Genomic DNA, 144,179 nt, shown 5'->3' with positions numbered 1-144,179 from the left:
ACGAAACCGTTTTCAAAAACAAAAACGAACAAATCTTGCCGTTTTCGATTACCGGAGCAGGCCTGATAGAAAATAGGTAATATTACACAAAAAGTAGAATACCTATCGTCATGGTTTTTGCTTAAATAATAATAAGCCAATCCGAAAAAAAGGTATTTGGGTTTGGGCTTGCACAGGTAAATCGCTACCTGCCACGTGTCCACCTTTTTCCTTTTCTTCTGTCTAAAGTAGTCCATATCTTTTTTGGGTGGGCTGAGCCGCCTTCTAAACTATAACTACGACCGTCGTAAATCTATTCTGGACCAAAATCAACTTTCATCTGCTGCGTCACGCTGCGTTTGTTTACAAACATCTGACCAGAGCAACCAAAGAAAAGCCTTAAACGCCAAAAAAAAGGTACATTTTCATGGCGTTTCATGTCTTTTCCTTAATTTTGTTGGTCACACTTGTTACCGAGCAAATGATATGGCGATTCTTCTAGAACACAATGTTACAGCGGATTTTCGTCATCAGAGTACTAGGCTTAATTTTAAAAATTTTATTGAATCCTCAACGAATTTGTGCCAACATATATCAATAGAAGGGGAAAATTGAGCTCTAATTTCGAATTAAATCGTATTAAATTTTATCCGACAGATTTTGAGAAAATCAAAAATTAAGCCTAGTACTCTGACGAGAAAAAACCGCTGTATAAATTTAGACAGCGGCCAAACTCCATATAAAAAAAACGGTGTCGAAAAAAAAGAAGAAGAACTTTTAGACACGTCGTTTTTTTCGGTACTCTGACGACGAAAATGAAGCCTGCGAAAATTGAATGGCGTTGCCAGATCAAGATAGTAAACAGCTGATATCGCGCTGTCTAAATAATTCATTTGATTTATTTAGACACCCCTAATGGAGGGAAAGTTGAAGGGAAAAGGTGGCATTGATAGGGGCTGTCAAGGGGAAGCCCATAATATGGAATTTAACCCACAAAGGACATTTTAATGCCATATTTATTAATATTTTTAATATTTTTTTTTGAATATTTGTTTACAAACAGCGGTCCAGTGTGACCAAGGAAAATCCTTAAACGCCATAAAAAGTACATTTTCATGGAATTTCCTTAATTTTTTTGGTCACACTAGCTCGGTAGCGAAATAAACAGCGATTCCGCTGTCTAATTTAGACAGCGGGTTTTTCTCGTCAGAGTACTAGGCTTTAAATTCTTCTTTCACACAAATTTTAATCAGATGGGCGCGCCGTCCTACGATCTTACTTGCTCAAGCTAGCGACGGTCACACCAAGGAGGTATAATCTCATACAAAGTGGCGGCCACACTAAACCTTGACAGGCCCTATATAAAGAGGGCCATACCATAGATAGTCGCCTGTTGTTCGACAGGTGTCTGCCAGGCTGGGCGGTGTGGAAATGGACACTTCTTTTTTTTTTTTTTAGAGATAATAAAAGAAACAATTAATGATTAAAGTTTTATTTATGTTTACATCTTTGGCCAAAGGAGTTGGAGGAGGTCACTTCTCGAGCCCCGATGGTCCATACCCGTACCGCCTCTGTCACGTCCCTTCCCATATAATGGGTTAAAGTTACAGAATCCGACACTCATTTGCATTTGCTCAGGGATTTATGTATACTGTAAAGCAAGAAAGAGTATTTGTAATGCGCACGAGGACATAGTCTCCGGTCTTAGCTCCAGCTCTAGTGCAGCCAACTCTTCGTCCCCTTTGACCGGGAATTCAAAGTTGACTGGCATGCCTTTAGCCTCCCTTAAGAAAGACCTCCAGCATGGCAGTCAGCTTCGACACCTGGAATGTGTTGGCCTCCAAAGATTCATCCAAGAAGTCATCTCCTAAAAAGAAGGAATTTATGTGAAAATTTAACAATTCGATTTTATTTTAATTACGTTTGACATGGTACACCATCTTTTGTATTTTTTTTGTGGTTCCGACATCCTGTCGTGTGTATTAAAAAAAAGAATCGAAAAATGTATATTTGATTTTGTGAATTAGTTTTATTTTTTATTTATATAAAATACTTATTTTTTCTTTTTTTTGGTTATCAAACCATGGAAGGTGAATCTTCTAAAGATACCTTAAACACCTTACCAGCTCGTTCAGGGCTTTAGCGGTCTCCTCGGCGGTTTGGTGAGGGTGCTCCTCCTGGGTACGCAGACGCCTCCTGGGTGGAACGCGGCGTCGCTTGCAGTAATCGACCAACTCGGGGAAGTACAGCTTTCCCAACCTTATCTGAAACGCAAAATCCTTTTATTTCTGATGCCATATTTAACCTACATAAACAAATACCTAATTCTAAAGAAGAAACTGGAATTAAAAAAAATACGAAAATCTAAAAATCTCCTGCCTAAAATAAAAATGCCTTTTTCATCCTCTTCAAAACTATCTACCTCAATTGGGATGTTTTCTCCTACAAAACAAACACTGTATGGGCTTTAATATTTTAAACACTACCTGATAACTGTACCATTTCTAATTCCACCCGAATATCACTATCCTCAACTATCTTTCTATTTATCTGTTCTAAGATTTGGGTGGGCTTTCGGACAAACCTCTTCAGAGTTTGTAAATAATTCTAGAAGGAGTAAGAAGAGCCTGAAACCGGGTCACCGATTTGCTGGGTTGACTCTTTTACATGGAGTAAGCCATTAACATTGTATGATACACTGTTTTCTCAAAAAATGGCTGGAACATTCAGCACGAATAAATCCAACATTTCTTGGGCAGTAGTGATGTTGAATTTCGTTGCGAGTGAAAGGATAACATCCTGTATGCGCAGTGAAGCAACATGGTCATCATGAATTGCATCTCTAAGAGATACAATGCCTGTGTACAACAAGAATTGCCTAAACTCCGTTGCTTTCCAATGGGGTAATCATCCCATTGTCTTTCACTTTCGAGCAAACTTTTGTGGAACGTAGCTTCTCAACGATTTTAAACATTCCGATATTTTTTTCTTCCTTGGCTTGGAAACCATAAATTGGAACTAATTTTATTAAAAAATTTTCGCCTGACACCTAATTCAATCAGGTGCATACAATCAAGAGGGACTTGAGTTACCATTTTAACTCCAAATTTTTCAATATCGCACTGAACATTTATGAATTCTGCCTTATGCTGATCAGGGTAAACCCTGTCATAAAAGTTTTCATCTGTTATCAATACACCACGTTCAGTGCTGTATGTCAAAACAGAACGGCTTTTTTTCCTACTTGAGTGCATTTGCTACAGCCATGTCCTGGTGTGCCTGTAATAAATGCACGAGCAGGAGCAAAAAATCGTCGCAGTCAGGATGCTTATTATGGCCCAGAAAAACACCTATTGGCAAAATGGGGCGGCCATGGAGATTGGTAATACGAATTAGAATGGGCCATAACTGTGCCCGAGAACTTTTAAAAGTTGGAAGTCCGTCAATGTTCAAATCAATGTCAAGGACGTCCGGCAATTGAGGAATCGCTTTTATTTACTTAGCTCCTCAGATAACCCGATATGTAAATAGGAGCCGCCCGCTATTTTGATTATTTTGGGGTTTTCTAAACAATTAAATTTATAAAAGGGCTTTACTTTTAACCCTTGGCCTCTCATGAGCACGCCTCAACATTTTCTTCCTTATTTTTTTTCCTGATAATTTTCTTATATACTTTGAGCCATACATTTTCTTCCTTTGTTAATTTTATTTTGGGTAGGTAAAAGTCCTTACAAACTGATTTTATTTTTATTTATTTTTTTCATTTTATGTTTATATGACGAGCAAAACTGACGATCACGATTCTGACTTGCCCATCAATAAAAACCCAGCCACGGAAGAAAATAAAAAAAAAACATTTTTTTTTATTCCTAATTAATTTATTACTAATTTTGAAAAGGAACAACAACTTGTGGTAGACAGAATATACTACTTCTTACTTTTACGCCGACACACAGAATGGAAGAATTAGCGATGCGCTTCCAGACTCATGTTATTTTACATAGGCTTAACATAATAATTATCGATATCTTATAAGTATCGGTATTAGTGTTAAGTTATCGGTATAGCCGTTGGAGTATCGGTATAGCCTACTACAAACTCATCGGATCAACTCAAATACTTGGAATAAAAGAAACTTAAACTAAATTTTGCACGTTGTTTGTCTTGGACCTATTTTTGCTTTTCCACATCTACGATGTAACGTGTAACGTATGTTTTGGGGGGCGAGCTGATGTTGGGAGTGAGCTGTAGTGGGGATGTACGCGCTGGTTCCGGCTCAAAATTAGTTCGGTAGTAGGGAGTGGGTATAGAAGAGAAGTACTGATCTCACAAGCTCTCTAGACGTACAATAACTATTTACATTCGCGTACTTGGTTGAGGAACGGAGGGGAAACGAAAGAAATGGAAAGGGAAAGGAAAAGGAAAGAGAAGGCACTGGACAACTAGACAAGGAAGCTGTGATGGAGTTTCAGCTCCCTTTGACCCCACCCTACCATGATCGCTTGCTACAGCCGAGGCTGGCGATCCCTTGGTCAGTTATCAGTGTATGTTGTTAGGCAGAGGCAGGGTTTTAATTATTCATTTATATGCACTTGTTTTCTTTTTCTCTCAATTATTTTTGCTCATTTAGGTATATTGTTCTTATGCACTTTTTCACTTTTCTTGTCAGGTTTCTGATTATTCTTTCTTGTCTTTCATTTTTGCCAATTTACATTTTTGAATAATTTTTACCGAAAAAGGAAAGCTTTTTTATGACTGCTTGAACTTAAGAGAAAAAAAATTAACCTATGACTATTATGACAAATTACATATTATATAGCGTTTTCGCTACATTTTGGGGGTGGTTTATAGGTGCTCTGCTGTGCCTCTAATAAATTTATATTATCACCGTATGGCAGGTGTTTTTGTTGTTGCACGTGGACACGTGAGCACTCGCGGAGGGGGGTTAAGGTCGACTGAGGCCTTTAAAAACACATAAAAAAAATTCTGGCTTTTCCTGGTGCCTCCTCTAGGTCGATTTAACACACTATTAGTTATTATTTTTCTATTCTCGATGCTCGGCGAGAGGTTATGGGTAGCCGACCGTCGATGACCAAAAAAACACAATTATATGCACTGCACTGGCTTAACTCTCTCTGAGCTCTGCGCGTTTTGGGGGCTGTTGCTGGAGCTTGGCGACGATCAATCGCTGAGAAAAGCTGCCAATAAGCACTTGGTGCCAATTCTATGGAGAGAATTAAATTGGTTAATGGGGCCACTTATGTGCCGAAGATCGTGGTATAATTACCTTGGCACCAATTTAATGCAGATATTTTCTGACTGACTGGCGTATATGCACTGATATTTAAAGTGCTGAAATGAACCAAAATTTATGTTGAGCTCTCCAGAGCACGTCCGCTTCGTTCGGGGGTCAGATCGAAAAGGGTTAACTTAGCTTTGGGCGGAAATAGTTAACCTAGCCCCGGAAATCTGGACAGCGAGTCTTTATGGCATAAGCATATTCCAATATTCACAGATCAGTTTAAAACGTCGTTTTGTAGAGCGAAGGTGTTTTTAATGAATAATTATAAAAATTTATTGATAAAAACCAAAAAATGCGAAAATTGTCTGGAGAAATTGAAAATAATGTTGTGAGCCTGACCGAAAGTGGAAGGTCTACTCGCAAAATCGCCGATAGGCTTGGTATTAGCCAATACTCGGTGGTCGCCATTCAGAAGGGGCGAAATCTGACCCCCAGGCTCGCATAAAATTTGCTAAAATCCACAAAAATTGGACCATTGACGATTGGAAAGGAGTTGTCGGGTCTGACGAGTCAAAATTTAACCGTTTTCAGAGTGATGGAAAACAGTACTGTTGGATTCGACCAGGTGATAGAATTCAAAGACACCACGTCAAGCATACCGTTAAGCATGGCGGTGGAAATGTAATGGTTTGAGGATGCTTTACATGGTGGCATATTGGACCTTAAAAACTAATTGAGGAAATTATGAAAAAGGAGGACTACCTTTAAATCCTCAAAGTAATTTTCCTAACTATATCGAGAAATGTGCCTACCCCGAGAAGGATATCGTTTTCCAGCAGGATGGGAATCCGAAGCACACAGGAAAAATAATTAAGAAATGGATTAAACATCAACAATTTCAATTGATGGAATGGCCTGCACAAAGTCCCGACCTCAATCCAATTGAAAATCTTTGGTCAATTGTAAAAAGACGGCTTGGGCAGTACGAAGCAGCTCCCAATTTGGACGATCTCTGGGATCGTGTTGCAGTGGAATGGAGTCGGATTCCAAAGGAAATTCTTCAAAACTTGGTCGAGAGTATGCCAAAAAGCATAGCAGAAGTAATTGCAAATAAGAAACTACGGACTACGTACTAAAATTAATTTAATTATTAAATTTTTTTTAAACGTGCAAGATGAGTTTATTACGTTTTTTTTATTCTAAGTATTTGAGTTTCTCTGATTAGTTGTTGTGGTTGGGTTTTTATTGATGGCCCAAATCAGAATCGTGAACATGATAAACAAGACAACAAGCTAACTTCGGCACGCCTTACAGTTGCAATTAGATAATAAACAATCGATTAATATTAATCAAATGAAAAGAAAACTAACGGGAGAAATATTAAAAATATATTCAGGCCTGCTCCGGTAATCGTAAAATTTTTTCGATTTCGTTTTGGGCAAAAACGAACCGTTTTCGTTTTTAGCTGCTCCGGTTTTCGGGAAATTTCTGCTATCGGATGTTTCGTTTTGTCATCGTTTCTCACTGTTCAAGCAGCTAACTTGTGTTGTTGGTAATAAGCAAACAACGTAAAGTACTGCCTATTATATTTACAATTGCCCTTTTTCTAAGCCAGAAAAAGGCAAAAAATCGTAGAATTAAGCAAATCCAGGCACCTAACATGCTGCCACACTTTTCACAGTTTTAATTCCGGTGGTCTCAAATAATTATTTGGTTAATTTGGACCATTTAAGTAATCACATTAAATAGCATTATTTATAAACAACCATTTTGGCGGTCCTTTAAAGTTATTAATGAATTCATTTATATTTTATAAGTATTTTTAACTGTATGTTTCGTTCCACCAACAATATGGCAACCTTGGCGATAACTTTTTGCGGTGAACTTATCGACCTATCGCCAAAACGAGAAAACTGGTTGAACACGGCAAAAATTTTGTTGTCAAATCTGAGGAGGGGTCAGAAATAAATTTTTTATAAAATAACTACCTGCCATCTTGTGGTGGTGTGGAATAAACATCAATAGACCACCGAGTAAACTATTTTTTTCCTTTTGTAAATAAGATCTGATTTCATATAAAAAAAGCCATTTACTTTTCATTCCGGCCAGAAAAAGGTGCCCGTTTTTCAAATCGAAAAAATCTTTCGTTTTCGATTACCGGAGCACCAATTTCTCGTTTTCAAAAACGAAAACGAAAAAATCTTGCCGTTTTCGATTACCGGAGCAGGCCTGATTTATACAAAAAAACAAAAATAATTTAAAATGTTGAATATTTAAATGTATACAAAGTGTTCGTTATTAAAATAATATTTTTTTTATGAAAATAAATTAAAATATAAATAAAATTTTTTTTAATAAATATCTTAGCAAATCAGTTTAGTGTTATAAGAACTGAATGGTTACAAATTTTAATGGGGTCATTGAAGTGTATTCGGCTCTGAATTAATTCTTAAATTTTATGGGTTAGTTTTATATATGTATGTATCTATGTAGATAAAATAAGAACTTTCGGAACGGGCCACCCGTTCAACAGACTAGGGATGCAGCTATATAATATATGTATGTAAGTGTCTTATCCGGCCCGTTCCTACATACATATATATATACCAGTATATACCATCCAAAATAATGTTTGCCAATGACAGCAATTATTTACAAAATAATTGTACATTCAAGGCAAATTATGGAAAATAACCTACTGTACTTCCAGTCTGCTATTTTGCCGAAGAAGTTTCTGAAGAAGAGAATTGGGGTGATGTGGAAGTGGTCGTGGCCGCAGTTCTGGATGAACTGCTTGGCCACACTAAACGGGCAAATTAATTGCCAGCGGCGGGCACACTAATCCTCGCCAGACTCTATATAAAGCAACCAGCAGCCCATAGCGGCCGACATCGCTTGGTTAAGGTTAGTCAGTCATATTAACCTTTAAACATTTTATCTATCGATGTTTTTTTTTTAAATATGACCTTTTTTGTTTTTTTTTTAAGTTATTTAATAGGTGGAAGTCCTCAGCGTAGGCTGTAAAAATGAAGTTCATTTGGAATAGAGATTATATTAGTTAGGGAGTTGTAGGCTATAAGGAAAAGAATAACAGATATAGGGGATCCTTGAGGGATACCGTTATCGAGTGGGAAGCTTATAGAGAGAGATTTTCCGTTTTTAACTATAATTTTCCTGTTCGTCATGAAATTCCATAGGGTATAGTGGGGCAAATCCGACCTAGTAAATGGTTTTGTCTATAAAATGCTAATTTTACTTTGGATCAAGTCGTTATATATACCAAATTAAAGGTTAGACTTTTGCGCAACTTTCTATGCATAGCATTTTATTCAGATACAAGCGGTTTACGAAAAAGTTCTGCTATTTTCAAAAATGATGGGGTAAACCCGACCGCCTATGTTTTTGGTTGATTTAGTACAGATATAACCTATACATGGGTTTTGCAATGCATGTCACTTACTTTTTTATAGTTTTCAAAAAATGTTGCAACATTATGGCGGTTGAATGCGGTAGATCTTGCATTACTAGTTGCTTCTGGCTTTCGTAACGAAAGTCGTTGATGACGTTGCATGAAACCACGAAACCAATCGAATCCAGCCTTCTTTCCATGATTCAGGAAACTTGGCTCTTACTTGTACATCAAATTCGTATGCCAATAATCTTGTTTGAGTGGCGGTCGGACTTGACCCACCACGTAATTTTTCATAACAACGGAATTAAAAAAGAAATTATGAAAATAAATGAACCAAACTTATATGCACTTTGTAGGACTTTATTCAAAGAATCTAAATCCACTTACCTTTTTCATGCGATCACTTTGACAAAAAGAAATATCCTGCAGTTAATTATGCACAAATGAATGTCAAAATTGTGAAAACAAACTTGTCGTTTGAGCATCTCAATGTTGACTAATAAAATGCTGATATAGTCTTCTATATACTCTCACTGCTATATATGTCAGAACGGGCCGGATCGGACGACTATATCACATAGCTGCCATACAAATTTTTGATAAATTTTTAGGAAAAATTTTATAACTTGGCTTTTTAACAATTTCTGTGTTTTTATACCCTTGCAGGGTATTATAATTTCAGTCAGAAGTTTGCAACGCAGTGAAGGAGACGTTTCCGACCCTATAAAGTATATATATTCTTGATCAGCATCAACAGCCGAGTCGATCTAGCCATGTCCGTCTGTCCGTCTGTCCACCTGTCCGTTTCTACGCAAACTAGTCCCTCAGTTTTAAAGCTATTTGAATGAAACTTTGCATATAGTCTTCTATATGCTCTCACTGCTATATATGTCGGAACGGGCCGGATCGGACGACTATATCATATAGCTGCCATACAAATGTTCGATAAATTTTTAGAAAAAAAATTATAACTTTGCTGTTTTTCAACATTTTTGCACCATTTTTTTAGATATGGCTATTTTATATTATTTCAGAATTTTGGTAAAAATTTTATGAAAATCGGACGACTATACGATATAGCTTCCATAGGAACAGTCGGGAAATTAATAGGAAAAAAATTATAGCTTCGTTGTTTTTCAACGTATTTTTATCTACTCTGACATATAAGCTTTTTTTATTATTCTAGAATTTTGGTATAAATTTCATAAAAATCGGGCAACTATATCATATAGCTGCCATATAAACCGATCGGTAAATGTATAAAATATGTAAAGCTGGGAATGTAAAACTGTAACTGTCAAACTGTAAACATAATAGGTATAGGTAAAATGTAATGAAACTCTGTTTTGTGAGTGTTTTCATCATTTAAATCTATAATATAAACATCAAAACCAATCTGCAAGGGTATACAAACTTCGGCGTGCCGAAGTTAGCTTCCTTTCTTGTTCTTTTATATTATTTCCCATTTTTGGATTTAATTTTATTAAAATCGAACGATTATATCCTATAGCTGCCATAGGAACGATCTGAAAATGTTTAGGAAAAAATATAAAAGTTCGTTGTTACGCCTTATATGTTTCTGTTTTAGAATTATATACATATATAGCTCATGTAAGATATATCTGGCCAATTCTGTAATTGGCAATTTGAAATCTGTACTCATAGCCTCTACTAAACAAGCGATCAATCTTGCACAGTTGCATAATTAACCGTATTACCTAACATCTACCTGTAGTAGAGTCAAAAGGGTTGACCTTAAAGGTTGACAACAGGGAAGGTAAGGTGCTTTTTTATTGACGCACATGTATAATCCGTGGATTAGTATTTTTACGAAATCTCGCGCCATATATGAAGATTTTCGAGTATGACCTGTGGTTGTCACTCTATTTCTAAGCGACCGAAAACTTAAACCTAATTGGTAAACTTTCAAACATCTTTGCCATTTTTTAAGTGGAAGGCTAGACCATAGACCTACAGGGACCGAGTGACAACATATTTCAGTACTTCTCAGTGCTTCCAGTAGTTTTCTACTGTGTGAATTTGTGTTTATCTCAGTGAAAACAGTGAAAAGAAAATTAATAGTGTTTGTGTGTGTGTGTATAGATATAGAACATTTTGAGTAAGTTTAGTGTTAGTTATACATTTTGGCTAGATTTGGTTTGGGTACGTTTTTAAACATTTGCCTAAATATATTTCGATCTCCTGTGGAGACCATCGTTAGGCGAATTAGCTTTTTCAAGCGCCCTTTTTCTAAACAGACAATAAGAAAATGCCGCGCACATCTTCTTTGTCCCAAGAACAGCGCCGCCAAGCCGCACTTAGGCGAAGTCGCGCTCAATACGCTAGGAATGCTCCACAAATTAGAGCCCGAAATGCCGAGCACAATGCCCTTGTCCGCTCAGCAATTTCGGAGGTTGCAGAGGAGACTCGCGCTCGAAATACGGAAGCACGCTCTCAGAGAAGGCGTAGTGAACGAGTTCGAGCGCGGGAACGAGTGAATGATGCAGCATCTCATGCACTCGCCAGGCAGAACTCGGAAGAGCGTCGACGACAGCAGTTGCAAAATACTGCGGATCACGCTGCTTGGAGATCGCTCGAGGAAAACCGCAGGCCAGAACGTGCTCGAGATGCTGCATCTCATGCACTCGCCAGGCAGAACTCCGAGGAGCGTCGACGACAGCAGTTGCAAAATACTGCATCGCACGCACTTGCCAGGCAGAACTCCGAGGAGCGTCGACGACAGCAGTTGCAAAATACTGCGGATCACGCTGCTTGGAGATCGCTCGAGGAAAACCGCAGGCCAGAACGGGCTCGAGATGCTGCAGCTCATGCACTCGCCAGGCAGAACTCCGAGGAGCGTCGACGACAGCAGTTGCAAAATACTGCGGATCACGCTGCTTGGAGATCGCTCGAGGAAAACCGCAGGCCAGAACGTGCTCGAGATGCTGCAGCTCATGCACTCGCCAGGCAGAACTCCGAGGAGCGTCGACGACAGCAGTTGCAAAATACTGCGGATCACGCTGCTTGGAGATCGCCCGAGGAAAACCGCGGGCCTGAACGTGTTCGGGACGCTGCAGCACATGCACTTGCCAGGAGTAACTCCGAGGAGCGGCGACGAGAGCAGGTGCAAAACACCCTCTCTCGCTCTAACCGAAAAGCACAAGAGGAGCAACCTATCAATCGATTGCTTTTAAATATCTTGACACGTCATTTATAATTGTTTATAGGAGTCCCGGAAATCCTATTGAAAGATTTCGTTATGAAATTAAATCAGACGTTGAAAGAGTTCGAAGAATGGATATTAATAAAGTTGTTTTATTAGGAGACTTTAATATCTGCAGATCCTCAGCGGGCGATGTTTTGGAGGAATTTTTGAATGGACATAATCTTTTGCCATTAAATAACTCTTAAACAACGAAACAGCAAACTCAAATTGATTGGATATTTTCTGACTCCCGAGTTCCAGATGCTGTTGCCCTGACATATAAAACACCCTATAGCCATCATGATGGAATTTTTTTTAAATATAGCTTTTGGAAGAGTATTCTTAAGTTATTTGATTAGGTATAAGTAGAATTTTTTTTTCCCCCTCGTGGATTGAGACCTTGTCGTGGTGAGGGGGCTCAGTACGTGAATTTTAAACAAAATATATCACTGAAACTAACCGCAATCCTTATATAAATCATTTTTTATTTTTTTACTTACTGCAAGGGTATTTAAACTTCGGCGTGCCGAAGTTAGCTTCCTTTCTTGTTTTTCTTAATATTCTTTGGATGTGTACGTTAATTTCTGTGCGTAAAATTATGACTTTTTTCGTTTGTTTAAGAAAATAACTAATGCTTATGTTAAAAGTTCCTTATTTTTTGTTAAAATATATTCTCAGAATGTTAATCTTCACTATGAAATATAATTTGTTGGTTTTCGTTACGTATTTGTTGAGTTATTAATGAATCAAGTTGGAAATCAAGGGTGTCCGAATAAATTGTGTGTTGACTGTATTTACAAATCGATCATGAAGTGCAATATGAACATCCGCAAGCATCTGTTCGCAAACATCGTGTTGTCTGGCGGCACCACCATTTGCCCGGTCTTCGCCGATCGCATAAAAAAGGAAATCACCGCCGAACAGAACTGGCTAGCTTGACAACGGTTGAACGAAATTACGGTTATCTCCGACATATTCTATATTAAACCAAGCCTAAGGCCGAGGATGTGGTCGCGCGGCCGCGGTCAACATAGTACTCCCAGTACTACAAATAATAAGAAATGTTCATCACAAATGATGAATCTGAATACACGGAACACTTGAAAATATCTCACCATATTCGTTCAAAAAGAAACAGAATGAAGATAAAACAAGAAGCAATAAAAAATCAGGTCGGCCGTGGTTGTTACCTCGTACGTATCCGAGACTTTGTAATTGAAATAACATTTTAAGTCCTTTAACAAGGACCAATTGGCGGTGATGCTACTGATCCGGCACACAACCAAGCCTGGTCGACCCCCATCGAACAACAAGCAATGATTTGCGATATGGCCCTCTTTATATAGGGCCTGGCGAGAATTCAGTGTGACCGTCACTTTTGTACAAGATTTTACCATTTTTGGTGTGACCATTGTCAGCTTGAGCAAATGATTTGAATTTTAAAGCCTAGTACTCTGACGAGAAAAATCCGCTGTATAAATTTAGACAGCGGCCTAACTCCATATAAAAAAAACGGTGTCGAAAAAAGAAGAAAAACTTTTAGCCACGTCCTTTTTTCCGGTACTCTGACGACGAAAATGAAGCCTGCGAAAATTGAATGGCGTTGCCAGATCAAGATAGTAAACAGCTGATATCGCGCTGTCTAAATAATTCATTTGATTTATTTAGACACCCCTAATGGAGGGAAAGTTGAAGGAAAAAAGTGGCATTGTTAGGGGCTGTCTTTAATATAATTTCCAGTTCGACAATATGGTAAAGACCAACAGTTTTCTTTGAATATTTTCATATGTCGGTCAGCAACTTTGAGGAATTGTTCACCTTAGTAATGCCGCATTTGGTACAGAACAGAACTTCCCGTTCGGATGCAATACCACTGGAAGCAAAATTGGTCCTTACCCTTGAGTAACAATGGTACATTCGATGTATTCATAATTTAACATTTCATATTCTAGGTACCTCGCTTGCGGAACCTTGCAACGTCATATGGCCTCATGCTACCACATAAGTATGATTTTAGTAATTTTAGAGATTTGATTTAATAATATGTATTAATAGTACGATTACGTTTTTAATTAACTTACTTTCTTTTTCAATTAATAATTTTGCAATTAATTGGTATGTAAACCCATTAATTTTATTTTATATTTTTGATTATATAATATTATTTTAGTATATTATTTCTCTCCCTTTATTTTTGTTATTTCAAAAAAGAAATATTTTATTGAATCGTCACTTGATTTAAATACTTTTAGTTTTCACTGCGACTTGATTTAAATACTTCTAGTGAAAGTCACGGGGACTTGATTTAATTACTTTTTGAACAAATTATCAATTCACTAATATGTAATTTAAATATGTTACTAATAAAAACGACATTCTTTCTACCTATTTAACCTATTAATTATATATTAATTGATTAACCTTATATTTACCTTTTTAACTTTGAATATTTACCTTAATAATTTATTCTTTATTTTGTAGGACAAATTGAATTCTATATTTAACCATAAAACCCAAACATATCTCATAATTCCCTCCCTTATCTCATTAGGAATTCCATGTGGCCAACTCCTCAGGCTCTTCTGTTCATCCTATAAATGATGAATGATTTTATTCACGACTGCTGTTGGTAAATGTACGGGAACCAAAATCATCTGCGCATTTGAAAACTGTGAATGGCCATCAATGCCAATCATATCGAGAAGCATGTCAACTATTGGGTTTGCTGGAGAACGATTCTCATTGGGACTTAGCACTTGCGGATTCAATTGTTTCATCAAATACGTACCAAATACGAACGCTATTCGCAATTATCATCACATGCTTTCCCTCACAATCAATTCAGTTATGGAACAAATACAAAGACGACATATGTGAAGATATATAAAATAAATAAATGAAATAAAATTAAATGACAAATTTAGAAAATCATTGTTTATCACATGGGCAGTTATACGTTGCGTGTTCACGAGTTGGGAAGCCATCCGCTTTTTTTGTCGGTTAACAACTTGTTTTACTTTATTTGCACTAACTACACGAATTGGAAAAAAAACAAGGGAAGTACATTAGGTGTTCTCCCTTAGGCTCTGCGGATTTTCTTGCGTTCGCGGTAGAGGCTATCTTTCTGAATGTAGGGATCGAAGCGTATTATCTCCAATTTTTCGGCCAAACGATCACGAAAGGCATTAAACTGATGTCCGCTGACCGCACTTTCAAGCACAATCATGATGCGCTTGCTCTTCACTTTTTTTCAGTAAAACGTTTGTCAATCTCATTTTGATTCAGTAAACTTGGTAATCACACAAAACAAAAAGAATTCCGCAGATTCTAGTGCAAGCGTATAAGTCGAACGTTTGTATTCACGTCAGACCAAACAACAAAAAATGTGGTTTATCAAAGAGCACTTCAATGAAACGGATAATTCGGGGACTTTAGATTCACTGTTATTTATCTAAAGAAGTTCAACTAAATAAAATAATATAATTAATACTACTTAAATAAAAAAAGAAAAACAAATTAGTTAATAGGAAAAAAAAATTTTTTTAAATGAAATTTTTTGTAACTAGCGTAAAGTAGAAATGCTGAAGCGCTAGGACGAAAATGAAAATAAAAACATGACCTAGTAGAGAATATTTTTAAAGCCATTCCAATTGTGATTTCCCAGCCCGATTTATATAGGGCCTGGCGTGGTCCAATGTGCCCGTCGACTATGCTGGTTTTGCCCATACTAGTGTGGCCAGCCTCCGTTTGGTCCAGTGTGACCGTCTGCTCGTGATAATTATATAATATTATTTTAATATATTATTTCTCTCCATTTATTTTTATTATTTAAAAAAAGAAATATTTTATTGAATCGTCACTTGATTCAAATACTTTTAGTGCGACTTAATTAAATTACTTTTAGTTTTCACTGTTTAAATACTTGTAGTTTTCAATAGGATTCAATTGATTATTTCTAGTAATTGCGAGGCTTTGATTATTTCTAGTAATTACGGGGATTTGGTTGATTATTTCTAGTAATTACGAGGATTTTATTGATTATTTCTATTAATTACGAGGATTTGATTGATTATTATGATTGTAATGAATGTCACGATTTTAATACATTTAGTATTCACTGCGACTTAATTTAAATACTTCTAGTTTCCACAGCGACTTGATTTTATTTCTTCTAGTAAATGTCACGGGGACTTGATTTAATTACACCTAGTGAAAGTCACGAGGACTTGATTTAAATACTTCCAGTGATCACGCGGATTGATTTAAATACTTCTAGTGAAAGTCACAAAGACTTCATTCACGGGGACTTGATTTATCTACTTCTTAAACAAATTATCAATTCAATAATATGTAATCATTGACGATCCTGTGGATATTTATTTTTTTTTTTATTTAAATATGTTACTAATAAAAACGACATTCTTTCTACCTATTTAAAAAAAAAAACTAGCATAGATGAACCTTATTAACCTTTTTAACTTTGAATATTTACCTTAATAATTTACTCTTTATTTTGTAGGACAAATTACATTCTATATTAAACCAAGCCTAAGGCCGAGGATGTGGTCGCGGCCGCGGTCAATATTGGATTAAATCATAGTACTCCCCGTACACTGATAAAAAAAATAAAATCTTCTTTTGAGATTTTGCGCATTCTTCATTTATAATCTTACTATAAGACCAAAAATACTACAAAGAAGATTTTTCAGGGTATATTTACGAACAAAATAATCTACATTTAAGATTTGCACATTTTTTGGCATTCTTAAAAAAAAAATCTTAAAAAAAGACCAAATATTCTAATAAGAAGAAGAAAAAATCATAAAGTAATACCGAAAATGATTCATTTTAAGAAATAAAAATCGTAAATTAAGATTTTTGTTAATTTAAAAATTCAGAAGAGACGGCTTCTAGTGTTGTCTCTTTTTTTCTCACACAAAAATGGAAGTCATAGTGCCGTCTCGCTCTTACGACCATTCTTAAAAAATCTATTTTTAGCTCAGAGGGGGAGATACATTTTTTTTTTGTTTTCTCTGTCCTTGGAACTGTACGTATTCACGTTCCCGACATACAGTCACGGACAAAAGTCTACGTACGACCCCTTTTTTTGGGTTTTAGCCACTCCTATAGATATGACAAGAAAAGTAATGATGCAGTCTTGTTTTAAATGTTATTACTATACTACAACTAAAATTTCATTCGAATTCAACATTAACTTCTAAAGTTATAAACAAAAAACGAAAAAAAGACAGTGACAAAAGTGTACGTACGATTGCTTACTATGCACTTTTATGATATAATAATGATATAAGGAACAAAAAATAATATATTTTTGGATTACCATGGACATCAATAACTGCTTGTAAATGTCTGGGCATCAAAGCCACCCAATTATCCTGCTTCCTCTTCCTTATTTTAGTCCACTCCTCTTGTAGCCTCTATTTAAGGATAGGAGCACTACTTATTGCGTGTTTTCGACCTTTCTGCTCAACATTTTTTCCAATATAATATATAATATTTAAGTCCTAAGTCCTAAACTAAAAAATAATTGCCGAGGACCATAATACACCAGCGAATCCCTCACGATCTGCGCCGTACGCTCGTCCTGTTTGAAGATCTAGCTCGTAACGGGGCATAATTTGTCCAGATATAATGTCCAACAATGATCGAATGTGGTGTTTTCCTACAAACAATCCATATTACACTCGACAAGGACCAAATTTTCAACTTCCGGGGCTGTAGCTGCTACCGACACCACGAAACTTCCCACCACCGTGCTTTTCCATAGGAATAACATAGGAATAAGATGCTTGGTGGGGGTTTCATGGTTTGGGGCGTAGTTAACGCCTCGGGAATAGGAATTTAGGCCTTTATCGAGTGTAATATGAATTGTTTGTAGGAAAACACCACATTCGATCATTGTTGGACATTATATCTGGACAAATTATGCCCCGTTACGAGCTAGATCTTCAAACAGGACGAGCGTACGGCGCAGATCGTGAGGGATTCGCTGGTGTATTATGGTCCCCGGCAATTATTTTTTAGTTTAGGACTTAGGACTTAAATATTATATATTATATTGGGAAAAATGTTGAGCAGAAAGGTCGAAAACACGCAATAAGTAGTGCTCCTATCCTTAAATAGAGGCTACAAGAGGAGTGGACTAGAATAAGGAAGAGGAAGCAGGATAATTGGGTGGCTTTGATGCCCAGACATTTACAAGCAGTTATTGATGTCCATGGTAATCCAAAAATATATTATTTTTTGTTCCTTATATCATTATTATATCATAAAAGTGCATAGTAAGCAATCGTACGTACACTTTTGTCACTGTCTTTTTTTCGTTTTTTGTTTATAACTTTAGAAGTTAATGTTGAATTCGAATGAAATTTTAGTTGTAGTATAGTAATAACATTTAAAACAAGACTGCATCATTACTTTTCTTGTCATATCTATAGGAGTGGCTAAAACCCAAAAAAAGGGGTCGTACGTAGACTTTTGTCCGTGACTGTAAGTGTTTGATTTGCCTGAGTGGCCCAGTTGGTAAGCAGTCGGTCTGTGAATTTTAAGACATGGGTTCGGATCCCAGCCGGGAAAAAAATGTAAGTAGTTTTTAATAACATTTCTAATACTAATTTAATTAATAATAATCATTTCTAGCACTATAATTACAGATTATAAAAATTCTTTCACAATAATGTTTAATTTAAAATGTTTGGTATTACGAATGTTTAGTAGTATTAACTAAGGCCGGTCTCGTTAGGATTCAAACAAATTTTTTTTTTCTTAATTTAAGCCTTGTTATGGTCATTTTTTAAGATTTTCGGTCGTTTATCGTTCTTATTTTAAACTTTTTAAAGGATTGAAATAATATTTGAAAAATCTCAAATGTAGAATGAAAAAGTACTTAAAAGGTGACCGAAAATATCCAAAGAAGACCAAAATATGCTGAAGCCATTTTCGTGACCGAAAAATCACGTTTTTATGACCAAAATTCTTGTTTTTTTTTATCAGTGTGCGTAGGAGCCACAAAAATGTCGCGTAAAGAGCTTACGGTTGAGGAAAGAAAAATAATTTTAAATTTACACGTAAAAGAAAGAAAATCCTATCCTATCCTAAATACAACATGTGATAGGGCGTTTTAAAAACGAGGGTCAGATTGAAAATACTCGAAGAAGTGGCCGTCCACCAAAATTAAGTGATAGGGACAAACGCTTCATAAAACACATTGCGGATAAGGAACCTTTCCAAAGTGCCGTAAAAGTTGGTGAAGTTTTAAAGACAACTCTCGATAAGGATGTCCACCCAAAAACAATCCGTAGGAAATAAAAGAGTTCGGATTTGGCTCAAATACAAGAAGATACACGTGTCAAAGAAAAATCGCCTTCAGAGACTGGAATTCGCGAGAACCTACAAAAATCATACCGTTGAGTTCTGGAGAAATGTAATATTTTCTGACGAGTCTAAATATAATATATTTGGATCAGATGGACGTTTTAAGGTTTAGCGGCGACCTGAAGATGCCTATAAACCAAACTATACAATTAAAACCGTAAAGCACGGTGGAGGAGGAGTAATAGTTTGGGGTTGTATGGGCTCTGCAGGCGTCGGAAACATGGAATTTATCGACGGAATTATGGATCACAAAATGTACACCGAGATCCTTAAAAGGAACTTAAAGCAAAGCGCAGATAAGCTTGGAATTGGATCATCTTTCTACTTCTACCAAGATAATGATCCAAAACACACGGCCTTAAATACTCGCCTGTGACCACCGCACCTGCTTAAACCACCTCCGCAGAGTCCCGACCTAAACCCCGTAGAGCACGTAAGGGATCCACTTGAAAAAAACATTAGGGGACGCGAGATTCGCAATAAAACGGATCTAAAGGCAGCGCTACAGGAGTGGAACGAAATAGACCCATCTTATCTGGAAGCTTTAGTTTCATCCATTCCAAGGCGACTTAATGAAGTCATTAAAATGAAGGGATACCTCACAAAATATTAAATTTAATTTAAAACTGTTAAATTAACTTTTTAGTTAACTTTAAGGAGGTGTATCGTCACTTTTGTGGAACGAAGTGTATAAAGATTTTGAGTTTTTTTCTCATTTTTAAGTAAACTATGGGAAGAAGTTGTTATATTAATTTTTAATATTATTAATATTGTTGAAATAAACAACATACTTTTTTAAAAATATTTTCATATAGGAGTAAAGTAAAAATCGTCTGCTGTATCATGAATTAAGTGGCACACTGTAAATAATTTTTGTTTGGTAATAATTAAAACAATTTTAAGCATTATAAGATAAAAACATAAATTGAAAGGTTTCCGCATTTATTTATGCGTGAATACTTCAGAAATTTATATTAATATGCAGCGAATGGCGCCCGTTTTTATTGTTTACCTTTTTCTATGAGTGTGACCGTAGTCGTGGTACCCAAATATCTAAGAAAAATAACACATATAGTTGTCTCTTTCAAGGTCCTAATGAAGTAACTGATTAATGAAAACTGCATTAGAGGTCATAAGGCCATAATAAACTGGCTAATACACTTTTCAATTACAATTTTCTTCATTAAACCCGTATTTTGTTATCGAGTATCTAGTATATTTTATTTAGATCTATCGATTTTCGCGGCAATGAAGTAGCTAATACATTATTCTACTGCATTAAAGTGTCATATTGTCATATTTCTCGCACTTGTCTAAAACGCTATATCGCTGTAAAATCTTTAATAGCCATATGACACAGGCGCATTAATTAGAGACTTCATTCAAGATTTGACAGCGCTATAGCATTTTACACAAGTGCGAGCAAGACGACTATATGATACCAAAATAATCCAAGCAAAATTACACATATAGTGGTCTCTTTCAAGGTTCTAATGAAGTAGCTATAGCTAGTATAGCATTAATTATAATTAATGCGGTAGTATCATAGTAGTATGACCGCTTGTTAGCTAGAAAGATAGGAGATGGTATCGGCATTAAAAACAGCGGATCTCAAATATTTGTCTACAAGTGCCATATCAAAGCGTTTATTTCCCAGTAGACAAAAACATTGTGTATCATAAACGATAATTAAGTTAATCACCTGTCATGGCAGCAAATGCTCTTATTTTCGGAATTGCGGACCTTTTACGACATCATTTGCGCGTCCGTTGTTTAGCATTTAGCGAAACCAATGCGGAAAGTCCAAAGTCCAAATTATTTGCTTTGTATGCAGCTTTAGGCAACGTTAGATAACAAAAAACTGTGAATAAAGCTCTAAGAACTGTTAGGCATTCGTTCTTTGAGTTAGTTTGGTCACTTCGTGGAAAAATGGCAATGGACAAGAAGACAAAAGAAATTGATCCCGATTAAAAAAAAAATTAATTATAAAACTCCGAGATGAGGGGGTAACGCGGCGGAAATCGGGAAAATTGTTGGCAGAGCTCATTCCTCTATACGAGTGCTCGAAAATTATGATTTAAAGGGGTTAATAAGGTCAAATCCACGTTCTGGAAGGCCACCTAAACTGACGGATCGAGAGAAGCGGAACGTTTTGAAGACCGTAAAGCTGAATCCTCGATTAACAGCCAATATTGGTCAGGACATTAAGGAAAAATACAACAAAGATCTTCATGAGGATGCAATCCGAAAATTTTAGGAAAAAAGAGATTTTGCAAAAAAATGTTGTCCTGGATCCTCCAGAGTTCTGGAACAAGGTCCTATTCAGCGACGAAAGCAAATTCTGCATTTTTGAGATAAAAGGGCGAAAACTTGAGTGGTGTAAGAGTGGTACAGCGCTGGACGTGCAAATCTTGCTCCGACAGTAAAGCGTGGTGGCGGCGGTGTGATGGTATGGGGGTGTATGGCGGAAAGTGGAATTGGAAACCTTGTGTTTATCGAGTCGACCATGGATCCCAAGGCTTATCTGCAAATTTTAAAGGATAATTTACACGAAAGCGCCAGAAAATTAGGATTAGCTGAGAATTTTTCGTTCCAGCAAGATACTGAACCGAAGTATACAGCCCATAATGTAAAGCTGTGGTTGCTCTACAACACGAAAAACCAGTTGCATTCGCCTCCTCAGTCGCCAGATTTGAATACCATAGAGCATCATGGGATCATTCGCCTTCGAACCATAACATAGAAGGCTATGCTGAATGAAATATTTCCCCATCGGTGACCCAAAAATTGGTGCATCCCAATGAAAAACATTTGAAGGAAGCTATTTAATGAAAGGGGTACCCCACTTCTTATTATACATATAATCGAATTAAGTACCATTATTAAACATGTTTGGAGTGAGGGGATCACTAAGATCGCGGATGCGGGGCACACAAAAACAGTTTTGTCACGAAGGTGAAAATTAATAAAAAATACAATACATTTAAATACTGTTAAAGTTCAACTACGACTGTAAAAAGAAGAGGCGTTTCTTTTTGTGTTTCAAGAACTCTAAAATAAAGCACTCATATTTCCAATAAATTTCTTTTTCACACAGCAAAACAATCATGCAAAGTTTTCAAATGTCTTACGCCAAATTTACGATTCTCTCAAAAAGCTGACTTTGTTGCTATGGCAACACTAAAGAGTTGTCATATCAAATTCTTAAAACGAGATTTTCTTCAGATGATATGGGTTATTCTTAAAAATTCCTTTAACAAATAAATATGTTTATCCACCAAAACCGTACTTTTTTACCCAGTGCCAGTATTTTGCTGATCTACTGAGACTACATTGTTTTTATCTAATCCATTGTTGGGATACTTTTATCTTTATTTCGGCTTTAACCATATGAACATATAATTTTTAGTTTTTTTTAGCAACTTTTTCAGCTGCTCCTCTATGCCAACATTCTCTGCCAAATCTAGTAAAGTTCTCTGGCATAGTTAGCTGGAAGATTGGTATGAGCCTGACCCTACGCTCCTGGGCAATGGATATAAGCCCACCTCCAAGCACTGCAGAGCCAACCAGAAAACTCGACGACACGGCATGTGTCCTGTTCACAGATTTTTCTAATGTCTCCATTGAAGCCTTTGGACAAAGGCAATTAAATGTGAGACGGAAAGTGGGGGGCTTGGGGGGACACGTAATTGTTTTTTGCGTGCGTGAATGGAAATGATGCGAGTGCTGGATGCGGGTGACGTGCCATAAATTCAATTGGAGAAACACGATTTCAGATAAAATATATTTATTGTTATACGACAAAAGTACATCCCTAATGTCTTACAAAATCACACATTCTCAGGAGGCGAATCATCCGTTGCAGCTGGGCATTGAGAGATGTAATTATTAACATTTGTGCTGGAAAAAACAATTAAAAGTGAAAGCAGCTCGAATCAAAGAACAAAAAGGACTCTGACACACATAAAGGAGAAGGGTCTTGGGCTGGCGGTGGGCGGTGGACGGTGTGAGGTGCAAAATTGTCAGTGTGAAGAACACATGTGCAATTGCCGCTTGCCTTAATGGGCCATAAATAACCAGAACAACAATGAGGCGGCTGTACTGCATCCACCTTGGTACACTCCTTCTGTTACCTCACCCACTCCGCTTTCTTTTTCTGTTATACTTTTAATACCCGGCAATCACAAACTCCAAAGGGTATATGGGTAATTTTATAAAGTCGAATGCGACATTCGTACGTATTCAAGCTTTAAATTTCAAAGTAATCAAAACGTTTTTAATTTTTAAATTGTTGTTTTGATTTTGACCATTTAGTAAAATTCATGATTGGTTAAATAAAATATAAAAATTCGCACGCTTCAAAACCAGAGTTTAGTTTTGCGATGAGCTGTGTTTACGTATTATGGCGAATCTCTAGTGATTATATTTAAGTAAAACAAAGTGTAAAGTGTTACGCGTTAATTTCCGTTTCTTGTACTTTTAATTCCAATCAGAAATATGGTGTAGTTTTTTTTATACCCTTGCAGGGTATTATAATTTCAGTCAGAAGTTTGCAACGCAGTGAAGAAGACGTTTCCGACCCTATAAAGTATATATATTCTTGATCAGCATCAACAGCCGAGTCGATCTAGCCATGTCCGTCTGTCCGTCTGTCCGTCTGTCCGTCTGTCCACCTGTCCGTTTCTACGCAAACTAGTCCCTCAGTTTAAAAGCTATCTGAATGAAACTTTGCATATAGTCTTCTATATACTCTCACTGCTATATATGTCGGAACGGGCCGGATCGGACGATTATATCATATAGCTGCCATACAAATGTCCGATAAATTTTTAGAAAAAAAATTATAACTTTGCTGTTTTTCAATATTTTTGCACCATTTTTTAGATATGGCCATTTTATATTATTTCGGACGACTATATGATATAGCTGCCATAGGAACGATCGGGAAATTAATAGGAAAAAAATTATAGCTTCGTTGTTTTTCAACGTATTTGTATCTACTCTGAGATATAGGCTTTTTTTATTGTTCTAGAATTTTGGTATAAATTTCATAAAAATCGGACAACTATATCATATAGCTGCCATATAAACCGATCGGTAGATGTATACAAAATGTAAAGCTGGGAATGCAAAACTGTAACTGTCAAACTGTAAACATAATAAGTATAGGTAAAATGTAATGAAACTCTGTTTAGGGTCTGTTTTCCGGCATTATAATTTATAATATAAATATGAAAACCAATCTGCAAGGGTATACAAACTTCGGCGTGCCGAAGTTAGCTTCCTTTCTTGTTATATTTAATTTTTGTGTTGCACGTGACTTTATCATTTTACACAATACCTTTTATGTTGTTTTTTTACTTATTAAGTAAACTTTAAGATTATGTGTATTTTCCAAGTGGTGTTAGAAATCAAAAATTTCGAAGCATTAGAATACCTCTGTTTTAGAAGTTGTTATCAAAAGAAAATATGACCTTTTTATAACCTTGCAGTAGAGTATAATTTTTTTCAGAAGTTTGCAACGCAGAAAAGTCGACATTTCCGACCCTATAAATTATATACATATGGGCATTGACAGAATCTAGCATATTTTAAAACATATTTCGAAATATCCTGGTGATTTTAGAAATAAAAGTCAAAGCATTATGACTCTGGTTAAAAAGTTGTTATCAAAACAAAACATGCCCATTTTTTTTAATGTTGCTTATCAAAATAATGATAAATCCCGTTTGCTCGAATTTCCATTTGAATATTTGGAAATTTGTTTGAGAATATGCCCGATTTATTTAAATTGGACTAATTGAAATCAGAGGCCGTAATCATTATAAGTGATTTATACAAATCACATGGTAATGAATATGTTTACATTTGGTTTTATTTTTAAAGCTAATTATTAGGTGAAAAATATTTAAAATAAAACTATTCTTGGTCAATAAAATATAATTAAAAAGTAATGATTATTGAGTATTTTAATTTTTTGCACAAAATAAAACTCAAATGTAATTAAGGGTTCCGTGTTCGATTTTTCGCCAATATTATTTCATATTCTTTTACAATGACCGCAAAGCTACCCTCAGTACTAATGTTGTAAGATATTAGTCATTCTTTTATTTTTTTTGTTCAGTATTTCTTGTTGCGTATTATAACACAGGACAATATAAAATACGTACAATACGGATAAACCCCACTTATTCTGAAAGATCTTTTCAATCCCATATCAATTATAAGAAAATCTGTTGATTTTTTAAAACCTTCTAACAAACCAGAAAGCTTAACCTTTCCTATTTAATATTTTAACCTTCCATGAGGGTCCTCAGATTCATAGCTCAGTTGTTGCCCTGAAAGTTTAAAAAAATTTGTGAAAGTCTGTTTCTGTAACAATCATACATCTAAGATCCAAGCCCACAGCAAGATCTTTTAAATTAATTGCATATAGTCTCCGTATAAAAAAGTTTGAATTTTGTTGACATGTTTACCTGATTAAATTACTTAATTGTACAAAAAGTAATTTTTCTAATCAATCGTCTACGAAGGGGCATGTTTGGTCCGTAAGCATAATTTCTTTAATTTTTGAGAGCCAAAAACGCCCTTTCAACGCTCGTTTGTGTTGGAGGATCAAGTGCACAACTTTGGCCAGCTGATGTACATAAGTTTGGATACTCAAATTTCTTTTCCTCCCAATACTCCATAATATTGGAGGTCAAGGGAATTAGGTTTGTACCATCAATTTCAGCAAATACTTTTCTTTTATAATTTGTCTGCTATTCAGTTTAATCTTCTAAAGATGCTTCGATGGATGGTTTTAAAAGAATTTTGGAAAAGACAACAATGTACTTAAATGTGTTTTTTTGAATTTGAATACCGTTACACCGATTTAAAAACGTAAAGAATCATACAATTTTAACCCACTTATGCGTAAAGATTTTATATTTACACCTGCTCCTACAGCATGCATAAATAATTATAAACATTGGTATTGTAGGGTAGTTTTGCGGTCATTATACAAGAAATGATATAAAATTGACGAAAAACCAAACATTTACAGCTTATTTAAAAACAAAATAATCATCAATAATCATTATTTTTAATTTTTTTTTAATCAAAAATGATTTTTATTTGAACTATTTTATTTCTTTACTCAAACCTAATGATTATCTTTGAAGTTAATAATAGAAAAATATTAAAAATAGAATTGACATTTCTGTGGAAATGCCCAAATGTTCAAAACTGACAAGTTCTCATATAAAATACGGATCGATCCTATGCCAGCTATATGATATTGATATCAATTTCCATTAAATTATAACCGAAATTGTAAATTAAAAAAAGAGCTAAAGAGCTAAAAATATGTTCAGAGCCGGAAAAGATGTCATTATTTTTCTATTCAGGCGTACGGACAGACTGACGGATCGAAAGTAAATATACTCTGAGGGTCGGAAAGGTCTCCTTTACTGAAAAATACAAGGGAATAATATTTTCCCTTTCTGTTTTTTGTGTCGCATATTTGAAGTTTGATGAATTTACGAGGTACTTAAAAGTGACTCCTCATAAACTTATTTCATCTGGGCACCAAGACACGGGATATTATTGCACGTCGGCGTGCAGCCAATCGGTGTGCGTGTCCTTGCTGCAATACACGCAGCCAAAGGCTTACCGATACACACATATGTACGCGTGTACACACATGTCCTTTGTCATTCATCACCGCTGCCTGCGGCTTCGGTTTAGGGGTGGCGCTACTGGCTTCGTTCTCGCCGGTCGCCTCCTTGGGTTAACTGCTTCCTTCCCCGGAGAAGAGCTCGAACTGTGCAAAATGTTGAAATGCGTCGACCGCTGATTTGATTTATTGTTAATTGAGATGAAACATAAAAACGCGGCTGCCAATAAAAATGTTGGGAGCTACGGCGCCGCCGTACAAAAAAAGATAATGTGCAGGGTCTGCTTTAATTAAAAATAAATCTTGTCCATTTACGTCGCGGCCAGACACATCCTGATCCTGCAATTTCTGTTTGCTTTTATGTTTGATTTTCATTTCTTCTACCAAATTGCAAATTACATCCGCCTACCCTTTTGTTAAATGTTCTCTTCTGGGTGTATTATTGTACTTCCAAGAACCAAAGGTGTTGCGTGCTTGCTACATTGCCATCCTTTTTTTTGTGACACTAGAAAATATTATTCCAAGTCCGGCGACGAACATCCGCCACCTTTGTGGCTTGTGTCACTTGGAGTTTTGTCCTTTTTGCAAAACCGAAAAAATCTACATATAAATAAATACTAAAATACTTTGGCGGGAGAATAAAAATCAGGACTGGCGTAAGCTTTGTTGGTTTCCACAAAGATACTCTTTCCTATCTCAATATGGGAAGCATGGACTTATACTTTATTAATGTTGAGATCACTGAATTTGTAAAATTGCAAGATTGAAACAAATCCCCGTTAACTCTGTAATAAGTAAAATAAGTAATTTGTCTAGTTACAAATCACCGAAATAAAGTATTTGATATTCGGTGAGCGTAGTGGTCGAGAAGAAACGGAAGCTGGGCTGAATTTGTATTTCCATTATTTGTCATTCTCCTTAAAAATGTTACAGAATGACCTTTTGTACGCACATTCGCTCTGTACTTGTCCTCCTTTATTTCCAATGCAGTGGATTCCTTGGAGTGGATATCAAAATTTACATTTCTTTATACTTCCACTGCGAACTCATAAATTACTGGCTGGACAATCTTTGGACCCATTAAACAGCTCGAATAGCTAACATTAAAATGTCGTTCCTCTTGTGTTTCCACACCGCCACAAATCAAGGCTAAAAATCATTTAAACGATTTTACCACCCGCCAGAAAATTGTCAATTTTTGAATTTCCTGCGCTGGATATGGGGCGAACTTTGAGCTTTTTTGTTTTCCAAATGATTTGCACGATCCTTGCAGGAATCCCATTTGGCGCCGCTTGCATTTCCTTCTGGCACTCGGATTTCGCCAGAATGATTTCATGTGAAGCGGTGATTATTTTCACCTAAACTGCGTTGCCTTCGCCCCCAGTTGCAGTTCCTCCACAAACACACTCGGCTAACTGGCTGGATATTTATGGGCTTTGAGCGTGTTCCGCCTTTGCCGTGGGCGGTGGTGCACTTTCAATGTTTTTGCCACTGTCTTTGGCCAGTCGATTCGACGGCCCGCCCTCCTCCCTTCCGACCTTAAAGCCCGCAGTGCCACTTGTATTTATGTCTTCGTCTATAAATCCACGTCTTGGCAGCACTCACACACACATGCGCGTCTTCACGTCAAATCTTAGATTTATAATTTTCGGCTGCGTCGCCACTGAAAGTTGCCTGCAGCACATAAAAATCAAAGGAAAGCAAAAAAGGAACACCTAAGGATATATCGTCGACTTGAGGATACCTAGTACTTACAAATAGTTGAGTGACTTTTAAGAACTAAATATATAAATGAAGCTATTAATAAAATATGAAATCTACCAAATATAAAACCGTACATTTGGGTATATGTATGTATGTAAGGAAACACTACTTAGTAAAAAGATGTCTTCAAAGTAGACGTTACAAAAGTTGATACAATTCACACAAGTAAACTTGTCAGAAAAAGATCACCCACAAAATCTAAAACGATCGAAATTTGTGAGGAAATCTACCGATCATTAGTCCACCCCTAAGACGGATTATGTTTAATAATTTTTGTTAAGCGAAAAGACTACCTTTCTCATTCCCTTTCCCACGGTAGTTGTTGAAAACAAAGTGATTTCGTAAATAATGATTATCGAAAAAAATTTAAAATGAATGGAAAACCACTTAAAATCAACTTAGGAGAAAAAGGATGAGATCCTAGGAATCCTTGGATAATCTATTTTTGTTAAATTAAAATAAAACTCATCTGGTAATTAAAAGAGGCTTATGCACGTTTTGCCAAAGCATGTCCTTATAGAGGACAGCCTAAGGATGCTATGAGTTTCCCACGCCCCCATCCGCCACCTTGGGAAATTAGATAAATTGAATATTTTGTAATCTTGTGTTTTCAAAACCATTAAAGACGAAAACGAAGATGGTGATCATCAGCTGTTACATAAAGGATATGCCAAAATTGACAGTTTCAGTCCAAAACCAGTTTGTTTGGATAGAAATATCAAGAAAAATTGAAAAGAAAAGCAATTTTAGTACCCACATCTTTTTAAGCAGGTTTCACTTATTTTGTTTCTACATTCATAATTTCATTTTCATTTGGACAAGTCAAACTTGCTCGTTTCCAAACCAATAAGTCATGTAAATGTGAAAACGGGAGCAGCTATTTGTATCTCAAATTCGAAAACGTTAAATTCTTGTAAAAGTGGATAATCATTATTTTTTTTTTTTTTTTTTTTTTTTTTGCTCAAAAATAATGATTGTGTGCTGATTTAATCAAAGATTATAATTATCATTGATTAATATATTGATGATAAAAAATATACAAATCAAGGTGAAACTAATATCACCTAATTTTTAAAATAAAACTTATAACGATTACGGTTTTTGAAGGAAACATTGCAAGTCGCAAAGCTTGAATTTTTAGTCAGCATTAAATTTTTAACATTCTTGTAGTATAATATAATATAATTATATTATATTATTAAACCTTGCAAGATTACAATAATTGTATTATCAAACCAAGCAGTGGACCAGAGAAAGAGAAAGTGGTATACCCTCTGAAATCAATGGTACTGCGCATACTAGGAACACATCCGCACACACGTAACGCGACAGGACGAAAGGAGCAGCTCCTGTACCCAGACCAAAACTGCAACCAAAACTTAGGGTTGGAGTCGACTAGGTTCGGGGCTGTCGAATTCCATGAATTATGATTTTTGATTGAAGCTGAGTTATTGCAATTCAATTTATTATAAATGCGGTTGCCACGAACCTTGCATCCTTTCCCTCTGGTGGTTTCCGGGGGGGAAGGCATGGCCTGCTCGGGACATTGAACTATGAGGTCTTGGCGGGCCCGAATTTCTGCCATGTTTGACTCTCCGCTTCCTCAACCCCCTTGCTTGGTGTGAGCCGTTTTCGACACTTTTGCTAAATTTATTGCCGATTATTTTTACATTTCCCTTTCAATTTTTTTTCTCTTTCTGACACCACCCCTGCAGCAGTGCGATTCAAGGGAAGGGCGCGTTTCTGGTGACGCGGCAATTATTTTTAACATTTTTGTTGATTATTCGTTGTATGTGTATTCTGGGTTTCCTTTGTCGAGGACGATTCTTGAAATTCTATGCATATTTCTGGATGTATTATTTGTAGAGGCGAGCGTCTCAAAAATTAGCTAAAATATTAATAATAATTATAAATATATATTTTGGAATAGGGTAAAATTTAATTTATTGAGCGAATGAAAGATACTACTCAATGAATTCAAATCTATTTATGCTTACCCTTGTAGTCTGCCAGAAATTATTAAATCAAGTAAGAAAATTAAGACCTAAAAATTTGGTATTATTAATTACATATATATAGAAGAAGTATTTTATATTAATTTAATATAATCTGTTATTCTTTTGGATCGTTATTTTTATTTGTAATTTTTAATTGATTCTTTTTTGCTTGTTTGCTTTAAGGAAAAAGCGTTTTAAACCATTCATAGAGCCCTCAACTACATTTGGCCATTTATTTGGGCCGAGAATCCATTACCGCCCTGCATATGCGGCGCATCAGCGATATTAGATATCGGTTCGCTGCTGTTTATGTAGCGTATAAATCAGAAATGGGGCCAAATGACCCGGACACTTTGCGAACGCGCTAACCATGAGTTACTCGCAATTAAGAGAAATATATTAGTCTAGCAGCTGATTTAATTATTTAACGATAAAGTCCAAGTCGCGGACTGCGAAAATGGCCCTTTCATGGACGGGGCGGGACCACCAGCAGGACGTAAACAAGCCGAACAGCAGCCGGATCGTCCTCTCCTAAGCGCCGAGACAACCGCATCACAGTCAGACAAAGGCATCACAGTCCGGCCGGGAATTGTGTAAGGTAGTCGTGATCCACGGTCCCAGCTCTGGCCTGGAGTCGGCGGAGGCGGGGAGGACTCTGTAATTGCACCAACGCGCATAATTCATATCAAATGACCATTTTAAAATCCTTTTATTTCGGTGCGTCGCTCTGTCTCTGTGTGCCCTGCTATCGTGACACTTGGAAAAACCAGTGAAGTGCTTTCTTGTTCCCAAATTTCGATTATATATATTACTATTTCCATAATTCTAATGATTAAATAAATATTTCTACCATATAAACTCACCTTACTTCACATTACGAATATTTAATTAAAAATTCTTAAATAAAATTCGCTCAATATGAAAATATGCACATTTTTCTCAAAGGCTTAACTTATGTTTCTAGTAACTACTTTAATATTTGTACAAGAACACCTTATATACAGAATTTTTGTAAGAAAACAAACTAGAAAATAGTTTTGACCTTAAAATATTCTTTAAAGTATACAAAAGCTTAACCCTTAATCATATAACCCTTAATCATATATATATATTTATCGGTATATATTATATGATGGCTTTTTAGACCTTAGTTGTTTTGTTGTTTATACACTCAAGGAATATACTTTTACCAAAAGGCCACTACCCAGCAGACAAAAACGTTCGTTTATGATATTGAAAACGATAGTTTTGCGGGTTTCAAGAGGACAAAACCTCCGATTCCGGCTCATAAACGATAATAAAGTTAATCACCTGTCATGGGTTTTGTGGCAGAAAATGCTATAATATTCCGAGTCCGAATACGATTTCGATTGCCGACCATTTACGACTTCATTATCGGGTATTATCCTGCGAATTTTCGATACTTGCCCGCTATTCATCCGTTTTGAGCATTTAGCGAAAATTATGCGGAAAGTCCGATTCTTTGTGCGTATTTAATATTTTTAGCGGACACTTTGCGGATCCATCCGCACTAAGTCCGCTCGTTGTCTGCTGGGTAGTACCACCACAACTATTAGTGTTAAATCAACTGCGAAAGTTTTTAAGACTCACGGAATTCAGAGTGTGCCCCCGGCTCTGTGCTTTGTTGTATTAATTATTAATATTATAAGGTTATATTATAAAATCAGAATGTATACTTTTTAAATTTCTTATATGTATTTCAAATAAAAGGGATTTAGGATATAAACTTTTTGAAGTGTATGCCAGCCCCTCAAAATATTTGAAATAATAATTCTTCGAGATAAATTACCCAAAAACATGTGTGTTAGTGTGAGTGTGCGCTCCTCTAAATTGCCCTGATACTGGCCCTGCTCCTCATGCGCCTCCTCCGCTCCAGTGCAACATTCCACCTCACCGCTGTCTCAGCGCAAGACAATGAGCCAGAGCCACCACTACAACAAAGCCAGGCCTTCCTCTACCTTGCCATACTGTTGTCCCTGCCCCATTCGGGGTGCCACTGCTCCGAACAAAATCCAAAGCCCAATCCCATTTTGCAGCTCGTGCGCTGGCACTCGGTCAGTCGATGGCGGATGGGCTCAAGAGCTCGGCTGGCCGGCTCCGACTCGTCCCTGTCGTCCTGACCGTCCTGCCCGTCCTGCGTTTGGCATTTAGCATCAGGAAATTATGCTGACGCTGCCAACTGGCCTGGGCCTGGCACTGCCATTGAGATTGAACCCGGGCAATCAGCGACGTCTGCAGATGTGCATGCCCATGCCCATATCCACGTACACGTCCTCGTCCTCCTATCTGTCCCATCTACAGCCACTGTCCTCTCGCATCCATGAGCAGCGCCTGCGCCATCTCTGCGCTCCAGTTGTGTCCTCATTAAGCTCACACACACAGGACCCACTCTAATGAGTTCCAGTCCCCGTACGGGGCATATGTTGTCGTCCATTTCGGTGGCAGAGCACATCCTAGCCGCGTTCCAGTTGATAGCCGGCAACAGCCACCAGCAACCAGTAACTGGCACCCAGCATCAGGACCCCAACTCGTCGCACTTGCAGTTCTGTGTCACACATCTGGGTGCAAATTATGGCACATTTCAAATAGCACCAACGAACACTATGGAATTTTAAGGGATAAGCTTCAGTAAATTTAATATAATAATATATAATATAATATAATATAAAAAGAAGATGAGGATGAAAATATTTTAAAAACCGGAAAAGATATAATTTGTTTTTTCTAAGAATTTTCCGATATGATGTAGTCGTCCGATCTGGCCCATTCCGACTTTTATACTAGTGAGAGTAGTCAGAAAAAAAATCAAAGATATACTCAGATAGCTTAAAAACTGAGCGACTAGCTTGCGTAAAAACGGGCTGAGTGACGGAGGGATATGGCTAGATCGACTCGGCTGTTGTTGCAAACTTCTGACTAAAATTATAATACCCTGCAAGGGTATAAAAATAGCTAAAATTAGATTAATTTATCTGTAAAGTAAGAAGGTTAAGAGTGTTCTTCAATAATTCCTATATTAAATAAAATCTATATAGTAAAATAACTCGCAGGAATTCCTTTCTGACTTTTCTCTAAGTACACTTTTCACATAGCTGCTAGAACGAGAGGGGCATAATCGCATAAAAGTTTACATTTATGATGCTCCAGTAGCCCGAGAACAGTTCCAGGTCCGGATAGGTGCAGAGCACCGGCTTCCTGGCCACCAACCCACCGCTTATATATGGCATACTGATGCAGCTGGCGGGGACTCAGTCAGAAACACCTCGGCCGTAAAATATTCGGATGGCGGCAGCGCACAAACACTGACGCAGGCCAATGGACGGACGGGCGGACAGGAGACCGGACAGCTGTTTGGAAGGACCGTGCACCCGTGTGGGTCGCATTGGGTCGGGTCCCTGGAGGGGGTAAATGCCACTGCGACTGCACTGACGCCCGGCCCAGCCCAACCCACTCGGCACCCCGAAACAGCGAGAACAAAAAGGCGCGAAATCCATTCGCACATAAAATGCGCCACAGTGTGCATTATTTTAATGTCACTGATAAATCATTTTTATGTCGGTGCTAAATCAAAAGATGGACGAGCAAATGCCGTATTTCAAGACAGGGACGGGGGGATGGGACACTGCCGGGTGTCACACATGCACCCGGGGAAAGGTGTGCTGCGGCCCTGGGCCCAGATCCTGCTCTTGCTCATGCTGCTGCCGCTGCTGCTGTTGCTGCTCCGGGGTTATGGGTTTGGGTTCACTCTCCGCCGCTGCATTCGTCCATTAAAATGCGCTCCGGTGTGTCCAAAACACAAGCAGGGCTCCACTACGGACTCCGGCTGCAAGGCCCGTCCGTTTATTTATTATTAACACAAAAAAGACCCCGAGGACGAATTGCACTGCTCCGGCTCCTGGCTCCGCATCGAGACTTGGAATGCGCAAACTGCCCTGAGTGGTTGCCGCCTGCTCATAACTCGTTGTCCTCATCGGCGAGTGGAGCCAGGGACTGCAGAAATTCATCTGTTTGCGGTTCAAACACGTGCCGTGGCCAGAAATAATGTGTGCCGGAATCTGCCCGGACTAATGGCCGCACAACACGGTATTTGACTTAAGCCCAGTCCAGCGGCTTTGTCCGGGCTAATTCTAGCCCACGGAAGAATGCTAACTGGACTGGGATTTCGGTAAAGAACGTACTTTCAAATCTATTCTAGACCCTCTCGTAGAACCTTACTCAGTATTACAGCGCTTTGTAGATTACTCATTTCTCCATGCTAACATGAATTTATAGGGCGAAGATTAACTCGAACTACTCTTTTCGAGCTCACTATAAGTAAGTATAAAGAGTGTCACAAGTGATTTCTACACAGCTAAGAAAGGGAAAACTTTAATTCCTATTGATCTTAGATGGATATAAAGTTATCTAAACGGCAGGACTCTTAAGGTCCTTTTTAAAAAGAACTTTTCCGGGTTACTCTGGGATCTCGCCAGGGAGCTAACTGAAAATTAAATTTTAATAAAAAAAAACACGTAAGAAATCAGTATTTTTTCTGGACATGCTAACTTGCTGTCTCCCCAATAGTTCATAATGACCTTTTTTTGTAGTTTCAAATTTTTATTCAGGCTCCTCACACTCAGAGCTTAAGAAGAACTTGTACTATGGGGATTCTATTTAAGTTTAAGGAGAGACTGTATTTTAAAAATTACCTTCTTTTTGAAAGAAGTACTTGTCGCAAAAATCCTACGAAATGATTTTAGCTGCCTCATGCAGGGGGCATTTTAAAGAGTCTGCAGATTAATGGATCAATTTAAATTTAAGAGGTTTCTTATTGGTTGTAAATCTTTTGTTTCGATTTTTTGATCTAATGACCAGTTACTCACTATTACACAAAATCGTAGAGCCAAGAACCGGAATAACCTTTTACCTTTGGCTAACTGAAGTTGGATTCCCCTTGGGTTGAGAACAATTGTACAATCGTTGGGCTTTCAGTCAAAGTATTCAGTCACATCAAACGGATAGATTTGGATAAACAGTATATTCTCAAATCATCTGAGGCACGCTTGAATCAGTAGCTTCAAAAGTACTTCTATAATATCCAAATTACTATACGACGTAAGTGCAGGTTTAAATATTTAACCAATTCACAGAAGTCCGTACAGTTGCAGACACCATGTTTCGCACACTGCCCATTGAGACCGCCAAGAAAGAGGATTTGGCCAAGGATGAAGTCCGCGCCAATCTGGTGGTTTTCGTAATGACCTGTGCTCTGATCCGATTTATACCGATTATCGCAAGAAAGATAGCTTCCTAGAGGTATCGCATTCAGCATCATCCTCTTGTATATGTGAAAGAAAAAAATATAGAAATTAATCCTGGTCTAGATAGAAATTTCTAGATAAATATAACAAGAAGCCATAAGACATTCTAAAAATGTAATTTTTCGACAAATAAAATGAGTAAGTGTTAATAGATCGAGATCCAGTCCTACACACATTTTATCACTGCAATTTACCCACTCATCAACTGCACCTAATCAGCATTTACAGTGTCAAGAAAAAACAGTCGTTTACCGCCTCATTAGAATCAGGACATCTAGCCATCTAGCGAACCGGCGCCAACGGATCCATCTCTGGGACGAAACTGCACAACAGACGCCGGAACAGAGAGGATATATTGCCGTAAAATCCCAGCAGAGCCTTGCAGTGGCGGCAATGAATATTAATGAGATGTCATCAATCTTTCGTCAAATTAAAACGCACAGCTCCAACGGCCCAGAACGGTGAGTTCGGGTATCCGATGAGATTGAGTCTGAGTCCTGACAGGAGCAGACACATCTCCTTGGGTGTTGTGTGCGCACATCCTGCGGTAACTTTTCTAATTGTTGCCAGCACAGCGCGAATAAATCAGCAGCCGGGAAAAGGGCCACTAGCGCTGCCACAACTAGTTGAAGGCCTTGAGGAATTTCGGCAATTTGTTTTCCGCTAGTTGAGTACTCCTAAAAGGGCTGCGAGATTTTGGGGAGAGTGGCTGGATAGGTAAGTCAGCCCTTAACCCGTTTGGTCCGTGCGTCGACGGCGTCAGCCCCGTCGTCGTCACACGTCAGCGCACTATCATCACGCTTGTTTACACGCATAATTATGTGTGCGGGATTCCAGGAAACGCTTAGCATCGCCCTCAGGAAACCATCCCCCCTCCACAGTTTCGTCCCGTCATCGTCCTCGTTCTGTTATCCTTGCGGCTTTTGGGGGCTGCCACGGAAGACGATTTAATGCCTCGTGACAGATTTCTCACTTGAACTTAAGATGACGGGCGGCGTCACAATTTGATGCTGATAATATGCTAATGAGGTTTGTTTATTTGATTTATATTCCCCTTGTCATGGCTCCGGAGGGAAGGTGTCGAAGCTTCCGGGCGAACAGGGCAGCAGGTCGTCGAGCTCCGCTCAAATCAAAGTTAAGTGGAAGTTAATCGCCTGTCGGAGGACGATTTCCCCACCTCAATTGCATACATTCCGTTAAAAATATACGCTTTACCGAGTTATAGAAATTGTAAATATATATTTTTGGAACCATACAAATTAAGCTAAAGGTTAGTTACGACAGACCAGGCTGCTGTAATGGGGTAGTTTATATTCTATTTGAAGTGACAGTACTTGCTGCAGCTTCAATCTGTAAATTTGTGGTTTCACGTGTTTAAGTTGAAGTTACTAAGTTCATAAAATCACATATCAACTCTGAAATGAGATATGACGCAACAGGTTGTAGCAACTACTCTCTACTCAAATAAATTATATTACTAGTACTTATTTTCTTGACTCCAACCTGTGGTAATTTGTTTACTGTTCTGGAAACAACGCGGCGAACGATCGCACAAGTTTTGGGGCAACCATAGGGCTGACAAGAGAGGGCCTAAGACGGGCTAAAAAACTGCTCTGGTGCTGGCACGCTCACCTAGTATCTTTCAGCAAGCACCTCCCTGTCACTGGGACATCGGTATTAACCGGGAAAAGTGCGCTGTGGTTAATCCCACCCTTCGAAAGCTGTCCTCCACGGAACTGCTGTACCAGCGCAGGGAACACAAATATCTGGGGACTACGCTGGACACTCGAGTGATCTCGTCAACAGATTCAAGGATGGACAAATCTGTCTTTGAAGGGAAAGCCAGAAGGTTGTCATAGCCCACCAAGTCTAACAATCTCCTCAGCGTAGCCAAGAAAGTTTTCATTATTAGAGCCATACTTGTCCCAACCCGGAGGTACGGGCACCAGGCATGAATGGATCAGGACGTTTCAAATCAGGTTGCGACGTAGGATATCCGGAGAGAAGTTATTGATCCACAGTCTGGGTATCACCAGAGATCTTCGTGTTCCCTTGTCTTGGTACACCATTTACCAACAACTATTCTACCAAATTGAAGAATTACTGTAACTCTTTGACTAGAAGTCAGAATCAAAAGACTACTCAAAAGAAGACAGGTTTAAAGCTCCGCACTAACCTAACACATCTTATTTTGTAAATCCTATGAAAACATTTTCCGCTTATCCCTGTGAACACCAAACAGATACGCCCATAATACCAAAGGTAAAACCCTTATATATATACACTTGAACTGTTGAAAAACATATAAACCTTATTTTTTAGATCTCATACTTACCCTTTACCTTTAAAGTTAGTCTTTGCCCCATAGAGTGTCAAATTCAAATTAAATGCCAACACATCTCAGTACCAACAATTTTACGATGTTCGTTGATCCCGGTGTGTTACGTATATTTAACATATTTAAATTGCAAGCCTTGTTATCCACATTTCTTCAGCGGTTTATGTTTCAGCCCTACACGATAATAAGTATTTTAAATTAATGGCGACACTTCAAAATAATTATGAAGCACATGGCACTCTGGCAAGGAAGATGGCGCTCTCTGCCAAAGGTAGCTAGAGTGTTTTGTTGCGGTGTGTGCTTACCTCTGGCACTTTTAAGATGTTGCCGTAACATATTTATGAAGTTCAATTATCATAAAATGCAAATGAAATCGTCATGGCCCAGAAAACGTCAACCTGGGCGGCCTTCGGGGAGTCCTTCTACCCACGCACCCTCTCCATGCCCCACCAAATGTTTTCACCCCCAATAAAACAAACCGAAGAGACACCTAACCCCGGACGTCGAGACATGGCCAAAATTAAGCAATTTAGTTGCGATATCCGCCAGCGAAAGGGACGCCGACGCCCCTTTGACCCCAGATGGAGTCGGGAGTGGAGTGGCAAGAGGGAGCTGGGCGCGAGAAAAGAACAATGTCTGTTTTTGGGAGGGACATCTTCTTGGGGCTCGGGGTTCTACTTCAGCAGAATTTTATCTGTCGGCTGGAGCTATTAAAAGAAATTAAGCTCAAAACTAAATTGCGTACCGGGGACGAAAGGAAAGGTGAGCAAAGTTAACCAGGAGGCACTACAAAAAAATCCTCAGCTCGGCAAAATGGTTCTTTTTTTCGGTGGATTTGATTTTTTATCCGTTAAGGTAAGGCTTTTAGTTTCCTGAGATACTCCTTTGTATCATATGTAAGAGCATGTAGGCAATGCAAGAGCATTTGGGTGGAAAGACTAACTAAACAATATAGATGAAATGAATGAATCTTTGACGATTTGGTATATTCTTGCAATCTAATATTGTTCATAATGCTTCATTTCTATCAGTGTAACTTGATGCGGGGACACTGCCACTACCAGCATTGAAATGAGAAACGATTATGTTTGGGCCCGCGACCCGGGCATAAAGAAATGCCAGAGAACAAGAGAAAAACTTTTTAACTTGTTTGCCATGTTGCTATTTACAAGTCCTGTGGGACACCCCTCCCATTGGCTTTCCATCCACCTGACTGCCGTCAGGTAACTTCACTGCCGCATTGCGCTGATGTTTGCGTATTTCGCGCTGTACTCCGCTTCTTTGTCCGCGGCATCGGCATTTGTCTCTCGACTCGTCTACTCCTCGTCTCTTACTTGTCGGCATTAAGTTTGGTTTCTAGAGTTGCCGTAATATTTACATATACACTAACAAAGGGTATTTTATATTTACAGCAGAAGTCTGTTAGCCAGGCTAAAATATTTGAGTATTTCAATATTGATATGTTTGTATCAGACAGACGGGAATGCTTATAGGTAATAGTTTGATAAGTTTAAGGTACCCATAGGATACAAGGGTAATGTGTTCCAACCATATGTTAATTTTTCAAAGTGTGACTCTAAGAGATTTTGTGATAAAAAATATTTTAAAACAGATCGAATTTTTGATTGTCTCTTATTACAAGGGAATACAAACTTCGGATTGCCAACTTTAGCTCAGGTTTTCGTTGTTCTTTAGTTTTTTGGGGGCTATCGAGCTGGAGTGGGGCCTTTTTGGTGTGGTAGAGGCGGTTAACCAACCGTTATGGTAATTTAGTGGTGCAATTTTCTGGAAATTGATGCTGTTGCTTCCAGCATTTGACCAAGGGCGGAAGTAGTGTCGTCATTTTAGCTGTTTTCCAGACAGATCTATTCTTTGACTTATATTTTTATCAAGCTGGTGGGGCCTCGTATCAACAGAAGACGTATCAGTAAGTAATCGTCACCCAAACAATGTAAAATAAAAAATAAATAAATAATTCTATTAATTAAGCATTTCATTAATTTTGAGGATGAACTGACTTAAGTTTATTAAGAATGAAAGAAATTACAATTGTCCCTAAAACCAATTAAACAAAACAAGCAATTAGTAAATCAGTCATGTCGCAAAATAATGTAGATGTGGATTCTACCGTTCAAAAGGGGATAATATGCCCTAACAAAATGGGACCATTGGTTTTTACCTCTATTCGAACGTTAACACTTTTGGTGAAAATTATCTTGAAAATAGTCTACGATTCATCGTTTTTTTTTCCAACTCGAATCGATGATCGCCTGAAACTAATAGAATCGATAGTATCGATTGTGCAATCAGTTTTTGTCCCAGCTCTAATTTCTACCTTTCATTTTGCGTCAAAAAAATATATATTTTCAAATTCATTTAATAAATTTTGTGACCCGAAAGGCTTTCAAAGGCAGTAGAAAAGTAAGGAATACAAGTTAGAAAGTACTTACATAAATATTCTTCTTTGGCACATTGTAATACAAATTAAATAATGTACACACATACATAGGTCGTTCATACGAGTACAGACATATTTTTTTTGCTGTCCTTGAAACTATAAACGATGTCTGAGCCTGAGAATAACGACAGCTTGATATCCAATGTGGCATCTGAAACCTGCTACCTTGACTTGGATTACTCTGAAATCGATGTGGAAAACGAACTAAAATCATGCGACTGTAGTCTTATTGGATTGGAGGGTAAGATATTATTGAAGACAAAAACCTAGTCATAGAAAATAATAAGGCGAAACCGACAACACAAGAGATAATGGTGAAGAACTGGTAGAAAATCGACTAGTTTTCCTATTTAAAAAGTGGACTCTGGAATTCTAATTTAACTGTTATGAAACACCAGAAAATTTAGCTTACTTACTTTTATGTACCCTAGAAGTACGCAATTGGATGAACTTTAAATTGTTTTAATATAGTAAAAAGAAACTAAAATATGCAGGGTTATTTTGGTAAAAAAAACATCGATATATGGGCATTTCCACAGAAAGGTCCACCGCGGCCAAAACACTAAAACTTCTCTAAAATATTTTTTTTTCCAAAATAGTAATATTAGGAAAAGGCCAATTGATTAAATTTGAAGGGCTTTATCATATTCTAAAACAAATTTCGAAATATTCTAATGCATATTCGCGCAAACACGATTTTTCATTATTTTGATGAAAAACATCATAAAAATGGGCCTGTTTTCTTTTGATAATTACATCCAAACCGAGGCACTAACTGTTGACTGTTGTTTACTAACATCACTAGAAGAATGCAAAAAGTCGAAATAAAATGGATATATGCTCTTCCAATTTACTTATAATAGTAAAAATTACATGCAAAGAATGATGATAAAAAATGTTGCGTGCGACATGTCGCGTGCGAATCTGATTAAAATTAAATAAAAAATAAATTACGCTATATTTCTGATTGTAAATTAAAGCATATGAAACTGGTATTACTGCATCACATTTTAAAATTTGTTTCATTAAAATAATCCCTGCCGTTTCGCTGAAATCAGTGTTTAAACAACTCGCCGCAAAAGTGACTTCTGTTTTTGTCGCGTGCGAAACCCTTAGTTTTTTTTTTTATTTTCTTAAATTTGAGCAAATACTCAAAATCAACATTTGCACCAATATAGTTCTAGGCAAGAGCTATAAGTTAACAATTATAAAAAAATAGAAATGAAATGTACCATACTTTTTTTTTGCTTTGAATGCGTACGAATGTCGCGTGCGACATTATGGAAATGCCCATATAGTGATATGATCTAATATACAAATAAAAAAGAAACAGTCTGCTTTGCTGGTTGTATCTTTCGTTGTTTGTTCAGCATAACTTATGTACTAAATATAATGGACAGTCTGTTTCAGTTGTTACTTAAGTAAATCAAGACTGAAATTATTTACGATTCTCGGGGATTTGAATTTTGCTCTATACTGAGCCCAACTGACGCTTTTTCGGTCGCCATTTGCTTGCGAACTTAGATTTTCAAGGACAGAAATGAATAATTTTATGATACAAAGCTTTGGTGTTTCAGGAACGTTATTACATAATTGATAAATCTTAGTGTTAATTTTATCATTACAGCTTAGGAAAATTTTCGTTCTAACCTTCCCCATTAACATAAATCGATTGTTATTGATCCAACTGAAAACAGCAAGGGTATACAAACTTCATTAAATACAAATAATTTATACACCACAATTAAGATTACACAGGTCGACAAAATTTTAAAAAATATAACAGCCAAAATATACTTTTCCGATATCTCGGAGACCAATAATGACTTTTACAAATTTTAGAAACAAGACAAGAACAGGATTTTAACATGCCATAACGATCGTTTCAAAGTTATGGCACCTCAAAAGTACCCAAAAACATACTTTTTGCACTTATAGGAAAGTATATTTTGGAAAAGTATAATATGGCTCTTAGTTTTGAACCAAATGATACATTTTCCAATTCCCGCGAATCGACCCAATTTTAAATGTAATATTTTTTAAAATATATTTTATTAAAATAGGAATAACCATATATATACATATCTATAATTTTGTGAGCTGCCTTTTTATTAAGAAAATACATATGTCTTCTTTAATGTATATATTTGCAGATGACAGCGCCACCAACATAAGGTTTGTTTCTTTTTTCTTTTCAAGATCTAAAGTAATGTAAATTAAATTTAAAATAGTTTGCATGTTAAAATCACAAAGCGAATTGAAGATAAGGAAACAACTGAATGTTTACAAACATGTTTGTCCGAGTCAAACTTACCTGATACAGCAAATGGATCTACGGATAAGGGTAAGCTTTCCTTTCGCGGTTTTTATTTATTTATTATTAAGAAAAAGTGAATATCTGCCATTATAAATATATATCCTTACCTCTGACTGAATAAGGAGGGTTTTTAACGATATGCTTCGACTCACATCAGGTGGCCAGAGGCAAGGATAGGTGCCTTACGATGTTTTTATTAAATTCCAAGGACATTTCAAAATAAGTTCAGGTCGTTGTAAAGCGAACATAAAACGCAAAATGGATAATGTGCCTCGAAATTTGTTCAAAATATTCAAAGCTATAGGATTTGCAGGAACTAAGAAACTTATTTGAATCAGAAACTGACTGGAAAAAATATGTCCATTATTATATTTTATTAGGTTATTTATATTTATATTTCTTACAGAAGTCAACTGCATGAAAGCTGAGGTTGTAGAAAACACCGAAACCATCAATCAAAATGATATTACCATTTCGGCGAATAGCTCAGAACTTTCTATAAATAGCAAGCTCCTTATTAAAAACAAAACCGATTATTCGGAAATAAAAACAAATTACACTCCCTCAACTGAAGAAGAATCTCTTAAGGATAAGGATCAATTCAAAACAAGAGCTGTGGATTCTCAAGAAAAAACTGTTTACCCAAAAACAATTTATAATAAAAACATGGAAATTACCAAAGACACCGTTAGTGGAGCTGAATCTGACAATGAATTGCCAGTAAATGAAAAGTGCAAGCTATTGAAATCTGAAGAGTTGTCCCAAAACAAAGTGGAGCAGGATCAGATTCAAGCTGCCGAAGAGGCCCAGGATCTGGAAGATGGCGAAGTATCCGACGACAACGGGGATAGTCCACTGAAAGTGCCAGTGTGTCGATTCTACGTTCGGAATGGTTGCAACTGGGGCAACAATTGCCGTTTCCGTCATCCAGGGTCGAATAAAAAGGGAAACTATGTGATGTTCGAAAATAAAGTCCTTCCAGTTGTCAACAATCCACTGCCTCGAGGTGAGACCATACACATTTACCCATTATAGTGGAAATTAAAAGTGTGTCCTTTATTTACTAAATATTTTATAAATTTTTCAATAGCTTGGACACCTTCCATAAAACCGGCATTCCCATTCAACTTGAGTAACGTGAACACCGATTGCTACTACCCCCAGGATCAGCCGGATGTGTCAAAACGTGCCCCGTTGGTGCCAACCCCATCGTTTAAAGAGATTTTGTTGACCCATAAGAACAATCAAAAATTGGGCGATTTACACCGATCGGTTCCCAGTCCGGACAAGCCAAAGCAGATTCGTTGGAAAAGCCGGCTAAGCTCGGGTTCTCCCTGCTCCACTAACGTGCAATGGTCACCAGCGAAAATCAGATCCCCTAGCATCTCACCACCTAGATATGCTAATCAGGTTCATCTAGAAGTCCGGTCAACTCTGAGCTCCAAACCCTCCACTAAGCGGTATCGTTTGCCAAGTCCTCCACGGACCTCGACCACCAGGATTCGCGGACCTCGTACTCCACCGTGCAGCCCTCCAGTACGTCCGAGTGCTAAGATACAAACTGCACCAAAAAGACAACGTCTTTACACATATTTATCGAGTTCCACGGACTCTAGTTGCACATCCACCTCCGAAAGTTCGGAGGAGAGCTTATCTTCATCAGATTCTGATAAAGAATATTGGAGTAGGAGTTCCCGACGAATTAATCAGACAAAACCTTTCAGAGCACCGGCAAAGTCAAGCACGAGACCATCAATCGAATGTACACCGCGGCCATCCCGACGACAAGAAACCTCTGATATAAATCGAGCCTCAAGGCACACTTCGAAATCAAAGTCCCGGAAGCCTTCGTCAAGAACCATAAAGAAGTCATCGCCTGAAAGAGATCCTGAAAGGGTCCCTACAAGAGCCTCAAGGAAGCCCATTTGCGAAAGGAATATTTCCTGCCCAGGTAGGAGGGAGTACTTACTAATGAAATTATTACAAGTGGAGGAGCAAATCGCCAAAAAGAAAAAGAAAATGAACATAAAATAATTAAAGTACCTCAGAAATTATAATTTAAGCAAATCTTTATATCCGCCAACAAATTTATATTAATAAAATAATTTAATAATTCCATCTTATTCAATTTCTAGTCTTAAATTGTTATATATTGTTAAACACTAGCTGCTAGCATGGTCTAAAAATCACTGTGCGGTAAAGTAGCGTTTTTCTAGCTGATCTAAATGAATTTACAACAATTGAACAATTGTGGAATACCCAGTACCGAATCGATTGTGTAATAAATTAAAAAGAATTGGATTTTTTAGTGGAAAGCCCAGGCTGAATTGACTTAAAGGGCCCACAGGAAGTTCCCCTCAACATCGTTCAGATTAAACATTTTTCAAAGTTGTGGTAGTATTATTTTTCGTAAACTTCTTGTATTATAAAAATATAATAATACCTCGCTTTGTAAGAATCTTATGATGCCTAAAGCCCTTCCCCTAAACGGGGATTGATTCAATGCGACCGTGTTAACCCTCACGTGGCTATGTAAATCCTGAGCTGGCTAACGGCCAGGTGGCAGAGGCGTCATTGCCGTAAACCACGACGACCACGCTCAACGATATGCAGTCGGGGTCCGGGGCTCTACGGCAACAACAAACTTCGGATGGTGCAGTAAGTGAGCGCATCTGTATCTGTTCTGCCCCGAGTGGGCGAATGTGTGTCTGTATGTAGTCTCTGCTAATATCCTTGTTAATATTATTAAACATAATTTATGGATTTGTTTAATTTGTATTTAGTAACGCTGCGCCAGGCAACTCCGGCTACGTGACTCCCAACTCCGGGCTCTGGGGGAAAACTTAAGATCTGCGGTCGTCTGGTTTGTTTTTCCGCCCGCCCTGCCAGCTGAGCCAGATGCCCGCCGCATCCTTGCGCGCCTCTTCGCCCCCTTTGCCGCCCTCTGCCGTCGTCGCCCTGGTGGAACAATTACATGGGTGTGACTAATGAATTTATCTGCTCATCAGCATCTCCACAGACTTCCATGCATGGCCCTGGCCTGTGTACCGGGTGTTGCCATCTCAGTAAATATTATGTAGATTTCCTAACACAAATTATGTTCAGTTTGCCGGCATTCTGCGTGGTGTTATCCGCCAGTTCCCAGGCAAGAAGTTTATGAGAAGGCCGTCCGGAAGATGGTTTCTCAAGTTAAAAAAATTAAGGAGTTGTTTAATAGCAGTATCTATGATTAATTTTCTTTAACATATTATTTCTTGTCTCAATATGTGTATTTACGAACATGCCTTGACGGTTCTTAATTGTTAATTACTCCCAACATTTTCTAATTTATTTAGATATTGGGCATCTCTAAAGGAAACACACACAGTTTAATTTGATTGGGGCATCATTTTATTAGCAACTTAATAATGATTTTTCCAAGCCTTTTTGTGTTGTTCCCGCAAACAGATAAATTATTGGATTAAATTTGCATAATATGGTAGTTAGTTTGGGACAAACTAAGAACGAAAAAGTGATGACTATGTATAAAACATTTTAAGAAAATAAGATAAAGTATGCATGCATAAGTTATTTTAACTTATTCGTCGCTTTTGTCACTTAACTCTTCTCTCAACAAGAGAATTTCATCATTTAGATAGTGTACAGCAACAATTACAGCAACTATTAGCAGTTGTATAAATATAATCTGAAATATACATTTATAAGAGAATAATTTCAACATTTATATAAACTTTAAACTTGCCGAACTTAAATGGCAGATATTGAACCGCCAAAGCGAGTAGTATTTGGAATTGAAGGACTTCTTTAGGATTTGTTTTATATCCTTGCCCACAGACCGCATTCTCTTGGGTAATGCACTTCGCTGGACCAGAAAAGAATCCACGTTCTTCATAAAGCTGGCGCACTTGAAATAAATGTTTGATTAATTGTTATTTTTTAATATTTAGGTTAATAGATTACTTGATTTTCCATTGAAGCCTGAACAAACATCAGGCAGATGTAGTCACTGGCAATGCAGGCGTATATGGACGCATTTGCCGCATAGAAGATTCTTTGCTTCCGATCTTCGAAGAGAACGTGCCAAGTGTGCCGGTAGTATACATAGGAATAGGCACCTCCCAGAAGACAGTTGCCATTTAACGCAAACAACAACATCAGCGAAAACTGCAACGACTGGAAGACGCAACGAAATCTTTTTCCAATGGCCTCCAACTGCCTTCTTTGGCACTCCATAGTGTCCAGGCTGGTGTTTACAGTTGAAATAGTAAAGGAGGTGGAAGCCTCAGTTGCCTGATCTTTGCTCAAATTGGCACTTAGCTCATCCACTACGATTTTGTTTAGCCGTTGCAATTCGCCGCGTGTTAGCCAAGCCAAAATGTTGTATAGTCTTGCTGATCCCGATAGAATCAGATGCGGGAGAAAGAGAGCAGTGCCTATCATGACATCCTGGCGTGGAGGCAGCTCGAACTTCATTTCGTAGGATATGTAAAGCACGAAACAAAACAGAATGCCAAAGGTGGATCCCAAAAGTGCATAGGCTACGGCTTCATCCTTGCTCAGTGGACGCTCTCGGATTGAAAGGGATTGCACCAGGAAATTAATCTTTTCCACAGCTCTTACCGAAGTGTAAATGGCATAGGCAATTGCTTTTACGCCTAAAAATAGCTGCATTCTTGTTAATCCATAAAGAAACGGCGACACATCCTTAAGAACATTTAGAAGCGAGGATGTGGGATCAAAGTGCTGGGAAAAACAGGCGGCGTAAATGCTTCCCAGCACAAAAGTGTTGACTACGCCCGGCAGGGACACTCTGAACCGCTGCGACTTCTTCTCAAACCAATACATTTGGTAGCCAGTGAGCAAAAGCACCACATTGGTGGCACGCAAAACGCGAAAGTGTACCATTTTTTAGTTATTTCAAGTCTGCGGTTGGAACACCAAACTAAAACTGATGGTAGGGTTCCAATTGCGGGCAACAGATTCGGGCTTCATATCGATTTAGCGATATTATCTAACCAGCGAAATGTGACGAGCTGTGTGAAGTAGCGTGAAGCATTTCAAAATAAGAATACAAACACATTTGTTGGAATTTTAACGATTATATGTTTTCTGAGTGATTTATAACCTTTGAATATTAATGGGCTGAACTTGGCTGAACAAACTTAAAAATATTATGACTGATACATTACAAACATACATACTGGTATTTTGTTGAATCAGGTTTCTATGTAGGTTCTGAATTTCTGTTATCCCAGAAACGATTCAATAGCACAATATCCGCAAGGTCCCCTACCGAACTGTAAGATAAAGTCCGTTCTTAAGGTAATTTCTTAACCTAAATAGTAGCGACTTTTATATCCGGTTATTTCCTTTGATCGGATTTAAAAGGTATTTAAAAGATAGTATGGTATGGATAGTATAAGGGCTGGCACTATCAACGCACTTTTATGGTTTATTTACAGATTAAATACATCTTCGGCATATCAAAGAAGAACTATATAACCAGCAATCATAAATAGGCCTAAGCTGAATGTGCCATAGAGATCAACAGTAACTGATTAAGGTAAACCTCATATTATTGTCTTAAATCAACAAAGAATGTAAGGAGTTGGTGCCGTTTTACGTGAAAAATTAACAAGTTACAAGAATTCGAACAACCCAGTTGCGGCGTCTCCAAAGAAAAGTTGTTTGCTCGCACTTCTTTGGTTAATTAAAATGTGGAGTACCCCCAGACATTTGAGGCGTTAACAGCACCGAAAATCAACAGTGAAAAATAGTTTCGGCTAAGTGGAGCGCATCTTCCATGCGTGGCTGCGAGTCAACAGGAGATTGCGTTGGATGTCGGCAACTTGGAAACAGTTTTCTAGGACAGATGTCTTGTGTGGGTGTGTGGGCCCGTGTCAACATTAGAAATTAGAAAGAATTAAAAAGGCAGTGCCGGCATTGTACGAAGCAAATATTTGCCAATTGTGTGGAATCTGAGGAAGCCAGCTGGTGTTCTTTCATCCACCACGCCTTGTTGGTTTTGTCGGAACATAAAGGTAAACACTACGAAAACCACATTGAGTTCCGCTGAGGGGAAGATCGTCATAAGATTTTCAGACGGGGGACACCACGAGCACAACACAACGAGCAGGGAGACTGTCCTAAGCCATCAACTACATAATTATGCTATATGGATACTGAGTTTATTATTGGTATTATTATTATTCATAAAAAAATAAGAATTAAAAAAACGAGCGAGAAAATTTCTTTGTGTGGAAAACATTAAATATTTATATTTTTTAAGTATATTACTCGTAATTTGTCTAATAAATATAAGATTCAGAGAAACTTTATAATCCATTAAATAAAATAAGAATAAGATGTATACAATTTTTAATAGTTTAACACGAACAATTTCTTTGCTTAAATATTTAATGTTCAAATTCAAAAACAGCTCCGAAAATAGACATTGAATTTTATAAATTGTCATATGATTTGATTTAGATTTTAAATGTTCTTATGTGTAATAAATTCTACATGCTTACCTCTGTTTATTTCATTTCTGTTAAATTTCGTTTTGCTTATATTCCTACAAGTTGGAGGAAATGAGAGATATGGGATCACAGTAAGTTCTATTAACGCTATTTCTGAACCGATTAAATATAAAATCCGAAATACTGAAGCCTCCAAACCATAAAAATGTCCCCATATTTTGAAATCAATATTTTCTTTTTTTTTAATTTTTTCCATTTTTTGGCCACTCAAGAGTCAATAAATAAATGCAAGGATGACGTTTGGACAGGTCGCCAACATATCGTTTCGAGTACACTTAAAAATGTGTTCAGGGCGCTGTGCATTCCATGTTTCTTTTTTGTATGAGTTAGGTGTGGAGTGTCCGCATGAATGGAGTGAAATTTACGGCCACTTTTTGGTCAGGTAAAAGAACAACAAGGAGCCAGTGACTAGCTCTTGTGATTATGCCATCGACTGGGCCGATCGAGAGAGCAGCAAATGGGGAGAAGGCTCCAAATCTATTAACGCACAGCTTCAAACGTTACGGCTGAGTTGTCCTTGTCCGTAATCCCAGTTCCCTGTCCACCACTGGACACTGGGTCCATGCAGTGGAGCCAACAACAAGGCTTATAAGGCTACTGTGGCGAGTTGCGTTTAATTGATGCCCATCAGGGTCACTCTATTCGCAAAAATATGAACCTTAAAACAATTTTCTAACCTTTTAGCTTCAACTTGAAATAAAATTAATTTTGATTAGTTTTATAGCTTAAATTACCAGTTAAGGAATGGTTAATTATTGAGGGCCCCTAGTGCCACGTTTTTTCCAACAATCATTTGGCGACTTCCTTTCTATCTGTCGCTTTTCTGTAGCCCAACTGTTACACACAATGATGATGCTGCCGATCCAGTTCCAGTTGTGCGACTCTCCAGGAAATTATGATGCATTTTTATGGATATTCAGTGTTTTTGCTTGGGTGCAGTTTTTCGACACGGATTACGTTTCGTCAATGGGTGCTGGCCGAAAAACAGATCTGCCAGGGTTGGGGCTTCATTTTTTATTTTTTCATAAGCTTCCGGGGCTACGCGTGCTGAAAAATATTTTCTCTTTTTTCCGATGCTTTCGGCTGCTGCCTCCAAACTGATTTATGCCCCTTGATGGACGACAGGATTGGGCAATGGACAAGAATGCAACGAGTGCAACCAAACAAGCACCACCCAGAATGAAAAAAAAACCCCACTGAAATTGAGGGCGAGTAAAAATTTATGCATTTTCATTGATATGCAAAGCGCCGCTGCAGGCCGAAGATGAAGAAGGGAGAAGAGAAGAACTTGTGTGCGCGTTTCCGTTTCCGCTGCATGGCCTGCAGGAGCTGAGGTGGCGGTGGCGGTGGTGGTGGATGCGCGTCGGATTTTAAGGGCGGCGGCGACTGTGCGTAGGTCGACATGTTTGGCGTATTGTCGAATTGCATAATATGCACTTTTTCATCGGCCATCCGCCAAAAATTTACAGCCCTACACACATCGATTTATTGCCTGACAATTGTCCCGAATCTTCCAGCGCCAATAACAATGGGAATGCCAGCGCCGATGCCCATCGTCCAATGGATTTGTGTCCACGTCCACGTCCACGTCCGTGTCTCTGGCTTGGGTATGTCCTGGCGCGGCGCCGCGTTGAGTTATGAGTGGCGAATGCTGCTGGCGACCGATTAAATGCAATTTTCCACTGCAATTTTAATGTTTTTCCCGTACTTTCGGTGCTCTTTTTCGGGCTGGATTCCATCAGCGAATTTCAATAAAATTTCGGAGACACATCCTTCGTCGGTCGGACGGGCGACGCGATATGTGCGTGTCCATCCACCATTGACGCCAATTCGTGTGAAAGATAATGTTTTTTAATATTGGCAAGCATGAAAAATGTGAAAACAATAATCGTAAATATTTATTAACAGTAACGGCAAGTGTAAAACCAATAGTACCGCCAACAGGAACAACACAGCCTTTGCCAAAAACTGTTAAAGAGTTGCATGCGAACTTGAGGGCTTGTGGAGTTGATTTAAAAATAAAATCTATAAAGCGATCTATATTTTAACTAAAAAAGTGTTTGATTGTTTTGTTTCAGGAAATGTGCAATATAAAACATTAAATTTATCTTAACCATTTTCATTATTCGGGGATTTAGACAGAGAGAACTGAACATGTATACTCGTTTAGTTCTAGGACTATATCGAATTTTATCAGAACTGTGGCTCTTTAATTTCTGGTTTCTTTTTTGTTTCCATCAACAAGTTAAGCAACTTAATTTTTTTCAACAAAAAAGAAACCGGAAACTAAAGAGCAAGAGTTTAAAATTTATTATAAGGCATATTTTACCGTTGTATTTAAAAGTATTAAATGCAGGGACAGTAAAAAATGATTATTTTTAATTTTAAAATATAAAAACCAATCCAATTTATGATATTTTTCTCGGTGAGGAAATTTTAATATATATTTTTTGTCAGTAGCACTTACTACTATTCATTTGTAGATTCAAAAAGCTACCACATAAAATTTTAATTATAATAAAACAGTGTCGAAGTACCTATGTATTTACTAGCACGCTGATACGCATTGACTCTTATTAGACTTAATATTAAATATTATATTATAAAACTTAATTTAAATACAAAAATTAGAACAGCTAAGACCAATAAGACCAAATACTGTCTTAGCATGAAAATGGAATGAGCTCTATTGAAGGTTAGCTTGCCGCAATTAAGTCCTTCAACATTTCAAAAAGTGTTCACAGAGGTTCAGGTTCAGTTCAGGTTGTGTATTGGGTTTTTGTAACATTATTAAGGAATGTACATAGTCGATTAGGTCATATCTACCTGTCTTTTAAAATGAAACAAATCAACCCAGAGACTATAAGACGTGGAGCTACAGATTTCGGTGCAAATATTTATTTGAATGGCAGATCAATTTGTTGAAAAAATCAGGCGTTCCCGCTGCCATCTTCACATATGGTTCTATGAATAACTTAAAACTTATATTTAGTCTATAGTTCATGTATAATCAGACAGTTATCAGCCATTAAGGTAGCAAACTTTTATCTAATATTGATAATTATTTCATAGTCAACTGTAGTTTGGCTTGGCGCCATTACCAGTATAGCATTGAATATTAAACTGATTCGAAATATTTTGAATATAATTACCTGCTAACATTTGGAAATACTTATGTCCACGCACAGATTCAGAGGTATCCTATTTTTTGAGGGGTTACAAAAAATACTCCTCTGTCTTGGCAAGCTTCCCCAAGCCGTATTCGAAATCCAAACAAACGAAGGCATTCCTGAGGTCCAGCTGCCGGAATTCTTTGCGCCAAAATATGTATTGTTGCCGCAGAACGGGAAGCAATGAGAGATGCTCCCGGGGGCAGGACATCTTGCAGCGCTTCTGGTTTGCTGTGCGTTGTGTTATGTAGTGTAAACTCCTTCGGTGGAGATGCGCGCGCGTTCCAGGACACATCATCATCGTAAATCATGGTGGAGCTTTCGGACTTCTCTGGTCGTCTCGCTGGGCGATGGCTCGGACGTTTTCGGTTTTCTAGGACGTTGGTCGAGTCTAAACATAAACATAAATAAAACGCCAGGCTGACAGCGGCTTCGCGCAGGACCTCGCACTTGGACATGGACTCCATTTCGAGTCGTTCCTTTTTTTTTTATATTATTTGAGTGCTGCACAAAAAATTCGCCTCGAACTGGCCGAGAATTTCTGTTGCAGTCGCGAGTGGTTGCTGTAAATTCAGCAAGGATGTGCTGGGAAGGCGCAGCCAAAGGATTTCATAAAAATTGCGCAATTTAAAATGTCACAACATAAATTCAGTTTGCGTTTCTTTATGCAGGCAGGCAACAAAACGAACGCCAAGCGAGGCGCAATAAGTATTAAATTTTGTTAGAAGGACCTTTCGCACACAGTGTCTGCGAAATGTCCTTCGACGCAGGCAAAACAAAAACAGAGCCGAGAAGGCTTGGCGCTGACGCCGCTGACTGGCTGTCGAGCGAGTGAGCGAAATGGCAGCCGAGGAAACAAAAGAAATCCAAACTGCACACACACTTGGCGACCAGGCAGGACACCCAGTGGCAGGCGAATGGCTCTGCTTCCCCTTGCGAAAGGAGGGGAGATCCTCCTCCGAGGAGATACATAGCTGCGCTTAGGTGGCCAGCCTCCGGCATCTCTTCTCGCTCGTCAGTGCGTCACAGTTGGTCCTTCTCCTCGTCCTTTCCATGCTCGCTGCATTTGTTGTCGTTGCTTGTTCTGTTCTAGCTCCAGTTGGCCAGGCAGCGGGTTGAACTCTCGTTCTCGTCGTACATTTTCTTTCGTTAGAGCAGACAAATTTTTACTTTTAATAAACGAAGTACAGTAAGAAAATAAAAACAAGAAAGGAAGCTAACTTCGGCACGCCGAAGTTTGTATACCCTTGCAGATTGGTTTCGATGTTTATATTATAGATTTAAATGCTGAAAACACTCACAAAACAGAGTTTCATTACATTTTACCTATACTTATTATGTTTACAGTTTGACAGTTACAGTTTTACATTCCCAGCTTTACATATTTTATACATTTACCGATCGCTTCTATAGCAGCTATATGATATAGTTGTCCGATTTTTATGAAATTTATACCAAAATTCTAGAATAATAAAAAAAGCTTATATCTCAGAGTAGATAAAAATTGGTTGAAAAACAACGAAGCTATAATTTTCTTCCTATTAATTTCATGATCGTTCCTATGGCAGCTATATCATATAGTCGTCCGATTTTCATAAAATTTTTACCAAAATTCAGAAATAATATAAAATGGCCATATCTAAAAAATAGTGTAAAAATGTTGAAAAACAGCAAAGTTATAATTTTTTTTCTAAAAATATATTGAACATTTGTATGGCAGCTATATGATATAGTCGTCCGATCCGGCCCGTTCCGACATATATAGCAGTGAGAGCATATAGAAGACTATATGCAAAGTTTCATTTAGATAGCTTTAAAACTGAGGGACTAGTTTGCGTAGAAACAGACAGACGGACAGACGGACAGACGGACAGATGGACAGACGGACAGACGGACATGGCTAGATCGACTCGGCTGTTGATGCTGATCAAGAATATATATACTTTATAGGGTCGGAAACGTCTCCTTCACTGCGTTGCAAACTTCTGACTGAAATTATAATACCCTGCAAGGGTATAATAATACAACAGAAATCTACAGAAATCCAAATCGAACCTATTAGCTGAATCGGACACTGCCAATAAACGGTGCTTTTAGTAAACATCGTATTTTAGATACTATTTTAGAATATACTTTTCAATTTTAGTATTTCTTTGGGTTTTTTAAACAAACAATATGAAAATCAGTTTTATTATATTTAAAGGGCAAGAGGTACACAGAAAAAATGGTAGAACGAAAAAATCAAGAATATTTTTCTTGATTTTTTCGATGTGGTGGATTAAAATTTTTAAGTACGATTCGGGGTTAGACAGTCGAGTTAATCCCGTTTCGGGATTAAATGACAAATTAAGCCTAAAAATTCTTGAATCAATCCCGTTTCGGGATTAAAATTACCAATTAAGCCTAAAAATTCTTGAATCAATCGCGTTTCGGGATTAAACTGACAAAATGAGCGTAAGAATTCTTGAATTAATCTCATTTTGGGATTATAGAGGCATAATAAGCCCAAACATTCTTGAATTAAGCCTAAATATTCTTAAAAATTTTGTGAGAGCAGCAAATCTATTTTTAGCTCAGAGAGAGAGATAACATTTTTGCTCTTTCCTTGAAACTGTATGTATTCGCGTTCCCGACATTAGCTTTTGATTTGACTCAGTGGCCCAGTTGGTAAGCGGACGGTCTGTGATTTCTGAGACATGGGTTCGAATCCCGACCGGGAGAACTAGGAAAAGTAAGTTTAAGTGGCTTTTAATAAGATTTATACATTAATATAATTAATTTAATAACCATTTGTAGCTTTATAATTACAGATTTAAATAAAAACTTCTTTCACTTCTCACTAAGAACTTTAGAGGGATTAAATCAAGGATTTTTGGGATTAAAATAATTAAGAATTTCGGGGACTAAATCGAGAAAAAAAATTTTTTTTTTTTAATTAAATTTAAATTTAAATTCTTAAATTAAAATTAAAATTTAAATTTTTAAATTAAAATTTAAGAATGTTTGAGATTAAATTAAGAAAAATTGGGATTGAAATTTTTAAGGTTAGCGGGATTGAATCAAGAATTTTCGAGATTGAAAAAATTAAGTATGTTCGTTCTTATATTAAGAAAATCCGACCTTAGCTCGAAATCATGCCCACTTGGGATTGATTTAGGCGACTTTATCCCGGATTTTTTTTTCTGTGTATTTCATCATATAAGTGGGGATAAGTAAGAGAAACTTAGGAAACTGGATTGGAATTTGGAAAAATAAAGGAAATCTGTGTGCAGGGGGAGCTAGTAATGAATATATTTGAACATTTTATTATGTATTGGGAAAATTTCAAAACTAATTATATTATTTTGGGGCTTAAATTCAATAAAAAAGATTTTAACTTCTAGCTCCCAAACGGGGTTTGCTAATATTTTGGAATAGAATCTGAATCCGAGCTTGCTTTTTGGCATGCAAATATAAGGTAAATAAAGAAGTTAATATGTAAGCTTTAATTGAGAATCCAGACTTAGAATTATTTTAAAGATTCCAATTAAACTCCACTATAATTTGCCCAAATCGACGAAATTCTTTTGAAAGTATTGGTTTAAAAAATGATCATAATTAATTAAGATTTATTATTAATTTTTAATAAAATACAATTAAATACAAATTTAACATAATGTAACATAATGTGCTTTGTAGTGCTAGAAATAGGATCAAAATGTAATTTGAAATCAATTAGTCAATGAAGTCTGGTTGACTCAAGTAAAAATCCCGAATTTAAATATATGGGAGCATTGCATTACTCTTAAAGTTTATCATTTTCGTGCTTAAAATGTAGTTTTAACTAATTCATTTGATCCCCAACTTTTTTCTCACAGTGCGACTTTGGCGCAGTGTTCGGCAGTGACATAAATCAGACGACAGTGTTGGTGAATGTCCCCCTCGGAGAGTGTGTTGGTGCACAAGTGTGCAGCAGACTTGAAGCAACGCCCATCGTGCAACACTTTCCTTTTTTTGTGCAAGCTTTTGGGGTCCTTCTCCTTTTTTCCCAACCTACCATTTGTCTGTTTCGTCGGGTTTTGTTTGTTTTTAATTTTTTGTCTTTTTTTTTACATAGCTCCCTCAACGGTTTGGGCATCCGTGGGGCACTGGGAGTGTGCGAATGTCCTTCTTTTCTGGCGTCAACTTCACATTCGGAGCAGGAGTTGTACTTCTGCTAACCGTAACTATTTTTGCTCCTGGTTGGACATAATCGCGTCTGCATTATTGGTTGATGTTTGTTGCCTGCTTTTTGCATACTGCCAGGCGAAAAACCCTTCAGTCCAGGATCCCTGAAAGCCCCGAAATCCCTCCTTCCAGCACGTATCTTTGGGGTAGCTCCATGTTTATCGCCCGGCAGCGTGTAGCAAGGTAGGTGGATTGGAGACATAAATATTTTGTTTGTTCATCCTTCCCTAGTTCTCTGGCGCTTTTCTTTTTTCCCACTCAGCCCCTCTCGGTTGTTTTCCTTTTTGCAGATTATGTGTGTTTTGTTGCCTGACAGGGATCAGCATAAAATGTTGCAAGCTGAGCTTTTTTTTAGCATTCCGGGGTAATTGTAGGGTGTAAATGGTATACCGGATTAAGAAAATATATATTTCTGAATACAAAATTGTCTTTTAAAAAATAAAAATCCCGCGATTCTTAAAATGCTTGGGGCAGCATGAAAGCAATAATAAAAATTAATGGAATTTGGTGTAGAAAATACTTTATTTTTACCCGATTCTTGGGAATAAAGATTATATAATGTCTTAGAAAGAGAAGTAGGACAAACCTTCTGATATTATACAGATATATGGATATACAAGAGATTACCTAAATAAAAAGGCACGAAACTATCCGAAGCTTTCACTAGAATTTGATTGGGTATATAACATTATTCGAATTAATATTTCATTGAATATCTATATTTAAGTTTACTGGTAATACCTTAGTCGATCCCTCCTCACTGCTGATTTTTCAGCCAATTTTTCTCTCACCTCTCTCTCTCTGTTTGTTCTTGTCGGAAAGGTGTGTGTTAGTATGGAAATTATCCTCGATGCTTGGTTTAGGTAGTAAGTGTGTGTCTGGCAAAAACGGGTTAAATGTTGTGGCGAATTTGTAATTAGAAATTGTCGCTTGGCGCATTTCATACTGTTTGTTTGTCTCCCAGCTAGTTTTATTTTCGCCTACGCCGGGCAATAAATAATTAATTCAAGTTGATTGCTCTTTTGTTGAAATTACACGAACGACAAAATTCGGTGATGCCAAGAACTAATTTAAAATTTCCAGAACTATGTTAACGGTCATTTCAATATTGTCCATCTGGATAATACAAAACATTCTGGAAAAGAATTCTGCAAAAGTTTAACAATAATTCTATTAGGTGGATTTTATTTGCTTTTAATTATCAAGGGATTTGTCTGGCTCTATATTTCTTTAAAATGGAAAAAAGTCTTTTTGAATTAATAACTTTAATCAATATTCTCGGGTAAATTGAATTTATTACTAGAAGGCATTATTACATTTGATATCGGAAAGGATTTGATTGAAAACCAACAACATTTGCGCTTTTCTTGAACATGCTTGGACATATTGAGGGTTGAGGGTTGAAATTAATGGAAAATTTTGTTGGCGGAATGAACAAGAAATTTCTTTTTTATATACATAGAAGGACGGAAAAAAATGTATTTCTTTATGTCAAGTCGATTTATATTTTCTTAAGATTTGTTAGACATCAAGGTAAATGAATTTTTCTTTACATAAGTCCAAGCTCTAAGTTTCATTGTTTGTAAATTGTATTAAATTACATGATTTGAATTCAAAATATATAAAATTTGGTTCAATATCACTATATTTATCCATAATTTTCATCATGTAATTCAAAAAAATAAACAAATAAAAACACAGCCGTTATGCTACTGATCACCATCGATTTTTATAGTCTTGCTGGGTATTATAATTTTAGTCAGACACTTCTGACCGTATAAAGTATATATGTATATCCCTGATCAGCATCAACAGCCGAGTCGATCTAGCCATGCCAGTATGTCCGTCCGTCTGTCCGCTTCTACGCGAACTAGTCTCTCAGTTTGGAAGCTATCTGAATGAAACTTTGCACTATGTAAACGACTATAGCGCATTTTCTATAAATTTCGAATTTCGGTTTTAGTTTTTTAAAATCGGACAACTATTTCGCATAGCTGTCATAGGAACAATAGGTAGATGTTGAGAAAAGTGTAAAGCTATGAATGTAAAACTGTATCTGTAAAACTGGAAATATATTATGTATACGTTAAATATAATGAAAGTGGTTAATAATTTCTACAATATTAGATATTTTTTACTTATTAATTGTTATATGCTATATATAAATGCATATATACATACATACATACTTCGGCCAGTCGAAGTTAGCTTCCTTTCCTTTCTTTCTTAGACCAAACTAAAAACTTATTAGTCCAAAATAAACATACTCATGCCAAATTGTATACTACCTTTGTTGGTTAAAGTAATATTTAAGTTACAGCTAAACACGAACGTATTTTTTTTTTCTAAATTGAATTGAAGTGAACGTCTTGGCCTCCGTCAAGTGGCCTTCTAGCAGGGACAGGCTCCGTTGTTTATGGGTGTAACAAGACCGCTTCAAGAGGAATGTCACAACATTACAGGTGTAATATATAGCCAACCACCCGTGCTGTGTCTGCATCCTTGTTTTTGGGTGGGTTTGAGTGCGCTTCGAGGCTCCCTGCGAGGACGTCGTCATCATCCCCGTCATCATTGCCATCATCTTGGTGCAGCCAACCCGGGAGAAGGCCCTGATCTATATACTCTGGCAGTGACAACGCTTCCGCTCTCGACTTGCTGCCCGACTGTCGTCCTTCTCCGCTTCCTCTGCCTTGACTCTTCTCCCGCTGAATCTGGAAGAGAATCCCTACAGCTTGGAATTTATGTGCCTCCCACATGGAACCTGCAAGCCGGTCTTTTGGGGCTGTTTCTCGGATTTTTTCTATTTCCCTTTTCCCGTTGCCAGCCAAGCTTTTTGCTTTCTTTTTGTTTTTATGGATTTTCATTGGTGCAGCAGCTAGCTGGTGGAATTGGTAACGGGTGCGGGAACGGGATCGACGTGTCAAAACGCAAATGATTTATTGAACTGACAGCCAGCAGTGAATTTTGTCGAGTCAAGTCGCAGGACAACGAAGCAACATCGTCGTTTTCTGAATGCGACACCGTTGAGTAAAAGGCATTCTTTGAGCACTCGCCCACCCCATGCCCCCCTTTTCATTACACTAGGAAAAAAATATATTTCAGACGGAAAATGGATTATAAACATTTTGTTAAGCGATTTAGATAGTTTTCGCATTATTCCAAAAGCCACTCACTGTTGAACATTAAACAAATATTTAACTTGGCTTTAAAGTCCTAGTTTCTAGTTCCATATGTGCTATATATGTTCAAGTTTTTAATATTTTTTAAGAACATTTAACACAATCAATAGATGTAAATAGTTAATTTATGAATTAAAGTAAATTGCAATTGTAAGTTATATATAATATATAGTTATAATGAAGTTATCATACATTTTATTTAATTTATGCTACAAAAATGGTATGAGATTAAAACGATTTTATTAAATAAAACCATTGTCTAAAATTGTAAGCCTCTTTTAGTTTTTCTCAGTGTACCTTGCCCCTTTCCGTAGCTTGGCTACACTTTCTAGTTTTGCCGCCATTTCTTGTTTCGCTGTTGTGCAGTTTCCTCGTCTCGCTTTTTGTTGCATCGGGGAGGAGTTTTCGCTCAACTCGACTGAAAACTGAACCGAACTCGACTGAGGAGGCCCAGGCGCAAGAAATGGCACCGATGTGAAATGAAGTTTTGATTTAGTTCAAAATTTTTATCAAAAGAAACGCGTTACTGCTGCTATGGCTCTGGCTGCTGCTTCTGTATTCCTTTGGCCCCCTCTTTCGGGGTTTTCCCTTGCAGTTTTTCTAATAAATCACAGCATGGGTTGTCTCCTGATATGGGCGGACCTTTCGGGCGTAATGGTATTTTGATTTATGTCTCCACCAACCATAATGCAAAAGTTCTCAAATACATACCGCCGCACATCTACGAAGACACACTTGTAAAATAAACTACACTAAATGCTTAAAACATAATGTTTATTATAATATAACAATAGTGAAAGTTAATAAAACCACCAAAGAAATAAAAATCAAGCTAATGAATTTTTTAAGAATTATTAAGAGTAGACTATTATTATAGTATTAATCCTAGAAGATGTCTATAATAGCATGGAATGTATTTTACAATAATTTAACAAAGCATGTGTAACTTCCAAGATCAGTAAAAACTTTATCCCTTGCTTCTTAAGAACTGTGTATCTATTCTAGAAATTATTCTCAATTCATTAACAAGTTATCTATTTTATCTATCTATCTATCTTTATTTTACTTGCTAATTACAAGAAAATATTGGGATATAATAAACATCAGATTAAGTATATTCCTTAAGAGAAAAGAAGTAACGATTTCTGAAAGTTTCAGCGTGTACTTATTTTGGGGATCATTCTTAAAAAGTCCTCCTCTTCCATATGCGCAGGTTGAGCAGGATATCATTAACCCCCTCTTAGGATAAATAATTATAAAATGGCAATTAACTTGCGATTCTCCATCCGTAAGTAACGCCATCCCACCTCTTGATACCAACTATGGTAGGATCCGCACCAAGAATGCGATGATGTGGTGATGAGAAAGCCGAGAGCAGAGCAGAAGCCAGAAGCCCGGGCCAGGACTAATGAGACTGCCACAGGACGCAGGACAAACGCCTGCAGTGCCAAAGTTTTGCAAAAGTGTCAGAAAATGTGAATGCGATTGTGTGGGTGGTGTGATGGGAGTGGTTATGTGCGGAGGTAAGCGCCGGCAAACGAGATGAATGATATTCAGACTAGTGATGCATGGGTCTCTTTGGGTGCGGGTGGCTCTGGGCGGGCCGAGAGCTGCGGCGCTTCATTCGCCAGGATATATAAACGCTCCTGCGAACGGGCGGCGGGCGGTGGGCGGAAGGCACTGGCTCGTAAGCGAGACGCAGGCGTGGAAGCAGCAGCGAATGAGCAGGCACACACATACATATACATTTAAGCGCACATGGGAGAAGGAAAAACACATCCAACTCGAATCTTGTCTACAATAAATCAAATTTTATTACACTTTTCTTTATGCGTGCCACAGGATATATATGGCGAGCGTATGGCTCACTGATGAGCACACAAAACAGCCAGAAGTTTGCCACACTCACACCCACAGGAGCATATCTGCAAATGCTAACCGAGATTTTTGCAAGCTCATTTAGTGCGGGAATTATCACACGGATTGACATCGTTGCCACACCGAGCGAGGGGAAGCGAACAAGGACACTTTTTGGAGTATATGCATTTTAATTTACTAATTTAAAACCTTTCTTATGGTATTTTTTACATAAAGAAATGGTATTTTACAAAGTGCAATACTTTAATTATTGTAACAATTAATGCAATAAGATATCTGTTTATTTATTTGGATTTAAAATATACGCAGTCATTGAGCTGATTAAGACATCAGACTAGTGAGTGAATGAACAAAAACAGAGTTGTTCACCAAGCCGAGAGTGTTCATTCCTATTTGTTCATTTTTATTTACTTTTCTAATTTTGGTTCACTTTGCTCAGATTTATGAATTTAAATTATTTTTAAGCCCAAAATCGGTAGAAGCCAAATTTTATAATTAATTAATAATTTTTGGTTTTAGTTTTTGTTGCTGATTTTATATGATTTAATATTTTATATTTAATAAATATATTTTGGAGTTGAAATATTTACAATAAAATATATATATATATATATATATATATATATATATATATATATATATATGCTGAACAAAAACAAAGTGATAAAAAGTTGCATTTTAATTTTTTTTATATTTTTAGTTTTACATTAACCGCTTTACAGCCCAGCAACTACCGATCGACAGAAGGATATGGCTAGATCGACTCGAGTGTTGATACATATACACAAATATTCTTAATATGTTCGGAAAAGGGTATAAAATAAGCATATATAGTGGTACTGATCATCTTACTCACTGGAAGCTTTTGACAGGAATGAGCTATCCAAAACTAAAAAAAAATGTTCAGTTAATCTTTTTTTTTTAATTTACCAATTTTCCTACAGCGAACCCCAAATTTTCCGATGTAATTTTGATTTCCTCCCTCGTCTATGGCCCTGGCCTCAGGTCCTTCCTTTAGCCACACTCATACCCGCTCTCGCCCACATAGACGTAAAGACAGGGTCGGTGTCGGCAGTTTCGTTGGCTTATCAAAGAGCAAAAAAGTAAACCGTTATGTGCGATGCATGACACTTTTCAGAATTTATGTGTTTGTATCTCATTAAGCGGCGCAGCAGCGGGCTTTTGGGGCGGGAGCGGGGTTCGCCCAAAGGTGTCCCGTGCGCAACTTTTGGAGGCAAGAAAGACGCGCCCAACCCGCCCGACGAAACCCATTCCCGAAAAAAGCCAGCCATCAATGAAGCCGAACTGAAAACTGAGGCGGGCCACAAAAGTTGTTTGAAACATTTTCCGAAAATTATCTCTTAACACAAATGTGACACCCACCACATGTCCTCCCCGCCCCATTCCACTCCCCCGAGGCATATCATATATGAGGTTTTTATACACTTTTATGCAATCTTTTAAGAATTATGAAATATTATAATAGCCTGGAAATAGTTTAAAAAAAAAATATATAACAAACTAACTGTACTGAATTTCATTTATAAAATGTATTATTTATGGAATTATATTTTTTGTATATATTCCTGTAGTCGTATACAAATAATATTCCTTTTGATTTATCGCCAATATGATTATGTTTTAATTAACAATTCATAAAATACCTATAGTTTTCAACATGTAAACAAAAGTTTACAGTAACTAATTTGAGATATTAAATGATATTTAAATAAATTATTAAATTATTTTTCAGTGTATCTGCCAGCAGCCTCTCCACCCTCTTTGCTTTGCCTACAACGGGCACACATCATAAATTTTAAGTGAAAATGAATCCTTTGGCAATTGAAGTTTTCGAGGAGATTTTGGTTGGCGTAGGATCGTCATCAACGTCGGATGAAAGAAAGGGAGAGCGGTACGCGGAAAGAGACGGGGTATATGTATGTGAATGTGTGCCTGAAGTCCCTATCGGTATCTGGATGTCGTTGTCTTTAGCCTTTGTTGGCCATAAATCAGCGAATCGCGTTCGCATTTCGCGCATGTTCCTGTTCCTGCACTGCCCTCATCCCCCACCCACCCCACACCAGCCTCATTTCCACCCATTACATAACATAACCATGTGGCCCATAATTCAGGTTTAATTAACTCGGCGTGTTTATTAGCAAATATTAGTTTACAATTTGATATAGCATGTTTTCGGGCCCCAATCGTTCCACTATTAACTGAGATTTCAGTTGGCTGTGCCACAATTTGCGGAGCGATTAAAAAGCCAAGCGAAGTCTTCAGCTTAGATGTAACTGTAAATCCTTGAACCACGAAAATATTTTTAATAATATTTCGCTGTTAAATAAAGTATAGAATGGCAATTTAATTCATTCAGCTTTAACTACAATAATATATGTAGTTCTACAGTGCTACACTAGTACTGTAATATACTGTATTTCCCTATTTTCCTAGTATTTAAAAGTTGTACTGTAAAATAGGGAAATATTTTAAGTAACCGATTTGCAATTTTTAATAAACATTTACTAGAAATGAATGTTTTAGAATTTGTACAAATTTTGATTTCTCAGTTTTGGCTAATATCGAAAGCACCAAAGATATTTTAACGGATCGACCATTTTCTGTTAGAGGACCCTTAATATCGATATGTGTGAAAATGCTATTTGAAGAGAACCCCTGATATCGATATTAGTGTGTCGTAGAAAAACACAATTATAGTAAAAACGTCCACACTATATTCTTGGTGGTCACTTCCTCTTCCGTTTTGAATCTTCTAAGAGAGAAGACGTGTTACTAATTTAAATAAATAATCGAGCGAGTGCAGTGCGGCGAAAGTACGAAAGAATAAAGAAAGATTAAACTTGATACGGATTACTTAAAGCTTTTATACTGGATGGGCACAAAAGGACTGGGATTGCGGATCGATTTATGGATGCAGCGTACAGCCTTTTTCTTTCTGAGAAACGTGAAATCTTAATAGTGTCCAATCCAAATTATCAGATGGAATAGTGCCTCCAATTAATAAAAGTAAGAAATGAGAGAGAGAGATTCATGATATTTATTAAGATTTATGACTCCTAAATATTTGTGAGGAACGTAACATCTATTTTTCTTCTCGGCACTTTTCATTACATTCAATCTTGTTGCTTAAGCAGTGCCTAAAATAAAATTTAGGGTTAAAGCTTTTTATGTATCCAAGATTATAATTAAAACCTATGTTATCACCAAATCTAAGGGCTAACCAACCCTAAATTTTTTATGATGACTCAATTTCTATTTATATTCAGGCCTGCTCCGGTAATCGAAAACGGCAAGAATTTTTCGTTTTCGTTTTTGAAAACGAGAAATTGGTGCTCCGGTAATCGAAATCGAAAGATTTTTTCGATTTGAAAAACGGGCACCTTTTTCTGGCCGGAATGAAAAGTAAATGGCTTTTTTTATATGAAATCAGATCTTATTTACAAAAGGAAAAAAATAGTTTACTCGGTGGTCTATTGATGTTTATTCCACACCACCACAAGATCATTTTGGCACTTAGTTATTTTATAAAAAGTTTATTTCTGACCCCACCTCAGATTTGACAACAAAATTTTTGCCGTGCTCAACCAGTTTTCTCGTTTTGGCGATAGGTCGATAAGTTCACCGCAAAAAGTTATCGCTAAGGTTGCCATACTGTTGGTGGAACGAAACAGCCAGTTAAAAATACTTATAAAATATAAATGAATACATTAATAACTTTAAAGGACCGCCAAAATGGTTGTTTATAATTAATACTATTTAATGTGATTACTTAAATGGTCCAAATTAACCAAATAATTATTTGAGACCACCGGAAATAAAACTGTAAATAGTGTGGCAGCATCTTAGGTGCCTGGATTTGCTTAATTCTACCATTTTTTGTTTTTTTCTGGCTTAGATAAAGGGCAATTGTAAATATAATAGGCAGTACTTTGCTTGTTTGCTTATTACCAACAACACAAGTTAGCTGCTTGAGCAGTGAGAAGCGATGAGAAAACGAAACATCCGATTGCAGAAATTTGCCGAAAACCGGAGCAGCTAAAAACGAAAACGGTTCGTTTTCGCCCAAAACGAAATCGAAAAAATTTTACGATTACCGGAGCAGGCCTGATTGACTCTATCCTTCTTGTTGGCAAATTTTGTTTTAGACGTGGCACAGCTGATCAATCAGTGTAATCGGATGTTGGATGCAGATGCAATCGGGGAATTCTGTGTGGAAATGTACAGTTCATACATCACGGGGAAATGTAAGTCAAAACTTTGTGCTTTATAAAGCTGCTAAAATCGGACACGTCACAATATAGTTGCACGGAAGTAAGGACTGTATTGATTGATTTTAATACTAGCAATGGTCAAATTTTTACCGTCACGACCGATAATGGACGAAACATGGTCAGGGCTAGTTAGGGTTTTCGATGTTAACACATGTTTGACAAAATATCTGTCTCTAATTTCACAATATTCCGTTATTGAGTCGGCGTTGGTTGTACATATGTGCAAAAAATTACAAAAATATAAGAGAAATGCCAATTTAGGTATACTTATTAGTTACAAATGAATATATATGGCAATCACAAATTTTTTTTCACCTACAGGGTCGTTCTATGTTTGATAGCAGTCCTTCTACCATAAGGAGCATAATTTATCGACTGAAATCCCGAAATTCCTTGGAAAATCTACTACGTTCTGAGTGTCCGAAGGCATTGACTGATAGAGAGGAGAGGAAAATTCTTGAAAAAAAAACTGGAAAAACACACATTTATCGGCACCAAAAATTAAAACCGCCATCACTACAACCCTAGGAACAAACGAATCCACCGAAACTGTCAGGAGAGTCCTTAGAAGCCATGATTTACATGGTAGGTGCCCCAGAAAGAAACCTTTACTTTCATCAATCAACATATCGAAACGACTTTTGTTTGCTGAAACGTATGTACATATTTGGACCAAAATTTTGACTATTGGCAGAAAGTCATATTTAGTGATAAAAGCAAAATTAATGCTTTTGGGTTTGATGAAGAAGGAAGAGTTTGGCGCAAGCCGGGAGAAGCCCTTAAATTAAAAAATGTCAAAGCAACAGTTAAACACGACGGAGGCTCCGTTCTATTTTGGGGCTGCATGTCCGCTCGAGGAGTGGGAAATTTAATTTTTATAGACGGGATAATGAATGCAACCATGTATTTAAATATATTAAAAGAAAATTTACACAAGTGCTACGAAAATGGGTCTAAAACACGACAAGTTGATTTTTCAACAAGACAATGACCCGAAACACACGGCTTGGAAAGTCAAAATGTGGCTGTTGTATAACGCAAAACAAATTCATACGCCACCACAGAGCCCAGACATTAATCAAATTGAACATTAATGGCCCATCTTAAGCTTAAGGTCCAGGAACACAGGATTTCCTCGAAAAAAGAGCTATCCAAACAGAGGTGCCAAAAATTAGTGGAATCAATGCCCAGACGATTACAAGCGGTTAAAGATAATAAAGATAAAGATAATGTACGTGCAGTACATAAATTAAGTAATGTCGCGGAAATCGACCAGAATGAAAAAAAAAAGGATTGCATTCCAATGTCAATTATGAAAAGTTTCGAGAATGCAGCAGAATTCGGCAGCGATAGCCAAAAAATGAAACAAATAAACGGTGTGTATGATCGCAAAAGGCATGCAACCGTTTTCAATAGTACACAACGAGAGATTCATGTATTTAATATAAACGGTACAATATACCCTCCCAGGCTCCCTAAACGAAATGGGTGGACGATAATCCCGCAGAGTTGAAGGAAATCAGCAAGACTCTGCTGCAAGACAAAACTGTCACAATAACAATGATGTGTGGAGCGACCAGATGTCCATGCGAAGCTATCTGGGCATTACTGTGCATTTCAAGTACAACATGATATGACGACATTGACAATCGGTGTTTTGGAGCTAACCGAGAGGCACACCGCAGCTTACCTCTGTGCACAGATTGGAATATTTAAAAACATTTAGTGATGGGCGTTGTCACCGACAACTGAGCAAATGTGGTTAAAGCTGCTGTCAAGATATCGATATAAATATTGTTATAAACAATATCGATATTATGCAAAAGAATATATTCATATTATCCAACACTATTAGTGTTTCGCTCGTTTCCATTCCTTCTTCTCTTCCTACCAACCAAACAGCGTGGACGTATTTTGTGAACATAGAAGTTTAGAGAAGAAAGAACCAAGTGCAGTGCTAATAAAGAATAAATAAATGAAAGAGAATATAATTGGATCAACATACATATCTGGATTGTCTATATTATTTTGGTTTTTGGTTGTATTATTTGCGCGAACACACTTCAGGAGCATAGCGACATAAGTACATATTTCGCTATTCCAGGAATTTCATTTTTCTCAGAATTCCTAATAGCTGCTATGCAGAAAAGTGGAATACATTTGGTTATTGTCAAGGTGAAAGAAATAGTAACATTTTTCAAGAAAAGTGCGTGGCAAACAAAACTTTATGAAAACATACAGATGAAATGTTAATACATATGTACATACTAGACGTTGCTACGAGATGGAACAGCACGTTTTACATGATCAAGCGGTTTTTGGAGCTCAAAGACCTTGTAAATGATATACTTTTAAGTGTGTGCAACGAATTATCTATGAATTTGAATTTACTATTAATTAGTGTATTCCTTGTCGAAGTATTCACTCATATATGTATGCGGAAACCTTAAAATTTATATTTTTAACCTATAATGCCTACAAATTTTTTTAATTATTACCAAAACAATGTATTTAAATTAATTTTACAGCGCAAGAACCTTGCCACCAAAAACATTATTTTTCCTTATTTCCTAATATTTTTTTAGTTTAGAAACTAGACTCCCGCATTAATTAGAGATTTGACAGGGCTAATAATATAAAATAATATCAATATATCGATATTTTTTTTAAAAACGATATATTTAAATCGTGATATTTTTTTTTTTGCTCAAATATCGAAATTGCGATATTTTTTCCCCTTGGTCACTCTGAATTTCAAAGCAACGTGGATTGAACTTCTGAACTTATGTGAAAAGTAAAAAAATAAACAATATGAAAATTTAAGTTTAACACGTGGTTTACATTTGCTTTAATTTTTAGCTATCAGCAAACTTGGAAAAAGTACTCTCAATATCTAAATCTTTCAAAAGTGCTGCAGCCTTCAAAGGTAATTAATACATAGTAAATAAATTATTTATATTTGTACAGATTTCCGATGTCACAAAATTAATGAATGGTTTGACGATTTTATGAGCTCGCACAACCACTCAATCCTGAAAGAGTTGAGCAGTGTGTCAGAGCAAATTGTACTTCAGCTTGCCTCAAGCTTCGTGGGAAAGCAACCCATTGGATGTATGGAAATCCCATAAGGTGACCATGCCGGGTTTTTATAAGGTGGCCCTTAAACATCTGATAACCCCGGGTGCCATCGGTGCCATCGAAGCGGGTGGCATCGGCTATCAAATGTGTTGTGTGCAACGCGAGGGGAAGAATGACGGATACACACATAAAGCAAAGGGTATTCTTAAAATCCTTAAGTTCAAAACATTGAGTTTAATTTTCAATTTGGTATCTTATGATATATAAGTTAAGTTTATATAATATATAAAAATATAATTAAATAATCATTTATGAAACTTGTCGTATTTTTATTTAGTGGATTCCCTTAATTGTTGAATCGCTGAATGACTGAAAATGATCTCCCGAACACCTATTGAACAGCGAGAATTGGTGCTAAATAATTTCAAAATTAAGAAAACGCAACGAAATATTGCTAAAATTGTAGACTAAGCTTTAGTACAGTTCAGTACATCATCCAGTTCTTCGTTCGGGAAAATCGGTTGGCAAATAAAGGCCGAAATGAATTTAATGAGCTTGAGGAAAGGCGAATTATAAGAAAAATAAAAGCTATTCCGAGCATTTCGGCGCGGAAATTTTAACTAAAAGACAATATATTGAGAGAGCAATTGCCAGTGAAGATATCGGACCGAAGGTGCTCGCTGAAGCCTGCACAAATTTCTATGTGTCAATCGCAACATTGATCTCATTAACTAACTAACCCAGCAGACAAAAACTTTGTTAAAAATATTACAAACAAGTTTTACTGATCTCAGGCGGACAAAACGTCAGATTTCAGACTCAAGAACGATAATAATGGGTTTTGTGGCAGCAAAAGCTATCATTTTCAGAAACCAACAAAGTGTTGCTTGCGGATCTGTGGCGATACCGGAAAAAGTACCGTTTGCAGAACTTTAAAGATACCCGAAAAATACTGTTTGCGGACTTTTGACGATACGTTTTAGATACATTTTCAATATGTATTTCCAATTCTAATATTTTTTACAAAAAACCTGTTTTTCTTTAATGATACACATTTATTTACGTTTATGATTATTTATTATTATTTAACTACAAAATAAAAATTTAACTTCAGATTTTATATTCTAAACTTAAATATCAAACATACTTCAATTATTTGCTTACTTATAATATGAATAATGCTTATTTATTATTATTTTTTTTTTTTTGTTACAGTCGCGCCTTTGATTTTTATAAAATCGAAGCCGACTGAGACCTCAAGTCTACAATTACGAATGTTAACATTTTTTTATATTTCAGTATTTTTAATTTTTTTGTTATTCGACTTTATCGACGGTCCTGCGCATATTGGAAGTACTTCTGTGTTATTCTGTTCTCCTACGAAAATGTGTACTTGAAACCGGCTGGAAATAAATAAATTATTATAATTAAATAATTAATAAAAAATATACCGCAGAGGGTTGATGGTATAAGCATCACTCGAATGCAAATTTTTGAGTCGGTCCCATGCTTGGAGCATTGGTGCGCCATTTCATCGGATTTCAGATCGCGCCAGCATTGCCGAATTAATTTTGGATATGACTTTTCTCCGCATAGAGACAAGTCATTTACGTATAAAGAATTATACATTATGCTGAAAACACACAAAACAGAGTTTCATAACATTTTACCTATGTTTATTATTTTATTATGTTTACAGTTTGACAGTTACTGTTTTACATTCCCAGCTTTACATTTTCTCTTTATTATACCGATCGCTTCTATGGCAGCTATATGATATGCATATGTAGTTTTCCGATTTTTATGAAATTTTAAAATAATTAAAAATGCTCATCTCTCAGAGTAGATGAAAATACGTTGAAAAAAAACGAAGTTATAATTTTTTCCCTCTTAATTTCCCGATCGTTTCTATGGCCAGCTATGTATATGATATAGTCGTTTCATAAAATTAAAACCGAAGTTCTGAAATAATACAAAATGGCCATATTTCAAAATGATTATTAAATATGTTATAAAACAGCCGAGTTATAATTTTTTTTTTCTAAAAATTTGTCGATCATTTGTATGGCAGTTATATGATTATAATACCCTGCAAGGGTATAAAAATAAACCAGAAACATGCGGTAGAAAAGCCGCAATGTCTAATTTGCTGGTGAACAGACTGGTTCGCGAGTGCAAGAAGGCCCCCTTTAAGCCGGCTACTGAGCTAAAGAAGGAGCTTAACATATCGGCTTGCATTAAAACAGTTCGGAATCGCTTAAAAGATTATAAATTAAGTGTCCGTAGTCCGAGAAAAGTTCCACTTTTAAATGCGAAGCATGTGTCGAAGAGAATAGAGCACCTGAATAGGCCGGCAGAAAAGTGGAGAAACATCCTATGGTCGGATGAAAGCAAAATCGTGCTATTTGGAGAAAGAGGATCTCGATCCTATGTACGGCGACCCCCCAATTCGGAATACCGCCCAAGTTTCACCTGCAAGACCATAAAACACGGTAGAACGAGTATCATGGTTTGGGCATGCTTTTTTTTATTACGGAGTGGGTCCAATGCATTGGATAAAAGGTATTATTGATCAACATGTCTATTGCGATATTTTGCAAACAGTGATGCTGCCTTATGCAGAATACGAAATGCCGTTGTTGTGGGTCTTCCAACAGGATAACGACCCTAAACATACCAGTAAGAAAGCTCGTAAGTGGTTTCAAGACAGATCCCTTCACCTAATGGATTGGCCTGCTCAGTCTCCAGACTTAAACCCGATAGGGAATCTTTGGTCTGATGTAAAAAAATATGTTTCCAATGCAAAACCAAAGAATAATCAGGAGCTCTGGGCCACCATTCAAGAATCATGGAGCAGTATTCCACGGGAAAGCTGCTGTCATTGCTGCCAAAGGTTTTACAACGAAATATAAATACACTATATCGATAAGGAATACAAATGAATACAAATATTCCAGAACTTTCCGTTTTTATTTTTCGTTTTTTTTTCGTTTCCTTAAGTTATTTTTGAAAAAGTGCTATTTTTGTTGCCGCCTAAAATCTTCACATTCTTATGTAAATATTTCAATTTCATGTTATTATCGACGACACTTGCAGTGTATTTCGATAAATTAGAGCCTAAAGTAAAAGTAAAAGCCTTAAACAAGTTAAATATATGAATAGTTATAAAACAAATAATCAATAAAGAAAAAGATATGTCATGGTGCTATTTTTTTGCCGCAGCTGTATATATATATATAATACGGCACTTTGTTAAGCTGCAAACTGAGCCTCGAGTCGTAAAAACCCCATGGATACTCAAACCCTCGCTGTGGCCCCAATTTTGAAAGCCCTAGTCAAAAATATTTAAAGAAATGCAAATAGTCAATAGTTACAATGTTTTATTCAACTCTTTAGTTTTCTAATAGTTTCTTTTGGAATTTCGAATCAATATATTCAATTAGTCAAAGACCACGTACATATGCATGTCTGTATTATCGTTTTTTCTGGTTTCGTAGAGAGAAGAAAATCACGTATGTAGATTGTATTTCGGATGCTGAGCCTTTATTGCATTAAATAACTTACTTTTACGATCTAGAGGACTCGGGGTGGGAAGTGTGTTACAGGGTATTAGTTCGAAGGACATTTACTTAAGAAGTGGGGATGTGGCGACAGAAAGCGAAAGGTCTCGTTTTATAAATAATATCACAAAACTCAAATAGAAGTCGTATACATAGTTATAGTAATATCATATATCTAATTACTTTCGTCAATGATACATACTTTTTGTTATTGTTAATATTAAAATGTTATACATTCTGCAAAGTTTTTGTTTTGTTCTTAGGTTTAATTCTTAGGTTAAATATTTAGAATTCTCGGGTGTTATTGTTGAGAGTTCGAGTTCTTGGTATACATGGGCGTGTAAATAGCTTTTAAGTATATATTTATAATTTTTAAAACTTGTTCGTATACTTGCGTTTGCTGCGGCTACATTTTGATTTAAGACTTTTTAAGATATATGCAAAGTTTTTTTGTAAGTGTATTGATATTCTTTGTAGACATATGGAAGGAAAATGCTATTTGCTAAATATGTACACTTTAATTAATGCATTCGATTAAGTATTCCGTCGGGAGTTGAGGTTAACATTTTTCTCCTAGTGTAGGTTTTTTACGTATACTGCGTTGCTGTGTTTGTAGTTGTATTTGCTTAGGTCTAGCGATTTACTTGCTTAGAACTACACGTAGTCTGTTAAATTTAAATTAAAGAATCCTATTTGGCACGCTTCATACGACGTTTCACTCACCCATTGCACTCGAAAACCCGTTCCACTCAATCCACATAGTGTCCCTCGCTCTTTTGTGCTCTCCACCCACCCACTCGACCGTTGTTGTTGTTTTTGCCTCGCCTTATCCAATCCAACTTTGACGAGCTCGTGTCGTCGCCTCCGCCTCCCGCCTGTTACTATTGCCATCTCTGTCCGACGCGCCTTGATGGACAGCAGTTCGTCAAAGTGGTGGTAATTGAATTTACTCCCAGAGTATGCCGGCTCTCTCGCTCGCACGAGCGACTGCGACGGCATGATGTCCGATTGGGAAACAATAAAAAGCTAGCGTTCCAAAGGGGAAAATCGGAGAACGAGAGAGAGTGGGGAAACAAATTCAGCAAAAGCAGGGGAAATTGCTTCAAGTGTGAGTGTGCAGCGACATTCGAAAGAGCGCCTGCAAGTGATTGGGGAAATCACGGGAGAGCAGGAGCATTTATGAGCAAGAATACTCTCTCGGCGAGCTGATCACAAATGAGTGCGCTCTTGTTAGAACTGAGTTTCGAGTTGGGCATTTATTTATTATTGAATAAATATCTTCTCCTTTTACCAATTTAACTTATACGCAGTCAAAATACCTTTTAAGATCGGATATCTAAAGGAAAATTCCGAAATGGTAATGTTGATAAACCTAGATTACAAAATATTTAAAATATGTAAAACAAAAATAAAATATTTGAAAAGTCTTTTCCATGATAATAGTACAACTTTGGTAATATAAATGAGATCACTCCATGATGCTATCTATCTAAGTTCAATTCTTGTGATATTAATTAAAGTTTTATATATAACTAAACAAACGAAGTATTACTTTACAACAGATGGCATCCCACACAAAAAAGCTTGTGGAATTGAAATTTACAAATTTTGGCCGTGTCTGGGGTGCATACTTTTGGGTGCCTTTCAAATGATTTTTAATCAACAAGAATTGTGTGGGACTCCTAGGGTCTCTCTTCCCCTAATGAGACTTCTAGGCATTTTTTGAGGACAGCTGTTTGGCCAGCTCCGTATACTTAAGGAACTTTGACTGCGGACTCTCGTCGTATGGATTGATAGTTGGCGATAGAGCGGGCTGCTGCAAGTTGGACTGCGTTGCCGGACTTCTGGAAGCAGATCTTTTGGGCGAAGCCGTTGGCACTGATTTCGGGCTCTGGGCCGCCGGCGACTTGAGCCTCGGCGACTCCTCACCCGCATCCTTCACGAAGTGCACCTTGGACAAGTGGTGGCGGTAGGCGCCCTTCGACCCGAAGGGCGTATCACAGAAGGAGCACTTGATGATCGACGAGTCACCGCCAGAACCTCCGCCACTGCTAGCACTCAAAACGGCCTCATTACAAGCCCAGCTAAAGGCCACAAGATCACTTCCGTTAGTGGAAGGGATCGCAGCTGATGCGGACGCTGATCCGCTGGAGGAGCCACTGCGAGTGTTTGAGGCAGGTGGATCCGTTGTGTCGCAGAGTTTTTGCAGAGCTGCCAGGGGATGAGCCTTCGGTTTCTTGCCTGAAGTGTTGTTTGACGGATTGTTGTTGTTGTAGTGTCCTGCAAGAAAAAAATGTATCCAATAAATATTTAATGACAAAAAAATTAATTTAAAAAAGAATTGTTTATGCAGATTATGAATATTATATAACGAAAAGCTAGCCCAAGTTTAGGAACATTTTTTAGTTGATAAAACTCCTTTAGTTAAATGGTTTCTATTGTTTTATTACAATTAATCTGTTTTTTTTTTCATTTTATTTCAATACAACCCTCTCCACTTACCCGTATTGTTATTGTTGTTGGCTTCCCCGCCACTCAGCTGATCGAACATGGAGTTTAAGGCCAGCAAGCTGCCACTGTCTGCTCCAGCCTTTGCTGTCTGAGGTCCAGGACTCTCCGGATTCGCCTCCATGCTGAACTCCTTTTTCACGTGGATTTGTTGCCGAGGACTGCTACTAACCTCCCGATCTTCACATGCCGATAGATCCGTCTCCACGGGCTCCGCCTTAATGGTGGGCGGCGGCGGCGGTGGTGGTGGCGGTGCTGGCGTATCCGGTGTTCTTCGTGGCGTGGCTTGCTGCCTATCCGGTGTGTAGGACGATTCCACTCTGCTGGCCGAACTGGATTCACTGGCACTGCGGTCCCTAGAACCGTAGGAGGATCGCAGAAGGTGTATTGCCTGGGCGTCCATAAGAGGCTTCGTATAGTCACTGCTGTCATCGATGCCCAAACGCTTAAGGATACTAGCTCCCAGTGGCGTCCCGGCTTCGGAGTAACCACCTGGTGTCATCGTTCTTCCGCCCCTCGATTCAAAGCTTTTTTCGATAAGTTGCTCTAGCGCATTCAAAACAGAAGGCGGCTTCTCACTCCCAATTCCTGAAATTGGGCTGGGCAAACGATCCAATCCCTGGTTAGATCGCCTGGGTGGAATGGGTATACTCTCGCCTAAGCATTTTCTAATGTGCTCCACGAACAATGCAGTTTCTATTTTACTGCCACATTTCTCACAGGTGATTTTGGTGGCTGCTGCGAAATCTCTTAGTGGTTTCAAAGCTGAATCCAGACTAGAGTTTGAGCCCGACCGTTCAAGTTCCAGGAGCTTTCTTACCGGCAGTGACTTTTTTCTCTTCTCATTGCGAGTTTGCCTCCCCTTCTTCGAGTTTCCAGAACCGGGTGCTGGTGGCGAAACAGAAGACGACGGCGACTCTTTGTAGTGCGATTGCTGGGCCATATGCGTACTTAGTTCCTTCAGGGTGCCAAAAGCTTGATCGCACACTTTGCATGTGAGCACGGCACTGACCGCGGCGGCTGTTCCACTGGACGAAGAAGAAGGAGGGCCAGCTGAGGAGGGAGCCACACCAGTTGCCGCGCCGCCACCATTTGAAGGTCTTTCTCTCTCGTCTCCAGACTTCCAGGATATTATTTGCTCTTGGGAGATAATATTTGTGTAGTGCTGCGTCTCCTGCATGTGGCTGGTCATCTCGGCCAGAGATCGGAAACTCTGACCGCACCACATGCACTTGAGGATCTGGCGTGTTTGCTCCGCACCCTTTCCCAACCAAACATCTTGACCTCTAACCAGTTTCCTAGGTAGCGGCATCGTTTCCTTGATCAGCATATTCAACTCTGACTTCGAGGAGTTGGAGGAGCTGGACGTGGAGCTACTACTGCTGGAGCAGGCGGAATTCGAGGCGGAATTAGTAGGAAGTCTGGAAGGTGGTGGCGCTGCGGGAGCACACACTCCCCCGGATGACGATGACGGCGAGGGTATCTGCACGCCGCAGTGCTGCGTCTCCTTCATGTGGGTGGTTAGGCTGGCTAAGGTAGCGAAGCTCTGCTTGCACCACACACATTTAAATACATCCTTGGCGGCATCGGCACCCTTGTTTAACCAATGCGATTGCCAGGCACTGTGGCGACCGCCGGAGCTGGAACTGCTACTGCTTCCTGCCACCGCTCCTGATCCCGAAGATGATGTGATGCCAGAGCTCCTGCTTAGATTTGGTGGGGATGTTTCCAGGCGGCTCATCTCGGTCATTTTCTCCAGCGCCTTGCTGGCCTCGTTGGGTACCAATTTTGAGCTACCCAATCCTCCGGTTTTGGCCGCCACAGCTGCTAGGTAAGGGTTGATTGGGGGCACCCAGCTTCCAGGTGGCAGAGGGGATTTGTATTCAGAAGAGATATTCCTTGGAATCTTTCTGGGTGGAGGGGAATCCCTGTCGCCTTCCCTATTTCTCGTGCTAACGGAGAGATCCAAGGGACCATTGTCACCCTGGACATCCGGCTCAGGATCTTGTTCCTGCTCCTCTTCCTCCTCCTCCTCGTCCTCCCCGTCGCTAGTCGGACGCTTTCTGCTGAAATCAAGGGCCGGCGGCTCCCCATTCTCAGCCGCCGCTTGTTGAGTCGCATGCTGGACCAGAGAAGCTGCTGCAGCCAGGGGATTCGTCAGCAGCAGATGATTCTGCTGGGCGGCAGCCAGGTATGCGGCCATCGCAGCAGACTGTGGGGGAAGCAGAGCCGCGGCAGCTGCGGGGGGAAGTGTGGCGGTCAGAGGGAGGCCCACCGAGTGCGGAGAGGTGGGCGTGGCCGTTGGAGTAGGCGTAGGAGCCGGGGTCAGGCAATCATTTGCTGAACAGTGGGACTCATTTGAGGGACATCGCGCATCGCTAGGCGCTGCTCCGACTCCGGCTGAAGCGGTCGACTCCCTGGACTGGCAGCGCGGACTGGCCAACTCGCTGAAAAGGAAAGAAAACTACGGCGTTAAAAAGTTTTTAAAAACTGAAAAAAAAAACAAAAAAAAAAAACAGTGAATAAAAATTAGGTGCAAACAATTCCTATTTGAAATACTACCCGATTTTTTTTGTACCCATTTCTTTCAAAATTTGGATCTTTTTGGAAACAAGAAGCAATGAACACTTTTATTTCTTAAAGTTATTTTCACATTCAATTTAAGTTAATTAAAACAGTTCCATATTTATTATTATAATTCAAAATATAAGTTTCACAAATTTTCGTACATTCACAAAAGTAAATATCCATATTTCTTTGTTTAAAATGTTAGTTGTGACCTTTTATTATTAACAACACAAGAAAAATCCTTTCAGAACCATTGATATCCAATTATGAAGTCTATTTTGAACTACTTCTTATTCATTATTCAAATCGACTACAGCTAGAAGGTATGCAATGAATCGAAGGTCAAGGCATCTGTGGCCTACGGTTATTTATAAAATATGTATAAACTTAAGTTAAATTATTTTAATTTATGGATCATACACAGTCATAAATTTCTTTGTATAAAATGTTTTTCTTAAAACTTGTTCATTCATTTATTTTCAAATTCTTTTTAATTCTGGAAATAATTTAGCACAGTTTTATCTTAAGTCATGTACATTTCCAAAACTTGAAACTAACTTTTGACGTTTTTGATGACACTCTTGACACTTGCATACATTACATATTTGCAATACGCTTCCAAAAAGCCAAAACTTTTACAAAATTCCCAGTAAATGGCAAGCAAAAACACCAAATAAATGAACCAAATAAAATAAAAACCAATAACATGACATTTGTATACTTTTAACACTTCTATTTGTTTTTAAATATTTCAAATAGAAACATTTTAAATGTTCACTGGGGAAGGGGATGCGGACAGCGGGAATCACTCACCTTGCACTCAACGCCTGGCGATAGATTTCCAGCATGACAGCCTCGTGTAGCATCATTTTGTTGAACTTTTTCGGGTTTCACTTTCCGAACAGATCGCTTAGATTAACAATTAATTCCGTCTGCTCATCGATAGCGAGAGATTTGTTCTTGGAGCCTGTGCTGTGTTTTGTATATTATTTGTGTTCACTTCCAAACATACAATGCGCGCAAAAAAAAAAGATTTTATTTTCGTTTCACAAATATTGTACAAATATTCTCGACCGTCTCTCTTTTGGGGAGTGTGTGTGTGCGTGTCAGTTTCGTGTTGGGCTTCTATCAAAAACACACACGTCAAATAAATCAAATGTCACAATGGTTCACGGGTCTCTGGGGGGGTGGAAAGCGGGAAGGGGAACGGGGACGGGAAGGACCGAAACCGACGACTGATGACGAACGCGAATCAATTTTGTGCGTGAGTGTGTGTGTTGCAAGAGTTGTTTTTGTTTTTCTTGTTGTTGTTTCGGTCAAACTGCCGCCAATTTCACTTCCTTTAGCTTCTTCTTTCGCTCACTGGCACACACAACACAACAGATGTACAAATGCGAGTGTGTTGGTGGGGCTACTAATTTAATGATTTACTGACGGACGGCTTGCCACAAGATTTATGCCCATTTACTGTAGCTTTGTGTGTGGAACTTTGCGATTTTTTGTATACACACGTGCACATGTACTTATGCATGTATTTACTCGAAACTATTTTCGACTTCTTCCTATTTGCACTTTGCAATTCTCGGCGCGGAAAATCCAACATGATGCGACATGATTTCGTTCAGTCAGTTTTTCGACTAAAACATCTTTTTGACAATTGGAAACGTCGAGACATCGGCAGCGCTATCAAAATGAGTTTCGAGAGCGAGAGAGCACAGCCCGCGAGAGCAACGAGCGACATTTTCCCCATTAAATTGATATACAATCGTGGACATAAGTATTTTGACACAGCTTATAGCTATATTCCAGCGCGTGTACCTTAGTACTCGTAAAAGTTACGGGATCCATTTATCTTTCCAGTAAGAGATTATATTTAAAACTTTAAAAAAGCAAAAGATGTTTCTGATATGTAAATTGACTTCTTTGCTATGTCACATTATGTGGGAGATCATGAATTTTTGGGTGGACAAAAATATTTTGACATTGCATTCAATCAGTTCTTATTTGTTTCGTGCGCATTAAAGGACGTTGTTTGTTATTTATAACTCCAACTTATAAATCTTTTAGCAGCTTTAATACATTTTTTGTCAATTTTCCTAATTTCTGTACCGTTATTTAATGAAAATATGGGAAAAACACGGGAGCTAAGCCAAATCCAGCGAAACGAAATAAGATTTAAGTACCAAGCAGGTATTTCGGTCCAGAACCTCAGCATATTTTATAAAATACCCCGTCAAACAAAATTAACAAACATAAACTGACAATTTCGACGTATAATTTAGTCAGAAAAGGGCGACCTTGCAAGAGTACGCCTAGACAAGATCGTCTAATCCTTTTAAAATTTAAAGATATTGTCCTTATTATACCAAAAGCAGCTTCAATGGAAGTTCAAAATGATTATGATTTTTAAATTAGTAGAAAAACAGTTGAAAGAAGACTTAAAAAGGCTAACTTTGCTACTAATGTGGCCCGTCAGATACCTTTCATTTCACCTAAAAATGAGTTGAAACGATTAGCCTTTGCCAAATAATTTTAAACATGCCTAAATCCTTTTGGGAACAAATTGTGGACCGATGAGAGTTCTTTTGAGTACCATGGTTAAAAAAAAGAAATTTACTGCAGATTACCAAAAAATATTCGCAAGAAAGTGCGGCCTAATCGGCTAATCGTTTCAACTCATTTTTAGGTGAAATGAAAGGTATCTGACGGGCCACAAAGTAGCAAAGTTAGCCTCTTTAAATAATATTTCAACTGTTTTTTTACTAATTAAAATATCATAATCGTTTTTAACTTCCATTGAAACTTCGTTTGGTTTAATAAGGACATGTTCTTTAAATTTTGCAAAGATTAGACGTTCTTGTCTAGGCGTAGTTTTGCATGGTCGTCCTTTTCTGACCAAATTATTCGTCGAATTTGTCAGTTTATGTTTGTTAATTTTGTTTGACGGGGTACTTCATAAAATATGCTGAGGTTCTGGACCGAAATACCTGGGTGGTACTTAATTACTATTTTGTTTTGCTGGATTTGGCTTAGCTCCCGTGTTTTACCCATATTTTCATTAAATAACGGTACAGAAATTAGGAAAATTTACAAAAAATATATTAAAGCTGCTAAAAAATGTATGAGCTGGAGTTATAAATAATAATAAACTGTATTTTATGCGCACGAAACAAATGAGAGCTAATTGAATGCAATGTCAAAATATTTTTGTCCACCCAAAAATGCATGATCTCTCACATAACGTGACAAAGCAAAGAAGTTAATTTACTTATCAGTGTCATCTTTTGCTCTTTTAAAGATTTAAATATAATCTCTTACTGGAAAGTGAAATGGATCCCGTAACTTTTACGAGTACAAAGAGACACGCGCTGGAATATAGCCATAATCTGTGTCAAAATACTTATGTCCACGATTGTATGCCGGCAGAGAAGCAACGAGGGAGAGAGAGGCGGCCAGAAAGAGAGAAGGGAACAAGAGCGAGAGCGAAGACAACGCCTGCGCGCTCTCTGCTCTCTCTCTGGCTTTGTGCAACTTTGTTTTGATTTATGAGAAGCTGAGCTTGAAACGAAACCGAAATGAAACAACTGCAATAGGAGAGCAAGAAAAGGGGCGAGAGAGAGAGAAAGAGAGTGAGAGAGACCAGGATTGCAGCCGGAGAGCGAGAGCAATGTGTGACAGGTGTTTGTGTGTCTCATCTGTGAGTGTGCGTTGGGAGGGGGTGGTATTTGTATTTGTATTTCCTCTGGTCAAACGTCGACTGCGCTGCTGGCGTCAGCGCTGCTGCCGCTTAAATCAAGGTTATTTATTGAAATTGAAAATGAAGCAAAGTGTGGGCGAGAGGCAGAAAAAGAGAGGGTAAAGAGACAGAGAGAGAGAGAGAGAGGCTATGTTAAAGCATTTTCATCACTTCAAGAGCATTAATTTCTGCGCTGCGTTTTTCTTCCTAAAAAAGTTATTGCTGCCACCTCCCTTCCTCCCACCTACCGACCCTTGCTGGCATGCGTGACCACGGGAACAATTGTTGCATGCACGCCGCAAAATAACGGCAAATGCCAGGAAGGGTGAGTAAGATGGCAACGAAGATGCAGATTTTTATGCGCTAGGGAGGGATGAAGGACAGCGAAGGACCAAAAATAAAGATTTGTTTAATAAACGGGTTTTCGATTTGTTTGTAATTTTTTTTTCTTTTTAAATTGGCCAAACTAACGTCGGCATTTCTTTATTCCTTCCACTTTCAGCTCTCCTTTGTGCCCTTATCGCTTTCCCGACTGTAATTATTTTCCAATATTTGTGCGCAGACAGCCATTACGCATCTTTATTAGTTTTGTGCTTTGTCCTCAGCGTTTAAAACTTGTCTGAGAAAAAATGAAGAAAAAAGACACTGGAGTACACACTGAAATCTGTGGATTTGCTGAAAATTTGTAATTTAAATCACTCTTATTTTATTTCATCTCAGAAATAAAAGGAAGTTTATTAATAAATAAATACAAAAAATTAAAAAGTAAATGGGCATTTTCAGGATGGCGAACGGTAAATAAAAAGCAAAAAATATGATTAAAACTAGCACTTTTTTAATATTATTTTTCCACGTTTAATACATTTTACCGGTACTATTAGCATTATATAATATTATTGCGGAATTGTGTTTTGAAATTATTTTTAAACAAATGGAAGCTAACTTCGGCACACGGAAGTTTGTTAATCTTGTAGTTTGCAATTGGATCATTAAGAATCTATCCATTCTGGTCAAGTTCATAGAAAAATAACAGAAATGCATAAAAGTTGTATATTTATACATTAGCATAAAATAATTTGGTTATGATAAAATTAATAGACAGACAGTTTATTTGTATAAAAAAACTATATTTTAGATTTAAAAATCGAATTTAATAAACATTATAAATTTAAATGCTGAAAAACACATAGAACAAAGTTTCATTACATTTTACCTATGTATACTAATAAGTATAATAATAATAAACATTATAAATTTAAATGCTGAAAAACACATAGAACAAAGTTTCATTACATTTTACCTATGTTTTATCGAGTGTAATATGGATCGTTTGTAGGAAAACACCATATTTGATCATTGTTGGACATCATATCTGGACAAATTATGCCCCGTTACGAGCTAGATCTTCAAACAGGACGAGCGTACGGCGCATATCGTGAGGGATTCGCTGGTGTATTATGGTCCCCGGCAATTATTTTTTAGTTTAGGACTTAGGACTTAAATATTATATATTATATTGGAAAAAATTTTAAGCAGAAAGGTCGAAAACACGCAATAAGTAGTGCTCCTATCCTTAAATAGAGGCTACAAGAGGAGTGGACTAAAATAAGGAAGAGGAAGCAGGATAAGTGGGTGGCTTCGATGCCCAGACAACTATAAGCAGTTATTGATGTCTATGGTAACCCAAAGAAATATTAACTTTTATTCCTTATATCAATATTATATCATAAAAGTGCATAGTAAGCAATCGTACGTACACTTTTGTCACTGTCGTTTTTCCGTTTTTTGTTTATAACTTTAAAAGTTAATGTTGAATTCAAATGAAATTTTAGTTGTTGTATAGTAATACCATTTAAAACAAGACTGCATCATTACTTTTCTTGTCAAATCTATAGGAGTGGCTAAAACCCAAAAAAAGGGGTCGTACGTAGACTTTTGTCCGTGACTGTATACTTATTATGTTTACAGTTTGACAGTTTCAGTATTACACTCGCAGCTTTACATTTTTCTATACATCTACTGATCGTTTCTATGGCAGCTATATGATATAGTTGTCCGATTTTCATAAAATATATTCCAAATTTCTGAAATAATAACAAAAGCTCATATCTCAGAGTAGATGAAAAACAACGAAGTTATAATTTTTTCCTATTAATTTCGCGATCGTTCCTATGGCAGCTATAAGATATAGTCGCCCGATTTTCATAAAATTTTTACAATTCAGAAATAATATAAAATGGCCATATCTCAAAACTGGTGCAAAAATGTTAAAAAACAGCCAAGTTATAATTTTGTTTCTAAAAATTTATCGAACATTTGTATGGCAGCTATATGATATAGTCGTCCGATCCAAATTATTGTGGCGGAACGGCTAAAGTTAGCTTAATGAATTAAATACCATATAATAACACAAAATAATTTTTGATAAATTTTGTATTGAAAAATATTTAGAGGTATAGAAGTTACAGGGAATCTCCCGAGTCGCCTCAAAAAAAAATTGTTTTGCGGTGTACATCCTAACAGTCCACAGGATCATCCGATCTAAAAAAATTATACCTCATTCGTTAAAGGATAAGTGTCCCGAGGTATTCAGGAAGCGTTTTTTTTTTTTAAGTTTTTTTTGTGATTTTTTAGGAAATTTGAAAGTCAAAACCCCGATTTTTGACTTAAAAAAAACCTTATTTCTTAATTTAAAAATATATAAAAATTACAAATTAAAAAAAGGCCGACGTGAATACCTGAGGAATTAGTTAAAGAATGTGTGTGCCAAATTTCAAATCGATCCAGTAGTTTTTCTGTAATCGTGTACACCGATTTGAAAAATTGAATTTTTCAGGAGAGCGCTTTAAACTTTGTGATTCTCATGCATTTAACACCAACCGACCTTCGTTTAACTCTGCATAACTTCGTCAATTTTCCCATGATCGATGTAAAACTTGGACACAATATTCTTAAGATATTAGGCCTTAAAAATAAAAAAAATAAAAAAAAAATTACGAAAAAAAAAATTAATTAATACCTGCAATGGATACATTTTAACGTTTAAAGGTGGGCTCAAACACTTACCTTCAATAATCAAAAACATTCCGCTGTCATCCAGTAAAAAATAAGCAAACAAAGAAGAACACGTGGAACGTGTCCACGTTCTGGTGACTGACAGCAGCTGGCGCTGCATTTTGGCCACAACTGTCAGGTGTCGCGGTATTTGAGCGCCTGTCAATCCGTCTTCAGTTAGATGTTTGCATGTATGTATAATGTACATATATGTATATGTATATGTTCATACATGTCTGTAATCCATGGATTAAGGACATCTATCTAATAACTAGTATATTGGAAAAGTTTTATTTGTTTACATATTTGCTTTATAAAATACATTTTATAATAATTATTAATTAATTATTCTGCACGGAAATCGTATATTTTATTTACGTTTGGAGACAATGGATTTGGTGCCCGAGTAAGAGTTTGGTCAATCAGGAGATAACCTGAGCCTATAACCAAGGTGACAATCATGATGGGGAAGCCGATGACGAAGAATCGACAAAAGTGTATCTTGTAGCCGGCCTTCTGGGCGATCCAAGCCAGGGTTTGATTCGACATGGCTGCAAGTAGGGACCCATTGCCGCCGAAGCAGCCGCCAAATATTATGGCCCAGATCATCGGCCGAACCGGAAGCTGATTACTGTCGGTCACCTCAAAGCAAAAACTTAACATGATGTTGGTAACGGCTATGTTGTCAATTAGAATCGAGAGGCAGGCGGTAGTCCAAATAAGCACCATTATGGCCACTCTACTCTGATTCCGCAATTCTTCTTCCGACAGTGCCTTTGCAGCGTGGTCTCCTAGCCATTTGAAAAGGCCTAGCCTAGCCACCGTCTCAGTTAAAACATAGAGGGCCGCGATGAAGAGCAGGATCGTCCACTGAATAATCTCGAGAGTCCCGTCCAAGTGGCTCTTGTTGTCCAAGATAATTAACAGGAAGGCGGCCAGCAGGATCACCCAGCCCAGTGTGCCACCATCGGCCACACCGCGAAACGAGTGCAGGATCATGCACAGGTAGATGAAGGCCAGAGTGATGCAGCATTTGATCAGGAGCGGCTTGTCCCGTATCCGATAGCTGTCTTCTAGCCTGGCCAATGTGTGGTTATAGTTATCGCCAGGCTTGAGCCACCACTTGCTCGGCTGCCTCAGCTCGCGCTGAGCTATTAGCTGCAAGAGGCTTTCGGTCGGCGGCTTCATTCCCTCGGCCATCAGATCCATCCGATCTATCTGATTTTGGTCCAGGCGGAACAGCCTCTTCCGCAGGGTCAGATAGAGCAAGGGAAAAGCCACGAGCACCGCGACGAGTACACCGGGCAGCATATGGCCAAAAAAATTGACAAAATTTACACCATTAGCCACCGCAACCGGATGGTTACTCACGATTGCGTTTGCCGCGGTGCCCAACGGAGTTAGGGCACCACCCAGATTGGCATATATAGCCATTATGATGAGCACCAGCTGCGTCTGTAGAGCCATCGTCTCACAGAGTCGAATTGTTATCGGGGTCAGTACTAGGGCCATGTTATGGCTGTTCAGAAAGGCCGAGAGAAAGGCGGTTAGCATGCTCAGGAAGAATACCAGCGGCCAGGCTTGGCCCATGGAAACTCGGTATATCAGGACTACCAGGTAGTTGAAGATGCCGGTGGTTGCCATCCTGTCCACGATTACCATGAGCCCGAAGAGGAGCATCAGGGTCTCGAAGTTGACAAAGGACACGATCGTGGTCAAATCGGGCCGATCACATAAGACAGTCAAAACAGCTATACCAATTGCGCCAACAAGGAGAGCGACAAACGTTCGGTCTAGGATGTTGGCAGTTAGCACCGAAAACAGCAAAATTATCAATAGGCCGGCATAAATAACAGCCCTATTGGACATGGGTCTTGCTTCCACCTCTATCAGCAGGCTGACCGGAGTAGCACTCTTGCTCTCCACCGAGACCACGGCCTGTGTATCCTCCGCATCGGGCGGAGCGATTTCGAAGAACTTTGTCGCCTCACCGTTCTTGGCTGTCGAGTCCAGGACTATGTTCCACAAGGCCGTGTGCTGGTAAATCTCATTGAGGTTTGAGTTGCGATACTCCACTCGCACACCTGCGCCGAACGTCTCTCCACCTTGGGGATGCTCCGTTAGATAGGCGTCTATGGGTCCTCGGAGAGTGATCTTCAGGTAATCCTGGGCCAGTGTCACCTTCCTTAAGACAATCTCATTTGGCATCGCGGTGACTAAAGTTTTTGTAATCTTCGTCTCAGTATTGTTACTCACTAAAACGAAAGTGAAGTAGACCCACACTGCCAGCAGGACGCATAGCTTGACAATATGAATGACGAGCCAAAAGCGTCCATTATGTTGGTGTTGTTCTTCGAACCAGTCAGTCCATGCTCTCAGGCGTAAAATGCGGCTGTTAAGGCGGTGTGAATTTATAACTGAAGAAGTTTCATTTAAAATTTTCATTTTATAGACGCATAGATCAAACGTTCCTGAGATGATACAAAAATAATTTAAAACTAGTTTATAGGTTGCCTGTGAAACCCAAAAGAGGGTTGCTGGTGGGGTAACTGTGGCTCTTGTAATCACTGAGATCAGGAATTACTCAGGACAAATTTTTCTCCTTATTGTTAAGAACTTACCAAACTCAAAAATAGACTTTAGCCAGGACATAAACAGCAAGAGTTGTTCAAATGCGTTTCAAGCTATTTGCAACTCTCGATCTCAAGTGTCTCAGAATTCAGACTTGAGAGTTTCTAGGGAAATATTTATAGCTGTGCTAATGTCTTCTGAATATTTTAAAATGCATTTATGTTTACATTTTTAAAGTAGTCATTCTCGCTGATCAGGGAATAGCCCGCCATTCGATTCCTCACCACGATGCATTGATTTTCCCCTCGAACGGCAATCTGAATCATGTCCACTGCGACTTCTACTCCAATCCCCTTCTCTTTCTACTCCTTTGAAAATTGCTGGCCGTCAGTCAGGTTCCTGCAATTGCATCCAGCGGGCAGCTGGTGGAAGCTGCCAATTCGCTGCCACAAATGTCATGTAACGCGTCCGTTTTTCTATTGCAACAGAAAAATTTTCGAGCCTGGAAAACCGCTTCCCACATCCGATGTTGCTGTTGTTGTTTAGGCAGCGGTTAACGACACAAACCGAATTGACACACGATTTTTATCACAAGCTGTAACTTCCTCGGGACTCCACGGAATCGTTTTCAGCCCCACACTGCCCGTGTCCATCTGTCAAAAAATGGGGAATGCAAAAAAATTCCTGACACCTTTCTTCGCGTTGACTGACGCGACCAGACGACAACCGCAGCGACAATGGCGACGTCGAAATTCCATAAAAATGCAGGCGCCAGACCATTTGCCCTTAAATTTAGACAGAGCTACATTTTATACAGCTCTCAAATGCATTCTGCAGAAATAACCATATGGGAATGGGACTGAATGGCAGCTACATCCTAGCTGCTGGCCCTGTGGTGGAGTCAAAAGTTAAATGAAATCTATCCAACAGTTTGAACATTCACGAATTGTGATTTCGGCAAATGTTTACGAGTTGTGTGTTAAAGGTACCTGTCAAAATTTTTCGCCAAATTTTTGAACAGTTTTGCAGCCCCGGGTGTTGTTTTCCTGGAGAATTCAATTAATTTACTTTATGCAGAAGGTTTGGAAATGTGCAGTTATGTTTAAGATGAGAATAAGTCGTTGATTAAATATTTTATTTTTAAGCACTCAAGCATCCCATATGTTAGGATAATGTATATATATCGTCTATTAAACTTATTTTATGTAAGAATTCCAATTCTGAAGGTAACAAAAAAAATTCTAATAATAATAATAAATAAATAAGAAAGGAAACTAACTATGGAACGCTGAAGTTTGTATGCTCTTGCAGTTTGCAATTTGATCATTATGAATCAATCCATACTGGCTAAATTAATAGACAAAACTAACAGGAAATATATAACATTTTTACATTTATACATAGCATATGGGCATTTCTGTAAAAATGTCAAATGTTTTCGTTTTCAGAATAGTCACATTAAGAAGTGTAAGAAGTGTTCTAATTATCAACTTTGACAGAATCTAGCATATTCAGAAGACAGAAGTTTTCAACGTAGTGAAGAATACATTTCCGACCCTAGGAGTATATACATATATTCTTGATCAGCATCAACAGCCGAGTCGATATAGCCATGTCCATCTGTCCGTCTGTCCGTTTCTACGCAAACTTGTCCCTCAGTTTTAAAGCTATCTGAATGAAACTTAGCATATAGTCTTCTTAATACTCTCACTATATTGTATATATGCTATATATATTTCGGAACGGGGCGGATCGGACGACTATATAACTTGGCTGTTTTCTAAAACATATTTTCATATATTTTTATGTATGACCATTTGTAATTATATTTGAATTTCGGTTTTATTTTATGAAAATCAGACGACTATATCTTATAGCTGCCATAGGAACGATTGAGAAATTAATGGAAAAAAAATTATAACTTACTTGTTTTTCAATGTATTTTAATCTACTCTGAGATATAAGCTTTTTTATTAGAGTTTTGTAATACACTGCAAGGGTATAACCAGCTTTGAATAAATATATCAGCAAAGAGTTTCTTTATCATTGTCGAACCATTTGCTCTTACAAATCACATATATGGAATGAATTATCCAGCCACAGCTAACAGGAACATTATACAAGCTTAGCAAACATACGTCACTATTCATCAAATGTTTAAGGACTGGGAGTCCTTTGTGGATGTGCCATTCCCCTTTTCTGCTGCGACTGTCTAGCAGCATCAAAACAGATGAAAACACGACTCAAAATACAATTCATCTGCATAAACATTTGTGGAGCCATTGAAAACCAAACAGAACCAACTCAGGAAACAATAATAAGATAAACAAAATTTTGCGATATGGTCGTGTGTCTCGACAATAAAATACCCGGTCCTGAAATTATTGGTAGTCTTATCAAATGTAACAGAAACATAAATATCTATTGATGTGGATTTTAGTGCACTCAATGACTGAATATAAATCTTATTACTAAAATATTTTTATTAACGGGGGACTTGATCAATATTTCTTCTCAGTCAATATTTCCTCAAGTTGTACTTTTGTTCTATTCAAGCCCCTTAAAATGTCAAAAACATTTTAAAATCTTATTCTTATCTTAAGATTCTTGTTTTCTTCTTATTTATTTGTAATTAAACCTTTATAAAAAGGGAATACAGGAAAAGTTATGGCTTTAAAAATAATTTCGTATACCTTTCGACCTTTTAATTGGTTTAAGTGCGTTTTCTGTGGTTGCCCTCTTTGGTACATTTAAATTCCCTTAATAGATTAGACTTTCATGTAAGACTAAACATTTTTTTAAGCGAAAATCTGACGATAAATGTGTGACCGTTAACTAGGCAACAACAAAAAAACAATTAGCAGTATTTTAAAAAATGAAGGGAGAAGTTGTGCTTGCAATTCTGGCTCCGAAATTCTGCCTGATGAAATTCAAATGGTGACACGGAGGCACTGGGGCTGGGACTGGGGCTCGGTGGGTAAGTGGTAGGTGGAAGTGGCACATAACGAGCCCAGAACACTAAACTCCAAAACTGAATGAATGAGTGTCAAGTGTGATATATCACCGCAAAAACAAGACCATAAGCATGAGTGATAAACGCTGTTGAGCTTGGTTAGCGCATTGCTACGCACACACACACACTGTCACAAGCAGTGTGTCAGCACAGACACATGCATGCAGTCATAGACATGTCAACATGTTGATGATGGTAACTAACTAGAGCAAGAGCCACCAGGAGACGGTCTAGCAGGGAGGCATGGGGGCGACATGGAGCCGGGACCCGGAATGGATGTGGCACTGAAACGGGAGGCCCGAGTCGGGCCTAGGCGCGATAAAGCGATGAGGACGACAGTGGAGTTGGCAGAGATGACGGGGGAGTTGCTATGGACGGAGCAGGGCAGCTCCAAAAACATCAAAACTCGCGCACACTGCATCCAAAATATTTGGACAGGTTAGAAATTTCTAAGATGCAATGAAATATAGAGAAAATGGAAATTGAAATGTTAAGATCAACCCCTCTCTCACCTACTAAGATGCAATGAAATATTGAGAAAATTATCAGAAGAATTAGCAATTCAATATATTTCTCTAATCTACTAAATGCGGCAGACTCGACCCCTTTAGACCACTGTGCCGCCTGAATGTTTTGTGCAACATACTGCGGCAATCACATGTGATGAACTGCAAAATGTCACAGGGCGAGGGATGGTAATTGGGGCTTCGGGTGGTGTTCAGGATGGATTTTCAGAGCAGAGGAACAGAGCGCTGTGGCCACTGTGTGATGATGCCCTCTGCTCCTGATGCGGCTGTCGTTGTTCCTGTTTGCCTGTTTGTTTGGTGGCTGATGCCGCTGCCGTTGCCGTTGGTGTTGGTGTTTTGACAAAAAGGCGGCAAGGCATTTAAGCCGAAAACAAAAACTGGCAACTAGGAATTCATTGGCCAAAAACAATGCAATTAATTTCACTTACCCGTCACCGTTCTGCTGCTGCTCCGTCCCTGAGTGATGATGATGCCGCTGCTGTGTCGTCTGTCAGCCTTGAGTGTTGCTGCCGTGCTTGTTGCTCGTCGCTGGTTGCTGGTTGCTGTTGGAGTTGTTCCTGCTGTTCCAAATCCAGTGGAGACTTTATACACTCGTCCAAGCTCGGAAGTGCGGACGGACGAGGCTGTTCACAGAGAGGTGATGAATTTCATAGCAGTTGATTTCATGATTGCCGTTGTTGGTTCTTTTATGGCTGTTGCTGGCAGTCAGTAAGGAGAAAGGCGCCATATATTTTTGCCTTCTAAGGCTGGGTACAGGTCGCATGGCCTAAGAAGTACCTAAACAGAAATTATTATCGAGGCCGTCACAAAAGTGCGTTTAAATATAATCAAGTTTTGGTCAAGGAAATCGTAAATTGAGTTAATATTAATGTGATAATAATCAAATTTAAATAAACTCTAACCATTAAGTAGACAGTCCCTCATATGTAGACTGACTTTTTGCAATTGTCAACTTTAGGTTTATTGCTGCAAACACAAGTGTGGCTGTCGTTGGTATCCTTGTTGCTGTCAGCTACAGTTTTAGATTTTTTTTGTGTGTTTGTTTGCCGTTTAGCTGGAGAGCCGCATTATGGCCGCATGTCAGGCGGTGCGACATTGTCTCGTCGTGAGTCCTTCAACGCCGCGCCAGGTGACACCCATCTGGCCGGCCAGGTGTCCTGTCCCTGTCCTGTCCCCGATTTGTGGTCCAAAGGCAAATCTGAGCCATTTGCATTGTGGCTGTTGACCGTTGGCAACCGATTCTGGCCGAGTTGAGCGACCACAAAGATCCGGTTGTTGCCGCTGATGTTTGTGTCAACACCGTTTGAAATCAACGTCGGATGCTGCTTAATGTTTTTGCGGATTCAAGCTCTAGTGACATTTGATTTGTCACACTTGAGAGATGGCAGTTTGATAGTTTCAGAGCAGGAAACTAGGGGTTTGATTGATTTGTTTTAATTGAAAATTTGATCATTTTTGGAAATAGAAAAGTACATGTTTAATGCATCTTTAAATTTGAAAAAGTGTTGATCAAATTAATCGTACATAGCTAACACATAAAACAAGGCTAAGTTAATTTTACTTTGAAACTGGGACACATTCCAATTCTACGCCCTCATGAATGCTGTTTCTGGCCTGTCGTTTGCTTCGAGACTGGTTTTAATGATTTGCATCAAAAGATCAAAGCCAAAAACAACACAAAAAGGTGACAAATGACATTGTCGACTCAAAGTAATTTCTTTCAATTAGGAACTGCGCAGGCGCAACTACCAGAGCTCTTGGGCTTCTGACCGTCCACCACTTTTGTCCGCCTCTGACATTGACATAGCGCATGGACATAAGCGGTACAGTGGGCCCTGCTTAGGCTGCGCGGTACCACTCTGTTGCGAATCAAATCAAGCCTCCGTTGTCAGTTATTAATGCAGCACATTTTGCGCCTTAATGGCTAATTCAAAAGTTGACAGATGTGCGTAATTTATTCGCACCTCTCTGGTCATCTCCTTGCCCCGGCACGGCATTGATCCTTTAGGCCCGGCCCGCTTCATACTTTGTGCCTGCTTGATAAACGATCCTCGCATTGTGGTGTTGAAAAATGTTTCTGGAAAAATAAGCCAAAAGAATATATGATGAGGCCATCACGATTTCAGCTGAAGATAACCAATGAGACATGGCCACAAACGAGCCAGGATGTTCAAGCACAGAACATAATCGAGAGGGCTCAAGCGAACTGTTTCTTTTTGGTTCTGTTCATTTTATCCTTGCAAAATGGTTGCAAATTGTACTTAAATTATAATTGTCAGAAGTTTCAAGGTATTAAAGCAGATATTGGCGACCCTATATAAGGTAAATGTAGTACTGATCAGTTCCAACAACCGAGGGTATCTAGCCATATCCGTCAGCCCTTTTTTACGCAAACTAGTCCCTTAGTTTTACAGCTATCTGAATGAAACATATATTCTTCTTTTAAAGTAGTCTATGTATATATATATATTTTTCTTTAAAGTAGTATATATGTCGAAACGGGCTTGATCAGACTAAAATTTCTTAGATATGATCGAAAACTTTGTAGAATTTGTTTTTATTAAACATATTTTCATCTTCCCTGCGGTAGGGCCAGTTTTAATGATCTCCTACTTAAAATAGTTCATAAGCTCTTATCCTATCAATGTTTATTAATTTTTGTTTTAACTTTGATAACAGTTACCGTTATTATATACCCGGTACCCATAGCGTACAAAAGTGTTATTGCTTAGTGCTAACCTAGGATGCAAGCAACTAACAGATCCAGCATCACCAGCCGAGTCAATTTAGCCATGTCCTTCTCAGATCTCAGAAACTATAAGAGCTATGATCTCACTAAGTAATGACTGTTTTAAAATAAATACACCGATGCTGTCGTTTACTGATAACTAAAGTTATATCGGATAATAAACATAGTTTCTTTGTATTTTAAAGCAGCAGCACAAATGGGTGTTGCTCAATATATCCCTAATAACATAGCTACCTACCTAAAATATGTAAAATAATTAACAATAAATATTGAATAATATAAATATTGCAAAATTACTTTGAATACCCTTTATTATTGTATGCGTAACATTGATATTAGTGTAGAATTACGGTAATAGTCGTATTAAACATTAATCGAGTGTTGATGATGATTTATAGTAAATGCATAAAGTAAGTAATTTCTGTGCATCAACACGATTGACCTATTTTATAACCTAAAGATTGTCTATATATATTTATTGTATAAGTTAACTTTCATAAATGCCAGTTTGCCCGAATATTTAAGGTATCCCGGTTCTGTCGAGCGGGGAATGAGCTGTGGAAATGCTAATGATACCATCAGGGCCAGTTAAGAGTCCGGCCACACACTCGAAATTAAAACCAGAGCATACAATTTAAGTTAAGACACTCAAAAATGATTAAGAAATGCGCAAAAGAATGTAACGAAAGAGGAAAAGGAGCATAAAAACCGGAGCAAAACCAAATGAAATGCGAAGTTAGAGCCAGGACCCACATCTAGGGCCAAAACCAAGAGCCACGCCAGTGATGGAGCGAATGATATGCCCGCGGGAATTGTTGCTGCTTGCGAAGATGAAGACGAGGCCAAGAAAGGAGCCGCAGCAGGAGGAAAAATGCAAAGAGCCAAACGAAAAGTCGGGCGGAGAGGGCCCAAACCAATGGCAAATGAGCCAGGCATGAGGAAAACATTTTGTAATAATTTCGTTTTGCAAATGACGTGCGAGTAACGAAACAAAAGAAATTAAATTTAACATACAAAGGAACTTCTGGAATAGGGATGGGACGGCTTGAGATGAAAATGGCAATGGGAACTGGGAGCTCGAAATGGAAAACGGGAGCTGGAGGTGTCAGAGGCGGGCGCCTTATGCATTATGAATCGGATATCTAAGGAGGCAATGCCGGGGCCGACCTGGAGCTAAAAAAACTATTTCTGCAGATAAAGTGCCGAACTCGAATTGCTTTTTTAATGTCAACTCCAGCGCAGGGAGACACTGAGAATTATATTATGAATGAAATTGAAGCCGGGTAGCGCAACTTAGCGGAGAAAACAGAAACAGCTCGGGAACCAGAGGTGCAATAAAATTTTTGCTCGCTAATGTTGCCAGGACTCCCTCCTGGTCCACAGTCCACAGGCCACTGCGATAGCCGGCAGACAGGCGTTGATAAAAACTCATTTCAACTGATGGCTCAAGTCCCATGCCGAGTGCCCGTGCCCTCTGCCAGCTGAAGCGTTTTTTCTAGCCAAGCACAGTGGTCGAGGATTTTACTCATTTTTTAAGCACTTACAGAAAAACCAATTACAATAGGGCAACATTTATTAAAATTTTATATATTTGTATTTATAATGTATGGAATAAAAGAGATGTTTTTATATTTAATTTAATCCAGTATTTTCTTCCAAGCCTTTGATAATATTCGTAGCTTGCTTACCACTGTGAGTTGGCTTTCGCTGGCAAACACTTTGACGACTCCTGACATGACGAGTGTGAATGCCCAGTTGCAGACACCTCCACGTCCTGGCTTTTGCCCTTTCCCTGGCCCCCACACAGTTCCCTCTTCTGGTTCTCGTTCTCGTTCTCGTCCTTGTTTCTGATGGCAGTCGCCATCGTTGCCTTATATTTTAATATATTTGATACAGACCATTACTTTTAACGATTATTTTCTAAAGTAATTACGTTTCAAGTACGAAATATGAAGAAGCGGCGGGCAATGGGCAACGGGTCGAGCCAACTGGCCACCCGGCCTGCAGCCAAGAACCCGCTTACATGGCTCGCTGTCGCATTGAAATGAAACACTCTCGACTCTAGGAGGCGGTCGGAGTTTCGAGAGCTCAACGCAATGGCTCTGCAAACGACAACATTACGAGGCCCAACCTTGCACCCACCTCGACTTGGACCCCTTTCATGAGGAATGAATTAAATAGTGTAAAAAAAAAGAAAACAATGAAGAAGAACGTCTCATCAAGTTGGGTTCTCGTTTATGGCAATTTTTAATGAATATTGCTTTCGGCTTTTAATATTTGCTGAGGTGTTGCCAAAGCTGAGAAAAGCTGCGGCTCCTAAAGCTAACTTTATTAGCAATTCAGGTGTAACCTAATGGGTGCGAAGGAGTTTGTAATTTGATGTTTAGGAGTACTATGGTGATGCCTACGATACATGAGTTGGGAGTAAGTATCTAAGGCTGTTACTAAAACCATATTTAAATGAAATTATCAACAAGATATGGCATACATTTCCATGTCTTAAGTGCTCTTAAAATTTAGTTTCATATAAAAATAGTAATACTACAATTCTCAGCTATAGTCATAAGGCTTCAGGCCCATCATATTTATTTGCTAAGCTATTAATCAAAGTACCTTTTTTTAAATTTCACCCAGCCATATACATATAGATTTTGATCCAAAGGGTTCAGAGTGCAGACAGAAAAGAAATATTCTAGGACAAAAAGGTTTGACTAGACTTTGAGGCAATGGGATAGTCCACACAAACAGAGCTCTAACAATGAGAATGTGAAGTAAGCGGCCAAATTATACCGCTGAGAGTAATTTACGTTGGTCTTCTTCTTTATTACCCCTAAAAAATAAAGCAGACCACAAAAAACGAAGTAGTCTGCGACGGGATGGAAGGTAAACCCCTTTAGTCCAGACTTTGTTTAGCATTTCATGATGTATTTGCCGGGCAGCCGGCCTCACCTCTGCTGTCCGTGTCGATGTCCATTACCTCTGTGTCCGACCAACCCCACCCTTCGCACTGGATTTGTTTTGTCTTTGCCGGGCTGTTGGTGATTTACAGACACTTTGACGTCCGTCCGGGTGACGGTTGACCCATTAGTGGGCGAATGCCCAGAAGAATCAACCCTTGAGTGGTCGAGCAAAACCATGAAATCATTGTCAGAAGATGTACCATACATTATCCATTCAAAAGGACCTCAAAGCTGGTTTTGGATTTTTGGCTCTCTTGTTATTCTTTGTCCCTGTGTGAATCGGGCAATGAGTGATTTCAGCTGGCGTGGATCCATCTGGGACCTATTCTCATCAATAATTTAAGCACACTTTTGCAGTCGAATTGCCCTTCGTGTTTCTATGAGTGAAAATTGTACAAAAAATTATAGGTCGAGAGTAGTAGTAGAAACCGGATTCACAATACCATTAGTTTAGTAAATTGATAAATATATTTTGGGATTTTGATTTGTATTCTTTGAAGACTTAATCGAAAGCTCGACTTTTTTAACAGGTATTTAAAATTTTTTCTTATCGAAGTTTTTAGATAATAAAGTTTCTGTGCATGTTGAACTTCAGCCATTGGGTGTTGCTCAACTTGTTACTAGGAACATGTTGTCTTAATATTAGTTAGTTTACACATTCATTCTTAGCCTCAATTGATTGTATTTGGCCTAAGGCGGGGTCAAAGCAGCTAGACAGGTCACATAACAATTGGACTTGTGGGAATCGAGCCAGTGTGGCAACTCGATAAGTTTTATCGCCCACATTTTTCAAACAACCGGGCTGTTAAAGTTACGATCCTGCCAAATCGCTAATATGCGATAGGACCTAAAAAAGACCACAAAAATTCGCGAACAGGATTTTTGCAAGCCACGGTCACATTGGATCCCCTCACTTCCGTTCTCTTTCTCACAAGGCGTCCCCGAGTTCGGATTAATTTTTGTCGATCCTAAATCCGCAAGCATCGTGTCGATCCGACAGTATTTGTTAAAGCGAATCATACCCATATTAAGTAAATTTAGTGCTCTAACGTATATTGGTAAGCTTGTGTGAATAATCGATCGCCGGAGTGCTAATTTTGCCTTTTCAAAACAGCATCAGCCGTATCGGCAGAGTCGTCCAAGCGACCGGCATTGTTTTTGCCAGCAATTGCCCACCACGTGAGGTGGCAGTCATTTGTGGCATTCATCGTTGGCATTGTCTGTGGCTTCTCAGCGGGATCAACGCCACGTGTCATCGGAGCATTCGCACGCACAGCGTGGGGCTGCGCATCCCATTTCGGCGGCCATACACGTGCCGATTGCGGTGATCCTCGATTTGGATTTTCTTTACCGCCTCGCTAACGTGTCACCGTTCCCTCACACGGCGCGCGTATTGGATCGCCGTTCCCTCACACGGTGCACATATTGGATCACCGTGCTTTTCTTCGGCGCACCTATTGGATCGCCGTGTGTCTTTTTCGTGGCCACATCGTTCTTTGCCACATCGCCGTGCATCTTTGCCACATCGCGTGCGCTCTGCCGCATCCACACCTTGGCGGGCTGGTCTCGTTCCGCTCACGCCTCACGCAAGGGATTGCGGCCATCCCTGTCGCACATAGTGCGTGTCATCTTCATCAGCGCGAACGACGGAAGTAGCATTACATATCCGTATTGAGAGCTGGTGGCTGATCCGGCCCACACTCTGCTCCAGGAGCGGATAAACATGAATGATAGTGTCTAAAATATAATTAATTTTGCATATAGGAGCTTTTGATTTAAGAATTCGTACTTATAAACCTTTTCGGTCGTAATTTAGCAATTTTTTTTTGGGAGATTTGGCAATTATAATATCGTTTTGTCCCTCAAATAACTTAAAACACATACAGCTACACATCACCAGTCATCAGGCCTGCTGACGTCGATGGAGAAAGCGTGAGTACGGCCTAGCCGCAAAACAACAAAATAAAACTGAACCCATCCTTATAATTTCGCCAAGACTTCTGAAATAGTTTGCACATCTTAATTAATTAATTGATTCAAAAGAATATTAATAAGTTAATCTATTTAATGTAAAGTAAAAAAGGAAAAAGCGTTCTTTCTTATCTTAAATTTTATTTTCTTTCATTGGATCTAAAACAAACTGACTCAATAAGAGGTCTCGTAACGTAAATAACGTAAACTTAGGCTTAAGGATTAGATTTAGGAAAATGTCTTTCAATATTATCTCAGCCTGCAATTATATGACTTTGAAAATGAACTAATTTGATATCTTGTTGGGCACCTAAGGGGATGTAGAGCATTGGTTGTATAAGGGTGGAGCCTGAATGGACTTCACAGGTTGGGAGGGTTTAGATTGAGGCCAATAACATCGGAGCCTCATCTTCAATAGGTACACTTCCTTCGTCTGATTCATATTATTTACCATATCCCCAGCTAGAGTATCTCTGTCTACAATATTAGTTATGTAGCACCATTGTTCATGTCAACACAAAACCCACGCCCATTTTCCCTGAGCCTGCCGAGCAGAAAAAGTAGACAGAGCGTGTTGAGGTGGACAACGCTCGGTGAGTGTGTTTGTTACATAACTAATTGGCGCCCAAACGTTAAGGCCAGCCCGATGCCTGATTAGGCACCTGTCGTTTGACAGCCGAGCTTCCCGTTAATATTCAAACCATCCACTTCTAGTTTCCGTTTAGTATTTCAAATTCTGTCCTGGAATTGATGGCATCTGGATAGGTTCGGAGCCATACCGGAGGAAATGTAATACTTTTAACTGTTTTTTTTCTATCAGTTCGGTAATAATCGAACATTATAGTTAAAAGAACATTCCAATTTGAGTAATTGATTCCTTGGAATTATAGTTCTGATTCAAAGTCGGTTCTATACCAGGATTTCAATATTCAAACACTACCTTCTTATCAGTTAGGATCGAGATTTTATCTGGCTGGATAGATTCGGCTAGTTACTCTTCTAATTGGTAAGACAAAATAAATTGATATTTATTTTACTACCCTTTATTTACATTCCGTTTACAACATTTGTACCTATTGAATGACACAACCAATTGCTATACTACCCAGGGTAAGACCTAAACTGCATTTCTCATTTATCGTATATCGTATTCATCTCGAACGACCAGTTTGTTTTCGTTATATCGTATCTTATCTTATCTTACCGTATCTCATTTCGTTTTTTTGTTTTATATTTCGAAAAGCGTCAAAAATGTTGACACACAGCAATGAAAATTTAGTAGATCTTCAGACTGATGAGTCTGCAAATTGCATCATCTGCAACGGACCAGTGTGTAATCTGGATTTACTTGAAGCCCGTTGCAAGCATTCTTTCCACAAGCTTTGCCTTGACAATTATAGCAAGAACAACGACAAATGCCCCAGGTGTGGCCAAACTTTCTCTCAACCCGAGGTAGGACCTCATTCGGCTCCTCTTAGTAGATCTCAGGGACACAAGGTACAGACACGTTCAGCGTCGCGAAATGCGGCAAAGCAAAACGGTGGTTCTGAGCAAAATTCACTGCAGGAAATTCGTAGCGAGGGTAACTCAGACTCGAGGGTGGTAACGGAAGATCACGTGGAAAAATTGATTCAGAAGTCAATGCAGACCTTCCAAGCTAACATGCTGCAGTCAGTTACAGAACAAATAACTTTGGCGTTCACACAATTGAATAGGTCCACATTTGCCAATAATGGACAAGGTGAGCCGCAGCGAGATTTCAGTCGAGACGGTTCCGATGCCAACTCAGATCGAAACAACATTCAACAGGCTAGGAATTCACCAGATTTTCGCAGTGATCGAAGTGATCTCTCTCTGGATCGACCAGACAGAATTTCGAATATTATATCCAATTGGCGTATTACATTTAGTGGTTCAGCTAACGACATAGCTATAGAAGATTTTATTTACCGTGTCAATTGCCTCACTTCACAATGCCTGAACGGCAACTTTGAACTTCTCTCCCATTTTGCTAACTTACTGTTCGCAGGCCCTGCATTAGCCTTTTACTGGCGCGTTCATAGATCGGCAGATAACATGAATTGGAACTTGCTTTGCAGGCGTTTAAAGGAAAGATATCAAGATCAGAGATCTGATCGTGAGATTAAATGTGCCATGCGTAGACGCAAACAGGGTAACACGGAAAATTTTGATGACTTTTTGGATGCAATGCTTTCCATCGCAGATTCCCTTCGTGAACCAATGCAGGACAGTGAAATTGCGGTAGAAGTTCGTCATAATCTCAGACCGGAGATCAAGCACGAATTATTGCACATTGACACCCCAAACTTAGCAACATTGCGAAAGGAGTGTCACAGGCACGAAGAATTCTTTCTTAACACCCGAATGAAGCCCATTCAACGTTCGAACCCAAGCAAGCGTTTCGTTAACGCAATTCTGCAGGAAGAAGATTCAGAATCTCAGTCGGAGGAAGAACGTGAGGTCGAGGATGAAATTTGTGTAGTTAAGACGGCTGAGAAAATTAAGTGCTGGAACTGTGAGGAAACAGGCCACAGTTACCACAATTGCCTTAAACCTCGTCGTATTTTTTGTTATGGTTGTGGAACACCGGAGGTGTATAAGCCCAACTGTGCAAAATGTAATTCGGTTTCGGAAAACCCCAAGAAGGACATTCGTTACGCGAAGAAAACGGATGTCCGCCGCTAGCTTCGAAAATACCAACAGAACCAGATTTTGTGGCAAATGATGTTCATTCCATTTTGCCTACCTTTCAACCAGACATATCAGAAACCAAACCTTTTAACCCATACCATTTGCGGGTACAGGAGTACGCAAAGCGTAGATCCCAAATTTTGCAAGCTAATCCTGTTTATCGTCGCAAACAGCGATCTTCACGGCGAATTCGTAAATTTTGGACTCGTAAGCGATCATTAAATCGTTTTATGATTTCCTCAATCGCACAAAACAAAAGCGATATTCGGCCTTTTACAAACATAGAAATATTTGGTCAACCGTATTTAGCTCTCTTGGACAGTGGCGCCAACAAAAGCGTTATAGGTGGTGAGCTAGCAAAACAAATAATTTCAGCTAAGCCGTTTAATAAATTTAAATCGGTAGTGAGAACCGCTGATGGGCAATCGCAATATGTTGCAGGCACGATACACATTCCCCTGACTTATAACTCAATTAGTGACAACTTTGAATTCCTGATAGTACCTTCGATAAAGCATGAAGTTATATGCGGAATGGATTTTTGGCAAAATTTTGGCATTTCGATCAAGCAAACAGTTGCGATCAACGAAATTAACTGTGAACCGGAAGAACACTCAAATAATGTGATATTGTCCGATTTACAAAAATCAAAATTGCAGAAAGTAATAGACTTTTTTCCATCATTCGAGAACGAGGGCTTAGGATTAACTAGGTTGTTAGAGCACAATATCGACACATCCAATGCAAAGCCAATAAAGCAACGATTCTATCCACTTTCACCAGCTAAAGAAAAACTTTTATGTGAAGAAATCGACCGCATGATTAAAATGGATGTCATCGAAGAGGCTCCTTCATCGCCTTGGTCTTCTCCAGTTATCTTGCACATCAAGCCTGGCAAGGTACGATTTTGTCTCGATGCAAGGAAATTGAATGCAGTCACGGTGAAGGACGCATACCCCATCCCTATAATGGATGGATTGCTGAGTCGACTTCCACCCGTACACTGCATATCCAAAATTGACCTCAAAGATGCCTTTTGGCAGATCTGTTTAGATCAAGAATCTCGTGCCAAAACTGCTTTTACCGTTCCGAATCGTCCGCTATATCAATTCAAGAGGATGCCTTTTGGATTGTCAAACGCTCCACAAACCATGTGCCGATTAATGGACTTGGTTATTCCCTATCAATTAAAATCGCATGTGTTAGTCTACCTCGATGACCTGCTTGTTTTGTCAAACAACTTCGAAGAACATCTTCTGCATTTATCCGAAGTAGCTACCCAATTGCGTAAGGCTGGATTAACAATAAACGTTCAGAAAAGTCAATTCTGCCTGAAAACTGTAGACTACCTTGGTTACCTGGTGGGTGAAGGTACTCTTCAAATAAATCCAAACAAAATCGCAGCCGTGAGCGAATTTCCGGTTCCGAAGACCCAAAAACAGCTCCGAAGATTTCTTGGTATGACTGGTTGGTACCAGCGGTTCATATCCAACTATTCCACAGTCATTTTCCATCTGACGGAACAACTACGTGGCAAAACACTAAGTTGGAACGATAATGCCCAAGAAGCTTTCGAAAACATCAAGGCCAAGTTATGCTCTGCTCCTTGCCTTGTTCATCCCAATTACGACAAACCATTCATTTTGCAGTGTGATGCTTCACTACATGGAGTGGGTGCAGTTCTAGCTCAATGCGACGATTCCGGTTGTGAGCGTCCCATAGCGTTCATGTCCAAAAAGCTAAACAAAGCCCAGCGTAACTATACAGTTACGGAACTCGAATGCATGGCTGTAGTGTTAGCAATTAAAAAGTTCAGAATGTACATTGACGGTCATAGCTTTAAGGTAGTAACCGATCACTCAAGTCTTCGATGGCTAATGAACCAATCGGATCTAAGCGGTAGATTGGCAAGATGGGCTATCAAGCTACAGGGTTTTTCTTTCCAAATCGAACATCGCAAAGGAACCGAAAATGTGGTGGCAGATGCTTTGTCTCGATCGTTCGAAGAGATTGACATCTCTGCAATAGACCTTGAAATTTATCCCGAAATTGACCTATCATCAAGCGCTTTTCAATCGGAAGAGTACTCCGCTCTCAGAGACAAATTCAAATCTCTGAAATCACCGGATTTCAAAGTCATAGATGAGTTCATCTATCATCGTGCAACGTTCCCCAATTCTTATGACGTTTCACCAGACGATTGCTGGAAACTTTTCGTTCCTGAGTCGTTGCGTCAAAGTGTAATTAGTTCGGCTCACGACCAACCAACATCTGCTCATTGTGGAATGGCCAAATGCCTAGAGCGTATCAGACGACGTTTCTATTGGCCAAACATGGTTATCAACGTTCGTGATTACATTCGAAATTGCGAAACATGCCAGACCACAAAATATCCTACCCATTCTTTAAAACCACCAATGGGAGCACAAGTGCAAAGTGAAAGGATATTCCAAAGACTTTATCTCGATTTTATAGGGCCATTTCCGCGCTCCAATTCCGGCAATATTGGAATATTGATTATTCTTGATCACTTTTCCAAATTCACCTTTCTAAAAGCAGTGAAAAAGTTTACGGCTAAAGTGGTCATCAATATATTGCGCGATGAAATATTTTCATGCTTTGGTGTACCCGAAACAGTCGTCAGTGATAACGGAACTCAATTTAAAAGCCGTGATTTCTCTGACTTCCTTTCGAAATATGGCGTTCGTCATATGTTTACTGGTGCCTATGCTCCACAATCCAACAGTGCTGAGAGAGTCAACCGTTCAATCAATGCTGCTTTAAGAGCATATATTCGCACCGACCAACGCGAATGGGACACATTTCTCAGTAGCATCAACTGCTCTCTTCGTAACTCGATTCACCAATCCATCGGTTTATCGCCTTATCATGTTGTTTTTGGTCAACACATGATATCCCACGGTCATGACTACAAACTGCTGCGTAAACTAAACCTTCTTGCAGAAGGCGAAGTAAGCCTGACAAAAACTGACGAATTCCAAAGGATTCGTTCTAACATCGGCAAACATTTGAATAAGGCTTACGAGGCAAACCAAAAGTCTTACAATCTTCGAACAAGACCCCGTTCTTTTGAGGTTGGCCAAGAAGTAGTCAAAAGGAATTTTGTACTTAGCAACGCAGCAAAGGATTTTAATGCGAAACTCGCTCCTGTAGGTATCAAGGCCCGAGTGAAGGCAAGAATTGGACAGTCAATTTACCTCTTAGAGGACATGAACGGAAAGGAACTGGGTAGATTTCATGCCAAGGATATCTGGTGATTGCTCTTGATTCCTTTTTCAGCTTTTATTGTTAATCACAGGGACTAAAAATCAAAGCTGTGGTTGTGGGAATCGAGCCAGTGTGGCAACTCGATAAGTTTTATCGCCCACATTTTTCAAACAACCGGGCTGTTAAAGTTACGATCCTGCCAAATCGCTAATATGCGATAGGACCTAAAAAAGACCACAAAAATTCGCGAACAGGATTTTTGCAAGCCACGGTCACATTGGATCCCCTCACTTCCGTTCTCTTTCTCACAAGGCGTCCCCGAGTTCGGATTAATTTTTGTCGATCCTAAATCCGCAAGCATCGTGTCGATCCGACAGTATTTGTTAAAGCGAATCATACCCATATTAAGTAAATTTAGTGCTCTAACGTATATTGGTAAGCTTGTGTGAATAATCGATCGCCGGAGTGCTAATTTTGCCTTTTCAAAACAGCATCAGCCGTATCGGCAGAGTCGTCCAAGCGACCGGCATTGTTTTTGCCAGCAATTGCCCACCACGTGAGGTGGCAGTCATTTGTGGCATTCATCGTTGGCATTGTCTGTGGCTTCTCAGCGGGATCAACGCCACGTGTCATCGGAGCATTCGCACGCACAGCGTGGGGCTGCGCATCCCATTTCGGCGGCCATACACGTGCCGATTGCGGTGATCCTCGATTTGGATTTTCTTTACCGCCTCGCTAACGTGTCACCGTTCCCTCACACGGCGCGCGTATTGGATCGCCGTTCCCTCACACGGTGCACATATTGGATCACCGTGCTTTTCTTCGGCGCACCTATTGGATCGCCGTGTGTCTTTTTCGTGGCCACATCGTTCTTTGCCACATCGCCGTGCATCTTTGCCACATCGCGTGCGCTCTGCCGCATCCACACCTTGGCGGGCTGGTCTCGTTCCGCTCACGCCTCACGCAAGGGATTGCGGCCATCCCTGTCGCACATAGTGCGTGTCATCTTCATCAGCGCGAACGACGGAAGTAGCATTACATATCCGTATTGAGAGCTGGTGGCTGATCCGGCCCACACTCTGCTCCAGGAGCGGATAAACATGAATGATAGTGTCTAAAATATAATTAATTTTGCATATAGGAGCTTTTGATTTAAGAATTCGTACTTATAAACCTTTTCGGTCGTAATTTAGCAATTTTTTTTTGGGAGATTTGGCAATTATAATATCGTTTTGTCCCTCAAATAACTTAAAACACATACAGCTACACATCACCAGTCATCAGGCCTGCTGACGTCGATGGAGAAAGCGTGAGTACGGCCTAGCCGCAAAACAACAAAATAAAACTGAACCCATCCTTATAATTTCGCCAAGACTTCTGAAATAGTTTGCACATCTTAATTAATTAATTGATTCAAAAGAATATTAATAAGTTAATCTATTTAATGTAAAGTAAAAAAGGAAAAAGCGTTCTTTCTTATCTTAAATTTTATTTTCTTTCATTGGATCTAAAACAAACTGACTCAATAAGAGGTCTCGTAACGTAAATAACGTAAACTTAGGCTTAAGGATTAGATTTAGGAAAATGTCTTTCAATATTATCTCAGCCTGCAATTATATGACTTTGAAAATGAACTAATTTGATATCTTGTTGGGCACCTAAGGGGATGTAGAGCATTGGTTGTATAAGGGTGGAGCCTGAATGGACTTCACAGGTTGGGAGGGTTTAGATTGAGGCCAATAACATCGGAGCCTCATCTTCAATAGGTACACTTCCTTCGTCTGATTCATATTATTTACCATATCCCCAGCTAGAGTATCTCTGTCTACAATATTAGTTATGTAGCACCATTGTTCATGTCAACACAAAACCCACGCCCATTTTCCCTGAGCCTGCCGAGCAGAAAAAGTAGACAGAGCGTGTTGAGGTGGACAACGCTCGGTGAGTGTGTTTGTTACAGACTTGAACTCTGGCTGGGCCTTGAGGCCCTGTTGGGCTTCTTTTTTTAGCCTGTGGCCATTGGTGAGGGGGACTTGACTACTGGTCGTTGGGCATCTTCAAGTGTAATTGGCTAATTGATTTCGATTCGTTTGCCGCTACTCGGTTCACACGTTCCCGGCGTCATTACAAGGGGAATAGCTAACGTTAGCAGGACCTTTGGCTTGTCATTATTTGTCCTTGTCTATCTGGGATTCTGCCAGGATTTTTCGTTCATTTTTCCTTTGATTTCATTCTATTGCTAATTTAGAAAAGACGCAGACACAGCAAACCCGTGCCGGACAAAAGTTATTCGTCTTTGGGGTTGCTCGTTGATTAAAATGTTCTCGAGATTCCCCCAAGTCCGTCGCTCTGCCAACCTCCACAGCTGGCCACAAGTATTTCTTTTAAGTGAAATTGTCATCAAGTGTCTGAGCAATTTTCGATGTGTGCAAACAAGTGCAACTCCCTGGGCCAAGCTCTCCCCCAACTATTCCAATCCAATACCAAACCAATCCTCTCGCCGGCATGCTCGCAGTGCCCTGCTTTTAATTACGGGCGACAACAACTCGAATCGCATTGGCCAAGTCGCAATCGGGATCCCAAGTCAGACCCATCAGCGTCATACGTAGCATCACCAGCAGAAGTGGCAGAAGCATCCGCCAACTGGAAGGACAGCTTAAAAAATCAGTGTTGTTCCAAGCAAGTTCAGGGGTGGCGCAAACCGATGAATTTCAAAGAAAAGGGGACTCAAGTACATCTTATATTCGATAAAATTTGTGTTGACATATTTAAATATTATTTATTGTTCTTTGAGTCGTGAACTAATGATTTCAGCCATTAATTTGCTACTGCTGTTCAGTTGAATTATATTTTAAATACATAAATTCTAACTTTTTACCATTATTTATATTTTCATTTATAGATTTAAAGACTTAGTATAATATATGTACATAAGCTAACATCAGAATGAGTACTAAGTGATTACCCCGTTGAAGCACACCACTGACTTGGGGCGAAACAACATAAATTCTTGTTCAATCTTTGTCTTTCCCTGACTTTTGATGAGAATTCAGAGCCGAAGGATCTGCACTGGTTACTTTCAAATGCTCCACTCGTATAAGGAATGGCCCCCAAAAGTACTTTTGGCAGCGGGAAAACCAAGATGGAAAGGGATAGCGGTCGGCGTGTGTACTTGTTCTTGGCTGCGGACTTGGACATGGCATTTCATTTCCCACAATACCCACGAATTGATGCGAAAATTGATTCGGTTGCATGTGACATGTTTGCTGAATTGTTTCATTGCTGACAAAACCGAAGCGAAATGGGAAGAAATCGCGCACGTTGTAATTATTGCGAGAAATGCAATCCAAGGACCACACTCTCCCTCGCCAGACCCAAACTTTTTTTAAGGAATCGCGCGCAAATCTTTTACAAATCAAAAGCATACCAAATGTAGCTTTGAGGCTAATTAGTACGGTCACTCGGCTCGTTTCGGTTGGCTTTTTCCTTTTCTTTCGTCTTTTGCTCTTTTACAGGGTATTCTGGCTTTGACATGGAAGAGGTAACAAGAATCTTTAAAGAATGCTTATATTTATGGCACCTAACATATTTAAGAATTTAAAGAGGTTTAATCAAGCTAAATTAATTATACTTTTAATTTTCTAGGTCATCAAGACACTTTTCTATATTTAAGTATTACCACTAACCATACAATATACGTATGAAATATGTTGTATGGTTAGTTGTATTACCTAAGTAGGGCATTCAAAGTTGGACTTCTTGAAATTGGGTTTCTTCCACGTTTTTTTTTAATTAGAGAAACCAAAGGGACAAAGATGCGTTAGGACAGCCGCAGCGTGAGGACAAACAAAAGATATCAAGAATTTCATTTCTTGGCCGTCGCGGAGGCGGCAATTGAAGCTGTGAAGAGCCTGAGCCAAAAGGAGGATGGCCACAAGACCACAGCGGTCATCACTGGAAGAGTTGGGGGCGCACAACGCATTTGGCTAAAATAAAGAAAATGCCAGCGAATTAGAAGGCAGCCGCGGCAGCCAGAGCGGTATGAATTGCCCATGTCCAACGGCACATTCCTCTTTCCATCCCTCAGTGTCCTTCCGTCCTTGTATTTTTTTCGAGATGCGCTTTAAAATTCCGCTGATAACAGCTAACGGCGGCCAAGGACCAGGGAGCACCAGAAGGCGTCAGTGTCAGCGGCAGGCATAAGAAATGTGTCCCAAGCAATTAGTGTCCCCAGATTCTCTTGGATTTCCTTTGGCGGGCAGACTTTGGGTATTTGGAATCTGGGGGAGGCTTGGATAACATAAGGAACTATTGGATTGAAAAGGTTAAATTAAATACTAATTCCCCAATTACAAAACATGTTCAAGTAAGTGTACACTTGATGGAACCAATGCCTGAATAATTGGTGGTATTAATAATTTAAATTTATTTTTCTTATTGCTTTCATACGCCAAACGAAGGGTGTCTATCGGCACCATCAATCGAGCACTCAGTGATTGATACACTCGACGGGTCAAGAGATTAAGAATAATATTTCGCTTCATATTATGTGTGCGGGCACATTCCACGCAAACAGTGGCGAAAGTTGCTGGGCGGCTGAAATGTGAATGCCAATCGGGCGAATAAATTATAATTCATAAATTAAAAACACTTTCGCTCTGGGGTGGCGTTGCTCCAAATATACGTTCGCCACAGCCAGCAGACACCCAGATATTGGCACAATTTATTTCCCTCGAGGTGCGAAGAGATGTCTGCCCCGGCCCCACGCCTTTGGCGTATATCAAAACAAACAAATCATCAATCAGGTGATCTGCAAGCAGCCACGTAGGCAGCCCTGGACCCGGGGAGCTGTGGGAGTCTCGCCGCAAGCTGGGATATCTTTGACAGTTTGGCCAACTAAAATAAGCAGAGGATCTCGAGCGGCAGCAGCTGCGATACTCCATTCCACTCGGGCAATCAACAGGCTCAGCCTCTTGCAGATCTACGCCAAGATCTACGATCTGCTTCTCAGCAGTCTGCTTTCTTGCCAGAGAATTAGTACAGCACCGGACAGAGCTACGGAATCAGGAAAATTAATAGTTTAAAATCGATTTAGTTAAATGTAATAAGGTTTTTTATATTATTGAATTTATAAAATGTTAAAATATCATATCTAGGACCAATAAAGCAACAAATTTATAATTTTGTTTGCCTTTTCAAAGCCTTTAAATAAATATTCTTAACTAGACTAGACGAGCTGGTATCTAATATCTTGGGAAGCATAGTCGAAATAGAAAGCCAGGGCTGATTACGTAGTCAAAAAAGTAAACATATGCGAATGGTAGGAGCTATTCTCTCCCCACCCTGAACCGCTCACTTCCAGTTGCATTCCCCACACAAATTTCCTCCGAAGACATGCAATTATGAAAACTCAAATCAAGTGCCTCGACAGCTCGCAGTGGGAAACTGGAGGGGAAAAGGGCTGGAGGTTGGGGTGGACCCACCTCGGTGCTGGCTGACAGCCTTGCGATCGAATCAATATCGCATCGTGTGCGGGTGTCCCGAGCCCGAGGAATTTGTTGGCCGAAAGCATGTGCTGGTGTTTGCGAAATGATTTGTTTATTATTCCTGTTGTTGATGTTTTTGTTCGGCATACGATTATATATCTTCCCATTTTTTTTTTAGTTTCTTGACATGGCGACGACAGCGACAACGAGGAAAGTTCATATAGAACTCGCAGGCGGCGGTGAATGCCGGACAAACAATGGCCAACTTGGCTCTATGAATCCACCAATAAGACGAGCCAGGTCCAGTGGGCTCATCTTAAAAAATTCACGTTTGGCCTGTCCCCGAAACCCAACGAAACAATGGCATCCGAATGCTCCGCCAATGGGTGAGGTGCTGTTCTCTCTCCTTGGAGAAGGTGGATCCCGTTCACCGTTTTCCAAAGACCACCGTTGACATTGATACATTGCCGGGCTACAGCGTTTGATCGCTGTGCTGCCATTGTTGCCTTTTTGGTTGGTATTCCGTTCAGTTGCAAAGCTTCTGTGCTGCTGCCCATTGGTTGCAGTGTTCGATCAGGCGAGCTAAATAGCAAACTGGAGAGTGGGCTTTTTTCGGCCAGCCAGAAATTTAATACCCTGCAAGCGTCTTAAGGATGGCAGTAAAAGGGTAGAGTCTCCTAAAAATGTATATATTTCTCACCGGATTTTTAAATTATTATCTTTTCCCTTTTCAAAAATAGTTATATAAGAAATAATCATCCAAAAAGAGTGATAACTGGCCAGTAAGTGATTTAAAACATGTCAAAAATCTCATTTGCTTATCATATTTCAATGAAATAGCTCCCTGAAAAGCAAATTAAATCAGATAATTCTTTGGACTCTCTGCAGCTTATAAAAATATATGTAGCTACCACATCGAATATCTATTTAAAGCCATTTCGAGAACATTCTTCTAATTATGCTATAGCTGGTCGCATTTGGATTTTTTTTATTGTTTTCGTAGAAGGCACTTAAACACTCTCCGGATTGATTGTTTATTTGGACCACTCGCTAATAGGTCGCTGGTGGCGGAGAGGTGGACTTGCTGTTCCCGTGCCCATGCCAACTGTTTTGACGGATTGTAAACCCATCGACAGCACATTGGGGCACTCAGCGTCCAATTGATTTACAACAACGGGCAACCAACGGACTGTGGGCAGCGCACGGGCCCAGGCCACACAATTGTGGCCAAAAAGTGGCCTACAGCAGAATCCCAGCCCCATCATCATCATCCAATCCCACCCCCTGCAGGGCCGGTGGCGATGGAAATAATTCAAATATCGACAAACAGAGCAGCGGAATCAAAATACCACAAATCGCGGCTCGTCCACATCCCAAAGATACATAAAACTGTGGAGAGCGCTCGACTATGGGATCTCGTCCGATGTTTGTTTGTTTGCTTCAAGTGGGAAAAGAGTGGAATGATGGCGAGGGTGGGCCTCTGCAGTTATGTCGCCCGAGGTGGTACGGCGACCTAATATTAAAATTAATTTTGAAATCGGTTCTTAGACGACTAAACACCACATTTAGGTGACCGAAAGTAAGTTTTTCTTAATGAATTTTAAGGGAACAAACGAATCCAATCAAATTCAAAAATATGTTTATACCAATGGGTATAAATATGCAATAGTTTTCAAGATTTATATACTAATTTAAGTGATTTAATAGCCATTTGTAGATCTATAGTTAGAAATTTTAATACAAAATTCTTTCACAACAAAGTTCAAGAAACACTGAAACTTAATTTAATTAATAATGTGTGGTGCTAAGAATGTTTCGTATTAACTAAGGTCGGTCTAGTTATCATTACATTATTTTATTTTAAGTTTACTTTAATAATAATTTCTGGACTTGTGGTTAGATTTACTGTAGAGCAGTCATAAGAATTGGTTAGATTTACTGCAGGAATTTTTTCTCTGTAATAAATATACAATATTTGTGTTCAAGTATCTGCATTTATAGACTTCGTATTGAATGGAGACTTGCATATTGATTAAAAATGATTATCCGTTGATCGCACAACTGCAGTTGCAATTCGGACCGGTGGCTAATGTGTTCTTAAATTGGTCATGAGTAGATTCCGGCAAACTTCCCTATTTATCTGCTGGCATCTATGTCCGGCAAAATCCAGAATCGTAATCAACTTTCTTTTAGTCCGAAGCATAACAATGGAAAAGTGCTTTCCCCTCGATTCGTCCTGTACGCTCACTGCCTCCCCCGAGTACCATTAAAAAAGTTAACCATCATAAAGTCAGAGGCGAGGAGAGCCCTGGGCCGGTTGTATTGGGTTGCCAATACAATGGACAATGAGAACATAAATCAGTGTAATTAATAGAAAACTAGCCAAAGCCAAAGCCAAAGCCGATCCGGTCCGATCCGACCCGATACGTTCATCGATCCCCACGCATGAGCTGGCACTGGAGCACGTGTGCGGATTCCATTTTGGTCATTCGGGCTTGAAATACCAAATTGCCAAAACTTGTAGCCTCATTAAAAATTCGAGTCGGGGGAGAGCCAAGACCGATCTACGCACCGAGGGAAAACTATGTATGTTTATCAATATTTATGCCCCGTTTTCCCCTCAAACGCTGTGCTCTCGTATATTGTAAACATTTTCGGATGCCAGCGCTTTTTCATTATGCGTTTTCGAGTGGGGTTTCTCCCATTTATCTCACAGTTCAATGCAAACGCATAAATCGCTCATCGCCCGGGGCAATGCGATATATCAATTTCGAATTAAAATAAATATTTAAAGTGTATTTTTAACCAATTACAATTTATTATGGGGCAAAATATTTGATTCTGCCTGCCCAGATTTAGCCCGGGAACATCAATCAACCGGGCCACGAGGTCGTCTCCAAGGAACTAATTCATTCATTTGCCGAGCACCAAATCACTGGCCATTCTTCTGCCAAATGTCCGGCCAGAGAACGGACCCCAAATGGATCAAAAGCCCCGGGAAGGGGTGTGTGTGGGGGGGGGGGGGGGGGTTTGTAATAAAAAAAGAGTCACCTGCAATAAGTCAGGGGCAAAACTCAAGCAAGTTGTTGACTGGCTGCTGCTGCTGCCTTGTCCTTCAAATTACGGCCTGATTAGACTCGTGGGACATCCTGGCCGAGTGCAAAACCATTCTCATCTGTTGCGGCTGACTGGGAGATGGACCCTGCGGTGGGTCTCGTCCAGATTGATGAGCTCTGCGGCTTCCTTTAAGCAGCAAAACCTGATAGCGAAGGTGATAAATATGTGGCTATGCATACATATGAGTCCTGTTACTTTAGTTGAATGGAAATAGATGAATGTAAACGGAGGCAAATTATTCCGGAGTCAAACTTCACGGGAACGAGGAATTTGTCACCTTTTAGGTTTAAAAAAGTTTAGTGCCATCTCGAATCCATAAAAATTAGTATGAATGTTAATTGAAGTTTAGGGTCTAGTGATGAAAATATGTAAAAATTCTTTAATTAAGCCCAATGAAATCTGAAGAAATTGCTTGCAAATCTATGAAATGTATTCATATGAAAACAAAAGTAGCATATAATGGAAGCTAATTTTATAGCCTTAGTTTAAACCAAACGCGATCGTGTGACAAAAGTCTGAAATCAATTGACAGCTCGGCATAAATTATTGCCCCGGCAGAGCGTTAATCGCACATTTGACTCGCAGAAATCGAACTGGGATCGGGGCAGCTTAAACGTTTGGCAAATCGCTGACTGTGAGCCAGGGCAGCGTCGCCGAGAAGCGACAACTTTGTTCCAGTGATAATCATCACGAATGCAGGAGGAGCAGAAGCAGTCGCAGTCAAATCGGGCAGAATCGGAGAACGCATCGAGACCTGCAACTGGCCAGAACATAGTCAGCAACATAAATAATTCGCCTTAATGAGATCGCAATCTTGGCGATTTGCGACAAAAACACACTCGGTTTCATCTCCCTGCACTCAGATACTCAGTTACAGATACAGCGATGTGTAAATATGTGAGTGCTGTGCGAGTGGTGTGATCACTAAGGGAGATGAAGATGAGCAAAAGCTGAGATTCTCGATCGAGCCACAAATCCCCTATGACGATCCTTGAGCTCAGCACCCAATCGATGCAACAGCGCGGAATGATCGCAAGCTACCAAATCGTACACTGAGGGAAAATCGTTATACTGGCAACTGTAAGAATGTTAGAAGAAGTACACACATTCACGGGCTTTCATATACGCTTTAGCTTTAACTTAACTTTTATCCTTTTTTTATTTGCTTTTAGAATTGCTTGCATTTTCAACTAACCAAAAGAGCTAGCATTTATACTCAAAGTAGCGCTGGTTAGCATTTTCTCTAAAGAATCTTCACAATTTAAAACACAGAGATTTCTCCAAGTGCAGCCCTTGTTTCTGCTGCTCTTCGCTGCTGTTGCGCTCATGTTGGCTGTCAGCTCGCTTGACTTGTTGCTTCTTTTCCACCGCACCGCTCCGGCTACACCTATTCTCCGGTGTGTGTAGCCGACTTGTTGACATGCTCAGCGTGTTCAGGCTTACAGCCGGTTCACCAGCAGTCAGTTGAGCATTCTATAGACGTCAATATGTAGGTTCCGGACCTTATCTTCTAGGTCAGAAACGATTCGACTATAATATATGGTAAGCCTCATCCCTCATCCCGAAAAGTTTACCTCGAACATGGGGAAAACTAACTATTTTTAAATAGGAATAACTCAATTCGAACCACAATTAAATGTCCTAAGCCCTAGTTTGACTTCCGTTTTTTTTTTACCGTTTTTTTATAAAAATGAAACTAACTAAAATAATATGCAAAGTTACCACCTATGTTCCGTTCCTATGGTACAAATCAGATCATATTTGAGAATAAAAAAGCGTTACATCTGGTTCTAAAAGATAAGAGCTTTTTTATATTTTCCTAAATCTAGATACATTACGTTGATTCCAGGGATGTCAATTGAATAGAAAAATTCCAAATTTCCAGATATCTTTGTTCTAAATTTAAAAATGAATTTTTTTTTTCTCGAATCATGAAAAACAAGTTTCTGTCTTTTTCTGAAAATCGGGTCGCGGTGTCCAGGCCACAAGCTTCGATTAATCGGCCCACGAATGAAGCACCTCCGGCTGCTGAGGAAAGACACCTAAGGATTGTGTATCCCGAGGCTCGAAAGGATAGTAATGCGGAGGAAATGATTCATGAATATCGAATTAGGGATGTTTACCGTTGGCTTGAAAACCCGGACTCGGCAGAAACGAAGAGATTTGTCAATGCCCAAAACAGCATCAGCCAACCGTTTCTGGAAAGATGTGATGAGAGGGGAATGATCAATACAAAACTGACAAAGCTCTGGAATTTCCCGAAATTCGGATGTCCCATGCGTCACGGTGATTTCATCTATTTCTTCAAAAATACTGGCCTGCAGAACCAAGGTGTTCTGATGCAGCAGGAAACCTTGGACGGCCCGGAGATTGCCTTTCTCGATCCCAACAGCCTAGCCGCTGATGGGACCGTAGCTTTGAGTCAGCAAAAATTCTCCGAAAACGGGGCTTTTATGGCTTACGGACTGAGCGAAAGCGGTTCGGATTGGAATAAAATACGCATTCGGAGGGCTAAGGAACGCACAGACTTTCCGGAGGTCCTGGAGAAGGTCAAGTTCTCGAAGGTCTCCTGGACGAAGGACAACAAGGGCTTCTTCTATGGGCGATATGCCGACCAAGACGGCAAAACTGATGGATCGGAGACCAAGCAAAATGAAAACCAAAAGCTATACTATCATCGGGTGGGGGAAAGTCAGGATCAAGATACATTGGTGGCAGAGTTTCCGGAACATCCATCTTGGCGCATTCAGCCTGATGTATCCGACTGCGGAAAATACCTAATTTTATCCATTAGCCATACCGTCCGGGATAACATGGTGTACTATGCCGACTTAACAGAGGGAGAGGAGATCAATTCAAAACTTACGGTCAATCCGGTTGTTGATAAGTTTGAAGGAGACTACGACTACATAACTAACGACGGATCGGATATGTATTTCCATACAAACAAGGATGCGCCCAACTATCGGGTGGTGGTCATCGATTTTGCGAACCCTGCCGAGGAAAACTGGAAAACTCTGATACCCGAACATGAGAAGGATGTTCTGGATTGGGCGAAATGCGTAAATGAGGACAAGCTCGTGGTTTGCTATAATCGGGATGTGAAGAACATTCTGCAAGTTTATGAGTTGAGAACAGGAACACTCATCCGACAATTCGGCTTGGATATTGGAACTGTTAATGCAATTTCAGGCAAAAGAAAGTACTCGGAAATTTTTTACAGTTTCTCATCATTCCTTACGCCAGGCATAACCTATCACTACGACTTCGCCAAGCCCCTTGAGAAGCCCAAGGTCCTGAGAGAGATCACACTTAACCTGGAGGGCTTTAACCGCGACGATTACATCGTGGACCAAGTTTTTTATAAGAGCATTGATGATACCAATATTCCCATGTTTATCATACGAAAGAAGAGGGACACAGTAGAGCCCCGACCTTGCCTAATGAGCGGATATGGTGGATTTAATTACAGTTTAATGCCGTCCTTTGGCATCACTGGTCTGATGTTCATGGACACATTCGACGGTATCCTGGCCTTTCCCAACCTCAGAGGAGGTGGCGAGTACGGCATCAACTGGCACAATGGAGGAAGGCTGTTGAACAAACAAAACGTGTTCGACGATTTTCAGGCTGCTGCTATGTACTTGGCCGAGAACCATTACACTACGAAGGATCGGTTGGCCATACAGGGTGCCTCGAATGGTGGTCTCTTGGTGGGTGCCTGCATCAATCAGCGCCCGGATCTCTTCGGAGCAGCAGTTGCCCAGGTTGGAGTCATGGACATGCTCAGATTCCACAAGTTTACCATAGGCCATGCTTGGTGCTCGGACTACGGCAACCCCGATGACAGGGAGCACTTTGCTTACCTGTTCAAATACTCCCCGTTGCACAACGTACACTTTCCATTGAACCCGAATGAGGAGTACCCCTCGACCTTGATCATGACGGCCGACCACGACGATCGCGTCAGTCCCCTGCACTCCCTTAAATTTGCCGCAGCTCTCCAGGAAGCCGTACGGCATTCGGAGTATCAACTGAATCCTATTCTGCTGAGGGTCTACACGAATGCTGGCCATGGAGCTGGAAAGCCGACTAGGATGCGCATTAACGAAGTCACTGATATAATGACTTTCCTCAGAAAGACCCTTAATGTTGATATCGTCAATCTTTAAGGAGCCAATATTTCAGACTTCCGGGATTGGATACATATAAATATAAAACTTATTAAGGCCAACCTTGAATTTATTACTCAAGTGAAACATATGTACATCTACTGAATATTCTCCGCTATCTTTAGGAAACTTTACTCGCTGTCGTTAATCAAATGTTTAATCAATTTAAATTTCAGTTTAATTAGAAAAAAAAGGTGCCCAAACATCGCAGCTGTCACGGCGGAGATGCTTCCATTCAGAGCAGTGCCGCAGTTCCCTGGCTCTGTAATCGCATGATAGTCGGGCGATTAACGCTCAATACGGTCGCTGAGCATGCGATATATATGTGAGGGGTTTACGGCTAGGGAGAATCCGCGGACCCGTGCATAGGGGGGCGGAAACAGAAGCTGCCAGAGGCGCTCCGAAGGCAGCTTCTGCCCACAGACGCTGGGCGGAGAGCGTTTATGCTGTTGGTAGTGCCTGCTGCCAACTTCGGGCACCCAGCATGGGTCTGCGGGTCCCTCTGGCAACCTTTGGTATCGGGGAAACGCGATCGAAAATGGATTTGTATCAATATCGACTCACTAACATGATTCCAATAAATTAATATGCATACATGGCAGGCACACAGACAGCGACTGTTGTCTGGCTCGACTCGAGGCTCGAGCTCAGAGACCGGAGTCTGCAGATCTCGATCGACATCGCAACACGATGATGCATGTGCAGTGTCTCTGAGTTGTGATCGTGTTAATGTAAATAATTGCCAGGCAGTCGAACGAGGCCCAGTCGTACAGTACAGTACGGTGTGGTAGATGTAATTAAAATCTCTCCGCTTCTCACTTTCTGTCTGCATTTTGTCCAGCTTGTTTGGCGTTGGCCAAGGGAGATCCCTCTTGGCTGATATCAAAGTACGCGACATACACGCAAGGCTGTTTTTCTCCTCTCTGCCTCGTTTTCTCTTCTTATTTTGGGAGCTTGATGCTGACAGTTCACGAGTCTGGCTGGCATCTGGTGCGATTTGCGGGGATTGAATTCCGAAGTTGTCAATTGAGGCAGCGAGGTGTCTAATTGGCTTTGTTATTTGTACAAGTGCGAGCCAATTTAGGGGTTGGTTCTTCCATAGATCGCAATTAATTTCGTTAGTTTTTGATATCATAGCTTTGGTAATATTAATTCCGATGATCAATATCATCTTCATAGAAAGACAGACATTTTATTTAGTTGTAACTATACAATCCAAACGTAGTCTTATCATTTTCTTTAAGAATTAAGTTCCCCTTACACTCTGTACCCTGGGAAAACTTGCAATAATCTTTCATCGATTGGAGGTTGATGCAAATTCCTCCACCTTTGGATGCATAATGGTGCACGTGACCCAAACTGAGAATCCAAAACGAACAAGGTCTGAAGTTTGGGTTCTGTTTCGGTTGCTTCCTTCACTTATTCGTATGTCAAGATGGCCAAAAGACTTCGAGGCGAGGCCCTTGTGTTGAAACATTCTACTGTCTCTGGCTTATTTATGGACGCAGATGCTAAAGATATTGGTCCAGACGAGGACGAAGCCGTCCAAGACGAGTGGCCGAATAACTAACTCACTTCTCACTTTGCGGGGATTCCTTTAGTTTTTAACAGATATTGGCAAGCGATGGCGATGTTAGTTCACAGGAGTAGCAACAAACTGAACAACAATTTCTATAGTTAATAAATAATTTAATAAGGCCAATGCTAAGTTTAGTTTTGGGGTTTTTAATAATTTGTCGTTTAAAGTGTTTTTGTTTTTAAATTTAATGACTTTGGTAAAGACCAATATATGCTATGCAATATATGTGGCATCCTTAAAAAGGGAACCATACTATTCATAGCAAAACCAAAAACTTATTAACAAGTAAGCAGTGGTGATAAGACAGGAATCTGGATAACATTTCACTTTGTTGCAGAAGAGTCACGAACGCAGTAAGTTTTTCAGCTCAGTCGCCGATCTCGACACCGATTCTGATTCCAGATCCCAGCTCTGATCAGTTAAGTTGTCAATCAGATTTACCGATCCGTGGACGCGGCCCCTTCTATCTTGTCAGCCAAAGTCGCAATGTCATTATTTGTGGGAACCAATCCAGAAGAGAGTTTTTATATCACGCGGCCTGCGCAAAATCGAGAATCATTGCTTGAAACTCATGGCGGAGTAAACGCGAGTCGCAGCAATCAATCAATCACAGGCACAAATCAAACATGTCAGATTCGAGCTCGACTCGAATCGAGTCTTGAGTGGCTGTGGAAACGAGTCCAACTCGCACAATGGCGTACATATTTGACAGATCGATAGTGTATACATTGTCGATCCCAGCTCTGCACACCTCTTGAGAGGGTTTCGCTCGACTTGTTTCGGTTTCGTTTCTTAAGTTATTTATATTCGTTGGATGGATCTTCGATCATAGTGAGCCTCGAGTGCAGCCACAGTTGAGTGTACAAATAAAGGTTAATGAGCTTTTTCCCAATCTGATGTTGGGTTTCTTTGTCAAAGAGAAATTACCTCTTCTGTTTATATACAAGTAGGGAGTGTTATTATGCGATATCAATGCTGAAAAGAAGCCACAGAGAATAAAATTTTATATCGTAAAAGGAATACATTCCTCTAGTATTTCTATTACTTCAAATTATATGCCTTAAATTTAGCCAATTTCACTATTAAATTTCCTATTATTTTTATGTTAGTTATGGTAGTCGTAGGAATTCGATCAAAAATAAATTATTAAAGATTTTACATTGAAAAACTCACTTATGTCTGGAACATTCCTATGGCTGGTGTATGATATAGAGTCCGATTTTGACTCGTCTGTTGATACTGATTAAGAATACATTGTACACCGTATAAGAAGAGTACTTACTTGATCGCCCTAAAATCAGCCGGCAGTTTTCTTCCGATTATCTCTATTCAACGCGCGTTTCCCTAATTGCAATGCAACATACAGACCCGTGGATGTGGCACACCTTTTCCCCTGATTTTTCCCTATTTGGCTTTCCCCTTTATTTACGCATCCCACCCCGCTGATCCTGCGGCGTCCCGATGTTTGTGTTCTGCAATTAAATTCGTATTCTCTTACAATTGAGGCGCTCAAGTGGAATTTCCACGAATATCATGGATATGGATACGCTGACAAGCAGATTGAGATGCAGACGCAGATGCCGATGCTGGGTGCTGGGTGCTGGGTGCTGAGCCGAAGCTGACTCGGAGGCAGCTGCATTCTGGTCCGGGACTGCTCCGCTGGTCTGGCCCGTTTGTTGTTATAGGCCCTCGCTTCTAGGCCGGTGCGTGTGTTTATACGGCTCTTGGTGTTATTTTTCCCCCTCAGCCCCTGCCACAGGACGGGCATTATCAATGGGGGAGGCTGCGGGGCCTCAAGTACCGTGCATATCAAAATAATCAAATTTTTGATTGAGTGCAGTTAGTGCGTCTGTGTTTACCCATTGTAGACGACGGTGATCGAGAGATCGATTCGGCTCATATTCATTGCCCTGAGGAGCTCGGTTGCGTTTTCGTTTGGTTTTCAGTTTTGTGTCCAATCATGTTGTTGATATTGATAATGACATTGATGGCATCGAGTTGGTCTGACTGACTATGGAGATGCACTGGGAGAAAAGGGGATCACCTTGTAATCCAATTTATACAAATGAAGCCCTGGAATGAACATTTTCTCTCAAGAAGCGGATTTCTTTTCTTCATTATTTGACTGCAAAAGTGAACAAAATTCATCACTCCATTCTTCACATTTTTTTTTCTCTGTGTTAGCTTCACATCATCAACTTGATCACAATCTCAAGAGCGAATGCATTCAGTTGTTTGCGCGGATTTTTTATTTTGAATTTTTTCACGTTGCCTGATGGTTGTCAATCCAGTGAAATCCGGCACAGTTCGGTGGAATCGAATATTGAATTCCACCCCAGCCACACGATGATGCTGACATTATCGAGACACTTAAAAATTTGTCTGCACCAGGGCATCCATCCATAGCACAATTTTCATTTAACTTAAGCGATAAACGCGCAAGTGCCAATGCTCAAGACACTCACCGAGCTCGCCCAGCACTTCTGTGAAATTGAAATTGTTTTCTCATCATTAGACATGCGATACTCTGGCCGATGAGGGTCTTGGCACATTTATCAGGCTTGTTGGCGAACCCGACTCGAGGCTGATTGATTCGAAGCACTTGACATCGGGGATCGGAAGATTGGAAGGGAGAAAGCTTTACTTCGGCATGATCGAGTTTATCGAATTGAATAATGCATACATAGTACCTTCGATATTTAAGCCAAAAAATCATTCTAATTATCATGAAAGAGTAAATTAATAACCTATACTTATTTTCCAAAGACCAAAAAACTATTCTTATATAAAAATTATTTTTAAAATTTAAAATACATTTTCATTATTAAGACTAGAAAAGTAAGAGAAACTAGACAGATGGTCCACTCCGATAGATTCCATTGACGAAATAAGGGCTCATTTATGTGAAACAATTGAAGCAATTAATTGAACACCCCGAAAACAATTTGCCATATTGTCGGTGACATCGGACAATTGTCAGTCACTGGGAGTGCCCGTGAGTAATTCGTCAGAAATAATAAGGGACAGACAGCGGAGGCGACAGGAGAAATCAGAAATGGCAGAATCAGAAAAAGATGTCTTTTGTTTTTGGCACACGGCCCGAAGTGCTGCGATTTTAACTGCAACGTGACTTGGAACTCTTTGCGGTTTTTCCTTTGATTGGCAATTTTTCAAAATCGTCACCATCGTCGATGCTCGGACAGGCACGCCCCGGGTCAGTCTCTGGCTCACTCACATGGGTGCACTGCAAGAAACGGTTTGTACATGGTTTAAGGTTAAATAAATGAAACGGGAGCTCAATGAAATGTAATGTCTCGGTTGTTTTCAAACTAGAAACATGTATTGCTTTTTTTACGTTTATGAGTAATTAAAAAGGGTTTGCAAGGTTGTAGCATTATCCAAGTTTCTCTGAGTGCACTCGCACAATCTGGTCGGCGGCTGGCGGCCGGAGGAGGTTTTGGTTATTTATAATTCGAAGCGATTGATTGATGGAATCGCTGCAAAGTCGGTGACACTTGGCACTGAGGCAAAAATAAATAACCGAAGCGATGCTGGGCGAGGCATTGACAGCTGATTGCGAAAGTCCATTAAGGGACTCGACTCTGGCCGAGGAAGCTGGACGAGGTGCTGGCCACGTAAGCCGAAGCCCGAAAGGATGGGATGGAAATGGGAGTGGATTCCAGAGTGGGAGCTGCTGCATCTGCATTGAGGTTTTGTGGCCATGGCAGCGGCATCAAAAGTGCAGTCAATCAAGTGAACAAAATTGGATAATTTACCCCCCCAGAAAAAAGTAACGTTACGTTTGGTATTACGACCCTGGAACACTACTGCCCGCCCTGCCCCCATACATACTATGTGTTTGTCTTTCTGATGTCGAGTGGTTGTTCTACCCAAATCAGGCAACACTCGTGAGTATTTTGGGGAATCCTTGCCAAAATGATAGCCCACCAGTGTCTGTTGTGGACAGGTGGCTTAATAAAGAGAACCAAGAAGATGCTTTGGCGCTGGGTGAAATTGTTAAGTGAAATCTGATTCAATTTTAACTTTTTTGATGGCCCATTGCATTGAGGGAAATTTAACATTTTACCTTTATTTTTTCAGTCAAATACACTGCTCAGTCGCTACCATTAGTACCATGTATTCAGCAATAAAAATAAAAACCAAAAACCAAAGTAACCCTTAGTTTTGTAACCATATAGACTAAATAACAATTATATCTGAGGTAAAAAATTTAAGGTAAACGCCTTAAAGCTTTCCCCCGTATATCTGTTGTGTGTCAATATTGTGACACGGCATGATTTGTTCCCACATCCTGATATACCTAGGAATATGTGTCTTCCATATTCATCCACTTGGCGCGTCGCATGATGATCGGCAATAAATTGATGCGTGGCACGAACCAGAGTTGCCGGCACAAAGTGGACTGAGTCAGCTAAATGCAAACTCCCTGACTGATGTGCTCGGGCACCTTGGAAAATAAGCTGCAGTCCTTCACTGCTACAATTTGCACAATAAGATGAAAAGGCTCCCAAGCCCTTTAATTACAATATGTGATTTATGAGCGTGGGATGCGCAACATATTCCCGGCTAGCAAATCGACCCAACAAAAGGGGGAACCCCTAAAAGAAGCCCAAATAATTGCACCTAAAGACATTTACACGCGCTTCTGACATTTACGACCGTCCGACGCCGGAGTGCTCGGATTGTATGTGACATGTGGAGCTGGACAGCCGACGCTGGACAATGCCAGTTACTGGTCATGATGCTGCCGCCCCGGCCGCGCAGAAAACAAACAACAAGGGCCGCAAAAAGGCGAGCGAATAAAACCAACTCACCAACACTACATAAATTTCAAAACTAGCCAGCTCTGGTTGGGGCACCATCCCCTCATCTGCCACACACATTTCACGCAGTGACGACATGAATCCGCCAACATAAACACACTCACCCAGAGGCACAACAAGGACATTGTCCTGAAAAACGGACGCACTAAAGCACACACGAAGCATTAGAGAGGCCCCACAGCGGAAAAACTCAAACCGAATAGGATAACTAGCGTACGAATGGCCGGGTATCTGGCTCTCTACAAGATTCTTCGGTATCATAAGGACTATTTTCTACGTATTTTCATACGAATTGGTAAACATTCTATTATCATCGTTTGTTTACCTGTTAGTGGGATGCATTTAAGGACGTCATAAAATGTATTGTCCAACCATAAAACGTTAGGAATTATTTTGAAAGGGAACCCAGGCGAAACTGGTAGGCATACAACAAGTTTTTCGTAAAACAGGGACTTATGAGTCAAATGTACAGGCTGTAGAAAACCCACTCTTAATAGAATATCAATATTTTCTTAATAATTATGTAGGAATTCTGTAATTAATTCTGTAGGAATTATGTAAATATAATTCTGCTCTGATCTTTGATATATTTCATTTCTCCGCGTACTGATAATATTTTAAGGCTTACTGATCTTCATCTTCAAATCGATTTTCGAACCTGTTATAGTTCTCAACTATTATTTTACCTATCAGAAATTCTCTTTTTGACATGGTTAAAATCATTACTCCCATGGTCACAATTTTTAAAAAGTAAAATTCGCAACTGTTGTGCGATTTAGCGCTTTATGTTCCAGAGAGTGGACAACGTCATGAAGCGTATTCAGAGGCTGCGCCGGACGGGATCCAGAGAGGAGGTGGAGCGCGGAGTTGGGGAGGATAGATGGTGGCACAAGGGAAGCGGGGATGCAGGGGTCCCTGGACCTGTGGACACTGTGTGTCCTGGCGTGCAGCCGTGGCCAAATTGGTTGATAGCTCGAAAAACAGTTTTTGCACAGCTCCGTCAAATTGCATTTGGTGTGACAGACCGCAAAATGCATCATCACCAACATGAGCGATGAGTGTTGTTGTTCTAGTTGTTGCCGCTCCGTTGTTGTTGATGTTTATATTTGTCAGGCCCCGTTCCTCCTGCCCCTGCCTCTGGCCAGTGTCCACCCATCAGCATGGCCTCTCCACATTGTCCAGTAATTTACGAGCTTTTTTCGGCATGTCCACAGGAGTGGGAACGCAATGTGTTGCCTGCATTTCACTTTGCCCGGTTGATGACGACGAGGATGGAGCTTGGAGGGACAGAGAGTCTGGGAAAGTGTTGCTAAACCGTGGGCTAGGAGGCGGAGTGTGTGGAAATAGAGAGATCATTGCCGGGAAAGTGTTTTTGAGGTTAAGCTTTTCAGTACACTATTTTTGGGGGAGTCTAGGAAGGAGTCGGCGAACAGTGGTTCGAAATAAATTGTGTTAGAGATTTCAAAGTGATTTCATTAACATGGATATTTAGTAAAATCTCAAATAGTATAAATAATATATAATAAGGTAACACCATAGAAACTGTCGAGTGTAAATGTCGATAAGAAACTGTGCACTCGATATTGTTATCGACCGTGTATGATCGATGAGGTGCGATCACTACTTAGAGAGAAGACGTATAACAACCTTGTGAGAGAGAAACATCCTTGTTAAACTAACATAGAGAGCGCCAACGAGTATTAAATAAAGTTTAAAGGTTAAAAATCCATTGACTTATAACTCAAAAGTTGTAGCTTTGTTTTACAAATAAAATTTATTAAAGTGAAATAAGCTAAATTCAAGTGTCTTCCTTAGTCAAATATGGGCAGCTCAAAAGTGGTTATAATTCGAAGTACAGTTGCCAAACGACTTAAAAAAGGATGTCAAGGAGTTAACATATCCCTCATGGTGAAGGTGATAAAGCCTGTATATGCAACCAAGCGACTTACAACGTGACTGTAAGTTTGATCCTCAACATCAATTGTTAGACCTAAATTAACTTGAATAATATTCAGATTTTTACCGAACATTAAATTAAACTAATTTTCGAAGCTAAAAGTATGAAAAACGAATAAATATTTCCCTTTTAGCAGTAAAAGAATATCGTGTTTATTTAATTTGCAGTTTCCATTGCATTTGTTTATAAAAATGTAAAACCACACGGTCATAATACTGCATTATGTCTCTTCAAAAAATGTTTTTAGATATGATGAATTGTGAAGCATGATCGCATAGCAATATCAACTAAACTTATGGAGGGTTTTTCCTTAATAATGAACGATTAAACAAAGGATGAACCAAGAAGATGACGGGCAGACAGAGATTAAGCGAGAGTGAATAAATAAGTTTATAACTTATAACTAAATATATTGTGAATATCTTTCAGAATTTAATCATCGCTCTCGTGTAGCAATGCAAATCAAGTTTTAAAGACCTATTTGAAGGACATGAGTGATTCCGTTTTGATCCCACTGTTGGAGCCTTGTTGGAGCGAGAAACGACGAACAACTTCATTTATTTTCAGTTCACATTAATGTAGCGTGAATTAAGTGTCAAGGACATTTTTTGGTTGTGCTGCCAACGACGCAACATGTTTCAGTCTCTGGCTGTGAAGCAGGCACCTCCATCTTCGGCCTCTGTGTCCATGTCCTTGCACTCTGGCACTGCGGTGGGTGGTATGTTTGTCATGTGTCCTCGCAGCTGCGTGTGTGCCTGGGTGTGTTTCAGCCGTGGGTAACCGAAAATGCATTGCAACATTCAAGTAAGTGACGTAAATGCATCACGGACCCAGCACAACACACTCACGCACGTTGGCTGGTCCGGCGGACGGACGGAGTATATCATCGTCATCATCATCATCGGGATGCGAGCGGACATCCCCGCACAGAGCGCACATACGCTCAGGCAGGCATCAGAGGCAGTTATGGCTGTCAAGATGAATGCCATATCATTGCCGCACCGAAAATGGTGTCAAAACGTCACCAACGGCGGTTCAGCCCTTCAGCAGTAAAACTGCAAACAGAAAACAGGACCTCCACCGTTGTTATCCGGATGAGTTATGAGTTGTGCTCGGCCGGAGACAAAGGAGGAGCCCCTGGCCCCCAGCACCGGGCTTCACTGCATTACAGTCAGCCTGCCACATACATAGGTCTAGGCTTGTGGGAAATTCTTTGAAATCCGACTTATATGTATATATTACAGCGGGGATGTACCGAATTAGCACTGCAGAGACATGGAGACATCGCAAAGCAATAGAGAACGAGATCAACTTATAGTGAAACTTGGAGTTACATAGTTTTAATGATTTCGCTGTTTAGGGTGGTAAGTGTAAGTATTTGATTCATTCACTCATCGTAGGAGCCAATCCACAATTAAATATAAAATCGGATCAAGTTTAAAAATTTATCAAATCGGTCGGTAATCATTGGGTGCCAGGGTATTATGGCCAAGGTTTAAGGTACATTTTATAGTTTTATAAAATTTTGAATGAAAATGTTTCGGTTTGGAAGACCAATGGATGTTGCTCAACATGTACCAACATTTGTTACTAGCAATTGTCAAAATTTGGCTTCTTTCTTAACATTCTCCTCTGCTCTCCAAACTTTTTAATTTAAGGATTTCTTAAATTTAAGAATTAGACCAATGAAATGAGTCATTTCGTTGCACTTTCGTTGCTCTGGGTAACGGACATCTCACAGTCGGTCACGACTGTAGCTTTCCACTTGTGATTGAATGTTTTATTTTACTGCCTTTCTGTAAAATCTAATTGTATCGTATTTTAGTTATAAAATATTTCTAAATTTCAAAATTCTATTTGAAACCTTTTTAGATTATATAGAGCAATAATTTTAGTTAGCAATAATCTTAACTTTCTTTCCACAAACAAAAACTACCTAGGATAACCGATTATATGCGTGAGCTGTGCTGCAGCGTAGCTACTGCGAACTGGATCGCAAGTAAGCAATGCAAACACACCTCCATTATTCCCGGCTGTTCAGTTCATACGTGATTTACTAATCAGTTGCAAATTATAAAACCATACAATGGCTATGTTCACACTTGGCAGCATGTGTCGGGCGGCATTAGAAACCGAAAGTCGAAAGATTCGAAAATAAAGGGTAATTCGAACCCGTTGAATTGGGAATTTTCGGTAGCACACAAATTCCATGTCGCTAATCGGAAATTAATTAATGTCACAATTTTGAAGAGGACCAAGGAATCCACGCTTCAAATTTGACCTTCTCCGTTTTCGGTTTCTCCTAATTGGTATTAGTTTCCTCAGCCTTACTCTCTTTATTGTGTTGTGTGTGTTGGTTAGCCAGGTTAACTCTTTGATTGGGTGTCGTCTGCGTTCACTTTGGCGTGAAACGTCCGAGGGAATTACTTGAGCCGTTGTTACAATTGATGAGCCAGCAGAAAATTGTGGCATGTGGTTATGGCTTTTGGGCTGTTGTATCGAGTTTCAGCTAAAGGATTTTGCCGGCAGAAATGCTAAAGATCTTAGGGTCTCACAAAATATTTAAAGTTTCGTATTCGAAAACAAATAAAATACGTTCAGAAAAAGATCACAGCTTACTTGGACCTTTAATTTGGTTAATCACCGCGGTCTGAAGCAATTCAAAAACGTTTGAGTATAACCTTTGGCCGAATAATTAGTATCTATTTGTATTCCCTTTAATAAGTAAGTAATATTATAGGAAAAGTGAACACTCTTTAACAAACCCATCCAACATGGAATACAAAATGGAATTTAAGGCGTATCTTTAAAGGAAGCAGGACGACTACCATTACTTCAAAATCGATTATTGATTTCCGTTTTGGCCGTTGCCGGAGCAGCCTAGTTCGTCGGAAAAGTGTGGAGAAAAAAACTCGGTAAAAGCCACGAAAAACAAACACAACGAAATAGAGAGGGCAGGAAAAAGAAGAAAAAGGAAAGGAGAGTGCCGACCGGCGAGCGCCAATGAAGGGCGAAATTGGTTTGGTTTTTGCATGTGAATTTCATACGAAAATCAACAAGTTGCCATTGGGTTCGATGAATGGCAAAGTGGGTTGCCAGGCCTTGGGTGGGCTTGGCTGGGGAACTTGAACTCTGGGCCACGGCGAAAGAAAGAGCTCCGGCAGTCGGCAGACAGGAGGCAGACGCTCGCCTCGCCTCGCCTGGCCTCGCTGCCAAGGCCGACACGCACACACATATTTAAGCCAGAAGGAGGTGGGGTGTGTGGGGAGGAACGTGAAAAAATCGCTATTTGGGGCTTTTTGTGCCTCGCCAAGGAAATTCAACTCCAAACCAAACCGAACCGAAACCGAACTTCTGGAAAAACAATTTCTGCTTAACTTTTTTCCTGCTGCCCCTCTTTTGTTGTCAGTGGGAGGGTGGTGGCAGTGGGAGGGGGCGAGGGGCCGTGGTTCGTGGCCTATGCCACACGGCAGACTATTGCGATATAATTCCATGATTCTGCTGCGGCCTTGTCCTAGTCCCCCATATATGTATCTGGCCCCTGCAATGTGTGTCTGTGTGCTGGTAGGCATTTTTCGAAAAAATTCCCAAGCAACAAGCGGCTGGCGAACGCTTCACTTCCTCACCTTCGCGCTGAAGGCGACGCAAATTGTTTGCCTCTCAACGTGAATTACGACGCCCGATTCGTCATCAATCAATCAAGGGTCCTCGTTCTCCCAACCCATCACATCCCATTTCATTCCATCCTGTCCCGAACCCACCTACCCATACGCCCTATGGCCCCGATATCGGACGCACTTATCGTCGTCACCAGTCCCATCAACATCATCATCATCATTGTCGGGACAACAGCCATCCCAGTGACTCGATGTGTATTCCATCAAAGTGATTCCACTTTGTTATTGCGTTGCGGTTTATTCAATTGGTCTAAGGAATATAGTAGCTCTACGTTTCCAACTCGATTAAAGCCATTTTTTAGAATGGTCACCTACTCAGAGGATCATATTAACGGTTTAATAATTCGATTTTTGCTGTACTTGAATATATGAATTGCTTATAGACCAGCTTTACGGCAGTTTAGTTTGTCCAAATATTTGCTAAACACCAGTATAAAAACATACATAATACTGTGAGATCAATTTATAATTAATAAAATGTTAAAGAACTCTAAATTGTACTGTAGTATTTATTTTTAGATCTGCCGATTTTCTCATCATAGTCATCTTTCTTGAAAAATCGAATCGAAATCCAGTGTCAGATCAATTTATAATTAATAAAATGTTAAAGAACTCTAAATTGTACTGTAGTATTTATTTTTAGATCTGCCGATTTTCTCATCATAGTCATCTTTCTTGAAAAATCGAATCGAAATCCAGTGTCATAACCGCCGAACTAGCACTCTAAATTATTAACGTTTAGGAAAGAAATAGTTAAATCTTTAATAAGTACTGCAAGGATATAAAAAAGCCAAAAAGTAATTTCAGTTATATAATTACTAAAATGAATAAAAATCTTTAATCTAAAGTGCAAATTAGTGCAATTCAACTTAGCCTTAAGCGTTTGTTTCGATACTATTTTTGTTTCCCAATCCTTAACACCCTTCTTTAATACTCAATTACAACTCAGTAGACAGCTTACAGAGATCGCCTCGTGAATTATGACACTTCAATTTTATTAATTGCCAATAAATCAGGGGCCATAGGGTATCCAAAAATGAAGAAATTGCTGCCAGCCTGCACAAAACACTGAGACTGAGATGGGGACTGAGCCGAGAACAAAAGCCACCGACAATCATTCAGTTTGCAAATTGGCCAACATTGAAACAGACAGGCTAAAGCTGCAAGCGAATTGGAACAAGGCTCAATGCCCGCCCTGACAGATCTCACATCAAACGTCAAACGGAGGAGGCCTTGGCCAACGAGCGGACGGATGGACGAGAGCACGGATAGATGGATAGATGGATGGATGGATGGATGGATGGATGGACGGCTGGGCAAGTGGAAGGCCAACGGGGTCGGGGAAAAGTGTTGTGAGTTATGACGAGGACGTGCACAAGTTGATCCATCAAACTGTTCAAATCTGATGCCAGTGCACTCGATTTCATGCATTGAACGATGACTGCGACGAGGACGCCGACGTCACCGCTCATGACGGATGGCTATGACTGTGGCCGACACGGAATCGCAAGGACGGACGGAAGGACGCCGGATGGCGGACGGCGAGGCCTTGGCCATGTCCAACCTTAGACATGACGAATGTCTCACGCTGCGGATAATTTGATTTGTCGATGCAAACGCAAATCCACCAACAGGGCGCATAAATAATTTGTGTAGTGTACTCTCTATCATTATGGGAAATCGATTGTCGGGCAACTAACAGGGGCTTAGTCGGCGGCTTAGATCGCCGACCATGGGAATTTGTTTGGTTGGATTCTCAACAAACACTGAATGCTGTGCATAGAAGAATCAACGACTAGTCTCCGGGGATGCTTCACAAGAATGAGAAACAGCTCAGTCTATTTTTTCTTTGTAATAGAAACACTTTAATACGTCAAGCATATAATCTATATTTTTGTGCGATATTTAAATGATTATATAAGATTTATAAGCTTAATAAACTAAAATCAAGAAAAGAAAAAAATTTCTAAAAATAAAGCTTTCAATCAGATCTTTGAAAATCAATTCAAATAAAAAGGAAAAATACAGTCTGAATATGCCCGAAAGTGTGTATAAAATTAAAAGAAACATGGACATTGATAATTTGCTTTGTCTAACTATACACCGATTAAGAAATTAAAAAGAAGCCATTGAAATTTGCAATTGGATCCTTAAGAATATATATTAATACATTACCTATGATAACTTGGTTATTATAATATTTCAAAACATTATTTTTAAATCAAATAAAATAACTATATTTTAAATTTGAAAATTTCTTATTTAATAAAAATTTTAATTGTATATACTGAAAGAAAGCAATGTCAATGTTCATAAACTATCCATTTAAATATTGTATTCATAGTTTTCCAGTTACAGTTTTACATTCACACCTTTAGATTTTTCTCTATATGTGCCGATCGTTCCTATGGCAGCTTATGATATACATACATATATAGTCATCAGATTTGGAACAAATTAAAACCGAAGTTCCCAAATATTATAATACAAAATGTCCATGAACATACATGTATATTAAATAACAGAAAAGTTAATTTGTTGTATTAATTTTTTTATCCTTCCCGTGGCAGCGATATGATATAGTTGTCTGATCCGGCCCTTGAGAATAGTCACACTCTCTGCAAAATTTCATTCAGGTAGCTCCAAAACTGAAGGACTACGGAAACAGTCAGACATAGCTAGATTAACTCGGCTGTTGATGATGATCAAGAATATATGGCAACATATTGCGCAACACCCAAATAAAGACAAATGTTGCTAGAAGATGTTGAGAGGCACCCACTGGTGATGACAACATAAGTTGCAGAGATTCATCTTAATTTAACTTCATAAAAATTATTTTAAAATCTTAAATGAAACTACACAGAAAAAATGGTAGAACGAAAAAATCAAGAATATTTTTCTTGATTTTTTCGATGTGGTGGATTAAAATTTTTAAGTACGATTCGGGGTTAGACAGTCGAGTTAATCCCGTTTCGGGATTAAATGACAAATTAAGCCTAAAAATTCTTGAATCAATCGCGTTTCGGGATTAAACTGACAAAATGAGCGTAAGAATTCTTGAATTAATCTCATTTTGGGATTATAGAGGCATAATAAGCCCAAACATTCTTGAATTAAGCCTAAATATTCTTAAAAATTTGGTGAGAGCAGCAAATCTATTTTTAGCTCAGAGAGAGAGATAACATTTTTGCTCTTTCCTTGAAACTGTATGTATTCGCGTTCCCGACATTAACTTTTGATTTGACTCAGTGGCCCAGTTGGTAAGCGGACGGTCTGTGATTTCTGAGACATGGGTTCGAATCCCGACCGGGAGAACTAGGAAAAGTAAGTTTAAGTGGCTTTTAATATAAGATTTATACATTAATATAATTAATTTAATAACCATTTGTAGCTTTATAATTACAGATTTAAATAAAAACTTCTTTCACTTCTCACTAAGAACTTTAGAGGGATTAAATCAAGGATTTTTGGGATTAAAATAATTAAGAATTTCGGGGACTAAATCGAGAAAAAAAAAATTTTTTTTTTTAATTAAATTTAAATTTAAATTTTTAAATTAAAATTTAAATTTAAATTTTTAAATTAAAATTTAAGAATGTTTGAGATTAAATTAAGAAAAATTGGGATTGAAATTTTTAAGGTTAGCGGGATTGAATCAAGAATTTTCGAGATTGAAAAAATTAAGTATGTTCGTTCTTATATTAAGAAAATCCGACCTTAGCTCGAAATCATGCCCACTTGGGATTGATTTTGGCGACTTTATCCCGGATTTTTTTTTCTGTGTATATATAAGCTTATAGCAAATATGTTGAAAAATAATGAGGTTATGACAAGTTTATTATTATTTTCCTATTAAGCCTTCTATGACAGTTATATGATAAAGTCATCCTATGAAAACATAATAATATATAAAAGAATACTATATTTAAAATAGTTTATTACCATCCAAATAGAAGGAATGGGGATGTTTGCACTTGTTCTACCTAATGTAAAAAAGGACAAATCTATTAAGAATTATCTGAAACTTATAAATACCATACAACATAATACAAAATTAATCGAAAATAAGCTAATAATAATGGAATTATTATTAAAAATTCTAGCATAAATCTAAATCCTAAAATCTGGATGGTGTGCATAACCCCAATGATATTTAAATCATTAACTAATAGTCCGTGTAACCCGAACAAGCTTTTGCTTCCTGTTCCTATCTAAGTATTTAATCCAGCAACGGGGTTTAAGGGGAATCAAGACAGATGGAAGCGAAGGAAGCATTTCCTTAATTTTGACAAGACGTAAAGTCTATTAAGAAAGTCAATCAATGTCTCTCAGGCGAGTTGACTTCGACTTGCACTTCAAGTTGGACAGGGAATGGGACTGGTGGCCCGTATATGCGAAGACTCCGAATGCCGGATTGGGGATTCAGGATTCAGGATCCAGGACTTGGGTTTCGGGAGAGCGGGGATGAGAGCTCTGGCAAGCAAAGTTTTGAAGTGACAGGCCAGAGGCGGAGGGCCGCGGGAGAGGCTGAGGGAGAAGCACTGAGAGTGACGTGTGGGTGAAGGCGTCGGCCACTTGACTGACAGCTGGACGCGGATGTGGACGTGCGATTGCTGCAAGGAGTCCTGCCTCCTTGATTGAAAGACCGAATTCAATGTGTGCCCGCCAAATTATGAGAAAAAAATGAATTTACTTCGCAGGGAGTCAGAAGTTGGTTGAAAAAGTTGACAAAATGGATTTCCAGAGGAGGGAATGTGGGTGGCGGAGAGGTCATTGGAGCTGGCAAGAACCTGAGTGTGGCCACCTTCTCTTGATGACATCCGACAGGTAAAAGTTTTCCTCTTTTTCCAGGGCTTCGTCAATTTGTAAAAGTGTTTTTCATCAAACAGGAATTAATTAAGATGCGCCAGCGACGACCCCAAAGTTTCGCAACGAAAAAAGGAAGCTTCAATGGGATCAGCTCCCCGTCTTCCGCCCTCGCATCCAGTCCCAGTCCCAGTCCCAATCCAATTCCAATGCCAATAGTAATTGAAAATCATCACTCGAGATTTTGCTAATTATGTGGAATTATCATCTCAATTATTTATTTTCGACTTTCATGCATTTTTCCCATCGCCCTGATTCGGCTCCCTCTAATTACTTTTTTCCTCAGGTGCGATTATAATCAAGGCTTTTGAGGATTTGTGCCATCAAAGTCTCTTCGAACTTCTCAATTAAGCGAATGCATAAATCATTGAACCTGGCACGTCTGCGGATAATTCCCAACTGGCCCCGGCCACCCCTGCCCCGAAAACCAATGGGCATTAGAGTGCGAAAATGTATATATATATGCACACTGACACACAGGACACTCATAAATCTGGGGAAATGCTGCTAATTAAAAAAATACGCATATTCCATCATCATTCTGCTCTCCTGGACCTTGGCTCGGCCCTGATAAAACCCAACTGAGATTTATGCCCTTATAATCCATAAATATGCTTTTACCCATCGCAAATATATATATACGGCTCACAACTGTGCGATATCTTCACATATACATCTTCATAAATTCGCTCGCCAGCGTCGACGTGTCATTCCATGGCGCATTAATTAATAGCCACATCAACAACTTACCAACAAACATAAGATGCCTGTCCCCTGCCAAAGCCCTCTGCTCACCATCCTTGCCGCACAACGAATCCTCCGAATGACGAGTCCTTGGGGGTATCCTGTTGGCATTCACGCCTCGCAACCTGTCAATTGCTTTCACTATAAAGGGAATTTGGAGAGCTTGTATGTATGTATATACCCATTTAAGGTAAGACCGAACCTACTATTTATATTCTGTTTCTTAGAATAGGAGGTTTTTGAGTGTAAAGATTCGAAAAGAACTAATCTATTTCCTCCATTGAAGTGTTTGACAAATCAACGCAATGGAGCAGCACCCTCGAAATTTCCACAGGAAATAAATAACAAATACCCAAATGATAAATAATAATTCCGGCGAATACATCAGAGGACTGGACTACTAATTGGAATTGATTAGACTCGCAGAGCCCGCAGAACCCGTCCCTGTGCCAATGCACGTCTCGCAAATTTATCTGCATCTATGGCATATGTGCCTTAGCCCCAAAAACTTTTGCGAAGTAATAGTTGGGCGAGGGCGTTAATAACAAATGTGCTTAATATTTTTGATCGATGGAAAGTGCTTTGTTTTATTTCCGTCGTGGCGGGAATTGCGAGCCGGGCCATAGCTTCTCGTCGAAGTCTCGGGCTATTTATTAGCCTCCGACCCAGCCCCCGCCCGAGTTTCCTGAACAGCAATATTGTACCAAGAGGCGTTGCACTAATCACTTCATTAGCAAAGGGAACAGGAGCAGTGGCAGTGGCAGGAGCTGTGGCCCTACCCAGACATATTTATTTAACCTGCACAAATCACAAATTCATCCATCATCCTTTCTTCCAGGCAGGACCCTCGGTTCCTGTGCGTCTGACAGGCTTCTGCCTTCGGGCTTGGCTTTCAAAATGTGCTTCCTTCTTCATCATCATCATCATCCTCGTCGTCGTCGTCCTCGTCATCGTCATCGTCTTTGACTGACATTTGACTTCGAGCCTGACGAGTGCGGTGACGATGAAAGCGACAAGTTCATTGTCCTTGCCCTAAGTCGACTGGAAACTCCTTGTAATAAATCCGTCCTTCTGCTCAGCTCGCAGCGCCATATTTATTTTGTGCGGCGGTTAGCGAAGGACGCACTTTGTTCGCAATTTGTTTTGTTTGCGATTTCCAAACCGCATTCCCTTGGCCCCTTTCTAGCGTCTGGAGTCCCTCGACATGGGGTCTTCCCCGTCTGACTGAGTTCAGCTTCAGTTTGTGTGCGTTTCTGCCGTGCACTCCCTTATTTTTTCGGCTTCTGAAAATGTGTGCCACAGCGGAAGACGCCTTCAATTTGGGTTAAAACTTAAAGAGGAACTGGCTGTAAAATGGGAATTTCAAGAATAAAGAGTGCAGAAGTCGGCAAAATTAAATTATGCTTCGAAAGTAAATGTAACAGGGAGGTCAGATGCTTGCGTGACTTTAATTTACTGGAATAAGGACCAATTTAAGTTTAAAGGTTTTTTGTTGATAACTAAATATTAGTAGTACTTCTGAATTTAAGGAAACCTACCTGTTTCAACAGAGCAATATTTATTATTTAAGTTTAATGGCTCAACTTGTAGCCGTTTTGAATGCCTCTTAGGACTGATGAACTTTAACCTCTGGTCCCACATTAAAGTAGCAGCCGCAATAGCCTGATTCGCACGTGCTCTTCGGGCTGGCCTAAGTTGATATGCAAACCGACAATGAATCAATTGCTGGCTCTGAGCGTACACATCGCAGGCGGCTTGCAGGAGAGAGGAGTGGCGCATTCCAGGTCATAATTAGCTGTTCATGTGTCACGCAGCAGCAGCTGAGGCGACAGCAGCGGCAGGCAGGATGCCGGGCATCGGGAAGGGGTTCCTTTTTGGGAGCCCGACATTCGAGAATGTGAGATTCGGCGTCAACAGCCAATTTGAGGCATTAGCGAAAACCGTTGGGCAATTACTGTCAGGATGCGTCGTCGCCTTGGGCCTTGGACGGGGCTGCACCGAGGATTACTCAACCGAAATTGGCTAATCAAAACGCTCAGAGGGTTTGGGCATTGGGAAAGCAATTGTCTGTTGATTAGAAACCAAAACGCCAGCAGAACTTTCAAAAATATTCCTCTTTCCATCATGAGCATTTAGATTTATAATAACTGTGAAATGTCCTGTGTCCTATCCCAACCATTGAACGATTTTGGGTCAATCCTATTGCATAAGTATATTTATTGATTTTTATGATTGCAAGAAGACCACAGTCCTGCCCCTCGAAGCTTCCTTTCCTGTTCCTTTCTCGTGTCCTTAAACTTAGAGTTGGCTGAAAATCTATAATCCAGCTATATTTATTTTTCTTTATTCTTCAAGTATCGAACAATCTGTGGTATGCTTACGTCACAGAACTAATTAAGCTAAATGACAGCTTTTAATATCTAGAAAAAATCCTTTGTTTTCCCCCCCTTGAAATTTTGAGCCGAATTAATCAGCGCCCAAACATTCGACATTGTTATCAAAACGTCATCAACAGGAGGGAGAGCAGCAACGGTGGCTGCCCACAACAATGGCTCCAAAAACACATCCAGCAGCCCAACGTCAAAGAACCCTCGCCCCGCACTCGCTGAACAATCGGATGGTGGGGAGACCAGGGGCTACTTCTCCATATCTGTCGCCTGCCTTTGATGTGCGTCTTTGACAAGTGAGTTGACAATGTCAACGTCATCGCTTGACAGCCTTATTATGGCATTACGGGCCATATACGAGTGTATTAATGCAAGCGAGTGTGTCTGTCGGTTGGTATTTGCCGAACGGAACCCTCGACTTTTGAGGCAGATAAAGCAAATGGCCCTAAGCAGCTGGTCAGAGGCGACCCAAGTGATGAGGTGAAAGCATTGCTGGAACATTTGATGTTAACATTTATTAATACAGTGGCTTCAAATTAATAAAAATATGCTGTATTATTAATATATGTAAATTATTCTACTAGTTAGTTAGTTATTAGTTCAGATTTATGACAAACTACTAGGGTAAAATTTGTTAACATACTTAATTTTTGGAATGATGCAAGAACTTGTACAGGAAATCTCGACTTTCGGAATTCAACAAAAGGGAAAAAACATGTTGTGTACTATTTTCAAAGCATAAAAGAAATGATTAAAAGCATTTTGGAAATACGATATATCTTACGATATACCATATTGGTCCATCTTGTATCTATGCAGTTTTAGGCAGTTACAGTTCTGACCGAATACACCGCACTTGTTGTCTTCTATCTCCGCGCTTTTATTTTGCCATCATTCTTACCCACCTTTCGGATCTTTGCGACAATCTGTAGCCATCGTCCAGTATTCTGTTGGGTTCTTCGAGCCGGATATGAACCAGCAACCTATGGGTACGGGCCGGTGTTTTTCATATGTAATTGAGCGCAATATATGTACTTATATGTCGAACTTTTTTCCTTTCGATTTGCATATGTACCTATTCTGTATATGCCAAAATTGTACATTTTTACTGGCACAAATCAAATATCAACCAAGGAGCTAAAATACTAACCCCTGTGCCCCAGAATGAGATGAAAAATGTAATATAGACCACAATTTGTGCCGGACAATTTAAAAAAAAAAATAAAAATGTTTATTACTAATATCACTTATCTATCTATAAACATATATAGGCTATCGTCTAATCAGAAATATGTATTTTCCTCTGTGTATTTATAAGCCATCCCCAGTACACTCCTGTGCTTTCATCTCCCGCAGACGGTGTGATTGACAGTTGGATCAATAATTTGGGATGGGCCTGGCCATTTCTCACGCACGAAACTAATTGCATGATTCGAAAGTTATGCATGATTTTTCTCCTATTGCGGCTGGAGCTTGATTGTTATTCAAATGCTGACCATTGATTTCATATTTTATTTTCTATAACTTTAAAAATTCCGCACACTCTTGCTGATGGAGCACCGCCGACATCATAAATGTGTATCCCTCGTCACCAGTGTGGTCCGCTTGTCAGCGCCCATTGAGCTTTAAGTGTAAGACATGTCATGTCCACTCCAGTGTCCATTTTCGATGGGAGCCGGGTCGGGAAATACGCACGTTTCGGCTGGGTTTTCCGTCACATCAAAAGCATCAGAAGTTTTGTCATGTCGATTGCGGATCTGGCCGTCCTACAGAAAGTTTTTGCACCTGCCGTCAATACAAAACGTTGACATATTAATCCTTAATAGAATTTTCATCAGCAGCAACAATAGTGGTCGAGAAATCGAATGGTATGACAATGACAGGAGCCTGGACACGGCATATATGGACAGGCAGTCATCATATTGGACGACGGCTGGAGTGGGTTTTCCCAATAAAGAGGAAAAAATAAGAGTGCGAACAGGGAAGAGAAAAGATTTGTGAATACTTTTCAATGATCTGCTTGTTATATATTATTTTATTTGTATAAGCTAGCATAGTTTGTTCAGTTTACTTGCTTATTTTATTGAGTTTTACCTATTTGTACCTTGTTCAATTTTCATTTTATTCAAAATATATTAGAAATAATCCATTACATCGAAAGGAATAGGCAGATGAACCCCAAAAAGCATACAAAGATCGCCCCCAAACCAAATAAAAAAGTATTCGGCAGCACGTTTAATGAACTCTGCCAATGGTGGCGACTGCCATGTGTCCGGGTGAACGGTGAAAGGACGGACAGAGTGCGGCGGGGTCACGGGTTTCGGGTTACGGGTTACGGGTCTCAGCGGAGCCGGACTCCAGAGCCAACTCATTTGTCGCACCGCTCCAAGTGCGATTGACAAACTGTCAGGGAATGCATTTGCCGTGCTGTGCTGCGGCCTGTCCCGCGGCTCCGGCCGGGTCGGATGCAATGCAGCAGGCCAAAATGAAGGCAACAAAAAAATGGAAAATTAATTGAACAATTTAAAGGCATTTTTTGCGGCCCTCGGGTAGTGGACATCGCCTGTCAGTGTCAAAAAGGACATGACCGAACATTTGGCGGCGAATGAGTAAGTGAATGAGTGAGAGATTGTTTTATTGATTTTGCATAATAAAAATGTCACACACAAGCTCTGGCTACGTGGTCGTGAGCGTGTGTGTGTGTTTGTGTGTGTGGGTCGACAATACAGCAACAATAAATTAATTAAGCCGATAGAGACAGTTTAATGTCATTTAATAAAATATTGACGTGTCACTGACGCTGACGATGACACAACGCACACATGCTTGCCCCGAAAAGTCCGTAATCTATGGGGCGCCATTTTGTTTTTCCTTCCTTTTTCCGACGCTGACGTCTGATGGGTGTTAAAATCAATTGACGAAATCAATTGGAAACGGCGGTCAGTCGGCAGAGGAGCGGATGTTGATTGATTGACGGGCGACATATTGGCAACCGTTAGCCCCAAGATTGATGGCCACTAATGAAGGGCTTAAGCTCCGAACTCGTAAAGCTGCATTTGAAATGCATCAAAGTACCACTACTACGTAAGCGCAGGCAAATTCGCATAATGAAATGTTAATTTTGACACGTCATTAATATATTTTGTCTGCCCTCAAACCGGCAATCAGCCCGCCCCCTGGCCGCCCGACCAGACCACGCCCTCGCCGGCCAAATAACCTCAACGTTTTGGGCAGGCTCAATTGACGTGCAGCGATGTCGTAATTAGTTTTGACGTTTCTCGTTGCACAAATTAATTTATTTGACATGCCCGACGCGCCGGTCAGCGGCAATTGACAATCGACAATCGCCGGCCACTACAGGCAACATCGCATTCTATGTGGCGGAGTGCCATGTAGCTCATGGTTTTCCGAATGTCACATTTATTGGATGAGCCAAAAACACACAAAAGTATACACTCGATTGTTGCCGGAGTGTGGTGTGCGGCGTCTGTGTGTCTGTCTCTATGAATATTCGATGGGATTAATCATTAATGGCAATCAATCCCAAAAATTGACAGTTGCCCATGGAAATAATATAATACAAGATGGAGCTTGGCCGTTGGGAAAAACCTAATTCAATTGAGACTTCGTTTATAGTAACTGTTCAGTTTTTTATTGGCTTACAAGGTTGAGTTTATATTCGAGGAACTTTTCAGTCTAAGGATATTTATGTATTGCGAAATTATATCATTGTTATTATATATCTGAAGTCTAAACAGTGTATTTGTACTGAAAATTTTATTTTTTGAAAGCTATTTAAGAAAACATGAGATTGATTACAATATACTGCAATTCGCTTTTCAATCAAGCAAAAATGTCCATGTTTCCGTACAAGATAATTAAGCTCTTGGTTCCTCGTCCCAACGCCTGAGAACATTATTTCCCTTTTCATCAGTGGTCACTGCACTCTGTCTCCGGCATTCCACAGGACTCAACTTTGAACTGCTTTACATTTTTCGAAGCTCCTGCCCCATTTGGCTCTCCTTGGAGCCATCAGTTGACACTTTGCATCTTGTGCAATCACCAAATATTGTCGGAGAATGTCAACGTCGTCGTCGCCGTCGTCAGCATCAACTTTGTATCGAAGTTTGCACACAATCAGTAAAATATTTTGGCCCTTCGGGGGACGACCTCGTTTCGGTCGTCTTTGTCTGCTCACTGGTCCTGGTCTCTGTCCCCCCTCCGCCGAGGCTCCCAGGCCCTCCAATGTTTTCCTTTTGCCATGCACATTTTCCGCTTTCCTCTTTTTTATAATCCCTAACTCTGGCTTCTGGTCTTCTTTCTTAGCAGCAGCAGCAGCAGCCCAGTGCCATTCCATTGCGTTCCCTGGCTGAGGGCAAACTTTTTTGGCGTTTCATCTGCAGCACATCAATTTTTGTTGCTGACGAGCAAAAGTTGCAATGGCCGAGGCAGCCGACCCACATACCATCCGCCGCCCACCGTGCACCTAATGTGGCCTCGCTGTCCCAGTGTTATTTCTACTTGGGTGGCAGGCTGTCCGTCCGTCTGTCCGTGTGTCCGCCTGCTGATTGACGGCAACTGACAAGTTTCTCTTCGACTGCGCATTGACTTTTCTTTTGCAGTCGTTGCATTTTACGAGTATGTGTGCTCCAACTTTTCGCTCCCTCTCTGTCGCTCTGTCTCGTGTAAGCAGAAAGAAAAGCATTTCAGTAAATTTCTAATCCTTAAGTATATATGGCAGGAAGCGTCAGCCGACAGATGTGTGTCTATCTCAGTCTCTTGGCCTGTCTTGGCACTGTCTCACTCTCTCCCTGGCTGTGGATTGCATAATGTTCACTGTGTGAAAAGTTGTACAAAAGAATTTGGAGAATATTGGAAGACTTGTCAGGTCGGACTTTGTTATATTTCAGTGTTATTTTAGCTTAATATTGGGTTATTAAAAATATGTATTATTATTAAACAATATACTGTTACAATGTAACGAATAATAAAGACCCAAAGATCACTTCGAAATATGTTTGAAAATAGCATTGATATTTTAGATATCAGTAAGCTATTCCAGAAACACAAAGCATCTCTGGCGGAAATCAGCAGCAGATGTACCTGCGAGTATTTCTATACCAATTTCCGTACAAAATGTGCTTTATTTCTTTCGGTGCCCTCTGCTATAATGGCCTGGCTGCGTCTTGGGTAGAGAAATGCTGGTCATTTTGTCAGTGAGTCCGTCAGTCAGTAGGCGAGTGAGTGGTGGGCGGACGGGTGGCTTGGCTCTGACACTGTCGGGAAACGACAAAAACAATGAACCCAGTCGGGTCTTTATTGCATTTTGGCGACAAAACTCCTTGGATCTCGTCGTAGCTTTCATTTCATCTCAGACTTTTTTGCCTCTGCTGGCTTCCTACAAAAAGGATTTTGCATGTTTCTCTGACAACTTCTAAGCAAATTTCTTTGAAATGGACAATGTTTGTCTCTTTGGATGGACTGGCTGTTTGAGCTTATTTACTAACTCATGTACAATTTTGGATTTGTATCGTGCCGTGGGGTTGTTGCCGCCGATGAAAGGGAATACCAGAAGAAGCAATTTTCCCAACGACTTTCCGGCCAACCAAATAATATTTTCCCAATTCTGCCCCATCTACTCGTAAATAGTGCCTCGCTGCGTTCTTCTACACTTTTCTGCTGCACTTCATATCTTCATCAATCAATATCCATACATCTAATGAAATATACATAGTTCGAAGGACGGGTGTCTGCAGCCGGAGAGAAATGCTCTGCCGGCAAAGTTCAAACCTCAACCCCTCCGTCGGAAACTATACAGAAACTTTACCGTCTCGTCCTGGGCTTCGACTGCGCTTCCAACAAATGGCGCATCAGTCAAAACTGTTTTTGCCTGTCATCGGAAGACGCGACACGTCCAGTCGGTGGGCACTGTAGTTAGGGCAAGAGGACGTAAGTCCGGGTGAAAAGGTGTTGAGTGATAGAAGGGCAAGGAGTCTTCGAGATGACCTCCAGCCAGCCAGAAGTCTGGGTCTAGGAAATCAACTAGACGAAGGGATATCGTGCACTACACCAATAAACTTGTTTGCAGTCTTACTAGGCAATGGAAAACTATTTCTATGGTACGTTAACTGCTCACATATCAGATTATTATGGAAACTAAGAATCCAGATCTTAAAATATTATTTAAATATAATTAACGCCTAATTCTCTCTATTACCAACATTTGCTTGAATTCAAAATACTCGTTACTTAAGCAAGCACCGGGTATATTGTCCGAATATTTTTCTTTTCAATACAGATAAATCTGCAGCAGGATAAATTCTGGAAGCTGCGGACCATTCCATTCGATGTCCCACTGAACGGCACATTGATTGGCGACTTGTCAGTGAAGCTCGAGGGCGGAATGGAAGAAGAGTCAGTCCCATTTCGCTGGGCAAAGCTGCTGCTCAGTGTGAATGGTACATCTCAACATGAAACAAAGTGTCTAACAGAAAAGCTGAGAAAGAGCGGAGTCAACGCGCCACGTCAGACTAATCTTCGAGCCATCATATTACAGCATCGTCTGGAAGCCACCAGGACTCAGACCCACACGGCTATAACCCAGAATAAAATCCTGTGAATATTGTACGGCGCTAGGAGCTCACAAACTCCTCCTACTTCTGTCATGGAAGCCATCAATCGTTTTGTTGAAATGTGCAATAAAAGAAAAGTCATGAAAACTTTCTGCTTTGCTCGCAGATTTCTTAAGATGCTGGGAGGGGCT

General features: G+C 39.3%; 7 protein-coding genes, 1 long non-coding RNA gene and 1 pseudogene across 25 annotated transcripts; 5 read left to right on the top strand and 4 right to left on the bottom strand.

Annotated features, from left to right (window-relative positions):
- Positions 1–10,902: 10,902 nt before the first annotated feature.
- On the top strand, positions 10,903–12,777 carry LOC138928091 (octapeptide-repeat protein T2-like). Its single transcript, XM_070284378.1, has 2 exons — positions 10,903–11,757; positions 12,652–12,777. The coding sequence occupies exons 1-2, from the start codon at positions 10,903–10,905 to the stop codon at positions 12,775–12,777; spliced, it is 981 nt and encodes a 326-aa protein (XP_070140479.1).
- A 2,133-nt stretch (positions 12,778–14,910) lies between these two features.
- On the bottom strand, positions 14,911–15,113 carry LOC108081839 (large ribosomal subunit protein bL33m-like; annotated as a pseudogene).
- Positions 15,114–35,611: 20,498 nt separating this feature from the next.
- Positions 35,612–36,074, top strand: LOC108081862 (uncharacterized). The gene is made up of 2 exons (XM_017177102.3): positions 35,612–35,766; positions 35,814–36,074. The coding sequence occupies exon 2, from the start codon at positions 35,825–35,827 to the stop codon at positions 35,963–35,965; it is 141 nt and encodes a 46-aa protein (XP_017032591.1). The 5' UTR covers positions 35,612–35,766; positions 35,814–35,824; the 3' UTR covers positions 35,966–36,074.
- Positions 36,075–40,634: 4,560 nt separating this feature from the next.
- On the top strand, positions 40,635–45,208 carry LOC108081850 (serine/arginine repetitive matrix protein 1). Of its 4 annotated transcripts, XM_070284262.1 has the most exons (6): positions 40,635–40,731; positions 40,820–41,009; positions 42,832–42,943; positions 43,000–43,112; positions 43,492–44,091; positions 44,176–45,208. In XM_070284262.1, the coding sequence occupies exons 2-6, from the start codon at positions 40,874–40,876 to the stop codon at positions 45,117–45,119; spliced, it is 1,905 nt and encodes a 634-aa protein (XP_070140363.1). In that variant the 5' UTR covers positions 40,635–40,731; positions 40,820–40,873; the 3' UTR covers positions 45,120–45,208. The 4 variants fall into 4 exon arrangements, with proteins under 4 accessions (XP_070140363.1, XP_017032580.2, XP_070140362.1 ...); XM_070284261.1 differs by having other exon boundaries at positions 40,677–41,009; XM_070284263.1 differs by having other exon boundaries at positions 40,679–41,009; positions 42,922–42,943.
- Positions 45,209–46,662: 1,454 nt separating this feature from the next.
- Grl40a (Gustatory receptor-like 40a) lies at positions 46,663–48,023 on the bottom strand. Its single transcript, XM_017177081.2, is given in 2 exon segments — positions 46,663–46,989; positions 47,046–48,023. Coding segments are annotated over 2 exon segments (1,272 nt in total). The 5' UTR covers positions 47,991–48,023.
- Positions 48,024–74,465: 26,442 nt separating this feature from the next.
- On the bottom strand, positions 74,466–92,487 carry tio (zinc finger domain-containing protein tiptop). Of its 2 annotated transcripts, none has more exons than XM_017177105.3 (3): positions 78,877–79,674; positions 75,490–77,942; positions 74,466–75,267 (listed from the first exon to the last, which is right to left on the bottom strand). In XM_017177105.3, exons 1-3 carry the CDS (start codon positions 78,930–78,932, stop codon positions 74,699–74,701), a joined length of 3,078 nt encoding a protein of 1,025 aa, XP_017032594.1. In that variant the 5' UTR covers positions 78,933–79,674; the 3' UTR covers positions 74,466–74,698. The 2 variants fall into 2 exon arrangements, with proteins under 2 accessions (XP_017032594.1, XP_070139926.1); XM_070283825.1 differs by lacking the exon at positions 78,877–79,674 and adding an exon at positions 91,393–92,487 and having other exon boundaries at positions 74,467–75,267.
- On the bottom strand, positions 85,122–87,520 carry LOC108081847 (P protein). 2 transcript variants are annotated; one of them, XM_070283826.1, is made up of 3 exons: positions 87,475–87,520; positions 87,110–87,324; positions 85,122–87,049 (listed from the first exon to the last, which is right to left on the bottom strand). In XM_070283826.1, the coding sequence occupies exons 1-3, from the start codon at positions 87,503–87,505 to the stop codon at positions 85,199–85,201; spliced, it is 2,097 nt and encodes a 698-aa protein (XP_070139927.1). In that variant the 5' UTR covers positions 87,506–87,520; the 3' UTR covers positions 85,122–85,198. The 2 variants fall into 2 exon arrangements, with proteins under 2 accessions (XP_070139927.1, XP_017032576.2); XM_017177087.3 differs by having other exon boundaries at positions 85,122–87,324.
- Positions 92,488–115,031: 22,544 nt separating the features above from the next.
- LOC108081845 (prolyl endopeptidase) lies at positions 115,032–117,523 on the top strand. Its single transcript, XM_017177086.3, has one exon. It carries the CDS (start codon positions 115,119–115,121, stop codon positions 117,357–117,359), a length of 2,241 nt encoding a protein of 746 aa, XP_017032575.1. The 5' UTR covers positions 115,032–115,118; the 3' UTR covers positions 117,360–117,523.
- Positions 117,524–125,490: 7,967 nt separating this feature from the next.
- On the top strand, positions 125,491–136,061 carry LOC108081849 (uncharacterized). 13 transcript variants are annotated; one of them, XR_011444524.1, is made up of 6 exons: positions 125,491–125,740; positions 125,798–126,115; positions 126,169–126,930; positions 126,984–127,103; positions 134,572–135,198; positions 135,257–136,061. It is a non-coding gene; the product is annotated as an uncharacterized lncRNA (long non-coding RNA). The 13 variants fall into 13 exon arrangements; XR_011444521.1 differs by having other exon boundaries at positions 126,169–127,103; positions 134,572–135,194; XR_011444520.1 differs by having other exon boundaries at positions 126,169–127,103; positions 135,262–136,061.
- Positions 136,062–144,179: the final 8,118 nt, after the last annotated feature.

This window comes from Drosophila kikkawai, chromosome 2R (assembly GCF_030179895.1).
Source record: "Drosophila kikkawai strain 14028-0561.14 chromosome 2R, DkikHiC1v2, whole genome shotgun sequence".
Lineage (NCBI taxonomy): Eukaryota > Metazoa > Arthropoda > Insecta > Diptera > Drosophilidae > Drosophila > Drosophila kikkawai.
This window is presented reverse-complemented; position numbering and strand designations above follow the sequence as displayed.

What these genes read in the sequence shown, in the direction of transcription:
- LOC108081862 (XM_017177102.3), top strand. Translation starts at nt 35,825, where the DNA reads ATGTTTCGCACACTGCCCATTGAGACCGCCAAGAAAGAGGATTTGGCC.
- LOC108081847 (XM_017177087.3), bottom strand. Translation starts at nt 87,505, where the DNA reads ATGTCCTGGCTAAAGTCTATTTTTGAGTTTG. An exon ending in AAAGTCTATTTTTGAGTTTG is followed by an intron (nt 87,325 to 87,474) that starts GTAAGTTCTTAA and finishes GTATCATCTCAG; the next exon opens with GAACGTTTGATCTATGCGTC.
- LOC138928091 (XM_070284378.1), top strand. Translation starts at nt 10,903, where the DNA reads ATGCCGCGCACATCTTCTTTGTCCCAAGAACAGCGCCGCCAAGCCGCA. An exon ending in AGGAGCGGCGACGAGAGCAG is followed by an intron (nt 11,758 to 12,651) that starts GTGCAAAACACC and finishes TCGATCATGAAG; the next exon opens with TGCAATATGAACATCCGCAA.
- LOC108081850 (XM_070284262.1), top strand. Translation starts at nt 40,874, where the DNA reads ATGTCTGAGCCTGAGAATAACGACAGCTTGATATCCAATGTGGCATCT. An exon ending in GACAGCGCCACCAACATAAG is followed by an intron (nt 42,944 to 42,999) that starts GTTTGTTTCTTT and finishes AATTTAAAATAG; the next exon opens with TTTGCATGTTAAAATCACAA. An exon ending in AAATGGATCTACGGATAAGG is followed by an intron (nt 43,113 to 43,491) that starts GTAAGCTTTCCT and finishes TATTTCTTACAG; the next exon opens with AAGTCAACTGCATGAAAGCT.
- tio (XM_017177105.3), bottom strand. Translation starts at nt 78,932, where the DNA reads ATGATGCTACACGAGGCTGTCATGCTGGAAATCTATCGCCAGGCGTTG. An exon ending in CGCCAGGCGTTGAGTGCAAG is followed by an intron (nt 77,943 to 78,876) that starts GTGAGTGATTCC and finishes TTTCCTTTTCAG; the next exon opens with CGAGTTGGCCAGTCCGCGCT. An exon ending in CAACAACAATAACAATACGG is followed by an intron (nt 75,268 to 75,489) that starts GTAAGTGGAGAG and finishes TTTTTCTTGCAG; the next exon opens with GACACTACAACAACAACAAT.
- LOC108081845 (XM_017177086.3), top strand. Translation starts at nt 115,119, where the DNA reads ATGAAAAACAAGTTTCTGTCTTTTTCTGAAAATCGGGTCGCGGTGTCC.